This window comes from Lynx rufus, unplaced genomic scaffold (assembly GCF_022079265.1).
Source record: "Lynx rufus isolate CCGP_SWC_20201006 ecotype Redwood Valley unplaced genomic scaffold, mLynRuf1.p SCAF_1, whole genome shotgun sequence".
NCBI lineage: Eukaryota > Metazoa > Chordata > Mammalia > Carnivora > Felidae > Lynx > Lynx rufus.
In genome coordinates, this window is record NW_025814823.1 from 32,630,294 (window position 1) to 32,774,472 (window position 144,179).

The 144,179-nt window shown below is 34.0% G+C and overlaps 1 pseudogene; it reads left to right on the forward strand.

Annotated features, from left to right (window-relative positions):
- Positions 1–11,489: 11,489 nt before the first annotated feature.
- Positions 11,490–89,745, forward strand: LOC124508462 (NEDD8 ultimate buster 1-like; annotated as a pseudogene).
- Positions 89,746–144,179: the final 54,434 nt, after the last annotated feature.

The following is a 144,179-nucleotide window of genomic DNA, read 5'->3' on the forward strand; positions in this document are numbered from 1 at the left end:
TATTTGGGGTCTTTGTCATTCCATACAAATTTTAGAATCATTTATTCTAGTTCTGTGAAAAATGTTATTGTTATTTTGATGGGGATTGCATTGAATCTGTAGATTGCTTTGTGTAGTATGGACATTTTAACAATGTGAATTCTTCCAGTACACAAGAGCAGTGTATCTTTGCATTTATTTGTGTCATCTTTAATTTCTTTCATCTGTGTCTTCTGGTTTTCAGAGAAAGTCTTTACCTCCTTGGTTAAGTTTATTCCTAGGTATTTCATTCTTTTTGATGCAGTTATAAGTGGGATTTTTTCTTAATTTCTCTTTATGAAAGCTTGTCATTAGTTTATAGAAATGCAACAAATTTCTTTATGTTAATTTTGTATTTTGTGACTTTACTGAACTCATTTATTAATTCTTAGTGTCTTGGTGAAATCCTTTGGACTTCCTGTATATATAGTGTTACCTGCAAATGGTGACAGATTTACTTCCAATGTAGATGTCTCTTATCTCTTTTTGCTGCCTAATTGCTGTAGCGAAGATTTCTTTTTTTTGAATATTTTTTAGTGTTTATTTTTAAGAGAGAGAGAGAGACAGAGTGTGAGCTGGTGAGGAGCAGAGGGAGAGGGAGACACAAAATCTGAAGCAGATTCCAGGCTCTGAGCTGTCAGCACAGAGCCCGACATGGGGCTCTAACCCATAAACCATGAGATCATGACTTGAGCCAAAGTTGGATGTTTAACTGACTGAGCCACCCAAGTGCCCCTAGCTAAGATTTCTAATATGCTGTTGAATAAAAGTAGTGAGAGTTGGCATTCTTGCCTTTTTCCTGGTCTTAGAAGAAAAGCTTTCAACTTGTCACCATTGATTATGTATAATGCTAATTATGATTATGCTTGTGGTTTTGCCATACATTTATTATGTTGAGGTACATTCCTACTGTCCTCACATTGTTGAGAATTTTTATCATAAATACATATTGAATTTGGTCAAATGCTTTTTCTGCATATATTGAGATGATCATATGAATATTATCCTTTGTTTTGTTAATGTGATGTATCATATTAATTGATTTATGGATGTTGAAATATTCTTGCATCCCTGGAGAAAATCTCACTTATTCATGGTAGTTTGCAATCATTCCTTTCTCTTCCATTTTTTTGGAACAATTTAGAAATATAGGTATTAACTCTTTTTAAATGTTTGGTAAAATTCACTAGGGAAGCTGTCTCATCCTGGACTTTTAATTTTGGGGAATTTTTAACCAATGACTTTCTACTTCTTCTTGATTAAGTCTTGTAAGGTTGTGTGTTTCTAGGAATTTATTTCTCCCAGGGTTTGTCAATTTTTGGGGCTATAATTATGCAAAGTGGACTGTTATGATCCTTTGTATTACAGTGGCATAATTCTTTCATTTCTGATTTTATTTATTTGGGCCTTCTCTCTCTCTCTTTCTCTCTCTTTTTTTGTTGATGAGTGCAGCTAGAGATTTATCAATTTTGTTTATTTTTTCAAGAACCAGCTTTTAGTTTCATTGATCTCTTCTAGTTTTTGTGTGTGTTTATTGTTTTTAGTATCTGTGTATTTCCACTATGTAATTGTTTCCTTCCTCCTACTAACTTTGAGATTTGTTTGTTCTTTTTCTAGTTCCTTTAGATGTAGAGGTAGATTGTTTATTTGAGATTGTTTTTGTTTCTTGAAGTAGGTCTCTATTGTTATGAACTTCCCTCTTAAAACTGCTTTTGCTGCATCCAGTAGATTTTAAAAGTTGTATTTTGCTTTGGTCTCAAGGTATTTTTTGATTTCCTCTTTGATTTCTTTGTTGACCCATTGGTTGTTTAGTAACATGTTTTTTTTAGTCTCTACATGTTGTGGTATTCCAGTTTTATTCTTGTAACTGATTTCTAATTTCATACCATTATGGTTGGAAAAGATGCTTGATATTATTTCAACTTTCTTGAATTTATTGAGACTTTCTTTGGTCTAAAATATGATCAGTCTTGGAGAATATTCCATGTGCCTTCAAAAAGAATGTATATTTTTCAGTTTGGGGATGACATGTTCATAAATCTGTTAAGTCCATTTGGTCTAATGTGTCATTTCAGGGCAATGTTTCCTTATTGCTTTTCTATCTGGATGATTCATTGATGTTAGTATGGTATTAAAGTCATCAACTATTATTGTATTACTGTCAATTTTTCCCTTTATGTCTGTTAATATTTGCTTTATATAGTTAGGTGCTCAGGAATTAGTATTTAATAACAGCAGTATTGAGTTGGTGTATTGATTATATATATTGAGTTTTATTGGTTGGACCACAAATATTAAAGCCAGAAAGCCTGGCTTATAATTTTGGTCCTACTAATGGATTTTCAGACAATTTGATCCCATCAGTAGCTGTGCTACATATTTCTCTAAATCATTTTCAGTTCTGTAATTCCATGATTTTGTGATAAAATATTCAAATTCCAACAGTGTAGTTAACTCACCACTATATTATTGCAATGGGGTGGCATAATGTTCATACATATGTGATTTACATAGAGGTGTTCAGAACGAACCTCCCCAAAATATGCCACTTTGGCATGTGGAGTATTTTGAGCTGAGGGCAGTCAGCAGACTCTGGAAAAGCTTTTACTTCTCCCTTAATTGGCATAAAGAATTTAGACAGGAAGCTTCTTCCGGAAAAAAAGCTATTTGCAGAGATAAATTTTGTATCTAGAAAGACATATCTGCATGACAGGGGAAACATCTAATTACCAAACATTTTCCTTTCTTATCTTCCTGAGAACATTATCCTTCTCCTCTTTGAAGCCCTAGGCACCTCCATTCCTTAGCTCAGAATGGCTTATAAGCATCAACTGCCCAAGTTACCTTTGAGACTCATGACCTATGGGGCTCCTGTATGTTTGTAATTAAATTTGATTTTCTCCTGTTAATCTGTCTTATGTAATTTTTATTCTTAGACCATCCACAGAACCTAGATGGGTAGAAGGAAAAAAAATTCCTTCTTTAAAATGTAAATAAACCTTTTACAAATTTCATATTTCATGTTACTTACTTAGACATTAATTAATAGATTCAACAACAACAAAAAAACACTTTTTTAAAGAGGGACTACATACAAACAGTACATTGGCATGGGGTTATAATACTGGGTAAAGTAAATAAATTCATGCTCTTGTCTGCAAATATATCTAAAAAATTTAAAAGTAAATGTGATTAAAACAAGACAGACTCAACGTTTTGAGCAAAAATAAAACAAATTATGTAAACCAATGGAATATTATCTCATTTTGTCTTCCCAATAACAATTTAAAGTTTTTAAATCACTGTTTAAAAAATGAATGAAATGAGACCAGAAAGTTTACTTGACTTACTTATGGATGATCAGATAATTAGCACTCAGTCACCCATATCTGATAATCCAAATATATACTTTCTAACTTTACCACTCTTTATGCAGAAACAAAATTTATTGTTAATTTTATATACCTATACAAATATATTTATTTTAATAAGCTTTTAGTAAAAATTTTTCATTGCCTAAGTAAATAATATTAAAGTTTTAGATATAAAATACAGTGTTTTCTTGAAATTTATTAGAACTTTTTTTTTTTTATCTCAGACATGGTAAAATGTAATTTCAACATGGTACATGCTCTATCAGCAGGGTCCTCTGAAAAACTAAGATGAATATAGCCCTCAAAGACACATGATGGATATGTATGTGAGGGGATAAAGAGTGAAATTGATTTGTATAATATATATATATATACACATATATATATATTATGTAATATTTCTATAAATTATAAATGTATATATAATATGTAATATATATAATATAAATGCATACATATATATAAAATCAGTGATGTCTCAGTATATTGAGTTTATAATTATAATGCTGCATACATTATCACTTTAGATGAGTAAATTTGATTTCCTGCAAGAAGCATATTCTACATAAACGCAAGTAACAGTGACTTTCTGACAATACATAGTGACTTTTTGTAATAAATTGCCTCTAAAACTTAGCTTCATCAAAACATTACATCAAAACAATACACATTTATTTTCTCACACTTAATTATCTGGTTTACCTTATCTGATAGCTTCTGGCTTGAGGACTCTTGTCAGCTTGGGCTGTGGCTCTCCTGAAGCCTCTAATCTGAGGATGAGAATCCTTTTCCAAGATCATTTATATGGTTTTTTACTGCAGCTCACAGTATTTTGTCACACAAGTCTCCACACGGCTTCTTTAAAAAATGGCAACTGGCTTCTGCCAGGATGAGTGACCCAGATAGAGCTAGAGAGTATGTGCAAGGTGGAAGCCACAGTTTATTGTAACCTAACATTGGAAGGAGCATAAAATATGAGATCACTTCTATCATATTCTACCACTTAAAAGTGTGTCAATAAGTCCAGCCCATATTCAAGGAGAGTGGATTGTAAACATGCGCAAAAATTGGGACTTGGGGAGCTTTGAAGGGCCGTCTTAAAGGCTGTCTACCATAATCTTATTATAATTTTGATTATAAAAGCTTATTTTATAAACTAATTTTAGTAGCACTGACATATGAAAAGCATTTATCTTCCATCAAAAGGTAAGGATTAGTAAATTAGGGAAAACTCCACAAATTCTCTGCTATTTACTATTTCATTGTTTTTGAAAACATTCTGGAACTCTTAAGGCTATAAAACTCAAATCACTCATTTTCCAATCTTTTTTCCTCATTATGCTGGTGAGCTGGACCACACACATTGTTTTAAGTTCCTCTCGACCTGTGTGTGTTTCTCTATAGCTATTGTTTTTTAAATTTTTATTCCAGTCCTATATGATAAATCTGGAAAATGACTGTATCATGGGATGCTTCTAATTATATGGGAAAGGGTATGATGTGATCAAAGGGAAAAATCTCTGAAATCTTCAGTGTGAGCCTGTTAGAGTGTCTGCACATCCACACATGGTTACTATGTTCCCCATAATATCCAGTGAATGTTGACATAGAAATTTAATCTGTGGTTCCAATTTAAGTAAAGGTTTACTTAGATTCTGAAAAAACAAACAAACAAACAAACAAACAAAAACCAAAACATTTTCATAAACTAAAGGCCTAGAATATGAGTTTAGTTTCCAATATACTAAGGAATAAAGAATGTCTTCATATCATAGAAAAAAAACTGATTTTATGGTTGAGTAATATTTCATTGGTATTTGTGACAACATGAATGTATGTAGAGGGTATTAGGCTAAGTGAAATAAGTCAGACAGAAAAAGACAAATACTGTATGCTTTCCTTCTATGTAGAAACTAAAAAACAAAACAAATGAATAAACAATCAAAAAACGGAATCAGACCTATACATACAGAGAACAAACTGATCATTGCTAGAAGGGAGGCAGATGGGAGGATGGGCAAAATGGATCAAGGGGCGAGGGGGGTACAGACTATTATTCTAGTTATGGAATTTAGTTAATTCCAGCTGTGGAATGAATAAGTCACAGGAATAGAAGGTGCAGCATAGGGAATCTAGTCAATGGTATTGTAATAGCTTTGTTCAGTGACAGATGGTAACTACAATTGTGGTGACCATAGCATAAGGTAACAAATTGTTGAATCACTATTTTGTACACTTGACACCAGTGTAACATTGTGTGTCAACTATACTCGAAAAAGAGATAAAAAGAAAAAGTTGATTTTAAATTTCAAGGGTCGTGTAAAGCCATCATGTCGTAAACTTCATTAATTAATGAGAAGGTTAATTTATACCACTGAGAAGATACTCACTAAACAGGAATTATAATAGTTATGTATTTATTGGTTCATCAAAACTGTCATAATTATTAAGTGATAATTTATAAAATATAGGATATACAGTTTATATAACTTATCAGGTTAAAAGGGAAAATCCAAAATCGCAGGCTATTTTGTTATAGAATCCCTAAAAACTACTGATATTTGATTCAACAAATTTTCCTAGTGATATATTATACATGCACATCAATTACAAGTGAAATTAATTTTTTAGAATACATTTGTAATTTGATTTAGGCCAAATTTTTCTATTTTTAAAATGAGTTTTAAGTTGTGCCTTTTCTGAAAGGTTTGAAATCAATTTTCCAAACGAAGTTTACTTCAGCAAAAATTTTAAAAGTATTTGTTTTATTAAAGCCGTATTTTACCTTCAGATATGAAAGATCCCTTAAAGCTCATTATAAAATTGAATCCTGGAGAAGTTCCAGGAGTTTTATGAAGTCATTTACAGAATTATTATCATATCTAATCCTAAAAACAAACTTTTCACTCATATATTTCTTCCTAATACATACTGTTGTATATATTATTTTATATGGAATTATTATTAGGAAATGATAAAAAGTAAAATGATTCACAAGTAACTTAATACCATCAACTGGCAATATATTCAATTGCATATGAAGAATGAGAGATAAATACCTCATCATGTTAGTGGGCAACACCATTCGATATTAAAAAAAAAACATGAAGAGTCTTAGAAAGACCCTGTGTGATGTAGGCATTTGTAGCCAATCCAGAGAACACAACCATCGATGGAATTCATGGATATTAGAATTTTCAGTAATCTTGTTATTTGAAAATATGGGTTCCATCATGTTACTTTATATTTAATTTCCAAAACATGTTTCCATAAAAAACTATAACCTATAGACTGTAAACACTATAAATTATAGACTTTAAAAAGCAGGAAAGCACTGCAACTACTACATTTATTATGGTGTCAGAGTTTGAAGTTGGTGTTATAAAAAATGTCAGACTGAATAACAATCTTACGTACTTATTGGAAATGGTTCAAGGCATGGGTTAAGTTCTGCTAATAAATAATAACTACGTCATGAGTCTCAATTCCTTAATTTTCACTTAGATATTTTATATCTCCTGATGTTTTTACATCCTTGATGATTTATGGAGAGTTGTGGTAACCTTTTACTAAGTTAGTAAAACTTCCCTTTCTTAGAAAGAAACCATATTTTCCTTCATAATACACAAATAAAAAGTGAAACCCTATTGTTATTTAGAACCCACAAGTCCTATTTTTTCCTGAGCTGAGAGCACAATAAACAATTTATATATATATTTTTGTTGCCTACTGGAGCCAAAATAGAGCTATTTAGACCACATGAAATAAAATAACAAGAAGATACCTACTCTTAGGTACCTTACAATGCAATGCATTTTCCTTAAAGTGAAAGAGCATTTTCTATTTTCTTTCTGCTTATTTTTTCTTTTATACTTAATATCAACTTGATACAAATTAATATTTCCCCAGGAGATATGGCAATATTTGCTACTTATTTATGCCCTTAACTTGTATTGTCATGTTTGATTCCCTGTTTAAAATGCTTATTACAGAGCAGATTCAGGAGTATCTAGCTCCAATGTACACAAATCAGTGGGTAACGGATATAAAGAGTGATGACCACTCATAGTGTATTAGGTTTCTTTTTTTTTTAAATATAATTTATTGTCAAGTCAGCTAACGTACAATGTATACAGTGTGCTCTTGGCTTCAGGAGTAGATTTCCATGATTCATTGCTTACATACAACACCCAGTGCTCGTCCCAACAAGTTCCTTCCTCAATGCCTATCACCCATTCCCCCCACCCGCCCCATCAATGCCCATCATCCATTCCCCCTTCCCCCCCCCATCAAACCTTAGTTTGTTCTCAGTATTTAAGAGTGTCTTGTGGTTTGCCTCCCTCTCTGTTTGAAACTATTTTCGCCTTCCATTTCCCCATGGTACTCTGTTAAGTCAAATTCCACATATGAGTGAAAACATATGATATCTATCTTTCTCTGACTTAGTTCACTTAGAATAGTACCCTCCAGTTCTACCCACATTGTTGCAAATGTTAAGATTTCATTCTTTCTCATTGATAAGTAGTATTCTGTTGTATGTATAAACCACATCTTCTTTATCCATTCATCAGCTGATGAACATTTGGGTTCTTTCCATAGTTTAGCTATTGTTGATAATGCTGTTATAAACATTGGGGTACATGTGCCCCTATGAATCAGCACTCCTGTATCTTTTGGATAAATTCCTAGTAGTGCTATTGCTGGATTGTAGGGTAATTCTATTTCTAATTTTTTGAGGAACCTCCATACTGTTTTCCAGAGTGCCTGCATCACTTTTCATTCCCACCAACAGTGCAAAAGGGTTCCCCTTTCTCCACATCCTTGCCAACATTTGTTGTTTCCTGAGTTGTTGATTTTAGGCACCCTGACCAGTGTGACGTAGTATCTCAATGTGGTTTAGATTTGTATTTCCCTGATGATAAGCAATGTTGAGCATCTTCTTCTGTGTCTATTGGCCATCTGGAGGTCTTCTTTGGAAAAGTGTCTATTTATGTCTTCTGCTCATTTCTTCCCTGGATTATTTGTTTTTTGGGCATTGAGTTTGGTAAGTTCTTTATAGATTTTGGATACTAACCCTTTAGTGGATATGTCATTTGCAAATATTTTCTCCCTTTTTGTCCGTTGCTTTTTGTTGATTGTTTCCTTCACTGTGCAGAAGCTTTTTATCTTTATGAGATTCCAGTAGTTCATTTTTGCTTGTATTTCCCTTGCCTTTGGAGATGCGTCAAGTAAGAAGTTGCTGCGACTGAGGTCAAAGAGGTTGTTGCCTGTTTTCTCCTTTAGGAATTTGATGACTTCCTGTCTTAAATTTAGGTATTTCATCCATTTAGAATTTATTTTTGTGTATGATGTAAAAAAGTGGTCCAGGTTCATTTTTCTGTCACTGTCCAGTTTTCCCAACACCTTTTGCTGAAGAGATGGTCTTTTTTCCATTGGATATTCTTTACTGTTTTGTCAAAGATTAGTTGGCCATACATTTGTGGGTCCAGTTCTGGATTCTCTATTCTATTCTGTTGGTCTATGTGTCTGTTTTTGTGCCACTATCATACTGTCTTGATGATTATAGCTTTGTAGTATAGCTTGAAGTCTGGAATTGTGATGCCTCCGGCTTTGTTTTTCTTTTTCAACTTTACTTTGGCTATTCGGGGTCTTTTGTGGCTACATACAGATTTTAGGTTTGTTTGTTCTAGCTCTGAGAAGAATGTTGGTGCAATTTTGATTGGGAGTGCATTGAATGGGTAGAAGACTTTAGGTAGTATTGACATTTTAACAATATTTGTTCTTCTGATTCATGAGCATGTAATATTTGTCCATTTCTTTGTGTCTTCAATTTCTTTCATAAGTTTTCTATAGTTTTCAGCCTATAGATCTTTTACATCTTTGGCTACATTTATTCCTAGGTATTTTATGGTTCTTGGTACAATTGTAAATGGGATCAATTTCTTGCTTTCTTTCTGTTGCTTCATTATTGGTGCATAGAAATGCAGCTGATTTCTGTACATTGAATTTATATCTTGAGACTTTGCTGAATTCATGTATCAGTTCTAGCAGCTTTTTGGTGGAGTTTTTTGGATTTTCCATGTAGAGTATCTTGTCATCTGTGAAAAGTGAAAGTTTGATTTATTCTTTGCTAATTTGGATGCCTTTTATTTCACTTTGTTTTCTGATTACTGAGGTTAGGACTTCCAACACTATATTAAACAATATACATCCCTGTTGTGTTCTTGATCTCAGGTGGAAATCTCTAAGTTTTTCCCCATTGAGGATGATGTTAGCTGTGGGCCTTTCATATATGGCATTTATGATGTTAAGGTATGTTCCTTCTATCCCAACTTTCTTGAGGGAATTTAATCCATTCAAATTCAGAGTAATTATTGAAAGATATGGATTCAGTGTCATTGTGTTATCTGTTGGTTTTATGCTTGTGCTGATGTCTCTAGTCCTTTGTAGTCTTTGCAGTGTTCCACTCACAGAGTCCCCCTTAGGATCTCCTGCAGGGCTGGTTTAGTGGTCATGAACTCCTTCAGTTTTTGTTTGTGTGGGAAAGCCTTTATGTCTCCTATTCTGAATGACAGCCTTGCTGGATAAAGGATTCTTGGCTGTATATTTTTCCTATTCAGCACATTGAATATTTCCTGCCACTTCCTTCTGGCCTGCCAAGTTTCAGGGGACAGGTCTGCTACTACCCTAATGTGTCTACTCTTGTAGGTTAGGGCCCGGTTGTCCTTAGCTGCTTTCAGAATTCTTTCTTTATCTCTGTATTTTGCTATTTTTACTATAATATGTTGTGGTGAAGATCTATTTTGTTGATTCTGAAGGGCTTTTTCTGTGTCTGCTGGATTTGGATGTCTGCTTCCTTCCTTGGATTAGGGAAGTTCTCAGTTATAATTTGTTTAAATAAGCCTTATGCCCCTTTCTCTCTCTCTCTTCTTCTTCTGGAACTCTTATGGTACAGATAGGCTTGCATTTCATGAATAACTTAGTTGTCTAATTCTCCCCTTGTCTTCTAGTATTTTCTTTCTCTTTTTCTCAGCTTCATCATTTTCCAAAATTTTATCTTCTGTTTTACTTATTCTCCCCTGTGCTTCCTGCATCCTTGCTGTGACTGCATCTAGTTTATTTTGCATCTCATTTACAACATTTCTTAATTTGTTGTGACTATTAGTTCCTTGATCTCTACAGCAGTAGATTCTCTGCTGTCTTCTATGCTTTTTTCAAGTCCAGCTATTAATTTTATGACTATTCTTCTAAATTCTTGATCATATATATTGTTTATATATGTTTTGAGCAATTTGCTAGCTGTCATTTTTTCCTGGAATTTCATTTGAGGAGAATTCTTCCATTTCATCATTTTGGCTAGTTTTCTGTCCTTTATGTGTTTTAATAGCTTGTTATATATCCTGCACCTGGGAGCACTATTATATTAAAGAGGGGTCATACACTGTCTAGGGCCTGGCACTTCAGGTGTTTTTGGAGTGTGCTGAATGCTCTCTGCTGGTTGCTTTATCTCCCTACTTAGAGTGGTGGTTTGGACCTTCTATTAGGTATGCTTTGATTTCTTCATTGAAGTAATCCTGGAAAAACTTTAAAAGGGGGTAGCGGTAGAAGAAGGCTTATCCCATACAAAAAGAGAAATGATAGGGGCAGGGAAAAAGAAAATAAAAAGAAAAAAATTGATCAGGCAGAGAATCAGAGAAGCTATACGGCTTAATCCAGAGAGAGAGAGAGAAAGAGGGAAATAAAGAAGAAAGAGATACAGAAGAAGTGTAAAAATAATAGATTAAAAATGTCTGCTTAAACAAACCAATAACCAGAATAGAGAAGGGAAGATATAAGAGGAAGAAAAGAAAGAATATAACAATAATTGACCAAAAACCAAATCAGAAAATGCAAAACCGGTGGACCTATATCTGATGGTGCCTTGGAACTGGTCACTGTCCTGTTCTGGAGGAGGGGCCCTCTTGTTTGGTGAATCAAGCTCGCTCTGGTAGATAGGCAGTTACTAGACACGTACAGGGTGGGGTTTGGTGTAAGCAGTTCCTACCTTCATTGGGAGCCCACTGTCCTATTCCCTGTAGCCCCACTGGGTTGGTGATGATGAGAGAAATCGTGACACCCCTGTCACTCCTTCCCAGACTGGGTGTCCCAAACCACTCTGTTCAGGCCATCCTCACAGTGCCCCAAGGGTGCAAGCGGGCCAGTTTGTACCGCTCCACAGCCCACTGCAACTGCCAAGTGCTTGGCTGGGATTCAAACCCCAATGTCTTAAAGGATCCTGCTCCAAACGCCCTGGTTCTAGGGCAGTGCCACTCTGCTCAGCTGACAAAGGGCCTCTGGCTGGTGGGCACCTGCAGGGTCTTTTGTCCTTGGAGACACTATATACCTTCTTCAAACAGAACTCAAGGGAGGGGACTGCTCTCCCCGTGCACCTCTGAGCTCACTACCAAGCCTGGGCCTGGCTCCCCTCCTCCCCAGACCTGTGCATAGGGCGGCACTTCCCACTCTGGAGGAAGTCCTGCAACCCTGTATCATCACTCCTAAGGTTGTTTGCAAACTAGACACTGGCTCTCTCTCCATTTTTTCTGTTTCCTAGTCCATGGTCCAGAGAGGTTTTTCTCTTGTCCAAATAGAATCCTACACTTCCACAGCCTCTCTTTTTCTTTCTTTTGTCTCTCCACAGAAGGAGAAACCTTCCCTCCGTGCCTATGCTGCTCATTTTATCTCTCCCAATTTGTAATCATGAACTTATGGCCTGCCGAGCTGTTCCCCCGTGGACTCCTGGTGATGATGTTTCAGTCACTTGGTAGCCCAGATTCTTGGGATTCCAAGGCTTCTAGCTTCCATACTATTGTGTTTGAGGAAAGAGGGATCTTTGCCCCCTCCCCCCACTTGTTTGCCATGTTGACTCCTTCCCCAGTGTATTTGGTTTCAAGAAAAGTACCTCATTTGTTTTTATGTTGGATACTAGGTTTCTTTAACAGCTAACAGTTTTCAAATTGTACTTGTTGGTTGAGCAAGATGAAATATTTTCCATAAAGTTTATTTAAGAAGTATAAGATGCAGTTTCATTAAACTGGAATTAATGTGTTCACTTGATACACTTAAAACTCAGTTAATATATTTAACAGTATTTAAAAAAAGCATTTTGAATAATAAAAATTCCACATAACCTCTGAACAAGACAATGACATTCTTTTTATTTGAAATGAATATACAGTTGCATTTCTGAGTAAGATAGAAATATACTACTTTACCTCTTAAAAGTTTTCCTTACTTTAAAAACTTTTTTATGGGTAAATGACATCACTAGTCCTTAACAACAAATTAACTCAGAAGTTGGCACAACAACTTCTTTTGATTTCATCCTGCTTATGATAGGCTTACAACTTAGCTATAAAGAGCATTGCAGGCTCAATTACAAGTTATGGCACAAGTTATGTTCACCCATGGAAGGCAACCTCGGGAAAAGAACATAAAGTGGGAATGAGAGCGGGTTCAAAAGCCAAAGGAAAAATGAAGTGAAGGTTAGAGATACATAAAAATCTACCAAATCAAGGAAACAACCTGAGATTAAATAGTTTTAACGAATTTAAATACATAAGGTGAGAAGTGTCCATGGGAAGGAGATATAAGGAGCAAAGGGGTTTAGAAGAGTTGAAATCTCTTTAATAAAATGATGAAACTGACATTAGTGTAACCAGTTCCTACCAAAGCTGCATCAGTCTGTTTAGCAATTTGTTCACTAGAAATTTAAGTGAGTGGCAACAAATGATAAGGAGGGAACATCTGTAAGAATCAGGTGATAAAAGGCTAGGTACTTCTATTAAGTTTGGATGGCAAATTGAAGCCACCAAAGAATTTTAATTGTTATGTGTATTGATGTGTATTTATATTCATTTTAAATTAATGTATTTTAGTTTTTATGAAATTGATGCACAAATATTATTAAAAACAAGATTTAATAAATAGCTTTATAATGAAAAGTAGTAGAATACTCCATACATCTCACCTCTGCTTTGCAGAGGAATATATCTTTAATTATTTTATGGTAATTTCTTTTTGTTTCTAATTACATTAATTTCATTAAGTAATATGCTTTGCCATTATATATTTATTATCTATTATAATAAATAAGAATTTATCTTATCTCAACACATTTTACTACATCCACCCAACACATATTGTAGGATAGATATGTAATTAACTTTGTATCTTATACTATTTCCTTCATAAATTTAACGAACACATTCACATTTGTTTCTTGTACCTGCAATACCACCTAGTCTTGTTTTATCTACAATACAGTTGTCTAGTTAGAGTATTTGCTTTACAACCTTCTAGAACTGTTGTCTTGGTTCTTGATTACCTCTTTTTGCCTCTTTTCCCTCATTTATGAAAAAGCAATAAGAATAGAACATACATTATAGAGTGGCTATTAAAATTCTATGAGTTTGTGCGTTAGAAAAAACAAGAAATTGGCACACAGTAAGGTTTTTTTTTTTCTTTAATGTTTTTATTTATTTTTGAAAGAGAGAGAGACAGAGCACGAGCGGGGGAGGAGTAGAGAGAGAGGAAGACACAGAATGCAAAGCAGGCTCCAGGCTCTAAGTTGGCAGTACAGAGCCTGAAATGGGGCTCAAACTCATGAACTGTGAGATCATGACCGGAGCTGAAGCCGGATGCTTAACCGACTGAGCCAACTAGGCGCCCCAGCACATAGTAAGTTTTTATTAAGTGATAGCTATTGTTAGAGTTTTCACCCTTTCATCAATTCCAATATATACTCTTTTACTATTGATTGTGGATCATATTTTAACTGTTAGTGTTTTTCCCTGGAATATAAAATAATGGTGTATCTTAGAAATGACTGACCTTTGGATTCCATACTATAATGGTGTATCTTACATTGACTGACTCTTAGATTCTACAAAACATTCTTTGTCTTGTAATTATTGATAGTATTAATCCTATATATTGAATCAAATTTGAAAATAAAAAATGGTATGAATATTATCAATGTAAATACAGTTTGTGCAAAGTTATTCAAGGTTCCTGGGTGGTTCAATCAGATAAGCATCCAACTCACGGTTTTGGCTCAGGTTCATGGTTTGAGCCCCGCATCAGGCTCTGCGCTGACAGTACAGAGCCTGCTTCAGCTTCTCTCTCTTTCCCTCTCTCTGTGCCCCTTCCCTACTCATACACACACACTCTCTCTCTCTCAAAATAAATAAATAAAACTTGAAATAATTAAATACTGTGATTGAATTTTCTTTATTTTTTCCTATATTAAAAATATTATTAGTTACTTAGAATTGTGAAATGTTAGAATGTTCTTTTCCTCTGGAAACCTTCCTCCTGGACTTCTTCCATCATTTTGATTTAATCTTAACTCAACTCTTATTAGGAGAACAAGAGAGGTGTTCGTTGGGCACCATTTCACTGCTCTCCTGTTTTGATCCTTTGTTTCTTCAGTTAGTTCCATAAGAGAATTCAAATTTTGATGAATCACATCATGCATAATGTGCCAAGAAATAGATTGTGAAAGGTTTTTTTCTAAGGACTTGTTTTTATGTGCAAAATGTCTTTATTTTGCCCGTATTATTATTCAGTAATTTAAGTGAATTTCTTAATTCTATATTAAATGTCTTGTTTATTTTTTAAACTGCTTTCTGGCATCGGTGCTGCTGATGGGAAGTCTAATTTCAATTTAATTATCATTTATAATCTGTTTTGTTTTAGGTAATTTGGGTGATATTTTGTTTGTTTTTATTTTTTATTTTTCCTTCCAAGAAGCTTTAATAATCATCGCTCTATTAGTGTTCTATAATGCCACAGTGCATATGTTGAATTTTGTTTGTGCATTTGTGTGTGTGTGTGTGTGTGTGTGTGTGTGTGTGTTCTGTGAACTCATTGATCTCTTTTCAGCTGTAGAATTTCATCTTTTGTTTCTGTGAAATTATTTTGCATTATTTCTTTGGTATTTGCTCCTCCTATTTTTTTCCTTGCTTTTTTTTCTTTCCCAAACCTATCTATTTATAGATTGTTATACCAGATAGATTGTGTTCTACATACATTGTTTTTTAGTATCATTAAGTATTATTGACTATTTGTCTCACTTCCAGGCGATTTAACTAATTGGTGATAGACATGATCAAATTTGTGCTTTAAGAATGTAAATGGCCACTGGAAATGATAAAATACCTAGGAATAAACAAACCAAAGAGGTGAAAGAACTGTACGCTGAGAACTATAGAAAGCTTATGAAAGAAATTGAAGAAGACACAAAGAAATGGAAAAACATCCCATGTTCATGAACTGGAAGAACAAATATCGTTAAAATGTCCATACTGCCCAAAGCAATCTAAACATTCAATGCAATCACTATCAAAATAAAACCAGCATTCTTCACAGAGATAGAACAATCCTAAAATTTATATGTAACCAGGAAAGATCCCAAATAGCCAAAGTGATGTTGAAAAAGAAGACCGAAGCTGGAGGCATCACAATTCCAAACTTCAAGCTGTATTACAAAGCTGTAATCATCAAGACAGTATGGTGCTGGCACAAAAAGAGACACATAGATCAATGGAACAAAATAGAGAACCCAGAAATGGACCCCTAATTGTATGGTCAACTCATCTTTGACAAAACAGGAAAGAATATCCAGTGGAAACAAGATAGTCTTGGGGAAGCTGGGTGGCTCAGTTGGTTAAATGTCAGACTTTGGCTCAGGTCATGATCTTGAAGTTCGAATTTGAGGCCTGCATCAGGCTCTGCCTGACAGCACAGAGCCTGGAGCCGGCTTCAGATTCTGTGTCTTCCTCTCTCTCTGCCTCTCCCCTGTTCATGCTCTGTCTCTGTCTCTTTCTCTCTCTCAAAAATAAATAAACATTATTTTCTTAAAGAAAAAAGACAATCTCTTCAAAAATGGTATTGGGAAAACTGGACAGCAACATGCAAAAGAACAAAATGGGACTTTCTTACACCATACACAAAAATAATCTCAAAATGGATGAAAGACCTAAATGTAAGACAGGAAACCATCAACATCCTAGAGACAGGCAACAATTTCTTTGTGCTTGGTCACAACAACTTCTTTCTAGGAGTGTCTCTAGAGGCAAGGGAAACAAAAGTAAAAATGAACTCTTAGGACTTCATCAAGATAAAAAGCTTCTGCACAGCAAAGGAAACAATCAACAAAACTAAAAGTCAGCCTACGGAATGGGAGAAGATATTTGCAAATGACATATCTGATAAATGGTTAGTATCCAAAATCTATAAAGAACTTATCAAACTCAACACCCAAACAACAAAATATCCAGTGAAGAAATGAGCAAAATACATGAACATACACTTTTCCAAAGAAGACATCCAGATGTCTAAGAGACACATGAAAAGATACTCAACATTGCTCATCATCAGGGAAATACAAATCAAAACCACAATGAGATACCACCTCACCGCAGTCAGAATGGCTAACATTAACAACTTGGGCAACAACAGATGTTGGCGAGGATATAGAGAAATGGGAACCTTCTTGCACTGTTGGTAGGAATGCAAAGTTATGCAGGCACTCTGAAAAACAGTATGGAGATTCTTCAAAAAATTAAAAATGGAACTATCCTATGACCCAGCAATTGCACTACTAGGTATTATCCAAAGGAAACAAAAGTGCCGATTCAAAGGGGCACATGCACCGCAATGTTTATAGCAGCACTATGAACAGTAGCCAAACTGTGGAAAGAGCCCAAATGTCCATTGACTGTTGAGTGGATAAAGAAGTGGTATATATATATATATATATATACACACACACATATATATGTATATATATGTATATATATACATATATATACATATATATACATATATATATGGAATATTAATCAGTGATCAAAAATAATGAAATCTTGAAACAAAGTGGATGGAATTAGAGTGTATTATGCTAAGTGAAATAAATCAGTGAATATCATATGATTTCACTCATGTGGAATTTAAGAAACAAAAGAGATGAACATAGGGGGAGGGAAGGAAAAATAGATAAAAAGAGTGAGAGAGAGAGAGAGAAACAAACCATAAGAGACTCTTAAGTTACAGAGAACAAACTGAAGGTTGCTGGAAGGGTTTAGGATGGGAATATGGGTTAAATGGGTGATGGGCATTAAGAGGGTACTTGTTGGGATGAGCATTGGGTCTTATATGTAAGTGATGAATCACTAAATTATACTCCTGAAACCTTTATTACATACACTATATGTTAACGAAATTGGATTAAGTAAAATAAAAAAATAAAAATAAAATAAAAATAAAAAGGTAACTGGCTGCATTGTAGAAAACTGTTAGTAGTCCTTTCTCCAAAGGGTTTTGCAGGAGAAATGAAAATACCCAGATAATAAGCTCAGATTATTTTCATCCCTCATAAATCTTCCTTCTATCCTTTTCTAACTCTGAGAACATTAACTCTTGCTCTTTATATGAAAAAAAGTTTCCTAAAAATTCAATTAAAATAAAGTGCTTCTGACAGACCTAGAATAAGTATATGTAGCCTAAGCTAAAAATTATCTCTGTTATACTATTAAAGATGTATATCTACATATAAACTTGTAGGAAATGTGTAGCTGATAATCATCTCAGTTTAAATAACATTTTAACGCCATTTCAATGTTTAAGTAGTAAAGAGGAAGTAATTTTCCTGGAAATCTGTAATATATAGTGTTATGCAAGGAATAAAAGAAATATAAATCTCAAGGAGTTCATAGTGTATTGAGGCTTTGGATATATGAACAAGTAAGTTTAATAGAATATTTAAGTGCTGTGAAAGAAACATATACAAGCAATACTTGAAATTCAGAGAATTAATGCAGTAATTCCCAGGTTTGTTTTGTGGGGCTTTGTTTGTGGTGAAGTGGGCATTAGGAAGTGAAGATATTATAAGTTTCTTCGAAGAAGTAACTTCTTAATTAATTAATTCGTTCTGGATTGGTAGGATGGTACATGAACCCAAAGACCAGATACAGTGAATCACATATATAACTCCTGTGATAATCATATTCCTTATTAATTGAAAAATTAATATCCCCAGGTTCTTTCACTGATGGGTTTATGAAACATAATGTTGAAAATTGTGTTTGAAGAGTAAAGGTGAGACGAAGTTAATCGGCCTTGAATGTCAAGCTAAAGACTTTGAATCTTATAAAGATGGAAATATTCAGGTGAGTTATAGTAGATTTTTTTAAAAAAATAAGTGTGGTATTATTATAATGTAGAGATGTGAATTAAGAAGTCTTCAAGTAACTCTTAAATCCTAAAAAATTTCACTATATTATTTCAGCATAGCACACAAACCATATAATTTACTCCTAAAATATAATCTGCCATTCATTCAACTTCTAAATTTAAAGAGAATAATAAACATGACACTGGAAACACACACCCTATTGATAGTCTTGCTTTCGACTTTGATCTTCAACTGGAATTGCAGAAATGAAATTTATGGCTGGGCTTCTTTTAATGATTAGAATCAGATTGGAACCATTGGAAGGGATGCCTAAGATGGTATGGTTTTATTATTGTCTGTGTAACCATATGGGAGTTTCACTCTTTACTCTCTGTCGAGTTGATTTATGCCAACACATTAGCATTATTTTCTTAAGTATATTTTTAACAGAGGGTTGCCATGTAAGACATTTTGCATTGTTGGACTTAATCTCTGGAGAAGAGAAGTAAGTATAGACCAAAATGCTATAGAACTGACAGAATCAGGAAGAAAATTTCATTGCTCAATATGTTATTGCCTTTCTTTACCAATAGATTTCATATGGATATATCAAGAATATGTAATTTACTACAATTTCATAACTGGAAGTCAGATGGCATTACTTAGGCTAATCAAATGTGATTTAAAAACTTTATCTGCCTACTGTTTATTCCATCTGTTTGCTTGGTTCTTACCATATATCTTAGCATATGAAAGCCGCTTCAATGTAAAAAAAATAAGGCTTTAACATTTATTTTTATTCTTTTTAATTTTTATTTTTTAATTGAAGTTTAATTTACATACAATGTTATATTCATTTCATGTGTACAACACAGTGATTTGGTAATTCTGTACCTTGTGCTGTGCTTGCCATAATAAGTGTAGTTACCACCTATCACCATATGTTATTAAATATTATTGACAATAATAGGTGAAGGGTACAAATTTCCAGTATAACATTTATTTTTTTATGTTCTTTGCAATGGTCAACTTGGAGGAAGTTCACTGAAAATGCAAAAAGTTGCTTCTCTGTGAATAGTATTTAACAGATCAATATTTTATAACATAAATATGGATAATTCAATATTTTGGAGGTATCAGTCTCTGGATGCCTTCTAGCCATGAAGAGTCTAATCTCTTTCAAGTTGAACTACAGCCATTTATGTTGGCAACTGACAGAAGAAGACTTTGACTTTTCTCCAAATGTGCTTGGGATCTGCAGGGCTTGTAGGAAGTGGGAGTCAAGGAGGAGAGATTTGCCAGTATTGACTTAAGCACACTCTGGAGAAATACTGAATTAGGCTGTTGAACATTTCGTTAGCTGCTGTCCCTGTTCAGTGTTTGGGATCAACTCAATTCTCTCTGGTTAAAAAAACTTTAGAGGAGTATTTGCAAGGGCTGTGGTCTGCCAGGAGGCAGTAGAGAAAGCTTATTCTACTTTTAAGTGTATGCTGTTTTAATATTTACAGTTCATATGTAACTATCAATACTATCTTATATTTGGTTATTTTCTATAAAGTCTTTACATTCCTATGGCAATATATCACTTCCTAGTTTCATGTCTTATGTTCTTAATCATATGGAAAAGTCATTAAAAATAATCTTTATTTGGGCAATGTGCATTTAATTTAATTACTTTTCAGTCTATGGTTGTTTCCCACCTCCCCCTAAATCCTTCAAAATTAAGTTTTTAAAACTGTCTTTTACTTTCACATTGGGTAAAGGTGAGACATATTAATAAGGATTTCATCATGTGATATATTGGAAGAATAAACACTGTTTTTGGATCCATTTCTTCGAAGTTATGATTATCCTTAAGAATCAAATATGTCAATAATTATATTTCAGATTATTTTCCAATAAACATTTTTAAAATATTGAACATGCTTAAGTTTAATATAATACAAATGTAAGTTGAATATTTCCAGTTAACCCAATACTGGGCTAATTGCCATTACAGACACAGAAAAATGTCCAAATTGGTTCATGGTATCGATCTATCTATCTATCTATCTATCTATCTATTAGTTATCTATTTCAAATATATCATATCCATGGACTTGGAAGGTGGAATCCTAATGATTTACATATGAAGCCTTCCCAATAGGGCTCTTTGGATGTCATATTTTAAGGAGAACAGCTGATATTTCTAACATACCCTGGCACTTTTTATTTTTCATACAGAATCTCTCTTCAAAACAGTGTTCTCTGTAGGATTTCTCAATTTTTCTTTCTCCTGATGAATAAGAAACCACTTTTGAGGGACATTTATTAATTTATTTTCTATTCAGGAAATTCAAATTATAGATCCATGGAAATTTAGAGATGAAAGGTTGCAAATTCAACTCTCCACATCAGACTAACATTGAACTACTGACTTAATGTTCCTAAGCCTCAGTTTCTTCATCTATAAAATGAGTAAAATATTAACTGTGTTATAGGGATACTTGTGAGGTATAGAGTGAATGTGCTAAACAGTGCCTAGGATAAAATCTTATGCATAGTAAGTGCTCAACTCATGTTATTTTCCTCTTCTGTTACTCTACATATAAGGCAAATGGTCTAACTTAGTAAAAAAACAACATAGTAATATATCCTAAATAAGCTGTGATAAGGAATGTGTTTATCTTGATCTTGATCTTGAATCTAAGTGATGTTGAGTGCCAGCCAAAATAACAAGTTGATAATAAAGCACTGAATTTATTCTTATAGAATAAAAGAAATAATTGCTTTATCAGATTAAAAAAATAAGTTTCTTTATTTTTGAGAGAGAGAAAGAGAGAGAGAGACAGAGTGTGAGCAGGGGAGGGACAGAGAGAGGGAGACACAGAATTTGAAGCTGGCTCCAGGCTCTGAACTGTTAGCACAGACCCCAAGGTGGGGCTCAAACTCAAGAACTGCAAGATCATGACCTGAGCTAAAGTTGGACACTTAACCGACCGAGCCACCCAGGTGCCCCTGCTTTATAAGATCTTAATAGCATCTCAGAGAGAGGGAAAGTAAATTTGGTATTATGAGGTTTTGAAGTCTTTGACCCAGGTATTTGACTGTATAAGGGGTCATACTATAGTGGTTTAGAACTAAGGGGCACATCAAGGTGAGGATTTTGGTTTGATGTCTTTAAAGAGTCCTGAAAAGAAAATAATTGTTTGATGACATCGTTTGCAGAGTTGAACAGTTTGATGTTCATTTTAGGAGAAAAGAATAATTACCGAAAGGAATACCAAAATTACTCTCAACATTTTCCATCCTGGACACAACTTGACTATATTAATAAAATTGTATTAATAGAGACAGTGGAAAACAATGCTGTATTTTTTTATATAGTTGTTTTTTACTGTTTATTTTATTTAATTAATTTATTTATTTTTGAGAGAGAGAGAGAGCGAGAGAGAGATTGATTCAGCGTGTGAGCAGAGGAGGGACAGAGAGAGAAAGACACAGAATCTGAAGTATGGTCCAGGCTCTGAGCTGCCAGCACAGAACCCTACATGGAGTTCAAACTCATGGACTGTGAGATCATGACTTGGGCTGAAGTTGGCTGCTTAACTGACTGAGCCACCCAGACGCCCCTAACAATGTTGTATTAATGTAAATAGTAAAATCTTTGTTTTAGGGTGGTTTGAGGTCTCGTTGTCTTCCTTTGTGGTCATTTTTCAGCCTAAGCTAAATGATATATCATTAATATATAGGGGTATGATTAATCCAGATAATGACAACATGAGGTATCATACTCTCAAGTTTCCTGTTAATGGTTGTTTAAACCTCTATATGTGCCAACCTTTCTTATTTATTTCTTATGTATATTTATATTTATATATATACCTATATATAAAAACATATATGACTATATATATGCTACATATAAATATATATGATATATAACTATGTATATACTATATATACTGTATATAGTATATATACACTGTATATATTATATATACACTATATGACTATATAACTATATGTAGTTCTATTATTTATATATAATGTATATTTAATATATTTATATATAATATATATTTATATAATGGATATATATGTATATGTATATATATGTGTGTATGTGTATATATATATATATGTGTGTATATATATATACATATACATATATATATTCTATTATAGTCCAGTACAGCAGTGAACATGTTGAAGATCACAAGTTGAAAATTTCAACATAGTCAACTGAGAGAAGGATTATCATCAGAATTTATAGTCCACTTCTCAGGTGCCATGGGTGTCTGAAATAAACCAGGAGAATAGAATAAAAATCCTGTAGAATAACACCATAACACCAGATATGGTATTATTCACCAAATAATCTATTTTTTTTATTCTTTTCTTTGATTAGCAGGTCTTTTTGTAATAGTGAAAATCCTAGTGAACATTGCGGGAATATAAGCACAACATTCTGTTCCCCTGAAAGGCCAAAATTATATCTAAATTGATTTTCCTCTGAACCACTGCTTATCCAACTTCATGAATCTCCCAGGTTCTATAGTCCGGTTGGCATTATCTAACTCTGATATTCTCTAATCCACAGCGCCTGGGATCCTACTTTGTGGGTAAAGTGTGTAAGGAGAAAAGAAATCAATCAAAAATTTCCCTTGAATAATTAAGATGTTGGCTCTCAACTCAGAGCCCATTTTTTATTCTTCTTAAATTATTATCTATTATCTTTTTATCAAAGAGGGTAAACTGATGGTAAAAATTGGACCCTGGTTGCCATGTCAGTAAATGTTTTTTTTTTTTTACTTCCAAATTTTAATTTAAATTGCATTTACTTAACATATAGTGTGATACTGGTTTCAGGAGTAGAATTTAGTGATTCATCACTTACACATAACATCCAGTGCTCATCATAGTAAGTGCCCTCCTTAATACCAAACACGCATTTAGCTCATTCCCCACCCACCTCCCTCTATCAACCATGTCAGTAAATATCTTGAAAGAAGGAATTAGTTGAACAAGTTTGTGTTTAGTCAGCAGATGGCTTTTGTGTCACAAATATAACACCGGGCATAGAAAGTCATACAATGATCTGTTAAGGACCAAGATACTCCAGTAGGATTTCTGAACAGTGTAAACAGTGTTAAAGTGTTATGGCACGACTCCTTTAGAATTGTCCACTGCCAAGAAATTAACTTATAATGGTGAGATCGTTAGGTAGATCTAAAGCAAAAGAGAAGTTTGTCTTCCTTGTAAGATCTGTGAAGTTGAGAAACTCCAAATACACACCATCTGTTTCCTTTTTTTCTTCCAAGTTCTATTTTTTAACAGTTCAATTAAAAACTAGTTCCCACATAAGGTCTTCAAGTCATATTTTATTGAAGAAAGTAATCTACTTTTCTATGAAAATTTGTCTTTTAGATGCTTAGACATTGGGATGTCTGTCCTGTTGTTGTGTTTGTCATCTATAAAAGTCCCACGTAGGTTGAATCCAGTTAACCAGGAAATGAACTGACTCTTTACAAATAACCAGTATTAAGAGAAGCTGAGTGGTTGTCAAAAAACTGTGTGTACAAATTCGACAGTTTATTGTTATGATTTAGCCAGTTCACCAGCCAACTGTAGTCAACTATTGAACTCATAACAAAAAATGTATAAAGAAGTAACAATGTTAATAATAGAGACTTACTCTATAGTTAACAGAATTAAAAGTAGCCTTAAGCCAACCAAAAGGGAAAGAAGATCACTAGAAAAATGAAGAACCGGGGTGCCTATGTGGCTCAGTTGGTTAAGCATCTGACTCCTGGTTTTGGCTCATGTCATGATCTCATGATTTGTGAGATCGAGCTCCATATTAGTTCTGTGCTGTCAGCACTTGTGGTTCTCCCTCTCTCCATCTCTCTCTGTCCCCCACTAAACTCAGTTTAGTGATGTTCCCCCCAGTGTTGATTGAATACAGTAGTCTTGTTGTGGTAGACAATTTCATGTGTAGTTGCATGCTTTCATTTGTGGTACCCCAGTGCTCCTAAGCAGCCATCTTTGAAGATTATTCTCATGTAGCCTGCATTCATATTTTTCCCAGTACCTTTGTTTCTGACTCTGGTGCAATGACTCTGGTACAATAGCCTTTTGAAACTTTTAAAGGATTTTTCTCTTTGGGTATGTAACCAGGATGTTAGTGAATGCAGTCTGTCTAGCAAAATGAACGTCATGGGCATTTTCTCTAGTTTTTAGGTTATCCCCTTAATTCCACCTTTTAGTGAATCATGAGGGCGCACAAAAGTTCTTTAATGTATTGGCTACTCGTAGATATGGTCAAAAACCCTCTCTTCTTTTTAAAGCATTCCAAAACTATGGTCAATTCCCAAAAACTTATTGTATACATTACATTAATTCTCCTATCTCCAGCTAACTGACAAGCTGTGGTGAGAACATTGATTTCTACTTTCTGCATAGACTCTGCCTTGGACAGGAAGTCATATTCTTGGGGTAAAGTCAAATCTATTGGGGACATCCTAAGGGTGTTTTTCTGTTTTGATCTCAAGATATAACCAAGTCTTAATATAATCAACCAAATTAAGTCTGTATATTATAAAGGGTTTTCCAATAAATCTCCCTGAAATATAGCTCATGAATAAGAGGTTAGACAATTATGATTTTCCCTTCTCTATGTAATGAAATAAAAGTGGCAGGATTAAAAACATTACAATGATGAATAGAAAATAATAGAATTTCATAGAAGTAAGCCTGTTTGCTAAGAAATGTGTATTTTTATTGAGCAACCATTATAAAACACGAGGGATCATCAAGTGTAAAGGAGATGCTAAAATAAAATTGGCGGAAGCGTTTGCTTAATTATCTGTCATGACTATTATCTGTAGACAAAGTGGATAGGCTTTGGCAGGGAGTCAAGAAGGAGTCTATAGTTACCTACTTGTCTGTGGTCATTCTCAAAACATTAATCAAGAATGTTGAGGGCTTGTCCATAACTCTGACATAATGAATAAGTAGAAAGGTTCATGATAATTAAGTAAGCCTACATCAGATGTTGAAGAGCTAATTTCATACACACACACACACACACACACACACACACACACACACAAATATGTCACTTCTTAGGTTTTCAGGGAAGAGTCTCCCTTGCCATAAATTTGGTTAAGTCATATAGTGTTTTGGTGATTTCAGAAAAGTTAAGGCCTATTACCTGTAGAAGTCAATAAGTCTATCTTGAAAGTGTCTGATCCTGGAAACTAAGCAGGGTTGGACCTGGTTAGTACTTTGATGGGAGGAGTCAATAAAATCCAGGAATTCCTTTATCTTTTTCTTTTTTTAATTGATCTGGGATAGTTTGAATGGTTGTAGTGACTCAGGAATAAGAGATCTATCTCCTTGGAATAAATCATACTCTTGGGGGTAAACTTTATTTAAGAAAACATTTAAATACTCTTTGGAAATCTTTTGTCCTTTCTAAACTGTAATAGTTAGTAGATATATACAATCAATCTTAGAATTTTCCTTATCTTTAAAACACACAAAAATAGTCATACACATATTGAATACGAGTAGAATCACAAGGAAATGTAATGTTTCCTTAAGGTCTTAGTTGAGGACTTGTGAAAAGCAGTAAAGTTCCTTACTAAATCCTTGGGATATTACAGTCCAGGTATTTTTTGCTTTTTGCTTTTTTTTTTCCAGGAGAAGGCAATTATTGCCTATATTGATCTAACTCTAGAGGGACACTAAAGAAAGCAGCACACAGATCAACAACTGCAAAATATGCAGAATCAGGAGGTACTGAAGGTAAAACAAATCTCAACTCTATAATACAGTGAAAAACTAAGACTATTATATTTATTTATAGCTCTCAGTTCCTAACTAAACAGAGATCCTTGCTTACTGGTTTTGATAGGGAGGATAGGAGTACTCTAAGATCTAGTAAAGGTAGGTTGAGTTCTTCTCCATTATTTGGATTTTGACTGTTGGTTTTAGTCTCCTTTTACCTTCTGGTTTAAGAGCTAATTTTGTTAGGTTGGCTAGAGGTTTACATGGGTCAATAGGAACATAAATGGATTCAGCACCCAAAATCCAACCCCAAAAAAAGTAAACTTTTCCCCCCCCTCAAGTGGTCAGCACCTCCTTGAAGTCCTCAGTTTGGACTTAGTTTAGGCACAAGGGTATTGGCAAGTCAGTGACCAAAATAGCTATTATCTCATTATGAAAAGGGATAGCCTCAGGAATTTCAAGATCACAGGGAGAGCATTTACACTGGTAATTCCACCTGCCAGGTAAAAGTCTCATAATTAGGTTGGTGGGTGTAGGGCCAAAAGGAAAGAAGAATGTTTCTTGTTTATAACGATGAGATAACAGGTTGGGACTAGAACACAGAGAATGTCTGAGGATTATGTTTATCAGAGATACCCACAATCTAAGAGCTTACTGAGTCTGAGAAAGAGAGAGAGATTATGTAACACTGTTTGGGTTTAAGGTGATAATGTAGTGCCTCTATCAGTGAAACTTTTTCAAAACTGCCTTTAAAAAAAAAACAAAGGAATTTTTGTTTTTACTTTTATTTTATAGCCTTGTTGAGATACGTTTCACATACCATTAAATTCACATATTTAGGGTAAACAGTTCAGTGGTTTTTGTGAATTCACAGGAAAAAAAAATACATATACCCAAAATCTAATTCTAGAACAGTTTTTCAACACCCCCCCACCAAAAAACAAAAAGAAAATAAAAAACAAAAAACCTTGTACATATTAGATGCCATTCCAAATTCCCACCTCTTTCCTACCCAGCACCAGGAACTAGGATCTATTTTTAGTTTCAATGGATTTTCCTATTCTAGATGCTTTATATAAATGAAATGATGTAATATGTGGCCTTTAAACTGTCTTCTTTGACTTAACATAATACTTGAAGCTTTATCCGTGTTGTGGTGTGGCGTGTATAAACCCTTTTATTCATTTCCAGCCGATATTCCGTTGTATCAATATACTACATTTTAAAAAAATCCATTCATCAGTTGTTGAGCACTTAGTTTGTTTCCACTTTTTTTAGCTGTTATGAATAATGCTGTGTGCTTTTGCACATACAAAAAAACTTGTACATGTACAGGTTTTTACCTGGATATGTTTTTGTTTCTTTTGGATATAAATCTAAGAGTAGAACTGCTGGGTCATTTGTAACTGTATTCAAGATGTTGGGGAACTGAAAAACTGTTTTCTGACACACTGACAAAGTGTCTGTACCAATTTTGCATTCACACTAGGAACTTATATGATGGTTCCAAATTCTCCACATTCTTACCGACATTTGTTCTTTACTGTCATCTTTTTTAGCCACCTAGTGGGTGTAAAGTGACATCTCATTGTGGTTTTGATTTGCATTTCTCTGATAATTATGTTGAGCAACTGTTCATGTGTTTATTGGCCATTTGTATATTTTTCTTTGGGGAAATGTCTTCAAATCACTTGCTCGTATTTTAATTGGATTTTTTATCTATTGTTAAGTTGTAAGAGTCCTTTATATATTCTGTAGAAAAATATCTTGTTAAGTATATGATTTGCAAATATATTCTAATACATGAGTTGTCTTTTTACTTTCTTGATAATGTCTTTTAAAACACTTTTTTTTTTTTTTTTAATTTTGATGAAGTCCAGTCTGTGTGTTATTTCTTTGCTTGGGTTTTGGTGTCATACCTAAGAAATTACTGCCTAAGTTTGTAAAGATCACAAAGTGTTACTTCTGTGTTTTATTTTAGAAGTTTTATTCTTTTAGCTATTACATTAAAGTAAATGATCCATTTTGAGGTAATCTTTGTGTGTCATGTGAGAACAGGGTCTAAATTCAGTGTTTTGCCTATGGATATGTATTTGATTCAACCTAATTTCTTGAAAAGACAATTATTTCCTTATTAAATTATCTTGGCACCCTTGTTGAAAATCAGCTGACTGTATATCTAGGGTTTACTGCTGGATTCTCAATTGTAATTTGTTGATCTATATGTCTACATGTAAGAATGCATTGTCTTAGTTACTGAAACTTTTTAGTTTATTTTGAAACCAAGAAGGATGAGTCATCTAAATTTGTTCTTTTTAAGAGTGTTTTGACTATTCTAGGTGCTTTGCATTTCCATATGAATTTTAGGTATAGCTTGCCATTTTGCTAAAAATAAAAAAAAATAGCTGGGATTTAATAGGTATAGTGTTGAATCTGTACATCAATTTGGGTAGTATTATCCTCTTAACAGTGTTCATTCATTCAGTTCATGGACATGAACTCTTTCATTTATTTAGATCTTTTTAAGTTTCTTTCAATGATTTATAGTTTTCAGTGTACCAATCTTACATATTTTTGTTAAATTTATTCTTCATATTTTAATCTTGTAGATGTTATTATAAGTAAAATTGCTTTCTTAGTTTGACTTTTGGATTTTTTTTATTGTTAGTAGATAGAAATGCAGTAAAGTTTGTATTAATATTGTATCCTGTCACATTGCTAAATTTGTTTATTAGTTCTAATAATTATGGTATGTTCATTATGGTGTTCAGTATATAAGATCATGTCATCTGTAAATAGGGATAATTTACTTCTTCCTTTCCAATATGGATGCTTTCTAATTCTGTTTTTGCCTAATTTCCCTACCTGAAACTTCCATGTTATTATTGAATATAGGTGGCAAGATAGGATACATCCTTGTTTGGTTCCTGATTTTAGGTATAAATCGTTTAATCTTTCACCATTAAGCTCGAGGCTAGTTATAGGTTATTTGTAGATGTTTTGTCAGGTTAAGATGGTTCCCTTTTATTCCCAGTCTAAGTGTTTTTTTTTGTTGTTGTTGTTGTTGTTGTTAATCATTAAAAGGTGTTGGATTTTTGTGAAATGATTTTGCTGTGTCTGTTGAGACGATTATGTTTTTTTTTAATCCTTTATCCTATAAATATGGTATATTACATTGATTTTTGGATGGTAAATGACTCTCTCCTGTCTAGGAGAAATACCACTTGGTCATGGTGTATATCCCATTTTAATTGTTGTTGGGTTAAGTTTGTAATTTGTTGATGATTTTATGTCTATGTTCTTAAGGGATGTTGCCCTATTGTCCTTAAGGGATGTGGTTTTCTTGTGATGGATTTTCTACTCTTGTTATCACCATAGTAATGACTTCATATAATGAGCTGGGAAGTGTTCACTCCTCTTCTATATTTTGAAAGAAATTGTGATATTAATTCTCTAAATGAGAATTAATCAATTTCATTGATTTTTACCATTGAAGCCATCTGGTGCTTGATTTTGTTGAATTTTTTTAAATTATTAGTTCAATATTTTTACTTTGTATAAATCTGTTTAGATTATCTATGTTTTCTGGGTTCAGTTTTGGTAGTTTGTGACTAGCAATTTGGCCACTGCACCCAAGTTATCTAATCTGTTAACACACAATTGTTCATAGTGTTATTTTATAATCCTGTTTTAAAATTTCTCTAAGAACAGTAATAATGTTCCCTCTTCCATTCTCAATTTTAGTAATTTGAGTCTTTTCTCTTTTTTCATGGCACATTGAATTACATGTTTTCATTTCAGTTTTCAACCTTTTTACTTTTTTAAATGTTTGTTTATTTTGAGAGACAGAGAGTGCCTATGCACTTGTGCGAGGTGGGGAGGGGCAGAGAGAGAAAGAGAGAGAGAGAGAGAGAGAGAGAGAATCCCAAGCATGCTCCATGCTGTCAGTGCAGAGCCCCGCTTGGGCTCAATCTCACAAACCGTGAGATCATTACCTGAGCCAAAATCAAAAGTCAGATGCTTAACTGACTAAGCCATTCAGGTGCCCCAGTTTTGACCTTTTTAAATATATGATTTTTATTTCATTGATTCTTCTTACTGCTTTCTATTTTAATAATTTAAATTTTAATCTTTATTTTTATGCTTTAGATTTAACTTTTTGTTCATTTTCTAATTTTTGTGGTAGAAGGTTGATTAATGACTTTATATCTTTCTTCTTCTTTCAGTATAGATATTTACAATTATAAATTCCTCTGTAAGCACTGCTTTTGCTGCATCCCATAAAATTTGATATGTTGTAGTTTTATTTTCTTTCAAGTCAAAGTACTTTTTCAATTTCTCTTGTTATTTCTTCTTTGACCATTAGTTACTTAGGAGAATGTTTTTCATTCCATGTATTTGGGAATTCTCAAAGTTACTCCTGTTGATGTTTTACTTAATTTTATTGTGATCAGAACACATAATAAATATGTTAATGTTTCAATTTTCTGAGGCTCCTTTTATGGTAGAGATTTTCCTACGGGCTATAAGTTAAGATAAATTTATTGACTGTATTCAGATTATAATGCTTTTAACAGACCATCAGAAAAGGTGTGCTCTCTCTGTTGTTTGCAGTGCTACTGGTCTTTGGTATCACATCAATGAGCTGAGGAGGTGGGAGATAAGGAAATAGTTCCAAGTTAAACATCTCCAAACCTACTGTTTTGGTTTAGTGATTTTTATTGGATAGATGATTTTCAACTCATTCTGTGGCTTTGAGTAATGGCCAGAGTTCTGATATGGTTGATTTTAGTTGTCTTGCCCATATATTTGTTCTTATAACAAGTTCACTGAGGTACTCCCTAATCTGTTCTGAAAGTCATTTTCTTAAGGTTGTCTTTGAATATTTTGAGAAAATTCTCTTTTTGAGGTTAAGAGAACAATAGGAAATTGGTGCTTAATTTTTTAGTAACAACTTCACTGATCACTAACTTATTTTATTTTCTTGGCTAACACAGGAAACTTTAAAAAAATTTTTTTTCTCCTGTATACAGTATCTAGAGACCCTGTTTAAATAAACAAGGTAGAAATTTTTATTTTGATTTTTGTTTGTTTTAATTTTTTTTAATGTTTATTAATTTTTGAGAGAGAGAGAGAGCACGACTGGGGGAGGTGCAGAGAGGGGGCGGGGACAAGATCCAAAGCAGGCTCTCTGCCAGCAGCAGAAAGGCTGGTGTTGTTCTTGAACTCACGAACGGTGAGATCATGACCTGAGCCAAAGTTAGGTGCTCAACCAACTGAGCCATCCAGGTATCCATTGTTTGTTTTATTCTTATCTGTAATACCATCAATTTATCAGAGTTATAGTCTGCTTTGGTTCTAAGATTCTGAAAAGTTTCAGCAAAGTATTGGAGGTTTGCCTGTGGGGTAATTTCTGATTCTAGTTTTTATTGCATATTAAGTTTCCCACTTTTGACATAATATTAATAAAACTTGAGGAAAGAGCTAAGATTACATATATTTTAGGTTTTACTTCTGAATGTTGTCTATTTAAAAGTGTTAAAGAACTATTCCTAAAGTCCCAATGATTCAACCTTTGATTGCTTAGAGGACTAAATCGTGACAAAGCTATTTCACAGGAAAGATTTTGAAGACAGACTTCAAAATATCTTGTCCAACATCTACAGTTTTATCCAAACACTTCTTAATTCCTATTCAGTTTAGAGTCTTGTTAAGTCACCCTTGGAATCTCCCCATTCTTCATTTTCCATACAAGGTTTTGCAACTGAGATTTCCACTAACACAAATTAGTTGGTATATGTCTAGAAGCCCTGGATTATATATTCTTTTAATTAATATATGTTCTTCTGCAGATTTCTTTCTATCTTTTCAAAGTCTTTGATGATGGCTGTCAATTAAGTAAAACACTGAGTCTTACATGGTCCTTCTTTGTTTTGAGAGTTATTTTACTTTAAGAAGTGGTTGAGATTTGGGGCTTTGGCAGGCCTAGGGGAAAGGAGAGGGGTGCAGATAGAATTAGGTGCAGAAGGAAATGAAGAAGCAAAGAGTGAGGGAAGTTATTAGTTAGATAAAGCATTTAGATTCTAGTTATGATGTAGAGGATCTAAAAGAAAGATAGTTTTAAGTTTTTTATTATATATATGTTTCAGAATTTTTCTCAGCTTGGCCAAGGAATAGATTTAGGAAGCAATTTTTGGATCGAATTTTTTGGAGAATGAGTTTTATGCAAATAAAAATAGACAATATTTTTGGTATGATGTCCCCCCCATCTTTTCATTTTGAACTCAAATATTCAAAGACTTACAGTTAAAACAAACAAACAAACAAACAAACAAACAGAACAGTCTTTGATGTTGTTTACCAAAATTTGAGTGGTTTCATAAACATTTAAATGTTTTCTTTTTCCCAAATCGAAAAATACAGTTATTTACAATTTGAACATTCTATTAAAGTGTTTTCAGGAATAATAAACTCATGTTGATAAATACAAAGAAATAGTAAAGTTGTGTTAAATTACACAGAGAGTTAACTGTGTGAGTGTAAATCATTTCAGGTTTTGGTAGAAATGTCCAGTAGACAGTTAAACATATAAGTAGATGCAATTTCTTGCCAACAGTTAAACATATAACTAGATGCAATTTCTTACCAATTATTTTTTTCATAAAAATTAAACAGATGACTAGATATTTTATGAAAAATATTGTAGATAGCTTTGTTTTGTTCTGTAACTATTATCAGATGTATACTATATTTATATAATTTTCAGATGCATACTATATTTATATAATTTTCAATTCAATAAATATGAGATATAAATGTTTATTATGATAAATGCCACTGTACTCATTCTGACCGTGCATGAGCCACTTATAAAATATATTGTTAACTTTCAGTGTTATTTTGCAAGGCAGTTGATTAAGCATAAAGTTAAGTGTGGTGTGAACAGGGTAATGGAGAGATAAAAGGTAAGGTCCTGTTGTATGATGGCATTGTAAACATGAGCTCTTTTGAAGATTGCCACTTTTTGTTGCTGACTGAACCTAATCGCATGGCTGATTGAATGAATTTCTAAAAGCTAGAGGCTACACATATCTGCATGAACTGTAGGAAACCATGCTCTATATATTTAGTTATCAAATGAAATACATTGATATTATAAAGGACTAAACATATTTTATACTTTCCAACACCATTCTAAGTGTCCATGTCTGTAAAGTGTAGATAAATAATGTCCACATAAGAGGATCTTCGTATTTAAGTCACTTAGGGTAATATCCACCATTGTTAGTTTCTTAGCTTATACCTGTATCATTGTCCAAATGAAAGTGATTCTAAATTGACCCCAACTTACATGACTATTAAGTTCTTGGTTCTCATGGAACTTCTTAAGATGGAGAGTCAATTTCTCATGTCTTCACACGTTCATTGACTATACTTTACTCTTAGTTAATCTTGGATATTAATGTATAGTTGACATTCATTCATCTAATTTGAGACTCTAAGAATATTTGATATAAACCTAAAGAAAGACCAAATTCAGTGATTTTCTTTAACAGTTATTGTTGGTCTCCAATCTCTGCCTGTGGGAAACTGTGCTGTGTCATGTAGTGTCCTTGTTCCATAGTCTTTTTTTTTAATGGACCCTGGAAACAAAGTTGGGCTAGTTTAATTCTCTAGCATCAATTTGTATATGTTCTTCACTCAATCTCTCTCTCTCTGTCTGTCGTTATTAGTAGTAGTTGTAGTGTTACCATCATCAGCAACATTTATTTATTTTATTTTTTTAATATGAAATTTATTGGGGCGCCTGGGTGGCGCAGTCGGTTAAGCGTCCGACTTCAGCCAGGTCACGATCTCGCGGTCCGGGAGTTCGAGCCCCGCGTCAGGCTCTGGGCTGATGGCTCAGAGCCTGGAGCCTGTTTCCGATTCTGTGTCTCCCTCTCTCTCTGCCCTCCCCCGTTCATGCTCTGTCTCTCTCTGTCCCAAAAATAAATAAAAAACGTTGAAAAAAAATTAAAAAAAATATGAAATTTATTGTCAAATGTGTTTCCATACAACACCCAGTGCTTATCCCAACAGGTGCCCTCCTCAATGCCCATCACTCACTTTCCCCTCCCTCCAACCCCCCCACCCATCAAACCTCAGTTTATTCTCCGTTTTTAAGAGTCTCTTATGGTTTGGCTCTCTCCCTCTCTAACTTTTTTTCTGCCTTCCCCTCCCCCACGGTCTTCTGTTAAGTTTCTCAGGATCCACATAAGAGTTAAACATATGGTATCTGTATTTCTCTGTAGGACTTATTTCACTTAGCATAATATTTTTAAAACAGCTAGATTTATTTTTTTCATGTAGAAACACTTTATTTGGTGTAAGTATAACTTTATTTTTATTTCTTTGTAGTGTTATATTAATTTCAGATATATAATATAGTAATTCAACAATGTCTTAAATTATGCATATGAGTGACATAATATGGTATTTGTCTTTCTCTGACTGACTTATTTCACTTAGCATTATACATCCTAGCTCCATCCACATCATTGCAAATGGCAAGATTTCATTATTTTTAATGGCTGAATAATATTCCATTGTATATATAAATGTCTTCCAAAGAAGACATCCAGATAGCCAACAGACACATGAAACGATGTTCATGACTTACCGTCAGGGAAATGAAAATCAAAACTACAGTGAAAAATCACCTTACACCTGATAGAATGGCTAAAATCAACAACACAAGAAACAGCAAGTGTTGGCAAGGAAACGTAGAAAGGGGAAACCTCTTGCACTCTTGGTGGAAATCTAAACTGGTATAGCCACTCTGAAAAACGGTATGGAAATTCCTCAAGAAATTAAAAATAGAACTACCTTACAAACCAGCAATCACAGTACTGGGTAGAATACAAAAACATTAATTCAAAGGGATACATGCATCCCTGTGTTTATAGCAAGATATGGAAACAGCCCAAGTGTCCACTGGTTGATGAATGGATAAGAAGGATGTGCTATAAAACTGCTAGATTTAATGGCAACCTCCTCTGAAAATTTTACTTGTCCTTGCTTCAGGAACTGCTAGGTGCAAGTCTGACCTTCCTATCCAGAAACTTAGATATCTACTTACCAGTGTATTTTGAAAAACACTAAATAGCATCCTTTACCAAAAATATCTCAACTATTTTTCTTCAGCATCTAAAATTTTATTTACCAGAAGTAGTGTGTGGTATAATGGAATGATCTGTGGACCTAATGCTAGAAAACCTTAGGTTATATTCATTTCCACATCAAACACTGTATCTGGGGCTAGTGGAAAGTCATCTGAGACATTTCCTTGCCTTAAAATTGGGACAATATTGATAGTTTGATGTGTTGAGGTATAGACTGAGGAAGAGACCTTTCCAGAAAGTGGGGCACCTAGAAGGATGGTTTTCCAAGGGAGAACAAAGTGTATATCAAGAAGAACTGAGAACATGCATATAATTCTCCACAAACACACTATTAGCTTTGGGGTAAGACTGTTCTTTGCAATTTTAACTGTCCCATATTGCAGATTATTTACCTTTATCAGCTCCTACTCCACTAAATGCCAATAGTGACCCCCTTTCCATTTATATTGACAAACTAAAATACCTAGACCTGTCTCTTTGGGGAACATACTTCGCATGGTTAGAACCTCAGTTAGAGTAGTTGGAAGAGGGGCACCTGGGTAGCTCAGTCAGTTAAGCATCTGACTCTTGATTTTGGCTCAGGTCATAATCTCATGGTTTGTGAGATTGAGCCTTGTTTTGGGCTTGGGCTCTGTGCTAACAGCACGGAGCCGGCTTGAGATTGTCTCTCTCTCTCTCTCTCTCTCTCTCTCTCCCCCACCCCACCTCCCACTCTGTCTTTGACTCTTCCTTGCTCATGGCTCTCTCTCTATCTTTCTCTCAAAATAAATAAATTTTTAAAAAAGAGTAGCTGAAAGATATATACCAAGAATAATAGATACCCTAAATAATGAAAGTAGATATGAGTGTTAGTGAATATTCTGTGAAAGAAAGTATCGTGGGAGGAAAACCACAAAGATTCAAAGACACAGTGAGACTAGAGGCAGCATTATTATTTGCCTTCTCAACTACAGTATAGAAACTGCATGAGGGCAGGGGTTTATTCACACTAATGTATTCATATTTGTATCTCTAGGGAATATCAGAATGCCCCAAACGCAGTAGATGTTCAACTAAGAATATGTCCAATAAACAATTAATGGGTATAAATTATTGGTACGACTTAAATGAATTCTCCCATTTTTAAGAATTTTGTGTTTTTCTTTTTTTTCCAATATAATTTACTCTTACACACTTAAATTTAGTCTTGTTTTCTATTTGTCATTCTTGTCTTAGGTTTTGAAAAAAAACACGTATTTATCCACTCCACCTACTGATAGCCCTTTGTATCTCATCTTTGTGGACTACCTCTTCAAGTTTTGGTATATCCAGTTGCCTTGAGATACTTTCTGAGCTTCCAAGAAGTTGATTATGATATTTAGTTGATTATGATATTATCCTCTTCTTGACTACTGAGTCCTGAGCTTGGTAATTCAACTCCACTGAAATGGAAAGACTTTAGACATAAGTCACATTTTAAGATTTTTCACAATTTGTTTTAATTTGTATAAGTTAATTCACCGGAGCCTTTCCTAAATACATGAGGGAAGGGATGATATAGAAGGGGAAATTCAAAAGTCAACCAAGAGTCCAAGGTATAATTTAGTTGTCTATTCAGCTAAAACTAGCTTCTAAAATAGATGAATATTTTTTTTTTCAGAGAGAATCAAAATAGTTGTTCAGTGTAGCAAGACAGCTGCTTACTTTTAAATTGAATACCATTCTGTGCTCAGTTTGGGGAGCAAAGACCTATAAAAGTGGTTTACTGGTTCCATTCCAGCACAGGTAAATGTGTCACATGGTTAAACAGAACTCTTACCCTTAAACAAAGCTACAAAATGATAATCCAAGATTCTTGCTATTTTCAGTCATATATGTCATAGTACAAAGAATAGTTTCATGTTTAAAAATTAACACCAAATAATTCTACATTATCTGGATTTGTTGGCATAGCAATTGTTCTTTGTAAAAAGGTCTACTTATTTAGTATAATTTATATTTGTTAGCCTGTCATACGGTCATTTTTTTTTATTCTTTCCATTTTTCTGTTTCATTTGCAGTCTTTTGTATAGTGACCACTGAAATATGTTTCTAACTTAATGTCATGTAAGTGTATTTTATATATTCTTTAACACAATCTATATTGTAGTAAATTTATATTCACTCTGCAGACTCTTTCTTTTCTAATTATAAGGTGAATTTAAAATGTTTTATTTTAGTTAATGTTTAACTTCTAAGCCTGTCTATCTTTATTTTTCTTCCCATATTTCAATTTATTCAGCTTGAGAAGACAATGTAGCAGGTTGTACAAAAAGCATTCTTGTTGAAAATTCCCAGTAATGATAAATGAGTAATCCAATTCCAATGAAATAAGTGAATCTATAAGAAGGGAATTGCTCTATATATTAGTTTACTGTTATCCACACTTCTACATCACCTTTTGGGTTGGTGAATTCGGAATTATGCATATGAATAACACCTTTCCCAGCTGTCAATTCATTATTGCTAACCCATAATATGGAGTAGTAATATTTATTGTACATTACATTCATCTCTAAATGTAGAATCAGATTTACTCATTAGTTCTCTCATCAGACACAAAGTCCATTTCAAAATGAGTCATGTTACATGAAGGCATAACATATTGTCCTATAAACTCTGGATATCTTATTTTGAAGACCTATTGTTAAATGAACTGCAAATCATTTCTTGATTATACCTCTGATGCTTCTGATGGATGGTGTGAAGAGAGTTTTGTCTCAGTGGTTAGATATATTTCTGACATGCAGATAAGTTATATGAGCATGTTTTAGTTAATGCAATTGTTATGATGAGGCTGTTGGAAGAATTATAAAATCATAAAAGGCTGGAACTTTTGGGAAGCAGTAAATAAAAAAAATCTAACAAAGAGCCTAAATAATAACTTAAAAAAAACTTGTTTAGAAGTAGTTTTCCTGAGCAAACTATGCCAGAAATTATTTTAATGCTTTGCTAATAGAAATATTCACTCCCCGAACTTTATATTTTATATATTTGTCTAATACCTACCATATAACAATTCAAGTATGCAGTTAATATTATAGTACATAATATTATAATTTATATTTATAGTCATCCTGATTTTCCTACAGTATATGAGCGATGGGTTTCTGAAGAAAAAAAAAATAGTAGTCCCAGAACTTTAGATATGAATCTTACTTGGCTGAGAGGAATTAGAAACATTTAATTGCTTCAAGATGTGCAGGAACTCAGTTTCAGCAGTGGTGGAGGCAGGCCCCATTTCTCTGTCTCCTCATTTTGTCTGACTTTCTGTGTCTGTTTCTGCATGTTAGGAAGGTCAGCGGTTTCTCTTTCTCTTAACAATAATAGTGTTATGAGTGGTCTATAAGTAGACCACTGCACACCTTGGTAAAACATACCTCACCCATGCTGGAGGCTGAACCCTGTCCACAATAGGCAAAGAGAGTCTCTGCAGACAACTGGACTGAAAGAAAAAGAGGCCAAGTCTCAAAATCAGAGCATGCGCGACACACATAGGCCTGGGGGAACAGCTGACACTGAACTGCAGGGCACTACAGGACCTCTTCATAACACTATTATTGTTAAGAGAAAGAGAAACAGCTGACCTTCCTAACACACAGAAACAGACACAGAAAGTCAGACAAAATGAGGAGACAGAGAAACATCTCCCAGATGAAAGTACAGGACCAAACCACATCATGGGACTAAAACAAAATGGTTAGAAATAATATGCTTGAGAGAAAAGTTAAAGTACTGATCCTAAAGAAACTCACTTGACCAGAGAAAAGAGTGGAGGACATCGGTAAGATCCTTAACACAGAGATAAAAAAACAAAAAAACAAAAAAACAAAAAAGACAAAAACAAAAACAAAAAGCAACCAATCAGACGTCAAGACCACAATAAATGAAATTAAAAATATATATGATGGAATAAATAGCAGGCTAGATGAAGCAGGGGAGTGAAATAATGACCCAGAAGACAAAATAATGGAAAGTAACCAACTTGAGCAAAGGAAAGGAAAGAGAATCATGCAAATAGAGTAGTCTTAGGGAACTCAGAGACTCCATCAAGTGTAATAACATTTGCATTATAGGAATATCAGAAGAAGAAGAAAAAAAAAGGGGGCAGAAAAGTTATTTGAAGAAATAGTTGAAACTTCCATAATCTGGGGAAGGAAACAGAGGCAGGTACAAAGGCACAGAGATCTGGGAGGCACAGAAATCTCCCCAGAAATTCAAACCAAGGAGGTCCACACCAAGATACATAATAAATAAATTGGCAAAAAGCAATGATAAAATTGAATAAGTTTTAAAAGATGTGAAGTATGTTTCTTTCTTTGAAGGTACTTTACAATGTAATATGTAAAATAATATTACATTTTATCTTTAAATCAAGTATCTTTAAATGAAGTATTAGTTCATTTTTGCATCTGTTGGAGATTTACTTTTTATTTGTAAGGTTCAGTGAGCCCAGTAAATATATACCTTTTAGTTTTGGTTTAACTCTTTTAGATGTGTGTTTCTTAGTACAATAAATATTTTCCTCCAGTTCATTGCTCAGTTAATTGTTGAGGTAAATTCAGGAACTATTTCATGTGATTAAATTTATGACTTTTATTTGTCTTTGAAAGCTAACTAAGGGGAATGTTTTTGAAGAGATTTGTGGAGATACAGCTAAACATCCCATAATATACTGTAGAAGCAGAAGCAAAGTTCAGTCTGTTAGAGACAGATAACCATATCATTATTACACCTGTTCTGTCTTCAGGCTGAGTGTGTGTTTTTTAGGTCCTGATATACTTCTTGTCCAGGTCTGTGAATCCTTCAATGCCCAGTACCAGAGGAAAACATGTTTTTGGCAGGAAAGCATGTTCTTATGTGTCATTCTTCCAAGATGAGTGAACACTTCTAGCTGGGAAATATAGCCTTACCTACTAAATAAGCACAGCCTCTTACCCATTAGGCTACAGCATCTACCTAGGTAAGACCTTCATTCTGTGGTGACACACGCCTGATGGAGAGCAGAAAGAAATGGAACAAAGACAAAGGAAAATTGGGGATCACTGGAAAGCATCATTATTTTAGTTTTTGAAGATAGTGTTGTTTCAGGAATGGCTAAGACTAGATCATGAAAGCTCAACTTTCCTCATTTACCAAATAGAGCTGTATTCCTTCATCATTTGAGGGTAGCAATCACAAATATTAACTCCAGAGTTACACTACCTTGTAAATTCTAGATTTAGTACTTTTAACTCTGTGATCTTAGGCAAGTTATTTACTTTCTCTGCCCCAGTTTCCTAATATGTAAACAAAGAAAATAATAATCCCTGTGCAATAGTCTTACTTGATTGATTAAATGGGTTATTACAGGTAGAACTCTCCAAACATTGTTATTATTCAATAAATATGAGTTATCATAGGGTGTTGCTGTCCCTTGGAAGCTGGTAAACTTCCAAAGGAATAAAGCATGTTCTGTAAATCACCTTCTGTCAGTAAAATGACTACCACTGTTTGTAATCACTGTCACAATGAATCATAGCAAACTAAAGGAAAAATACTACAGAATATTTCAAAGTCTTATTTAAATGCTTTGCTAGAACAAAGACCATAGGGTAGCTGAAGGAGGGTTAAGATATAGTAAATGTATAATGTCTATATATAACAAACTATAATCATATGACTCTTTCAAATGATTGCATTTATTTTACACTTTTTTGTGTATTATGCATGAGCTTATTGAACACACAAAAAATGAGTCTAGGATATCCCTCTTATATTTCACTGATGAGCAATTATTTGTTCATTCATCAAGCATTTAGAGAAACTACCGAGTCAGACATCACGCTGCTTAACTTTACTGGATCATCAAAGGAAAAAAAATAAAAGCCGTAGCCTTATAAAGGTGGCATTCATTCATAGGTTGATACATTCATATATACATAATGAGCAGTTATACCACACCAGATACAAGTATAGCTACTGTATATCCAAATGGATCTGAATACACACCATGTGGTCCAGTAGACCAGTTGCCAATTCACAGCATTATATTAGCATATATGTCAGCAGAATTTAACAATCTGCTTATTCACCAAAAGTGAAGTTGACCAGATAGAGGGACAATTACTCCAGGTTGAGATTATAAACAAATTGACAGCATAGTCAAGAAGAGGAGCTGTAGGTGTGCGTGGGTGGCTCAGTCCATTGAGCATTTGACTTTGGCTCAGGTCATGGTCTCATGGTTCAGTTTGTGAGTTCCAGACCTGCACTGGGCATGCTACTGTCAACGCAGAGCCTGCCTAGTATCTTCTGTCCCCCTATCTGTCTGCCCCTCCCCTCTGTCTCTCCTGAAGTAGAAATGAAATGATCCAAATATCACACTGCCATAAAGCACTGCTATGGTGTTAAATATATATACAATAATGACCCTGAAATAGATGAAGACAAACTAATATGAAGAAATAACAATATTATAATAAACATGGTATTTAAAACCTAGGCATTAAGCTTTCTTTGAATGAATAAGTTTAATGTAAAAAAAAAAAGGACATATTTCACTTAGCATAACACTCTCCAGTTCCATCCATGTTGCTACAAAAGGCCATATTTCATTATTTCTCATTGCCAAGTAGTATTCCATTGTGTATATAAACTGCAATTTCTTTATCCATTCATCAGTTGATGGACATTTAGGCTCTTTCCATAATTTGGCAATTGTTGAAAGTGCTGCTATAAACATTGGGGTACAAGTCATACGGAGAAAGACAGATACCATATGTTTTCACTCTTATGTGGATCCTGAGAAACTTAAGAGAAGACCATGGGGGAGGGGAAGGAAGAAAAAAGTTAGAGAGGGAGAGAGCCAAACCATAAGAAACTCTTAAAAACTGAGAATAGGGGCGCCTGGGTGGCTCAGTCGGTTAAGCGTCCGACTTCAGCCAGGTCACGATCTCGCGGTCCGTGAGTTCGAGCCCCGCGTCGGGCTCTGAGCTGATGGCTCAGAGCCTGGAGCCTGCTTCCGATTCTGTGTCTCCCTCTCTCTCTGCCCCTCCCCCATTCATGCTCTGTCTCTCTCTGTCTCAAAAATAAATAAACGTTAAAAAAAAATTAAAAAAAAAACTGAGAATAAACTGAGCATTAATGGGGGGTGGCAGGGAGGGGTGGGTGGGTGATGGGCATTGAGGAGGGCACCTGTTGGGACGAGCACTGGGTGTTGTATGGAAACCAATTTGACAATAAATTTCATATTAAAAAAAAGGATAGTACCTATAGGTATATACATCATCTGTTTTTACCAAGGTTCTTTCCAAATCTTGTTGAAAAAAATAGTATATTCTCATTAGATTACTCTCAAATTATTTTATGTCAAGTTCATGAAACTCAGTTATCAACTCTAGCAATTTCCTGGTTGCAAGAATATGCAAAGTATCATCTTAAATATTTTGGACTACATATATAAAAGTATATAAAAATTTTACCTACACACAAAATTTGAAATTAAAAAAAATAGTAATAAATTTAACGGTTGAGCTCTTTTCATTTACAATCCCTAATTTTATATTTATTTAGTTCTTTTAAAATTTGAGTATAACTGTGGTGCCTGGGTGGCTCAGATGGTTGAGCGTCTGACTTTAGCTCATGTCTTGATCTCGCCGTCTAGGAGTTCGAGCCCCGCGTTGGGCTCTGGGCCGACAGCTCAGAACCTGGAGTCTGCTTCGGATTCTGTGTCTCCCTGTCTCTCTGCCCCTCCCCTGCTCACATTCTGTCTCTCTCAAAATAACAAATAAACATTAAAAAAATTAAAATTTGAGTATAGTTGACATATAATGTTACATTAATTTCAGGTGTACAGCATAGTGATTCAACAATTCTTATATTTCACTGATGAGCAATTATTTGTGCTCATCAGTGCTCACTATGGTACTTACCATCTTTCACCATACAAAGTTATTACCATATTACTGACTATATTCCTGATGCTGTGCTTTTCATCCCTGTGACTTCTTTATTTTATAACCAGAAGTTTCTACCTCTTAATATATTTATTTAGTTTTTCTGTTATGATAAATACTGATTAAGCCAAGTACGTGGGAAACATTTTGAATCCTGTATTATCTTAAGGGACATCTTTATCAATTTGTGTGTATGAGTGTTCAGCAGATACAGTTATCCTTAAACAACAAGAAAATGACACTTCAGGACTATCTGATTTTTTTAGCTAAACATAATGCCAATACCAATAGGTAAAGCAACACTGGTATAATGCCAATGTTTGCATTCTTTGTAATACTACTAGAGATCAATATTTGTTTGGTATTCTGTAAAACACCTGCATTTCTTTCACAGGATATGCTGATGAATGTCTGTTTTTCCACAGTGGAGAAGTGAGTGTTCAGTTATATTTTATAGAAAATTGATATGATTTCACTATCCTCAGGCAGACTTGTAATTCTTACTTTTTGATGGAGTATGCATATGATGGATTGCATATTTTGTATGAGGCAAATATCAATCACATTGATATGGAATTTTTTTAAAAGACATTAAAAAATTTTAATACACATTTACTTTCTTCATATATCATGCAGAATGTACTTAAAAGGTATTTGTCTTTGTAGATATATGTTCATAAGACAGAATTTGCAGTTGCATGCAACAGAAATTGATTCTGAGTAATTTAAGCATTAGGAGAATTTACTGATTGATTATTAGGTAGCCCATAAATTCACCAGCAAAATAAAAGGACAAGGCTTAGCAAATGAGGAAGGAAAAAGGGAATCTAGAGAATAAGGACTGCTGTCTAAATCATTTCACAGAAGCAATCTGTGAGGACCATTTTTCTTCCAGTGGACACAGATTGTTTCAGCTTGTACTACCACAACCACAACTACCAATGTCACCAACCATAAATTGACTTTGCTGCCATTTTTGCTATGGATGACCCTGAAAACTGATATGGCTTCCATTGATGTCGTTATTGAATTTTTTGTCTCTGCTTATTTTAATCACTAGTCCAGATTAAAAGATCCACATAAACATGTCTGATTGGGAAAATTTTATACAGTGGGGAATTTCCCATATATAAGAATGGTATTAAATTGCTTGACAATAAAACAAGTAGAAACATCCCAGTACATTTCATGTTACGGTATGCCACAACCGATATACACGATTTTTCCCCCAGAGGGTAATTCCAATTAAAAAAAAAAAAAAAGCAGCAAAATGTATTCCTAAAAAAAAAATGCAATGATATCTTCTCAATTAAGCCTCACATAGCTAGTTTAAAATTAATTCCCTTTCCGGGGCGCCTGGGTGGGTCAGTCGGTTAAGCGTCTGACTTCGGCTCAGGTCATGATCTCATAGTCGGTGAGTTCGAGCCCCGCGTCGGGCTCTGTGTTGACACCTCAGAGCCTGGAGCCTGTTTCCGATTCTGTGTCTCCCTCTCTCTCTGCCCCTCTCCTGTTCATGCTCTTTCTCTGTCTCAAAAATAAATAAAATTAATTCCCTCTCCAAAGAAGATTAAGGAAGGAAGGAAGGAAGGAAGGAAAAAAGGAAGGGAGACCATCAATCAAATACAAAATATGTAAATGTGTATCTCTTGGCTGCATTCAGGTCCAAGTTCAGAATCTCTCGGTGATGTATATTTCCCCTCCGGTTTTAGTCCTTATACTGTCATGGTATTCTGCAACCTATAGGCAAAAATGTTAAGAGAAGAGAAAGAAAGAGAAATTATTTAAAATGCCTGAACTTTGGGGCACCTGGGTGGCTTAGTCAGTTAAGTATCTGACTTCAACTCAGGTCATGATCTCATGGTTTGTGGGTTTGGGTTTGAGCCCCGCGTTGGGCTCTCTGCTGACAGCTCAGAGCCTGGTGCCTGCTTCAGATTCTGTGTCTCCCAATCTCGTTGCCCCTACCCCACTCATTCTCTCCCTCTCTCTCTGTCTCTCTCTCTCACAAATAAACCATAAGATAAATAAATAAACTGCCTGAACTTTTATTTTTCAGCAATTATAAGCTCTTAGTTGTTGAATTTGTATAGAAGTAGAGTGAACTTTCATTGATATTTTCCTCTGGATGTGGCAGTACATAGAGCATTCCAGGGAATTACCTGGATTCCATTTCTTCCCTCCCTGGCTCTGTTCTATAGAAACAACCTTATCTCCCCTGGATGGTCAAGATCAGTCATCCCAATCAATACTGTAACCCCACTGATTTCTGCTGACTCAGAGGTAAGAGGAAACCAAAAGATTGGGAGGTAATCTCAATCTCCATTTAAAATGATATTATTATGTATCTCCTGATGGAAACATTTTTTCTTTGGGTGTTGCATCTTCCAAAACTGAAGAACCCATAGTTGCAAGGAAAGGAGGCAGTCTTTGTGAAAAGATAGGTAGGCATCATTGTGAGAGGTATTCTAATTTCCATCCTTTGACTTTAGAATGCATACCTTCTAGTTAGATAAGTGAGCTTACCATTTTATGATGTCTGGTTTGGGTGCTGTACCACTTCTGGAGGGACAGAATCCTCAAACTTGGAAGGAATTTTATACTTCTGAAACTGTAGCAGTATCTTCAATAAGTTATTCCATACATCAATAAAGCTAACATCTGAATATTTTATAAATAATTAAAAGAATATCTTCATCAGAAATAGGTTGTATGGGGGCCATGATGGTGAATAATATATATTATGGTTGGCAGAAAAAAAATAGATGTAGTTGCTCCTCTTTAAGATGACTCCAGACACTTCCCCCCACTGCGCCCCCTGGCACGTATGTGCCTTTTTGCCAGTGAGAAGTGGTATTTGTGAAAAGATTTCTTCCTTCTACTTAAATCAGGATTTCCTTAGTGACTTGATTGGCCAGTAAAATGCACTGAGGTGATAGTTCAAACTGCTAAAGGTTGGTGATATTAAGCCTTGCCACTTTTGCTCAGATTCATTGAAGTGCTTTTAGAACACTGAAATAATTGACTTGGGGCATTGGCCACCTTTTAAGAAGACCAAATACCCAGAAACAGTTATACTATGATAAGCCCAAGGCAAATAGAATCTGAAGGAGAAATACCATATGGAGAGAAAGAGGCGAGGGGCACAGACTCACTAAGGAACACTCAGGAGTCAGACATGTGAATGAAGAAGCCAATTTGGCAGTGGATTCTCCAACATAAACTCACCTCAGCTGATGCTATTTGATTTAGAAATGAACAGCCCAGTTTTGAGGAATTTGTTATGTAGGAACAGATAATTAGATAAGTGATAGATAAGGAAGTTCAATCCAAATATAGTATCTCTTCTCATGAGAACATATTTCTAGTCCTTCCCTGAAGGAAAAAGTTCAGTATAATCAAGCTGCCAACAAATGGCTTGTCCACTCAGGTTTATAGCACCATATCAGGTGCTTGGGTTGCTCCTTGCCACTGAGCACTGAGAAGCAGCAGTGGCTAGATTGGCCTGACCTAGAGAATCCATGTTTTTGACCCCATGCATAGTCTCCATTGTTGCCATTTTACTTTGTTTATGGGTATACCAAACAAGCTGGGAGTTAAGGGTGACTGACATCACCTTTACACTCAATCAGTGAGCATGTCCATAATGGAGATCTATGCAAGGGATTCCATGGGACAAAGATTTTCTTAAAGATCAAGCGTATTTTTATATTTTATTTTATTTTATTTTATTTTGAGAAAGAGACAGAGACAGAGAGAGCGAGAGAGGGAGCAGCAGAGAGGGAGAATCCGAAGCAGGCTCCAGGCTGTCAGCATGGAGCCTGATGCAGGGCTTGAACTCACGAACCGTAAGATCATGACCCGAGCTGAAACCAAAGTCAGATGATTAACTGACTGAGCTACCCATGTGCCCTGAGCCTATGTTTAATAGTTATCCCTCAAAACATTGTTCAAGTCTCCTTCTCTCCAGTCTTCTAACCTTTTATCTTCTAAGTCCCAGTTCAAAATCATTCATTACTTCCTATACATTAATATAGATCCTTATCTCAAGATCCTGATAGTATAGATCCTTCTCTTTATTTCCAGAAAAATTAGCAATATTCTGCTCAGATTTATGTTTTCCTCATTTACAGATCTTGAATTGAATTGAACCATAGCAACAATCTCCTTCCAAATGGTTTCAGTATGTCATTAAGAGTTGTTTGTGAACCAGATTCTAGTTTGTTTGTTTGTTTGTTTAGAGTCAACTGGTCATAGGCAATTACCCTTGAAATCATATGTGGGAGACTAAGGATGCAACTTACGTTCTATCACTAGACCAAGATCTGTTTTTCAAAAGAAGAACATTATAAAGAGGGAATATCTTGGCTCCAAAACTAGTGGACTCCATTGTAAGCCTATTAGCAGGGATTTCTGCATCTTTACAGTATCCCTATCCATAGGAGACATTTTGATATTCAGAAAATTTTGATATTTGATATTTAATTGTTGATATTTAAGTACTGAATAGCAATGCTGCTTTTTTTATAGGTTTGCCCAAACCAGCTGGGAAACCTTGCACTGAAAGCCACCCAAAGCTACGAATCTCTTATGTCATTTAAGGAATAAATGAGAACATCAGAATGCTTAGCATTCAAAAATGAAGCAAAGTCACCTATATTACAACTTTATTAATAGTCGAGGGTGTAAGATGCAGAATAGTTCTTCACTTTGGAGGGGATATGTAATATTTCTCTGGCAAATAACCAGAAAATTTGTTAGGGTAGCAGGTCATGGGTGTTGTCTTGGACCTCTAGCATGCATCTATCTTGTCAAAGCATTTAGGAACAGCTCTACAGATTCATATAGTATTATTTAACTTAAATAATCATTTATAGTAATATTTTGTGTAATTTTTATATGACAAGGATACCTTGAATTTATAATGGTTTAAAGCCAATAAATTTTAGAGCAAAGTAGGAAATGTATATTGCTGTCTCTTACAGATAAAAGGCAGCTAGTTATGCTATTCTCCATTTTGGACAAGAGATAAAAGTGTTTTTATCCTAATAAGTGTATACTGATTGCCAGGGACTGTTTGATTTGTTCAGGCGATAAGTTCCTATCAGGAACAATAGCTGTAATTACATTTGCAGGTGATTAATTCTAAGACAATCCACTGCCATTCTCAAATATAATCTATCCCTGTACTAGAAAGTACAAATGTGATGTGATAAGAATCAATATTCTTGAACCCTACAATCCTTCAATATGACACTAATTCTTCTATTCCCCTTGAAGTTATAATATTGGTATTAAGTTGCTATTCACTATTTTGTTAGTGGGAGTTCCACATCTTTCCACTTGACTGTTCTACCATCATAACTATTATATCTATATCAAGCAAACATTGTGGGTGTTCTTCCAGTGGGTAAAAGTATTTATTATAGTAATACATATTGGGGATAGGAATAAATATAGTATGGGTGATAGCTATGAGTTAAACTACCATGACGTGGATTTAGAACGAAATGAAGTTTATCTTCTGGTTCCATTATGCCTGCTCTTACCTATGGGTCACAGGATTATTCTTAAATCTTTAGGAATTAGTATTATCTCAGAATCAGTGTCATAATGACATAAATAAGAGTATTTTAATTTTATTTCAAAATAATCAAGTGAAGTTGTTTTAGTAGCTACAAAATTCACAAGCAATCTTGATAAATCTAGAAGAGACTAAACTTTGTTATTTAGATGGCTCAGGAGAGTTTATGCAAAGGTATTTTGGCTCACTGAATATATTTTACACTTACTCGCACTATTATTTTAAAGAATTTTACTACTCCTACATTTTCTCTGCTAGAACACTAGTGTAAATACATTGAGGACTCTATGAAGTAATTGCATACTCTAGGGGTTTAATTAACAACAAAGAAAATATATATTAATGACACAGGCTGTTTTCAATTAATAACTTATCTAAATTAATTATTACTATTACGGTTAATATTAAATGTATATTGTTCAAAACATGACTTGACTTTCAAAATTAATAGGAAGAAAGTAATGTGTTCTATCTACTTCTTGTATTTAATCTTAGAAGCTGAAAATAAAATTTATGAATTACAATATTTGAAGCTAAATTTTATTAACATTAACAGTAAATATTTCATTTAATTATTTTTTTGTTTTCCCTTATTTATAGCCTGGCATATTATATTTGTTAAATAGCTATATTGTCAAAGAGGCTTTTCTAATGTTAAACACCCAATGACATTTTGTCTTCTGAAATGTATAGTCAGTGATTGGCTTAAGGGAAGAGTTACACATTTCTTCTGTTTGCTTTTTTCTTTTTTTTTTTCTAAGAGTTATACTTTTCTGAAGGAAAACAGGGTGTTAGTGCCCCACGATTTCTCAGGTTATTAAATAGGAATGTTAGTAAACATAAAAGGACTACTGAGAATGTTTTCTTTCTCTGGATCCTTTAATTAACAAATATTTAATGCATGTCCCTACTTTACCAGTCTTTGTGGTAGGTACTGGGTATGAATACTGTATAAAATAGATAACAGCTCCCACTTTCATGCAGGTCATATCAACACCACTTTTTTGACTCTCTTCATTAAACCCTGTTTATTCTTTGACTACCTTTTTTAATCATGTTTTTTTTTCCTCCACACCATTCAGTTAAAATTGATCTTACTGTATTTGCTAATGACACCCTACTTAGTATATGTGTGAAGTATGTTTATGTCCTCATAGTATTCGATGGCTATGAATTTGACATTGTGGAAATGCTCTTGTGTTTTCTGAGAATTTTTAAAAATATTATTTCTTTTATTCTTAAACAATATTATCTGTGTGGTTTTTTCTTTGCTTCTCTTCCTCCACTTGCCTCTTAGATGATTATGTTGTATTTCAAGACTTTCCTAAATGCTTTACTCTTTCCCTGTGTATATGTACACCCTCTTTTTGCCTTAAAACCTATAAAAGAGGAGAAAATTCAGAAAATTCAGGAAAGCACACAACCAAAACTCACACAATTTTGATGTCCAGTGATGGACCTTTCATGGACTTAAAGCCAATAAAAAGGCAGTTTTTCCTGCTGAATTGCTTTCTAGTCCTCAAAGGAACTGATTTCAATGTGCAATTGCAGTTCAGGAGAGGATGAGAACAAAGGCAATCTATGAATATTTCCCCCGAGTGTTCCTAGAACCCAGTGAAAGGATTTATTCTGAGAAATAAACATGTGTGTATGTGAACAGAAGTAACCACATACAGTACAGGCTGAGGAAAATTTTGTGACTGTAAAATTAGGTGAAGAAACAAAATATTTTACTAAGGAAGTGGTGGAAATTGAGGTGAAATGTTTTAGTAGACTATTTGCTTACAAAATTCTTCGTGGCTCAAAAATTTTTTACACAGCTAATTTTATGTATGTTTCTCATTTGAATTTGTGAGAATTCTGTACTTTACCTATTACTGAGGATATTCTGATAATTTTTTTAAAATATTATTTTTTTATTCTTCAACAATTCTTAAACAATTGGGAAGAAGGATCTGCCATTTTTTGAATCCTTAAAAGAATTGTCAACTTTTTCTTTCCTACTTTTTCTCCTCTCATTCTCTACAATAACACTGAACTGCCTTGTGCCCACGTCACTCCATGTTCGCTGCTCTTGTCAAAGTCTGAACTGACTTCTGCCTGCTACATTCAATGTTCTGTTCTTGGTTCTCATCTCACTTGCCTTCTCAACATTATTTAGTATTTTATCACTCTCTCTTTGAAACACTTTCATTGCCACACTTCCAGGAATCAAACTATCGTGTTTGTCTTTGTTTTTCACTAACTGCACTTTTTCAGCTAGCTGCACTAGCTGCGCTTTTTTTTTTTCTCACCTTCCTGTTTCTTTGATTCCTTAATGTAGGAGGGGTCCTTGGACTTTTCCATCCAAACTCACTTGCATGGCAAATTTATTTGATTCCCAATAAGTATGTTAGGCCCATAATTCTCCTTTGAAATTCAGACTCATTTACCCAAATGTGTCTTCAGTTTGTTCACTTCAAAACTGGGATTACCCAATCTAAATTTGCAACCAGCCCCGTCAACCTATTCCACCACCCATCTTCTTTAACTTAGATGTGGTTAAACATCTTAAATTACCTGTAGTCATCTCTTTTGATCACACTGCATCCTATGTGTCAAAATATCTGGCTTCTTCTTCCTTCAAAATACAACAGAATGGATCTTCCACTTCTAACACTGGTTCCATTCTGGTAAAGCTGCTGTTATCTTTGACCAAGATAGTTGTGATAACCTGCTATATGGCCTTCCTGCTTAAACCCTTTTTCTTGCAGTAAATTCTTGGCACACTTGTAGGAGTTTTCTTTTGTAAATATACATCAGTCTGTCACTCATGGTTTTGCATTTTATTCAGATAAAATCAAAGTCTATACAATAATCTATAAAGCCTATATATATAGGGATTCTTTATGTCTGCGACAGAATTTTATCCTACTCTGTCCCTTGATGATTTATTTCTATTCATCCTGGCCTTTTTTAGTTTTCCAGTGTCCTCCTTTCAAAGGTTCCTCTTGGCTCCTGACCTTTGTACTGGCTATTGGCTTTTTTTCAAATATCCATGACTTATTGCTTCATTTCCTTTAATTTTGGCTAACATTTCACTGGTCATTGAGGCATCGTCTGACTGCTTTTTTTTTTTTTTAAGTTTATTTGTTTATTTTGAGAGAGACAGAAATAGCATGAGTGGGAATGGGGCACAGAGAGGGAGAGAGAGAATCCCAAGTAGTCTCTGTGCTGCCAGCACAGAACCAAGAGTGGGAGGCTTAGTCAACTGAGCCACCCACGTGCCCCTAATCTGACTACTCTTAAAATAGTATAATCCACTTAGTATAATCCACTCCTCTTATTCTGTTTTCTGTTTTTCCATGCCATACACAATCTTTTAAATATACTACCTAGCTTACCTAATTATTTTTTTGTCTTCGCTAACATATGTCTTCTCTAACATGTAAGATCTATGAGGTTAAGCATTTTAATCTGTTTGTTTCCCGCTGAATCTTCGCCATCTAGCATAATTCTTACTACATAATTGTTGAATAATTGAATTGACTGGAGGTCCTGAGATTACAGAAAACTCTGTATGTTATAAAGAATATTGGAGGGGTGCCAGCTTTGTCTTGTTCTTGGCCACATCATTTGTGCCTAGCAGCACCAAGAACATAAGAGACCCCTAGTAAATATATGTTGATTTAATAAATGTCCTCTATAACAAGTGCTATAGATTAAATGTCAGTATCCCCCAAATTCATATGTTGAAATCCCAAGCCCTGAGGAGGTGAGGCCTTTGGGAGGGTGGGGATTATGATGTTTGTACCATCATGAACGGGATTAATGTCCTTATAAAAGAGGCCTGAGAAAATTCCCTTGCTCTTCACGATGTTAGCTTCAATAGCCATCAGAGAGGATGGAGGCCCTCACCGGATATCAAATCTTCTTGTGCCATAACCTTGGATTAATAAATCTGTTATTTATTAAACTACTCAGTTTATGGTATTTTTTCTATTGAGTAGACTAAGGAAACCATTTTATTTAGCAAATACATTGAATATATATTATATATACATCTATATTTTGGTGCTATAAATATTTTGCCCAGATATTTGTATTTTATTTTTACCTAATTAAAAGTATATACATACTTATCTTTGAAATAAAAATATATTCCCCTATGTTTTAGAGATTTGAAATAGATATAACATTTTATACATGTGTGACGTATATAGTTCTGTGTGTGTGTGTGTGTGCACGCATGTATGTGAGTGTGTTGTATACACATATATGTTATAGTTTGGTAAGTTGTATCATCTTAAAATTAGCCAGGAAGGAAAATATTGTGTAAATGTTAATTGGCAGTTTACATATACAAACATATAAAGATAGTGTAATTTTAATATGATTAATCTCACATATTTATGACCACTATAGATTCAATCACAAGGAATCCACTTAAAGCAAGATAAAACACGAAAAAAGTATATCATTATTGAAAATAACAAAAGTCTATATGATTATAAATAGTAGTCATTTTTGCTTGTGTATCAACTAAAGTTTCCAAACAAGTAATCAAACTCTATAATTAAATTATGCAATAAAAGGATGGAAATGGAGTTCAATTAACAAGATTCTTCTTTTCTGGTACATTTGCTCCTTTCTCCTTGACTTGTCCCTTGATATTGTGTCCTGTTTTATGAATGTCACATTAGCTGATAAAGAATCAACTGAAATCTGAAGAGAGTGGGAAACACCTGTCACATTGTTGAATTACTCTAAATATTTCCTGTTAATGAGTAATGCATTTCAAAATCATATCCATATTTTTTCTTGGTCTATATGAATATCACATAAAATAACAGTCTGATACTTTAGTTTTGGTTCCTTTTTTAATTGGAATATTTAAAAATGAGACATTACACTCCTTTGTTAATGACACAGCTATTCAACTAGTTCATTGATTCATTTATTCTTGAAACATATACTGAACATTTAGGAGCTGTATACGTTAGCAAATCATATTTGAAGCTTACCTATTTTAGAGAAGCTTATAACCTAAAAGCAGAGGCATATATGTATACAAAAAATTATAGAATACAGACAGAAGTGAGTTCAAAGGTGAAGGAATATAAAAACAGATGATAGGAATGAAGAGGAAGTAAATATTATATTGTAACAGAAGATATCAACTAATCTAAAGACAAATATTTATTTGCCCAAGCAAGAGAAGTCAGGAGTTTTAATCAAAGCATATAATAAGCATTAGTGGTAGGTGTTTGCCTAAAGAGATTCCATTTTTCATGCTGGCATCTGGACTTGCTCTGAAGAAATTGGAGAAAGGAGGGGATGTCTACAGAGGGTCTTGCCTATCTGGCTGTCAACTGCCCAAGCCCTGAGGCGAGGGTACTTGGAAATGAAGTTGATCCTCTTGTGTCTCCCTAGATAGCCTAAAGTTGGGAATTTTAAAGGAATGATTGCATTGACACTAAACATTTTGAATGAATGAAGTCTGAAGTACTAGGTCAGAGTCTTGTGGTTCTTCAATGGGACAAATGATAATCCTTTCATTATGGACATGGGGAAAAATGGGGGATTGTCAAGGAGAGGATAGGAGAGTGAATGACATAAGAGGCACTCATATATTTAAGACAGTGTCCATTAGTCAATGAGTAAAGAGTATTTCAAGTTTTAACAATGAAACACAGGTTTTCTTGCCATTGCCTGAATATCACCACTTTGAGGAAGAGTTTCATATCATAAGAGCAAGAGTGTCATTGAAGCCAACTTTCGAATACTTTTATTTAAAAGGTATTGAATATGGATGGGATCTATCAGGGAATAGAATATATTTATGAAAATTCCTTTGTAATGTCTGCTAAAATTTTCACTGCAAAACTTTTTTTTTAAATTTATTTATACAACATACTCAAACATGTAATTCTAATTCTAACAGGAATCTTTCATCCCACGCATAGACACACACAAACAAATAAAGAATACAAAGAATTACTATTTTGGTCAATAAAGCCCATATTTGAGTAACAGATGAAACTATATTGCTTTTTTACTATGTTGACATTTGGCTTGCTTCTCTCACCTAAAATTCAGAAATACTTAATTTCAGATAAACTTAGCATGTTTACAAATTACTCAGCAGTTGACCTCCATCATAGATATTTTATGGATATATACCTATAATATCAATATATTCTGAGAATAATAAACATTAAATAAATAACCTTAGTAGATTCATTATGAAATATACATTTTAGGGGCGCCTGGGTGGCGCAGTCGGTTAAGCGTCCGACTTCAGCCAGGTCACGATCTCGCGGTCCGTGAGTTCGAGCCCCGCGTCGGGCTCTGGGCTGATGGCTCAGAGCCTGGAGCCTGTTTCCGGTTCTGTGTCTCCCTCTCTCTCTGCCCCTCCCCCATTCATGCTCTGTCTCTCTCTGTCCCAAAAATAAATAAACGTTGAAAAAAAAAAAATAAGTCTTAAAAAAAAAAAAAAAAAAAAAAAAAAAAGAAATATACATTTTAGAAATAAATACATTATTTTATTCACAGGTATCTTATGACCACAAATGAATACCAGAGATATATCAATGGTGATGATTTTTAATGTTTCCTCAGTTAACATTATTAGCTAGTGTTGATAGGAATGTATCTTCTAGAATAGCATATTTTATTACCAAAATCTATCTTTTTAAATAATAAGTAGAATTTTTCAACAAATTCTGTCTTCCTTTAATCTTTCCTTTCCCAATAGGTTAATTTTCTGTACTTTGTATCTTCAAAGGAGAGAGTTTGTAACTTCCCAATATAATTTATTTCAGAAATATGTAATAGATTATAATAAGTGCAGTAGAAAACATACTGTAGTGTAAAAGATTGTGAAATTCTTTTCTAAAATTTAGAGATGTGAATGATCATTGATGAATCAATCATGCACATTGTGTTTATATAGTTTATATATATATATTATAGGCAATAACTAAACTTATTCTTTGTGTAATTAAATTTTATTTATGAAGAGTAAAAATATTGTGACAGTGCTTTCAATAAACATAGTCATTTTTGTATGTAAGTACAAACAAGGTAAGTAGTAATTTTCCTTTACTGTCATTGCAAACAACGTAAGGCCTAGTTTAAGACAGCTATACACTGTAGAGTCACACTTTATTGGAAATATTGACTAAGGTATCAATAGTTATGTCTTTTCCACTTATTTCAGATCAGGTCTTCAATGTAATTTTTCTTTCCTGTCAGTATGGTGACAGTAATAACAGAAGTGTATTGTTTATATGATATATATGCAGTGCATATGTATGAAGTCCCAGAAAGTGTTCTTCAAATTATTGCTTCTGTAGCCCATTTGGGAGATTGTTATAGTGCCAGTTTCTAGATCCAATACCATGAGATTTCTGATCCTGTAGGTCTAATGAAGTCTAAGGAACACACTACATTTTAAGACACACTGGTTTCATGGTGTATTAAAAAGCAAACACCCACAAAAGGATAAAACACATAAATTAAGAGTAAATCTTAGTTTTTCTTTTACTTAAAATCATTTAAACAGAATTATATTCAATGAAGGACATAATACATAAAAATAAAAGAATTTTATCCTTTCATTCTCTTGAGGGAAAAATTTCACTTGAATTTTTCAGTTCAGTGAACAAATATGTCTTAAATACTTTCTATGTAACAAACACTGAAAATATACAGTTATGTCAGTATAGTCAACTGAAAATAAAAGTGTGAATTTATTTTTTGCATATGAATTTCTGTATAAATTAATTTCAGTCTTTTCTGTAACAATGTGGAATATGAAAACAAAAGAAAAATAGTCTTTTTTCCTTTGTCTTTTAAAATGTTAGTGTTTTAATATATTGTCAGTCAGTAATGGAAGGAAGAAAAAAATGCATGATTAAGCCCACCTGATGAACTAACAAAACTCTAAAAAGAAGACTGTGCCTGAATACAGATACTGCTTATACCTTTAAAAATATTTGCCTATGAAAAATTTAAACATTTTAAAGCTGTGAAAACTAATATTAGGCAGCCATGGATTCACTGTTCATATTTTAACAAAAGTTAACTTTTTTGCCAAAGTCAAAGAAAAAATGTGAGTTAACTGGGAAGATAGGAAAGGTAACACACCTAATGATATAACCCTGAAGATTCACTGGGTTATGTCATCCTCTCACCTTGAGTGAAGATGAAAACTGACTTGCTTACAATCAAGGGAGATAGGATGTCACTCCTATGAGTACATCGCATTGTGTAAGACTCCATTATAGTAGACTATAAAGAGAGGCTCTACTATTGGCCTTGAAGAAGCAAGCATCTAAACTCATTCTGGGGATGGGGTAAGAAATTAACTTGGAAGCCCTCCTTTCAAGAGCCTTGTAGTTTTCTAATAATCAAAAATATATTCACATATTTAGTGTAATAATATAAATATGAATACCAGTGCATGCTTCTTACATAATCGTTTATCGTAACTGAAATTACCTTTATTGTGAATCTGTGCATGTGCATTAAAACAAGGTTGAAGAAGAAACTAACACAATGTCAATAGGAATAACCAAATGAGCATGCAATTTCATAGGTCTCAAAGCACATGATGTTTCTTCTATTCAGAATATTTTCCCTCTTGATCCTGAATAGCTACTTTACTTGTGTTCAGTTTTACAAATCACAGAGCTCTTTATCATTCAAGATTTCCATAACTCTACTCTTCTGCAGTAACTGTGGCTCCTACTCTTTCATATTTTCTTATCATGATGCACTTTTACCAGTATCTGAGATTATTGATAGATTGTTCTGAAGAATTTCCATAAGAACTTAAGCTCCCGTAAGAATAAAGACTACATTTTTCATCACTGCTATCCGAGCAGTAACATCTCAGACATGGTAGTCATTTAAGGAATACTTGTTGAATGAATAGAAACCACAAACACAGTGCTAAATTTCGCTTGATGCCTGCTACAGCTGTAAGTGGTAATGATAGGAAAAACGCCTAAGAATATCCCCAAAGCAAAATATCATTGAAACAATTTAAGGAAAAAAGTCTACTAGAGTTAGGATGTAATTCTGGCATGAAAATGATGAAATCTGCGGTTTTCGACAGACTTACTAAACATGAACGAAAATATGAAATGCCCTCTAAAACCTTTAATTTCATAATTTAGAATGCTTTCTGGACCATTTTGGATTTTTCTTTTCTTTTCTTTTCTTTTCTTTTCTTTTCTTTTCTTTTCTTTTCTTTTCTTTTCTTTTCTTTTTTTTTTCTGAGACAGGGAGAAAGATTGGGAGGGACAGCGGGGTACAGAGGGAGAGAGAGAAAGATAATCTTAAGTGCTGGACGTAGGGTCTGATGTGTGGCTTGATCTCACAACCTTGAGATCCTGACCTGAGTTGAAATCAAGAGTTGGACACTTAACCAACTGACCTACCCAGGTGCCCCTAGACCTTTTTAAAATTCATTCTTTCTCATTTTTAAAATTCATTCTTTCTCATTTCCTATTTTCTGAATGGAATTAAATATGTATGTATATATGTATTATTCTGTATGTATATATATGTATATATATATATTTTAGTACATTTAGGATAAATAATGGCTACTTATATAGCTTGTATTGGAGGAAAATACCAATGGACTCATCACATTTACTGCCTTAAAACCAAATATAATGCTAATTAGATATATAAGGATAGTTTCAGTTTTTGTCTTTAATAATGTAAACTGACTTCTTAACTTCAACTCAGTCATATGTATGTTTAAATATAAATGATCTATTTGCATTGTGATGTTTTAGTTCTACACTTTTAAAAACAAACATTTGTGTTTTCAATAAAATCAAGATGAAAAGACTTGATGCATTATTTTATGTTTGTGAAGAAAATGAAACAACATGCTATGTGAGGGTCACTCATAATTATATAATGCACTCATAATTATATAACGCATATGAAATATACTGCTATGAATCCCATGTCGCAAACAGTAGGCTTTCCTCATTTTTTATGGCTGAATAATATTCTATTGTGTATATGTAACACAACTTTTTAAGTCCATTCATCCATCAGTGGACACTGAGGTTGTTTCCATGTCTTGGGAATTGTAAAAAATGGTACTGTGAACATGGGGGTGCACATATCTTTTTGTAGTTAGTGTTTGCATTTCCTTTGGATGTATACCCAGAAGTGGAATTACTGGATCATATGGTAGTTATATTTTTAATTTTTTAGGATTCTTCATACTGTTTTCCATAGTGCCTGTACCAATTTATAATCCCACCAACACTGCACAAGGGTTTCCTTTTATTCACATCCATGCCAGCATTTGTCTTTTTGATGATGGCCATTCCAGCAGGATTGGGGTGGGTGACATCTTACTGTGATTTTAATTTGTGTTTCCCTAATGACTAGTGATATCGAGCATCTTTTCATGTACCTGTTGTCCTTTTGTATCTCTTTGTTTGAAAAATGTCTATTAAGATTCTTTGCCCATATTTTAAATTGAGATTTTTTTTTTTTTTTTTGCTATTGAGTTGTATGGGTCCTTTATATATTTTGGCTTTTAACCTCTTATCAGATATATGGTTTGCAAATATTTTTCCAATTCCATTGGTTTTATTTTTACTGTGTTCATGGTTTCTTTCGCTGTTCAGAAGCTTTTTACTCTGATGTAGTCCCACTTGTTTATGCTTTTGTTCTCTGTACTTTAAGGTGTCATATCTTAAAAGTCATTACCAATATCCATATTGAGTTTTATTCCTATGTTTTCTTATAGGGGTTTCAGGGTTTCAGGTCTTATTTTCAGTCTCTAATCCATTTCAAGTTAATTTTTGTGAGTTGAGTAAGATAGTGTTTCTGATTCATTCTTTTACATGTGAACATCCAACTATCTTAGCACCGTTTATTGAAGAGACTCTTTTCTGCATTGGGTATTCTTGGCCCCTTGTCAAATATTAGTTGGCCATATATACTGCTGCTTATTTCTGGGCTCTTGATTATGTTACATTGATCTATTTGTTATTATACAAGTAATTTTTCTGTTACTATAGCTTTATATTATAGCTTGAAATCAAGGAGTGTGGTGCCTCCTTCTTAGTCCTTTCTCATGATTTCTTTGACTATTTGGGTTTTTTTGGTGATTCCCTATACATTTTTTCTACTTCATTTTTGAGATGATAACCTAACATTTAAATATTTTAAATAATCATCCACTAGGTGGTGAGGAAATTAGAATTTGTGATGCGCTTCCAAGAATTTCATTCGGTCGGGGGAGATAGTCTTTCCCATTTCTGGTGCCATGGGCATAAAGGCACACTCTTTTTTAGTAATTTCATTACTCCTGACTATATTTAAGATACAAATAAATTTATGCTCATAAACCTTACTTTCAAATAACATGTATCAGGACACTTTGATTTTTTTTCTGTCAAATAATATTGCAATTCATCATTTAACCTAAAGTATTTTCTTCTAATTTTATTTTAGAGGAAGTTTTTCTATTTATGCAATAACTAATAAAGAAAAGTTCTACAGTCTATTAATTTAACCCAAGGAACAGTAACATGGAATGAATCAAATACTCATTGAAGGTGACTGGGATGGAGTTTAAGGAAATAAGAAATGTATATTTTTATGTATACCTCTGTTCCTTCCCCTGGTGTCATCTACACAGTAGAACCATAAATTACAATCCATTCACTGCTTCATTTTATGAGTAAAAAGGTGTGAGGATGTTCATTCAGTTGGGAAATCAAATTGACTTCATAACTCCATAGTGAAATCATGGGAAATGCTACATAGTTGCTGTTTTGAAAATATATTTAAATTTATGTATGCATTTTCAGAAATATTCATCTCATCTCTACACATTTAATAAAAGCAATTTATTCCAATATAAATCATTTTGCTGTCATTGTAATATCCTCAGGAAATAGTTCAAATTTAGTTGATGTTCTAATATGGGAAACTGAGGCATCATGAGATTAACACATGAGTTCAGTTTTGCTTCTGACTTTTTTTTTTTTCTACTGTATAGGAAAAGAGAACATAGTTTTCTGTCATCCCGCCTATTCTGTCCTATTCAGGAACATTTCTGTCTACACCTGTTGACAAACCCCGGGTCATTTACATACATAATTTCACATGTTTAGTATGTAGGAGATAAAATCACCCACATATAGCTTAGGCAGTAATAACATATTTGAAAATAAACTCTTGATTCTTTTCTTTACAATCTATGCTGCATAGTGTTTTCCATGTTTGTCAATAGAAGCTCTATCCTCCCAGTGTTTTCAGAAAAAAATATTTTGAAATATATACATGTTCAACTCATTCTTGACTCCTCTCTTACTTCATATTGTGTTAGTCAGGAATTATTGTTGATGGTACTTTCAAGATATATCCAGGATCTGACCTCTTCCTGTCACTTCACCCATCACATATATTCATCCCTGCAACCCTGTTAGCCTCCTAAAGATATTTAGCTGAACAAAATCTCACAGTCTATTAGGAAGTAGTGAGGCTTAAAAATAAGACGTCCGGACAGGGCAGTATAGGAAAACAAAGTATAATTTCTAAGATTACAAAGGGCAGAAATAAAAATAAAGGACAGAAAATAAAGGGCAGACTCAGCATAAAGTTTATTTTTTATTCTTATACTTTAAGTAAGATGATAGATTAAACTCAAAAAGTGTTCTTTTCATATTTGTATAAGCACCTGACTGATTTGCATCAATATGTGCTCAGTGCATATTCACAGATAAATTTTAGCTCAGTTTCTTGGTAAATATCTATTGAATATTTCAAAACATGCACTAATATTGACACTAAGGTGTTTTCACATAATGCCTATTCTGATGATCACAACAGCCCTGCAAATTTCTATTGCTATTCATTCCTCATTGCCCATGAAGATGCTGTCTTTTCTGTATGTTCACGTAATCCTAATCCTCTGTGCAGAGGTTTGGCAAACTTTTCTGGTAAAGAGTCAGATAGTATATATAAATATATAACCTTACGTTGCTTGACATGTAGTCTCTGTGGCAACTACACAACTTTGGCAGTGCAGAGAGAAAACACTCATAGTAAATAAGTGTAAGTGAATGGATAAGTCTGAGTTCCAAGCTAACTTTGTTTACAAAATTAGATGGCAGGGCAGATTTGGCCCATAGGCCATAGTTGGATGACTGCTGTACATTATAAAAGTTATGGCAGTTCCAGTTATAGAGAAAGTGCCCTCAAAACTTTATTGAATTAATGCTTATATTAGTTTGGTAAGTTCATATAGTTTTACAAACCTGGGAGGAATAAGGATTTCTAAAAAGCACTGTGAAATTTTTAAAATTAAATCAATAGGAAAGTAAGTGAATATACCAAATATTTCCTTTAGCCTTCTAAAGGATTATATTAAGTAATACAATATATATCATAAACATCTCTCTCTATAAGATTAATTGATGAAACTTAGTTTATAGCCCTTTAAATTTATGTCATTGTACATAAGCGTGTGTAATATGCTTATAAAAGAATCTATAAGTTGACCTGTTTGCTATAATTCAGAAAAACAAACTGATATGGCAAAGTATCAAATGAGTTTCTTCCATTTTATGTATGATTTAGAGTAAATATAGGACATATTCATATGCCATGTTCAGGCTATACCTTTGTTATATTTTTTATTATTAAGTAGAAAAATACATGCAGGATAATTTTGGTCATGAAAATTGATAGAAATATTTTAAATATCATTTTCCAACATATAATACCATTTGCAAAAACATTCCTTACTTTGGAACAGCTAAGTGCACTTAATATAATTATTTATGTGTTTAATATGCTATAACTAGGGGCATGTTTTTATGGTAGCTATCTAGTTTTGATTATTAAGGATGTTATAAGCACCACATGTTTAAATGCAGAAAACAGAACAGCTAAATTCAAAGGCTTATGAGTAGTGAAAAATAAGCTAGCTGTTCACATACCCCTGGGGCTATGGATTAGTTACTGTGTATTTCAGTCCCTACTTTTGGTATGCTTTTGAAATGTATTGTATATGATTTGTGTTGAAAATCTTGGGTGTTACATTGATTTTATTCAAGGATTACAGTTCATCCAACTTCAGAGTTGTTATCTTGGTATCTAAAATTTCTAAAATTGCTTGCCAAGTTCTAACAACAAGCTGTATAATCCCAGATCAGACACTGCCTCCTGTGTATTATCCAACAACAAATTGGGTAGAATAGAATATCAGTAAATTAAGTATCAGAGTAAGCATTTTTATGTACAATGCAGATTTATAATTATAATTTATTTAATCACTAAAAGCAATCTTATCATTATTAATTTTTTTCTTATTTGTCCTTTAAAATTTTTAGGCTTAACACAGCTCATGCCACCTAAATTTCTTACTAATTAATTTCATAGCAAGTGTTCATTCATTAACATGATGCTGTATCCCTAATTCATATTCCAAATTTGATTTACATTTCAATATGATTTGAAAAGAGGAGATTTGGTAAATTTATTAATATATATTTCTTTTATAAAGGTCAGACAAAGGGAAATGTCTTACCCTCAATCATAGCCCACAATAATTATGTTTTCAATGTTTTGCTTAAAGTTTGGGAGAGATATATTATCAACTCTTTCCATCAAAAGCAAGAACAATGATGCTAAGTCTGTTGGTTAAAGGTAAATGCATAATACAGTCAATGTAGACATAGAGGTGAGGAAGGGAAAGGAATATTAAACTTTGTTATGCCTTCTTGTATAAAAAAATACAAGAATATCAAAGTAAAAGAGTGAGGGACGATGATTGCTGAATAAGGTACTTTTCAGATTGTGGATGTTATGTTTTTTATTTTTTATTATTTTTGTGACATTGTTGTTGTTTTGTTGTTGCCGTTTTATGGATTGAATTGTGCCCCCCCAAATTAATATGTTGAAGCCCTTTATCCCCAGTGTGACTGTGTGTGTAGTCAGGGCCTTTAAGGAGGTGATTAAGGTTAAATATAGTCACAAGGGTAAGGCCCTCATCCAATAGGATTGGTGTCCTTGTAAGAGGAGGAAAATACACCAGAGATGTGCACATAAAGAAAAGATCATGTACAGAATACAGTGAGAAGGCGGCCTACTGCAAGCCAAGGAGAGAGGCTTTGGGAGAAACCAAACCTGCTGAGACCTTGCTCTTGGACTACTAGCTTCCATAATTGTGAGAAAATAAAGATATTAAGCATATGCTATGCTTTAAAATACCTAGTCTGTGATGTTTGGTTAGGGCAACCCTTGTGGACTAATTCAACAGGTATATAACACATATATGGGATTAAGTATTGCTTAATGAATTTCCATATAGAACATAACCCATGAAACCACTCCACATATTAAATTACATAAATTTATCAGCACCTCAGAAACTCCAGAAAGTATCTTTCCATTTACTCCATAACCAAAGGACACACACATGCGCGCGCACACACACACACACACACACACACACACACATACACACACACACATAAATAAAACCTGTGTTATACACTATATATATATATATATATATATATATGTATATCAGTTTATGATAAGTACTCTTTTATCTCTAACTTATTTAGCTCAACACTGTGCTTCTGAAATTCATTTGAATTGTTGTTAATTCCTATATTTTACTCATTCTCATTAGCTTTTACCATCTGTTAGATGAATGTAATACATACATTTATTCATTCTACTCTTGATGGACATTTCAGTTTGAGACTATTGCAAATAGTCCTTCTTTGAACATTCTTATATATATCCTAAGCTGAACAGATACACACAGTTATAACTGATATAGCTAATGTAAATATAATATACATATATATTAGGTATATAACTAGATTTAAAATTGCTGGGTTCATATATTCTTTTGATTAGATTTATAGTATTATTGCTTCATTTGTGACCATGACCAAAGCTGGAAGAAGAGACAGAAGAATGTGGAATCTTGTCATGTTCTGTTATGAGGATTTTACTGTAAGGCTACCTATTTCTTCTTAGAAATAGGTCTCATTGGTTTAAAGTCATTAGAAATGATATTAGGATCATACATGAGAAAGTGTGCATGTGTGTGTGTGTGTGTGTGTATGTGTCTGTAATTAGTTTTGGAATGTGAGAATAAGCCTTGCATAAATTTAATCTCTTCTGAATCACCTTCTTCTATATGTCCTCATATGTTGTATTTTATAATTTTTTAAACATTTTTATTAATTTTTGAGAGACAGAGCATGAGTGGAGGAGGGGAGGAGAGAGAGGGAGACACAGAATCTGAAGCAGGCCCCAGGTTCTGAGCTGTCATCACAGAGCGTGAAGTGGGGCTTGAACTCACGGACCACGAGATCCTGACCTGAGCTGAAGTCGGACGCTTAACCGACTGAGCCACCCAAGCACACCCTCATATATTGTATTTCAGAACCTTTATTGTCATGTCCACATAAGTTAATTTCTAAGTCTCCTTTGTCACTATGCTACTAACATGCATAAGCATTATCATATCAGTGTTTGCATCAATGTTAGAGGGTAAATTAGGATGTAGGAACCATGTCTCTTCATTTAAAAATATGAGATATTATTTAGTAAAAGCCCAAACTAAATATTTCATTGAATAATTTAAAATAATTCATATTTTAAATTTTAAAAGATGTGAAAAAATACTTCATAAAAGCCAGCTTCCCTTCTTTACATTGTTTTTTTTTTTTTTTTTTTTGTCAGACATTCATTGTCTGTCATCTTAGTGATTGGAATCTTTTTTGTTTGCTTGTTTTCAGATTGATGTATCCCAAGTTTCTCCTTACCAGTATTTCCATTTAATTTGATACCTGAGATATTTTCTACATATAACAAATACTATCGTATTTTCCCTTGTGTCTCTGTTATCCAAAAGAATCCCTTCTTGACTCCATATTTGCTCTCTAGTTTCAACTTGAGTAATCCATATTTGGCCTAGCATCATTTCCCTTTTCTATCTTTAATGCATCTTCAACACTTTGACTTCCCTTAATTTCATTCTGTGGGACATAGTTTTATCCCTTGGTTTTTGTTCTAACATGGATATTTGCAGCTCTGACTCCTTTATGTTCAAGACTGGACATTTTCTAAGGTTATCTCTTATGTTCCTTTCTTTTATGTACTTGCAAGCTGTCTCTTGACTCTCTCATCTGTTCTTAAAATTTAAATACTACATCAGCATAGAGAATATAAAATTGCATTCCAGGGGCGCCTGGGTGGCGCAGTCGGTTAAGCGTCTGACTTCAGCCAGGTTACGATCTCACGGTCCGTGAGTTCGAGCCCCGCATCAGGCTCTGGGCTGATGGCTCGGAGCCTGGAGCCTGTTTCCGATTCTGTGTCTCCCTCTCTCTCTGCCCCTCCCCCGTTCATGCTCTGTCTCTCTCTGTCCCCCCAAAAATAAAATAAACGTTGAAAAAAAATATTAAAAAAAAATAAAATTGCATTCCAATTTGAGTTCCAAAACACAAAGACTCAGATCTGTTGTTGATGTGAAATAAAACACTTCGTCAGGTACACAGATGATGGAAATAGTCTGTCCCACTGCAGTCAGGTGTAGTCATGGCATGTTAAGCACACTGATGTTTTGGTCAATTCTACTTGTAATAGTTATAAGTTCAAGAGCTTTATAGACGAAATATGTTTGTGTTGTTTATCACCTGAATCATCCTAAGGAAATTAGGTTCTCCACCTGAATCCTATGTTTCTCATTGTGAAATTGGGGAAAATGACACCTATTATGTTGTGATGACTTATGTGTAATTGTGGTATTAGTAACATCTCCGAATAGGAGCAGCAAATTGCTCAAAGTCAGGTGCAAGAATCATAAAAATACTTTCTTTCTCTCTTTCTCTACCAGCTTCAAAAATGCAAAAACATACTTGAAGGCTGCCTGATAGTCCAGCGAGAAATCGGGGCTATATGGCTTTCACCTCCTCTAGGTCCTGTAGAATTTATTACTTTAAAAATGCAAGGACGAGGGCTGGACTTCAGGTATAGTGTAGAATGGGCACAAAACTTCTATGCAGGCTGTGGCTGTGACTTTAGACAAGGCCCTGAGATGTACAACACTTCTTTCAGTATGAGTTGTCCCAAGGACGTTGTGGTTTAAATACATCTCTGAGTACCAGGTTCCAGATTTATGTTTCTTTCTCATTGTTTAAAATGAGCTGATTTAAATCTTACAGCTTCTAAACTTGAGGGCACCATATTTATAAAATTGTTATATTGTGACAAATGTTTTAAAAGAGTAAAACCTCTTTTTTCTCCTTAAAAAAAATTGGTAGCTTAGCTCTGACACATTACATGATTGCCTGCCTAAATATCTTTGTACTTCAGATTATAAACATTGTTTTATAGTATAAAATACTTAAAGGGAATTTAATAGAAATGCATTTTATTTGTTAGATAATTAGTCGATTGCTTTTTAAAAGGAACAGTTCATTTCAGTATAAGGTAGCATCCAGACTATGAAGAAATGTGAAGCATTTGATAGCCTGCTTATTTTGCTTTTATTTTGCAAGTCTTTTGCATACTCATACGGGGCTTGCAATCTCTGACATTATCCAGGGACCTGAACTATCATTTCTTGAAGCAAGATGGATGTTTACCCTGCTTGGGAGGCACTTAACATGGCAACAGCACAGGCAGTGTAAGTGACCTCTCTCTGGGTGGAAGCCTCGAGTGTATACATAGATTAATGTGCTTCTCCAGAGAGTGATCACTGGGCAGATTCTTATTAGTCAATTTATTCAGTTGATTAAAGATGACTAATCATATTGTATTTTGAAGAACTCTCTTAGTTATTAATTTGAGCCACAGAAAACAGGAGGGCCAGTTCACCTTAGCTACAGAAATTGTGTGCAGAGAATTAGACACTGCACGTTGCCACGCATGGGCACTGGTTAAGCATGGGGAGGGAATATAAAGTTTCAGCTGTTATGTTCTGTCTAGGTGCAAGTGCAGATAAGCCTTTGAACTTTAAGGCATATAGAATCTGTAGTTAATTGATGGAAAATTTACCTTCTTCTCAAGGTGCATTTTGCAAAGTGATTGTAAAGGTGCTTGCTGAATGCAAAACGGATTTAATAGATAATTTGGATTGCATTGACTTTACACTCATTGTGATTTAAACGGAAACTTATGCTAGCAGGATTGGATTTTAACATTATATTGTTTTGTGAATGTATCTGTGGATTGTAACATTAAATTGTCTTATGAAAGGATCTGTAGATATTGATATAGAAGTGTTTATATTTTGCAAGAAAGGTTCGATGTGACATACTATGCTTAATTTGAAGTGCAATTCTTTTTGATGATAAACTTTTTGCATAGAAAATCATAATGTTATTAAGACAAATATTTTTAAACATAAAATTCTTTAAAAATAATCTTTAATTCTGTCAAATTTCTGAGAAAGTATGAGGCAAACCATTGTATCTCCAGAATGTCTTGTAGGCATGGGGTTAGGGCCGTTATCGACAGGGATGTTGTCCTCAGTCTGTGTTTTCATAGGGTACACACTTTTATTTTTTAAGAGATCCGTAAAAATATCTTATTTTAAAGTTATGTAATTATTTAAAGCATTAAGACAATGTAGGACACTAACAGAATGATATTTGAAAATCCCAATTCTAATGCTCAGAGGTAACAACAGATTGGGCATTAAGTCAACCAGGCATATTTTAATATACTGATCTAGATACACTAACAACTACTTTATGAAAACAGAATCAAATATATATACTATATTTACTTTTAAAAATGATGAACAGAGATATGGGTTTGTGTAAGAAAGCCTCAGCATGTTGACTGCATGCCCGCTGCCTTCTCTGTCCTCTGCATCCCTTCAGATATATCGTTATGATGTAAGCAAAATCATGGGCACTGGTCTAGACTGGGAGGGGACAGTTGACACCAGAGGACAAAACCTAGTGACCAACTGTGGAAAGCCCTGAAGCAAGAATAAAACAGCATTTTCTAGAGATACTTTGGCCCTTAGGGATGTAAGACAAAGAACCATTCTGGCCTGAGTGAATATCTGTGGAAAGACCTGCTGACATACTCCCAGTGATCCTAAGGCTGAGGACCAGGGTTCACTCTCTTGACCTCTGCAACTGTTGCTGATGCAACTGTGCAGGTGACGAGAGAAAAGAACAGAGGCAACCCTTTCCACTATTGTTTAGGATTCTAAACATGTCAGTTCCAATGTGTGAACATTTTCGTACTTGCCTTTTGATGCATATTATGAGAGTTTCTATAGGATATATATTTCAAAGTAAATTACAGAGGTTTCTAGTTGTCTTCCAGTATTAATCATCTCCTTTTTAAGGTAACATTGGATTTCTTCATGTTGCACTGGGCACATGGTGTCTCAAAATATAAGTATACTTTTGCCCAAGTTATATTCATATGTGCCTAAGTACTGGCCAATAAAGATAAGATACTATAATATACTGGTTTGTCAAATTAGCCTCAGACAAATCAAAGATCTAACCCATGATTAAACTTTACCAGTAATTTAAAGTACTCAGATAATCGCAAGGCGTTATAAAAATTGGTCGAGGACTTACAATGAGCTTCCCAGGCTACTTCTCATTGCGTCCTACTTGTTCTATCCTCACTTCAATGTGAGCTTTCAGGTGATGTGTGCAACTGCAAATCTTACACAGAAGAGAGTCATTTCAGTTATAAAACATTTCCATTTTATATTCAGTGAGTGATAGAGCTTCAGTGACATTTTCCAGGGAACCATTCCCCATAGATCCATAGATTTTATGTTTGTTTCTTATAAACAATCCTAGACAACCTGCTAAGTGTCTTCTGCTAAATGTGTCCCATAGATACAGACTCTGCTGCCTGCAAATATCAATAGTTTGCTTGCCAGGAAGTCTGTGATTAACATGCCTAAAAGGACATTAAAACAGGTCACTGACTTCTTTCTTTCCTTAAGGTGGATTGTATTCTTAACTCTTTCCTTCCCAGGTGTATAAGCAGAAGCAGTCCCTAAATCCTAGGCAGTATCATTTGCATTAGAGAGTTTTCTTCTTCTTTCCTCATTCCAAGTAGAGTGTGGATGTAGTGGATGGAAATCCGCCAGACCTTTGCGATGGAAACTTTTTGCCAAGTAGACAAACAAGATAAAAAGAGTCTGCATCCCTGTAGAATTGCAGGGACATAGCAGTACCAGCATGCCAACTTCCAGCCTTTCTCAGTATCAGGGAAAATTAACTATCTGTTTAAACTCCTGTTATTTAATATGTTTTGAAACTCTCATATGACTCTAATGACAAAACTGAAAAAAATTAGAACCCAGCAGAATACTGCACATGACAGAACCTATACATGGCTTTGGAATAAGATAGAAGATAGGTTGGCAATCTGATGATGCTTGTTAAACAATGGAAGTCATATTATGACATTAAAAATATTTATTTATTTTGAGAGAGAGAGAGAGAGAGAGAGAGAGAACAAGGGAGGGGCAGAGAGAAATAGAGAGGGAGAATCCTAAGCAGAGCCCAATGCGGGATTCGATCCCATGAACCATGAGATCATGACCTGAGCCAAATATGCTTAGCCAACTGAGCCACCCAAGTGCCCCTATTACATTTTTGGATAGAGTCACAAGCAGAACTAGGGGGAATAGTTGAAAATCAATAACAGCCTTAGTTGTCCATTTTTTTCTACTTCTAATCCTTCAAGAGAGAAGTACTCTATTAGAATTAGATAGTCTTTACATAGAGAGAGAATGAATGAAGCCTTATTAAAGGAAACATAATTGGTGGCTAAATGTGTAGTTTGGAACCTTGGCAGATTGAAGAAATGGCTTTTTTACTCCAAGCCATATCCTTATATAGATTTTGGTTGGAACTCAGAAGACTTAGCAGTTAGTAAGATTAAATATTTCTGGCTTACATCCTGCTGGGTGTGGCTATGTTACTAAATTTTGCCAAAAAATGTAAGAAGATATAATTTGGGAAATTTGGGGGAACTGACCTTAAATGAAAGGGACATTAGAGTATCTTTTTTTTTTTTCTAATTTTCTGTTGGTTGAATGTTAATATAATTTCTCGAGCTCCAAAAACAATTTTAGAACCTGACTTGGTCTTGGGGATGGAAGCCAAATACGGTAGAGCAACATGAATGTATAAGCCTGACATTCTGACCAAATTGATGCCCTGGTTTTCCACACTTCTCAGATAAGGGAGAAGATCAAATTCTAATAAGAAACTTTTATTATTTGAGTTGCTTCTGATACTCAAAATAAAACCCAACTAAGGAATATTTGTGAGAAACAAAGTGCTAAAGAAACATTTACAAAAAGAAGGTCAAGAAATATTAAGAGAAAATGACAAATAAACAAATACACATTCCATTTACATACATGCCAATTCTGTGTTGAAAACACTAAAGATAAGGTACAATAATAAACTAATAAAGGACAGTTTATCCTTCCCAAAATTAAAAGCCATATTCACCAAAGAATCCAGCTAAATATTTATGATCAGAATTATTTGAAATGCATGCTTCAGTTTACATTAGTATATTTGATTAGCTAATACAAACAATAAAAATCTGAAAGTCTGAGGGACAAATAAAATTGTAAGGAATTAAAAACAAAATGAAACTAGAAATTTGGGAAGACAATTAAGCACCCAAGTCAACTTTCACTCCGCTGGTGTCTGCTAAATCCTAGATAAGTTGAGTTTTTGTTTCTGTGGATGAAGAAAAAGTCTAGGGCTCACTCAAGTTCGAGAATATAATTGGAAACTAATAAAAACTTAGGATTCAATGGGATACACCCTGTGTAAATTAGTATAAAAAATAAATCTACAATACAATGATAAAAACTACACTTTTCCATTCTGATAGTACTGTATGGACTGATGCTAGAGATAAAATCCTCCTGGACATTTATAACCAGGAGCCCATCCTCACATGATTTTGTATTCTAAATCTATGCTACTTTTTGGTCAAAAATACCTAATAAGTGAATTTAAATGAACAGATTCCTGGGTTAGTAGTGCTTTAAATGACTGGTAGAACTGAATGCATCTGTATCTATATATCTATATCTATATCTATATCTATATCTATATCTATATCTATATCTATATCTATATCTATCATCTATATCTATATCATCTATATCTAGATCTAGATCTATATCTATATAGATCTAGATATATAGATTTTTTTTAAAATTTTCAGTTCACTGTCAAAATCACAAAATCAACATGGAAACAAGACATGCTACAAGAAAGTTAACATAGATATTAGAGGGGCGCCTGGGTGGCTCAGTCGGTTGAGCCTCCGACTTCGGCTCAGGTCATGATCTCACGGTCTGTGAGTTCAAACCCCGTGTCGGGCTCTGGGCTGACAGCTCGAAGCCTGGAGCCTGCTTCAGATTCTGTGTCTCCCTCTCTCTCTCCCTGACTCTCCCCCATTCATGCTCTGTCTCTCTCTGTCTCAAAAATAAATAAACATAAAAAAATTAAAAAAAACCCATAGATATTAGATAGAAGAATGAATCCTGTAAGATTTTAGTTATATAGAGCGTCCAATAAAATATAAAATAAGCATGTTCAAATGAACAAGAAACAAGAGATAATAATGAGTACAAAAAACCTTTTAAAACTTTTAGGAAAAAAATGTCATAGTAATCGAAATGTAAAACTCAATAGAAGAGTTAGAGAGCAGATGAAAGTGAGCATACGATAGAACTAAAACATGAAAGTCGTGCTAAGAAATTATCTAGAACACGTAATAATGCAACAGAGATAGGAAACAGTAAGACACTGAGTCACTGATGATAGAAAGAATGGGAAGTCCAATGCCTTTAAGCTTGATGTTACCTTAGAGGTAATACAAATAATGAGAAAGAAAGAAGTGTGTATTCCGGCAATGACTGGAAGTTCTCTAAAATCTAAGGCACTGTAATTTTACCAAATAAGGCCCATGAACCTCAAACAGAATAAATTAAAAGAAAATCAAACCTGGACATACATAATAGTGAAACTTCAGAGAAACAAAGATAGATAAAGGGAACCAGAAAGAAAAGACTGATCACTTAGAAGAAGGGCAGACCCATGGGTAACTTCTCAGACATCAACAACAGCAGTTAAAAGTTAGTGGAGGGGCGCCTGGGTGGCGCAGTCGGTTGGGCGTCCGACTTCAGCCAGGTCACGATCTCGCGGTCCGGGAGTTCGAGCCCCGCGTCGGGCTCTGGGCTGATGGCTCAGAGCCTGGAGCCTGTTTCCGATTCTGTGTCTCCCTCTCTCTCTGCCCCTCGCCTGTTCATGCTCTGTCTCTCTCTGTCCCAAAAATAAATAAACGTTGAAAAAAAAAATTAAAAAAAAATAAATCAGTTCTGTTCTCATAATAATTGTAATGATAACAGAGAAGAAAAATTAAAAAAAAAAAAAGTTAGTGGAATAACATTGTCAGTGTCCTCAGAGAAAACAACTGCAAAATAACCATACTCTGTTTATTTTTTATTTTATTTTGATTTTTAGAAATTGCAGTTGGATTTTGCTAACCTCCATGGATAGGATCATAATGTTTAATTTCTTTGATTGGTGTATGCATTGAATCATATTGACGAATTTGTAAGGTTTTTCTCTTTTTGCGACATTGTAATAATCAATTTTCTAAAATTTAATTAGGACTTTTCCATAAGTCAGGTAGTATATAGTCTCCTTCTCATTTATTTCTTGTATTCATTCTTTATCAAGTTTAGAATTAAAGTAAATCCAATGTGTTTTTTAAATTTATTGAACTTTTCTTTTTTGTTCCATGGGGTAAAGTAATATCTACGCATGCTTCAATAAGCAATAATTTTTCCAATACTTAGCCAGTTACAGTGAAGTAATTGTTCTTCAAATATATTTTCTTGCCCTCCTTTGTACCTACCCTATATGCATCCTATACTCCAAACGTCCAAATTTATTTTAACGTAAGTTCATGACTAGACTGTGTGGGATGTCTTTCTTTAGTGTTAATGTCTTTATTTTGAAGAATCATTCCAAAGGCCATCTCCTTAATAGTAACTTCCCTAAACACCACATTCAGACACCTGTATACTGTCTCCATTGCAATTCACATATCCCATTAGAGTACCCCAGTGGAGTTATTTGTTCAAACATCTGCCCAGTCCTCTGAACAATTAGTTACACTGTTAGATCCTCTGAGTTTTTGACTGAGAAAAACAGTGGGTAAATAGACAATCACTTCAGACACCACAAAGTCTAATGTATTTTTTCAGTACTGTGCTTCTCAGGTTTTGAAAACAAGCGATACAGAGAACTGAGAAGCATCCTTTTGATTAACAGAAGCTGACTACTTTTACAGAAGTAACTTTTTTTTTAAAAAAGTGTTTTTTTTTAACATATATTTATTTTTGAGAGACAGAGCATGAGCAGGGGAGGGGCAGAAAGAGGGAGACACAGAATCAGAAGCAGGCTCTAGGCTCTGAGCTGTCAGCACAGAGCCCGACGCAGGGCTTGACCTCATGGACAGCGAAATCATGACCTGTGCCAAAGTCAGGCACTCAACCGACTGAGCCACCCAGGTGCCCCTACAGAATTAACCTTTTTAAAAATTTCCCCATGTCAAGAAACACAACAATCAGTGATGCCACGTGTCATATTTGTCTATTGCCAAAACTAAATATAGAGTTTGTACATAGTAAGCAAAAGAAAAAAAGAAAAAAATGAAAAAAATGGTGTTTGTGCCTGATGCATGTCTAGTCAGTAAGCACAAGTAGCACGGCAGAAAACTTTGAAGAAAAATAAGCACTATTAGAAATCAAAATGAGAAAATATTAGCCCCACAATCTTTCAAGGTGATCCTTCTTACATGTATATTAAGATGGATTTTTTTGCAAGATGAATTTAGAACTACTTTGCACATTTAAATTTGATTTTCCTAAAAGAGAGAAATTGCATTAGTGTGTTTTGTGTGTCTGTGTGTGTTGTGTATAAGAGAGATTAGACTTCTAGCATCATTGTATCATTGAAGATACTTTCGAACAAAAAGCAATGAGAGTGAGTGAAGACTATGTTAATGTTGTACTTTACCACAAGAAGTGAGCTTTTATCTATGTGCATTGCTAGACCCAACAATCTTCTTAAAATTATTTGGGTTGTAAACCCGGGATTCTACTTTTGAAATCAATCCTCCAATCCTTGGAGCACATTGTAATTTACTTTTTTATACACATCTACTTAAGTAGTGACTTAAATTTATAATAATAAAATTATAAGTCAAGGTGAAAGTATTCTGAAAGTGACTTTCTATCATTTTCTACTGTGCCTCATTTTTGATCTTGAACACTATCAGGATAGCGCCAAAGCTTTAATTTAAAAGTTTGAGAAGCAGTTGGCAAAAAGCATTTTGAGCCTGAAGCAGTCATCGACACCTCAGGAAAATTTTGAACATCTCTGAAGTGTTTCTAAGGTATGATATAGGGACTCATATTATTTTCTCTTTTTTTTAATTTTTTTAATGTTTATTTATTTTTTTTTTAATTTTTTTTCAACGTTTTTTTATTTATTTGTGGGACAGAGAGAGACAGAGCATGAACGGGGGAGGGGCAGAGAGAGAGGGAGACACAGAATCGGAAACAGGCTCCAGGCTCTGAGCCATCAGCCCAGAGCCTGATGCGGGGCTCGAACTCACGGAGCGCGAGATCGTGACCTGGCTGAAGTCGGACGCTTAACCGACTGCGCCACCCAGGCGCCCCTAATGTTTATTTATTTTTGAGAGACAGAGAGAGACAGCATGAGTTGGGGCGGGGCAGAGAAAGAGGGAGACATAGAACATGAAGCAGCCTCCAGGCTCTGAGCTGTCAACACAGAGCCAACGCAGGGCTCCAACTCACAAGCTGTGAGATCATGACCTGGGCTGAAGTCAGCTGCTTAGCCAACTGAGCCACCCAGGAGCCCCAGGACTCATATTATTTTCATTCAAATTCAGAGGGATAAATAAATTTCGTGAAGGGCCCACAAAATGTACTTTGGATATCCCAATAATACATCAGGCTCACTGGTTTAATAAGAGTTCTCAAAATTTGATCTTTGATCTCATAATTGTATTTCTGATTGTGACATATTTGTATCACACAAATGAGTCAGCAGTTTTATTTTTTAATTTAATTTATTTATTTAAGTTTATTTATTTATTTTGAGAGAAAGAGAGAGTGAGTACGGTGGAAAAAAGGCAGAGAGAAAGAGGGAGAGAGAGAATCCCAAGCACGCTCCCCGCTGTCAGTGCAGAGCCCCTATGCAGGGCTGGATATCAAGGACCACAGGATCATGACCTGAGTCGAAATCAAGAGTTGGGTGCTTGGGTCTCCTGGGTGGCTCAGTCACTTAAGCATCTGACTCTTGAGTCTTGAGATCAAGCCCATGTTAGGCTTCAAGCTCAGCAAGGAGCCTGCTTGGTATTGTCTCTTCCTCTGCCCCTTCTCCCTCCCCCAAAATAAATACTCTTTAAAAAATTTAGATGCTTAACCAACTGAACCACGCAGGCACCCCAAGTCAGCAGTTTTATAGTGATCTTGAAAGAGTACACTCTCTCAAATGTCTAAAAATAAAGACTTCTTATTTGAAAATATAAGTGGAAAGAGTTCCAATAAGTGGAAAAGAGTTGGAATAAGTAAATAATTATTTTGTATACTAGCTTTTGAGTTTTCTTGAAACTGGTAGTATATTTCTTATCAAAAGCACATTATAACATCTAATCTTTATTTATCTACATATTAATTAGGAAACCAAAGTGTATACTAAGATGTTATGATGAGCAGTGGGTATTATATGTGAGTGATGAATCACTAAATTCTATTCCAGAAACCTATATTACACTATAGATGACTTAACTAGAATTTAAATAAAAATTTGAAAAACAAGCGTATAGGAAGAAAGGAATCTGTTTTTTAAAGGCTGAAATCAAATCAATGTTTTCTTGCTTCACTTGATTAAAGAAGCAAAATCATTCTAAGCATAATATTTTTAGGCAACCACTCCTTTTATTTTAAGAATTAATGCATATTTTGTATTAAGTTGCAGCTCAAAGTACTTACTTTTCCGTTATTCTACACTAAATATGCCAGGATGGCATCAATAATTCTATAATACGTTGTAGGAAAAGCACCAACTCTGAATTCAAACATGTTGGTTTGAACTCAAGTTTTGCTGTTTACCTTTAGGATGATCAAGGAAAAATTACTTACTTTATTGGAATCTAATTTCTTTATTTTTAAATTGTAAATACTAATAGTAACAAGGGCTCACAAAAGACCGCAGGGGAACTAAGTATTGACCAGATTATGGTGCAACCCATCATCTAACTAAAAGTTAAAACGGATGGATACTAACCAGAGATCTTTTGCTATCAGATCAGGAACACACAAAAAGCTCATATATTATATTAAAGCTCATTATATTCATTTTGGAGAATCAGAGTCATTTAAGAATATTTCATTAGGTTTATTTTTTATTTTAAACTTAATCTTAACTCTTAGGTAGGTAAACCTAGATTTTTTACTTGATTTTCTTAAAAGGTCAGTATTCTTGAGGTTTTTAAGTAATGAATACTCAAAACAATTACAGGTATGATTTATATGTTTTTATTTTAGTGTAAGGTAAACTTTGAGAAGGTTGATGTATTTAAGTGTCAAATGTTAATGTTTTAATTTCTTAAAATATGCAGAAGCAACCATTTTTACAGAGCATCTGAGGTTATAAATCAGCCCTGTACTATAAATGACAACTCTGTCTCCATTATCCACACAAGTATTAATTGTAAACTCCTAATTCCTTTTTTGTATTTGATGAACAAATATTTTAATATAGTAAGAATTTCTTATGCAAAATGTCTTTGGAAAACCAAATATGTTTTTGGTGGGCTTTTAATATTCTCAGAATATGTATTTAGGCTTTTTAAATGCTACAGTCATTCATGATTTTAATAATGTTTCTATGGTTTCCTTAACATACACCAGGTAAAGCACTATTCTCTGTACTTTGTATGTAGCTTTTACAATAAACCTGAAGTTTGGTACTCTTACCCCTCCTCAACCATATTTACTTATTAAGAAATTGACTTTCAAGCAGATGAAAAGCCAATTCTTTGGTGCATTTCATGAGTTTTAATGGAAAAACAATGTAAGCTTGAAAAATAATCACTTTATGCAAAAAAAAAAAAGAAAGAAAAAACCCACAAACAAACAAACAAACAAAAGTAGGCAAGGAGGATATTCACCTTTAAAGATGAGAACTTAACATCTTACTTTATAGTTTCTAGAATTTAATTAATTTGAGAAGTTGCTAATAAATACTATCCATGGTAACAGTCACATAACCAAAGTATGAGATAGAAGCAAGAAAATAAAAGAATTCATATTATGAACAGTTATTATGTTACAAACAATTGACATTTAATCCTCACAGCAAATATATTTGGTAGATACTATCATTCCCACTTTAGGGATGATCTTTAGATTTAAGGATGTTAGAGATTTTCATGGCATATAACAACCCCCTCTCAGAGTACGACAAAGCTCACATCTAATATCTTTGCATTGTAAAGAAAGAAAAATCCAGATTAGTTAAATTCATAATCAGAATCACATTTTTAAAAAATTACCATCTTGTTCAAAGTAGGTAGGAAAGGTAGGCCCATGTAAACATTATGGGTGGAGCTGTGGAGAGACTAGAAAACCCCTGAGTATTTATGGATGTGAATATTTCAGAGAATTTAAGTCATTGCACATATATTTTTTTTCATTGAAACTTTGATGTTTTACTATGAATCTTGAGCCCAGGACCAATTCAGATATTGACAGAAGGGGTTTGAGCGAATCTAGCTCACTCTTACCAATAAATAATACTTATTTTTACTTTGATTTATATTTGAGTTTGAAATTATGTTCACTTCATGCCACAGTTGTCAAAACTGGATTCTATAAAATATCTATCTGAGAGAGTATTTTGGTGGTGCTGTCTGCACAAGTAGGGCCTGCCTGATCATGTCATACTCACCATATAATGCATTAGGCCCTGTTAACAGGCTGACGTCAAATGCTTTCAAATTCTTCATTTCCATTTTCTTTCAGTGTGAGGCCAATCTAACCCTGTAAAAAAGAAAGAGCAATAGAGAGAGAGAGAAAGAGAGAGAGAGAGAGAAAGAAAGAAAGAAAGAAAGAAAGAAAGAAAGAAAGAAAGAAAGAAAAAGAAAGAAAGAAAGAAATTTTATTTTCTTGAAGTTCTGGAGGCAAGAAGTCTGAGATTGAGATGTCAGTGGAGTTGGTTTCTTCTGAGGCCCCTCTCCTTGGCTTGTGGATGGCCGCCTTCTACCCCTGTCCTTACATGGTCTTTCTCTCTGTGTCCTAATAGCCTCTTTTAAAAATTAAAAAAAAAAATAATTGAAACATAGCTGACATATATCATTTCCAGGTATAGCATAGTGATTCAACAGTTATATATGTTAAGAAATATTCACCAAGATAAGTGTATTACACAATTATTGACTATATTCCCTATGCTGTACTTTTCATGCCCACAAATCTCTTTAAATATGTATTTTATCTCACTCTTCAGACTTGTTGGAATATTATGTATTTTCTTTTGATATTTGATATGTATAGCATATTTTTTTAATGTTTACTTATTTTTGAGAGGTGGGGGAGGGGCAGAGAGAGAGGGAGACACATCATCTGAAGCAGGCTGCAGGCTCTGAGCTGTCAGGACAGAGCCCGATGGGGGGCTGGAACCCTTGAACCATGAGATCATGACCTGAGCTGAAGTTGGAGGCTTAACCGATTGAGCCACCCAGGTGCCCCTGTATAGTGTACGTTTTTAACAGTCATATCACCACATTGATGGATTTCATCACTTGGGAGTTGTGGACACCTTTTGTTAAAACTGGATAGGACAGGCATCAAGGGAAGTAAATGTGGAGTTTTTCTGACACTGCCAGGTAATGGTATTGACAAAGATTGTCTAATTCAATAAGAATCACACGTCCAGGAGTAAAGTAAAAAAAAAAAAAAAGCGATAGGTGAAATGAACATAGTAATGGTAATATAGGAGAGTAAACATCCTATAAGAGGAAGTGAACACCAGGGAGTTCTAGCAGAATACCTGGATTGTAGAGTTCTGTTGTTGTCATTTGTTTGTTTTGATAGTCAGTGCCTAGTTACATATATGTATTATCTTAAATTTCTGAGTCATTTCTTTAGAAGGTATAATGTTTTGACTTTATTTATCATATACATCTACATTTCTAGATTTGAAAGATGACCCCTCAAAAGTAATATCTGAAAATAAAGACAGAAGACTCTTGATAAATTAAAGCAGTACTAGATTGATTTGATGATAAAAATTACTTTAATTCTAAGCAATGTAGTTTACACTTTAGTAACTTTGAGGTGGTGGTGGGATATGGATGTAATGATTTTGTGGAAAAAAATGTAATTATTCCAGAGAAGAGTAATCAGTTAAGTTAATTCTGGATAGATGAATTGTTTGACAAGAAAACAATTTGAGATAAGTCTAGTATAACTACAAGACACTGAGGGCCTGGACCACATCTGGAAAAAAGGAATAGATGCAAGATATATTACAAAGTTAGCATTTCATGCCAGAAAAGATACGAGTAAATAATTTATGAACAAGCTGTGCATGTACTAAAATTGATAGAAGGCAGGTAATAAGTATAGTCACATCATTGTTTTACAGCTACACCTTGTATTTTCAAAGTCCATTTCTCATTCTCCTGTGTCCTTTCACTTGAATTATCTGACTTCTTTGCTAAGATGAAGTTTCATTTTTGATTCTAATATTTGTTGAAAGAAAGTGCTTACCTATATTATATTTAAATTTTTTATAGTACCATTCATTAGTTGTGTGTTTCAGTATTTTAGCAATAATTGATCTTTTCAAATGAGAGATATAGGTAATGATGGTAGGTAGGTAGGTAGAAACAGAAATACCCAGTTACAGAGAAGAGAGAAAAAAACCCTATTAAAAAGACTTGGCATTCAAATCTTAGTAGCAATTACTTGAAGGCGTTCATAGAATGGGTTTTAATAAATATTTTCAATTTATTTAAAATATCAGAATGGGAGACATGTTAACAGTCTCAATGTTTAGACATGTGCTAATTATTTAACTAATCATCATTTCCTCTTTGTGAAGTTGAGTTAATTTAAAATAATTAGATCACCATGTCCATTTCACATTTTGAGCCTTCCTAGAATAAGCAATGAAATGGCAAATGAAATTGAAAAATGATGGCGCCTCAGCTCTTTTCGAAAAATAAATATACAACCAGAGCATGTAAAGCCACTGTCACTTCATATAGTAGCAATCTAGGCTAAAATGAAGATGAAACAGCTTTCCTGGCTGAAATGAAGATATCAACTGCATTAAATTAGATTTTTTTGGTACTTAAGTGAAAGACAGTTTTTCCAGTATCTGAATTACCTGCCTTAAATCACTTCATAAATTGGACTAAACAGTATTGAGTTTGAGGGTTGTTTTTCTATTCCCTTCTGTTGACACAAAGTTCAGTGCTCCATTTCTTCTTTAACTGTGAGAGAAGCTGTAATAACAGAGACTATAGACGTAATGTAGAAATGAAATGTTTCAAATTGCATTTGTGTCCCCAATGTCTACTTTAGACTTGTCCCAAGAAAAGCACACATTTTGAAGTAGTTTTAGAGGGCCCTTCTTTTGAATGGATAATAATTTATTTCATGAGGTACACATTTTCTCTTTTGAAAACAAAAGGAAAATAATTTCCTCTTTGTTCACTTTTCAGTGTAATTGTGTAGAGAATATTGGTACTTATACTGATGACCTCAATTTCCACAATGTTAGAATAGATAGTTTAATTGCAAATACTTACATGTATACTCTTACTGTTAATCTTCTTAATATTACCATGGTGATGGTCCTCTGAATCCAAGTTTATTGATCTGTACGTAAATAGGGAGGTGAAAAGAAATTTCTACCCCAACTCCTCCCATTATGCTATCATTACATAGACATGGGAAAACTGTTGTAAATACACTCATGATACAAAGATAAATAGATTTATGAAAATGAGAACATGGCAGGCAGTAGTAGTGGGGGAATAATTTAATATTCATGTTATCCTCTAAATAATATTGGAAAACCAAAAAAGAAATTCTGAATAAATGTATTCTGAATAATAACAGGAACCTCAAATTTATATTATTTATGTATTATTAAATCAGTTGTAAACTTTTAATAAAAATTATTTCAAGGGGGATGGAGTGAGATATTACTTTAATCTAGTCTTATGTCATAAGATCTAAAATACTGTTTCATTAACCTCAACACTGTACTTTCAGAACCTACTAAACTACTGAAAACATATAAGTAGAAGTTTCTCAATGAATGCCTATTGAATTGAGTTTATGGTAAAAAGGTTGTTAGTGAAATTGAAGAGTGATTACCAAACTCTTTTTACCAAACATTAGTCGTTTACCGAACGTTTTTTTAATTTTGGCTCTGCATACTGATACCAACTTGACAACCCCATAACTTATATACCTGATTATTTAAAAAACAAATATTTTTATTCAATTTAAAATTAACTCTAGGTTTTAAAATATTTAACAGTTTGGTCTTAAGCCAGATATATATTTTCCCTTACATTAGAATTTTCCAAAGTAAAACCAAGATACCTGAACATCCAACTGTATCTTTATTGGATTTAAGTAGTACTTAAATCGATAACATTCTAGTTTAAAAGAGGCTACTTGACTTTCAAGGCATTTAATTAAAGCTACATCCCATTAGTTAGAATAATCTAAACTTGACTTCATCTACTAAGTCATTTGGATCATTTTATCAGATCCTTCCCTTCTGAAGATTGTTGATTTACTTCTTCCTTATAGATCACACTTTACTCACAGAATAGCCAACCCTTAGCCATTATATGTTTAATTATAAAATATATAAGACAATGAAAAATTTTCTTAGTCTCATTAATGGGTATATGTAAATTCTCACACATGTAATTTTTGTCTGAGATTGTAAACATTCTTATTCCCCAAATCCCATCTTTAGTCCTGTGTTGTCTCATAGCACACACTGTCCCGTGATCATTTTTCCAATAACAACAATGGCAGTAATGGCAGTTACTATTTATAAAACAATGGCTATGTGTAAGGCACTGCTTAGGACTCAACATTATTATGTTTAAATTGATTGTCATTAGGTATTATGGACCGTTAGTTGTTTTAAGATAAAATTACATATTTATTTCTGTAGTTTTAAGATAAAACTACATATACATATTTATGAAATCATATTTAGGATGAACAGATTAGCATTACAAACAAATAAAATAAAATGCGACCATCTGGAAACAGCCATGGTAGAGCTGTGTTTTGCTTTGTGTTTTTTTTTTTTATTTTTAATTTTATTTGAGCATGTAGTGTATGTAGTGGCCTTCTTTTTTACCACTTGGGCCAGTACTTTTTCTCCAGGCTCTGTCTATTCTTAGGTATCATTATTTTTCCTATTTTTACAATCAAGGGGAGAAAATAGAAACTTATTAGCTTATTCTTTTGAATGTTTTGAAGCAAAATCTTTTACATATGTAGATTACTGGCCATTTGTATTATTTTCCCCTAATTTTCTATTTCTTTCTCCTGTTAGATATGTTGCCATTGTCATGGCTACACATGTTTGGGTTTTCCAATGATATATTGAAAAAAAAACATTGTCTTAGTGTCCCAAAAACATTAACATAAATAGGTATTTATTGAATAGTATTCATGTGTCTGACACTGTTCAAGAGATAAGGGATAAAACAGCCTGCATAATACATATGTCCCCTCCAAATATGGGACTCATAGGCTAAGGGGAAGTGACATTATATATTTATAAATGGCATTACTACTCTGAAACAGTAGCCTCGAAACCAGAAACCAAAGCAATTCTAGGAGGATATAGTTCCAGAGTATTTGACAATTTTCTTTGTTCAGTCTTAGAAAGGTCTTTTCAGCAAATTTTCCAGAGTTTATTTATAATTGCTGATATAGTTTATTTTCCTAAATTTGGCCTCCCTAGTGAGGAAACATTATGTTGATATTTTAATGAAAGAACAAATTACACACCTGCTCCCCCTTCTCCTCATCCTCCTACCCAAGTGTATATTTGAAAAGAAGACAAAAGCATATGTATGCATCCCTGTTATAGCTATTTGGAGAACTTGGCATAGGACTACATCAATTTCCCAATATTTCACTCCAGGATTAGTTTCATAAGGTTTCCATAACAAATTACCACAAGCTGGGTAGCTTAAAACAGCAGAAATCTCTTCTTGTAGAGTACTAGTTGCTAGTAATCTGAAATCAAGATGTCTGCAGGACCATGTCCTCTGTGAAGGCTGTAGGGAAGAATTCTTTCTTGCCTCTTCCTAGTGAATGGTGATGGCCAGCAATCCTTGCTGTTCCTCAACTATAGCCGCATCACTCCAATTGTTGTCTTCATCTTCACATAATCCTCTTACTTCCATATCTCTGTGTCTCTCCAAATCTCCCTCTCCCTATGAGGACACAGTCATTGGATTTAGAGCCCATCTGAATGTAGTATGACTTCATTTAGCTTGCTTACATCTGCTCAGATCACATTTACAAATAACGTCACATTCACAGGTTCTGGTGGACATGAATTTTGGAGGGCACACTATTCAGCTCAGTAATGAAACCACTCAGTCACAAGCAGAACTAGATAACTGTGACTTCTAGTTGGATAAGGATGTAAAAACCCCATAAAACCAAGAGAAAGCTGCTAAATTCTGCATAATTTCCTCTCAGTAACTTCATTTAGAATAAATATTTCTTGTCTTTGGTAAGGAGTGAAAAAGGGAGAAATACAATAAATTTTTGGGAAAAAAAGAATCCATTCAGAGAAATTGATAATACAGCCAATTAAAGAAAAATCTAGCGTCTTTGAAAATAATTTTAAGGTGGTATAAGGCTCACAGAATCAAATCCTTCTGGTTGTGTTAACAGATAAATTGTAGCTGAATCCAGTGTCCATGCTCAAAACCAAATTAAGAACTTCTGTAAAGGGGCATATAAGTGGCTCAGGCAGACTTTGGCTTTGGCTTTGATCTCACAGTTCATGAGTTGGAGCCCGGAGTCGGGCTCTGTGCTGACAGTTCAGAGCCTGGGGCCTGCTTCAGGTTCTGTGTGTCCCCCCTCCTCTTCCTCTCCCTGCTCCCTGGCTCGTGCTCTGTCTCTCTCAAAAAATAAATAAACATTAATTTTTTTTAAAGAGCTTCTGTAAAAATTAAGGGACTTTTCTTGATGGGGGGAGAAAGGAATTCTCTAACCCTATCCCGCCATTCTATAGGTAATGGAGTTTCAAAGAAATTTCTGCACTTCTCAAACTAACCCCTGAGTCCCCAATTTACCACCTATTGGCACAGTGGCTTTGGGCAAGTTGTTTTATCCATGACTGTGCTTTCTATTGTGAGTCTCCATGCATCCCAGCCTTCATTAAAGCATACTCCGTAGTTCGATCTCTGATCGTTTCTGAAGGCCATTAGCCATAAAACTCTTGTCACCTGAACAACAGTAACTGAATACCCCAGCAGCACTTTAAATTTAATACCATCTATTCCGTAAATCTTTTTTAGCCTGAATCCACATCCTCTCATGTCTCCTAAGGTAATGGCATGCTTTCCTTTAAAGCTTAAAGACATCAGGTCCAATGAACCCATCCCATCAATTTCTTGACAATATCTTTTGATTATATTATTAACAGTTTTGATATTGAAGTATCTAGCATTTAATGAACACTTTCTACATGTCAATAGCTATTTTAAGCAATATTACATATATATGTGTATGTGTATATTTGTACTATGTATGTGTTATATATGAGAATTATTTAACTCTCAAAAAAACCTTATGAAATAGAAGCTATTAGTCAACATATTCTAATGACTATTTCATATTCTAGATGAAATATATTCTAGGTGAAACATGTTCTGCTGAAACATATTCTAGATGAAAAAAATAATACATACAAAGTCTAGTTTATCTACTCAAGATATACATCCAGTTAGTGAAAAAAAAAAGATTCAAATTCAGGCAGGACCTATTTAGAGCTGAAAAACCAAGTAAATACTCCTCATATTATTTATTACAATTTATTGCCCTTTATTCATTTTTACTTATTCTGAAATTTTATCAAATGAATCACCTATCAGTTTCTGCATTAAACATACATTTTCTTTTGTGATTTTATTCATGTTTCTTTCATTTTCATGAGATTGTCCTCCACTGCATTGACATAAATGTTTCCTTTATCCATAAATTTTAATTAACTCAATCCTTTCCCCTTTTAACTCAATCCTGTCCCCTTTCCCGGGAAGTTATAACTTATTGTGAACTCATAACATCTGTTATAGTATATTATATTAATTTGTATTATAATAACTAAACTGTTGAAGTTACTAAGTAGTATATGTTCCAAGCACAATGCCTAGCCTTCTACATATATGTCAAACTGTATATTATTTAATTTTCAAACTGTATACCAGGTACTATAATTATTTCTACTTTATAGACAATAAAACTAAAGTTTAGAGTTAAAATAATTTGCCCAACCTCACATTAGGAGTAGAGTCAGGATTTTAAGAGAGGATTTTTTTAGGATTTTTAAGGATTTTTAGGATTTTTAAGGATTTTTCAGTGCGATCAACTATAACATATTGTGTTTACATGGGAAATGCATGGCCATTGTCCAGAAATTTGAATTCTTTTATGGGAGATATGACAGACAAAGTCTTATAAGTAAAATAAACATGAGTAAAATAAAGTTTCAATAAAGTCCAAATTAATTTATCATTCAAACTGAGACACTTTGGAAAACAAAGTTATGCCATTGATAACTTTGATAATTATGTCAAGTCAACATGTTTATATCCAGATTTGGATTCAGAGTCACCCTGAATAAATGGAACTATAAAGTAGTTCAGATTGCCCAGACCTCCATCCAACAGGGATATTTTGGCCTATTCAGAGTTTCTAAGCTTCTATACCTTGGAGACACCTTAGTTAATGTGACTCATTTTTTAGTGAATCTAGAGAAAAACCTTTTATTCACTGTTATTACAAATTTACATTTTACCTTATCAATCTGTCTTATCCACATTTTGGCACAGAGTTTCTAGGATTAAACGCGTGTTTTGTCCTTATTCCTTGCCAAGTTCCTGTTATTACCCCTTATATTTAGAGACCTAACCTGAAACTTTTACCAGTATGATAAGCATACTGTGTCTCTCTTTCATTGACCAGAGCTTGTTCTCATATTTAGGCTCCTAGATTGGATCTCGTTGATATTGACAAGTCAATTATCAATCCATCTTATTGAGTGTTCACTCATTTGAGAAATAACATTTAGTGCTCAGCTTAACACTCAGAGATCTGCTGATACAAAAGCAAACAAGATGGAACCCCTACTAACAAGGAGCTATTACAATCAAGTGGTAAAGACAATAGATACTAAAGTTAACAGCTTCCTCTACCAAACCTCACCTACAAGGCTCTACTTTGAGAGAAAACATTTGCAGTTGGGTCACTTTACTTTGTACCCATATTGCCCTGCTGGACATATTTCATATTGTTCATATATGCTTGCTCCCTGCTACCATGACAATTTAATTATGCCCCACTACTTTGAGAGAAGCTTAACAGATAGGACTGTATACTTAGTAAGGAATGGTTGAATCCCAAGTACATAGAAGTTAAAGGACAACTTTTGTTTTTCTTTCTGCTGGTTTTGTATTGCCCATATAAAAGCAAACATATGTCCTCAAATATGAAAAATCACCACAATGTAAACATAGTCAAGAATCTTATTGGTGGAAATTAGAAAATCGTATGTGAACATCTTTAATCCTGGATTTACAGCTTTCACAGTTAACTTCCTAACTTTCAGAAATCTCATTCTCCAAATAGGTAAAATCACTGTATTTTATTTTTTTAAGGTAATGAGACACAAATGCAAAAGTGAATGGAACATCTGTTATAGGCACTGGCATTATAATCAAAGTACATTGAACACGGGGGTCCTCATGTGTAATGAAAACAAACCAGGGCTGCCTCTGCATCCAGGTACTTGGTGGGTTGCTGCAGAAGCCCTGATGGTGCAGGGTGGCACGGAATTCAAGCAAACCTGACCTAGTTTTTAAGGGAAGACAGAGTGCAACTTTGGGGATCTTTGTATACAGTTGAAAATGAAGAAGTTGGTTTGGCATTGAAGGACCTTGCTAAGGACTCTGACAAGCTAGTAGGTTGCAAAAGTAAAGCAGGAAAGATAATAGAAGAAGTGTGTTACAAAGCAATTGAGCATGAAACAGGAAATGAAAATTATAAGACAATAGGAATTGCCACAGTTGAGTATTTTCACCTCCAAGACTAAGAAAAGGTAAAAAAACAAAACAAAACAAAAAAAACCCAAACCACTTGTTGGACGACTGTTGTATATTAAAAGCAGAGAACTGAAGTCTAAAAGAGCTGAAACCTTTGGCTTTCAATAAAACTATATCAAAATTGTCATAAATGAGAAAGAACTTCAATTAGGAGAAACACTTAAAGAACGAGTAGTAACACAATGTAAAAACTATAGTGCTCTAACTAAAGCAGTCTGAAGAGGATGTGAGATAAACTTCAGGTTGGAGAAGAAGAGAAAAATAAAGCCAAAATAAAAGAATAAGAAGAATTTGGAGGATTTATAGACTATGAAGATTATCAGAGAGGGTTGAATAGGTGGTAAATCCAGAAACAACATGCAACTAACCAGACAGGCAGAGCAACCAGAATTCCTCCATCAGAAAGAAAAGCCCTTATTTTACCTATGGGATATCATCAGTAGGGCAGAGCTTCCCTGAAAAGAAAATAATATGGAGTAGTCTTGCTGTGTCTGTTGGACACTGACACATTTCTGAGTGTTGCAGAGAACTGAATAACTATGCAGTGCTCCAGCTGGATACAGCATGGAGCTACTTCTACTTGGAACAACTGGGATGCTTTGAAATTGCAGGAAAAAAAAATAAAGTTATCCTAGAACTCCTTTAAAATTGCTGTGATGAAAAACTATCAGAGACTGAACCACATAAAGGAAATTGTGGGAAAGAGAAGGTACTGTTTTTAAGACTTACTTGCTTCTAGGTGTCTGAAATTATCATGATGGAAATGGTGAAGAACCTTGTGAGTATCTCAATAGGGCACATCAACACTTTAAACAGTCCTGTATTGATCTGTCACAAGTTCACAATTTGTTGCAGTTGGGATTTACTGCTGAGGAAACCTGGCTTGGACTAGGCATGTGACAAGCACATGGATCGGGTAGCCACCCACACTAGCAACCAAAGAGAGGACTTGGCCCAAATAAGAAAAGAGGAAAAAGAAGAAAAGACATTAACGGGAGAAAATACTCTTTGAAAGGAATGGGCTACTCTACAACTGTAGCCAAGCATGGCTCTCTATCAGGCCCTGAGGATTGCTCTCAGCAATCACCAGGTGTGTTGGTTAAATGATTCAGATCCTGATACCAAAAACCGTCAAGAAAGCCCTCTGTAAGGGGTGCCTGGGTGGCTCAGTCAGTTGAGCGTCCAACGTTGGCTCAGATCATGATCTCATGGTCTGTGAGTTTGAGCCCCGCATCAGGCTCTGTCAGAGCCTGGAGCCCGTTTCAGATTCTGTGCCTCCCTCTCTCTCTGCCCCTCCCCTGCTCTGTCTCTCTCTCTCTCTCTGTCAAAAATAAACATTAAAAAAAATTTTAAGAAGCCTTCTGTAAAATATTAGCCAGTTGGTGCATATGGGCCTTGACATGGTAGCATCATTCTGAATTTCTAATTTTGACAGTTGTATCTTCAAGTCCAAAAATCTTCACAAAGAATTTTCCTTATTTCGGGTTCCATTTAAGAAATATTAGTGTTTGTCTAGACACTTCATAATAGTCCCTCTTAATATATTTAACTTTGTCATGTTAAAAAATGGTAAAATAATCAAAGCAGATTCTCTCTCTTTCAAATCTATGACTTAAATTATATTATGTATGGCAAAACTTTATAGTATATCTAGCCAAAAGATGGTTTTAAAAATATGAATATTTTGTGAGAAATAAAAATGCAAATAATATTTGAATCAAATTATGATTATTTCAAATGAATAAAGATATTTAAATGTAAACAGTTGCTCATCTAGTTTCTATGTTGGCACTAAAAATGCATAATTTTATTTGCCTCTGAATTTCAATGTTTAGTTACTATAATAAATTACTATTACATAATTTTTCCATTTCCAATTTGTGGTGGCAAATAAAACATTAAATATAATCCATGTATTCTTTTTGGTTTACTTATCTATGTATATATTTTGATTCAAATTCATAATATTTTTAAATCATCTAAAAAAATAATAATAGAACTATTTCTTTTATTTCTTCTACAGAATTTGATGGCTATGGATTTTGTGCACTTAGCCTGTTATGCAAGATGGGATTTTTAGAAATTATGATTTTAATATATGCAGACCTTCCTCAATTGAGAATAGGTGGGGTTCTAAAAAAATTGAATTGTGTGAAAGTTTCAACAATGCATGGAACACATGATCTCAAATTAGCAATGTTATATACGAGGCTGAAATTTTTATTATTTTGCCTACCAAAGTTATTATTTCACCTCAGTAATAAACTGGAGCCATAGTAATGTGTTGTATGCCTTCAAATGTAAGCAACCAGAATGAATTTCTTTCTATGATAAAATATATTCTTAAATTTAGCAAGAATAGTCACTCTGTAGCTCATTAATCACTAATCCCCAACAGGTCTTTCCCTGATAAACCCTCAAGCTCCTTTTGCTGACTCCTGCCATCCTGGCTACATGTTGACTAGCAAGGGCAGGCACAGAGGTTATAGAGGAAAATGAATCATAGGCACCAAGATTTTGAATATAGGAGTAGACTGATATCCGGGAAGATAGAGAAAGGAAAAATGGGTCAATATTGAGAACAGATCTCTTTCACCTTTCTCAGAATATCTCTTCACTTGCCTCTTCACTTTCTCAGAATATCTCTTCACTTGCCTTCCTTTTCCTTTCCACTCACACTCCCAAAGATGACCACAGTTTCCTCTACTATTATCCTTGGTTATTATTAGGCTCTTGTTCATTTTAGCGCCTTTATTCAAAACAGTTGTCACTGAAGTTTTTAATTAAAATTTCTTTTTCAAAGCTAGAGCATGGCCTTTAAAGTTTTTGTTTCATTTTCTATTATAATAAATAGCAAAGAAGAAATGAAAGTATTTTAAACTTTGAACTCCTTCTTTTTAGTCATATAATCTATATATAAAAAGGTATCATTTGTCTTTATGAAAAAAATTATTTAATACAATTTGTTTGGGCACACAGCAGTTCTAGGCATTTTCTTATGGGGAATCTGGATAGTCTCAGCTGTTCTCCATATGTCCTAAATTCTTCTTTTGGAACTAGGTGTCTGGGCCAGGGATATTTTTCTCATGGAGTTGGCTGTATCGCAGGATAGAAATCCCAACTGCTCATGCACTTTCTAGCCATTGGTCAACTTATACTTGCTAACATTCAATTGGCTAAAGCCAATTATTTGCAAAATTCAAAGTCAGGGGGTGGAAAAATATCTTCAACATTTTAAATGGGATAAACATCAAAGTCAAATAGTGAAGAGTATAGCTGTGTGGATGCATAAAATTGTGAGGCCATTAATATACCACAATTCTTCAAACACTTTTGATGGCATGTTGGAGAAAAGAATTCTGAGATTCATTTAGGATTAAATGGGGTAGAAGGTGGACAATAACTTTTGTCTTGTTTTTAAAACTTTTATTTTTTAAAAAATTTATATTTGAGAGAGAGAGACAGAGACAGAGTGCGAGAGGGAGACGGATATAGAGAGAGGGAGACACAGAATCTGAAGCAGGCTTCAGGCTCTGAGCTCAGCACAGAGCCTGTCTGGGGCTGGAACCCATGAACTATGAGATCATGACTTAAGCCAAAGTCGGGCGCTTAACCGACCGAGCCACCCAGGTGCCCCAACTTTTTCCCTTCTAATAAGAATTTAGAAACAGATTGATTCTAAAGGGTGACCAATATTTCTGTAACTGATTGAGAAAGGAAGAATGCGCTATGAGAAATGATCAGATTGGTAAAAGACAAGATAGTGGAGAAATTTTGGTCTAGGCTTTGGTCTAAAAAGCTAGATGATTGTGTATTTAATTCTGTATGTAATAGTATGTATGTAATAATAAGTTATGGAAGATTTTGAACAGAGTAATGGCATACTGGCTTACTTTATGAAAGGAACATACTGGCTGCTATTTTGGTCTGAGTAATTGGAAGCATGTAGTTTTCATTTACTGAGGGCTTGGGTACTTAAACATAATATTATTATCCTCTATCTAAACACTGATATTTTGTATTTAAAAATACATTTACAAAATCAAAAATACTTGAAAGGTATTTAAAGTTATCAGCTAGGGGTTTGTTTTGGGTTTTTTTGGAGTTTTAGATATAATTTATTGAAAAAGTCATTTTTGTTGTTTCTCTGGAATCTTATTCCTTTACGATCACTTTATTTTTTTTCTTTGCAAATTTTTATTTAAATTCTAGTTAGTTCACATACAGTACAATATTTGTTTCAGGAGTAGAATTCAATGATTCATCACTTACATACAACCCCCAGTGCCCATCACAAGTGCCCTCCTTAATACCCATCCCCTATCTAGCCCATCCCCACCCACCTCCCTCCATCAACCCTCAGTTGTTCTCTGTCACTCAGAGTCTCTTTTTAGACAGCATGAGTGGGGGAGAGGCAGAGAGAGAGGGAGAGGGAGAGAGAGAGAATCCCAAGCAGGCTCCATTCTACCAGTGCAGAGTGTGAGGTGGGGCTCAAACACACAAAGGCATGAGATCATGACCTGAGCCAAAGCCAAGATTCAGATGCTTAACTGAGCCACCCAGGCACCCCATTCAGAGTCTCTAATGGTTTGTCTGTCTCTCTTTTTTTCCATATGCTCATCTGTTTTGCTTCTTAAATTGCACACGTGAGTGAAAATCATTTGTCTTTCTCTGCCTGACTTATTTCGCTTAGCATAATACACTCTAGCTCCATCCAAGTTGTTGCAAATGGCAAGATTTCATTCTCTTTGATGGCTGAGTAATATTCCGTTGTGTGTATGTATGTATGTATGTATGTATGTATGTATGTATGTGTATACATAATCTTTAGCCATTCATTAGTAGATGGACATTTGTGCTCTTTCCACAGTTTGGTGATTGTTGCTAATGCTGCTGTAAACATTGGGGTGCATGTACCCCTTCAAAGCAGTATTTTTCTATCCTTTGAGAAAATACCTAGTAGTGCAAATGCTGGGTGCAAATGTAGGGTAGTTCTAGTTTTAATTTTTTGAGGAACCTCCATACTGTTTTCCAACATGGCTGCACCAGTTTGTATTCCCACCAACAGTGCAAGAGGATTCATCTTTCTCCACATCCTCACCAATATCTGTTGTTTCTTGTGTTGTTGATTTTAGCCATTCGGACAAGTATGAGGTGGTATCTCAGTGTGGTTTTGATTTGTATTTCCCTGATGATGAGTGATGTTGGGCATCTTTTCATGTGTCTGTTAACTATTTGTATGTCTTCTTCTTTGGAAAAATGTCTGTTCCTGTCTGCCCATTTCTTACCTGGGTTGTTTGTTTTTTGGGTGTTGAGTTTGATAAGTTCATTATAGCTTTTGGATACCTAACCCTTTTCCAGATACATCATTTGCAGATATCTTCTCCCATTCTGTCAGTTGCTTTTTATTTTTGTTTATTGTTCCTTCACTGTGCAGATTTTTATCTTGATAAAGTCCTGATTGTTCATTTTTGGTTTTGTGTCCCTTGCCTCTGGAGATGTGTCTAGCAAGAAGTTGCTGGCTGAGGTCAAGGAGGTTGTTGCCTGTGTTGTCCTCTAGGATTTTGATGGTTTCCTGTTTCTGGGTTTTTTATTCTGTTCCATTGATCTATGTGTCTGTGTTTGTGCCAGTAACATACTGTCTTGATTACTAAAGGTTTGTGATGTAGCTTGAATTCTGGAATTGTGGTGTCTCCAGCTTTGCTTTTTCTTTCTCAGGAATTCTTTGGCTATTCAGGGTCTTTTGTTGTTCCATACAAGTTTTAGGATTATTTGTTCTAGCTCTGTGAAAAATGCTGGTGGTATTTTGATAAGGCTTACATTAAATGTATAGATTGCTTTGGGTATTCGATGACATGATACTCTATGCAGAAATTCCAAAAGACTTCACCAAAAAATTTGCTAGAACTAATACGTGAATTCAGCAAAGTCACAGGATATAAAATCAAGGTACAGAAATTTGTTGCATTTCTATACACCATAATGAAGCAGCAGAAAAAGAAATCAGGGAATCAATCCCATTTACAGTGACACCAAAAATAATAAGATATCTAGGACTAAACTAACCAAAGAGGTAAAAGATCTGTACTCTGAAAACTATAGAATACTTATGAAAGAAATTGAAGAGGACACAGAAAAATGGAAAAACATTCCATGCTTATGGATTGTAACAATAAACATTATTAAAAAACTAGGGAATTTTAAATGTAAAATAAGAGTGAAGAGGTTGTTATTATATACTAATTCCTATAGCTGATTGCAAGGCCACAGGTGGTATTTTCAACTGCTTTTCTCTTTTATCTATGCCATGTTTCCTTTGCTCTCAGGCAGCACCACAGAATACTTTATCTGGTAAGCTATTCCAAAATACCTCATGCATGTAATTTGTTTTTTGTTTTTTGTTTGTTTGTTTGCACAAGATCAGTGGGCACGCACAATCTTAGATTACAAGGAGTAGACCATATACTCTCAAATAGGTCGTGGATATGATCACAAGATTCACCTCTTCATTCTATTTTTCACCCTCTAGATCCTTGTATTTTGTATGGGAAGAAAAATGATGCCCCATATTAGTCAGTTGCTATGATTTAGGATAAGAAAAAAAAAACTTTCAAGTTGTTGTCACCATTTAGAATATTAGATACATATTTTATATTAATTCCAGTGTACTCTAGGGCAACTACTTCTGAAAGATGGAATACATGTCAAGATTGGTGAGTCCCATGAGTAATAGTGTACAACCTTGTATCTTTAATTTTAAAAATCATTTTGGTCATAAGTATTATTGTTGGTTATATCATAATATTAAATAACACATTTAGTAATTTTCATAAGGTAATGCTTTCTAAAGTGTAGTGTGTATAATGGTGATTTCCAATCAGTAATGTCTCTTTTTCAGGGTGGGAAACATTCAGTGTAAAAAAAAAATCCACCATACTATTTGATTGTCTGAGGGGATGATGACACATGGAATTGGTTCATGTCACTGGAAAATTCTACATCTACTAGTGTTGTCAATCAGGTCAGCCTTGATAAGGGGAAGTCAATATTCGGCTATGTACAGTGTTTATCCCTGCTGCCACTATCACTTGGTTCATGAGTCCTTTGTGGGAAAACTGAGTGTGGCAGGGTAAAGGGTTACTTGACATTTATAGGCTTTCCTACAGTTGAAGGCTTTTTTGAGCATTCATACAGGACGAAGATATCACACTCTTGGAATATTTGAAGCTGAGCATTTGCATCCCTTTTTCCCAAAGCTGATCATTAGATTTCTAATATTGCTCTTAAAAACTCACTTAAAATATAGTCTATTAGCCCCAAATGTTAGACATCCTTACCTCTATCCATCTCTTCTTTCTAATAGAGGTGGCAGTGAGATATATCATTAACATTTTCAGCCCAGGAGTGTCTCACCAAAATATTGCATGTTGTGCTGGTGCTAGAAAATTTTAGAGGTCTGTCTTTAAAATAAGACTAATTTTTTTCTGCATTATCTGTATATTTGTAATGTCTATGAAGCCATAAGTGTAGATTGAGGAAAGTGATAGGGTGGATATTTTAGGCTAATGAGCTGTGTGCTCATGCAACCTACTTGTGCCTTCAAACTTATTTGAACCTAGCCTCATCTCTAATGTTCAATAATAAATATTGTTCACTGTGCATACAACACCAGTTCATGATGGGTACTCAAGTGATATCACCTGGAGTGATCACCTGGTATCTCAGAGTAAACCATTCAGTTTATGTTAGTGCTCAGAAAAGCTAGGAACAACTTTTTAAAAAGGTATCTTTCCTTATTTCCCCAAGATATCATGGATTATCTCCAGAACTCTAGGGGCATCTACTTAGGATTTCCAGTAAGAGTTTCTTATGGATTAAAGAGAATTCTACTCTGTCATATACTCGTTCGGGTCACTATATATAATCACGAAGATTGGGCACTGTCTAATTCCAAGGAATCTCCCACATTTTTGTCAGCTTCGAATGGTATCCTTGGAGTTGCACAGTGAATGGAACTATTGCAGCCTGAGCGTTGTACCTGTTGCCTCAAATAGTCCAGTAGTAGAGATGAGTATGCCACTGTCTGGAGAAGATTGAGAACCTTCACTTCCTTTAGATTCCACATAAAGTAGAAAGCTTCCAGGTTTCCCAATATACATTTGTGTCCAAAATATCAATTTGTCTCCAAATTGTTAAAATATGCAATAGGTATGATATATCTTTTGCAATAATAAAATATGCTGAGGGCAGTACTTGGTACTTTACCTTGGATAATTTATTATAATATAAACCAAGACTACTTGACCTCTAAGACCATCATTGAATTGGGTATCTTAACTTTTTGTTATTCTTTTATTAACTCATAACTTGGGATATTTGGTGTTTTGAGAATGTCTGGTGATTCTAGTTTTCCAAATGTTAGTAGAATGCTGTCACAGTGTAATTGAGAGTAGGACCTCCTATGGCATGATAAGATGATGATCAAAGTTCTTGTGGACTAAACTGTGGCCCAAGTCAGGGAGTTGACATTATAAGCTGAATGTGTGCTAATATTACTGGCAGGTGAAAATATAGTTTCTAATAATCTCTGTTTGTTAGGATGGGTACAAGAGGACATTCTAGATCAATAGCTACATACCAGTCAAGGGCTGTGTTGATTTCTTTAGTAAAAGTAGACATCTAAATTAACAGACGAAATTGAATTAAGTTTATAATAAGCTTAATGTATTAAAAAAAACAGTATCTCATCTGTGTTCTATTTAGGGAAACAGATAAGTTACGTACAGGAATCACCATCTTTCCTTGGTCATCTAAAGCTCAATAGTAATGTTTATGATGACTGCAAGAATATGTTATTGCTTTTGGCTTACTGTTTGAAAAAAGAAAGCAGTTCCATTGGGTTTCATTAGACTCTTCCTATCATAAATGCTGTTTTATATGGGTAACTACTTCAACCATAAATTCAGAAACTAGAGATTTAACAGCCCACCATACCAATTATGTGTCAGGTGAAAATTTAATTTTCTCTCCTCAGTGCACAACGGTGTTATCCTGGACCACAGAAATAAACATTAATTTAGAGATGGTATCCAATCTAATCAATTTCCTAAATTTTGGTTATTTCCCTTTTAGCAGTGATTAATGATCCTGGTGAATGTTTGCAGGTGAATTTCTGTAGTGATAGAAGTATTTATAGTACACATTTGCATGTTATTTCTCAAAATTACCTACGATTATTCTATTTCTAGATACTCTAAAGTCTATGAAGTAACTCAGGTATAGGAACTGAAATTAGGTATAGAAATGATTCTTAATGTCAGTGCTCTGTTTGCCAAACCTAGCATAAACTTTGGTTGTGAATAAGGCAGAATCTATTTGAAATATCAATCTCAGTCCTATAGACTCCGTGATAAATTAGCAACCTTCCTGTTTGATAATTCCTGTTTATCAAATCAGTCTGGTGATTTCTCTGATCTCATTTCTGACCTATCCATTTTGTATCTGGGGTTAAATTTCAAGTGTTGCACCCCATCAACAAGCCATCCCCAGGAGCAGTGCCATTCCTGCCTTTTCACAGATGCATGTACTCTTCTCACTAAAGGTGTTCTCGATGCTTTGGTGAGTGTAATGTTTTCTGGGTCTCCTTAGTTTGGGGAATAGTTTAAGATATTATATGTGAGAAATGCATCCTTAAGTCCTTTTCTTCCTTCATCTACATATTCAAAGGCATTTTTAGGTTGTCCACTTATGTTAGTGTGAATAATCTTTCATCAAGATTTTAGTAACCATGCAAGTAAATTAAATGATTGTTTCTATGCAAGATTATATATATATATATATATATATATATATATATATATATAACACACACACACACTGTATTCTTTTTTGATACAAGCTTTTTTCTCTGGCATTTGAATATGTAATTTCATACATCTGCTGGAATCTGATTTTAGTTAAAGATAATAAGAGAGCTGTTGAGTATGGAAAATGGGAAGGATTGAATTCTCTTTGGAAGAAACGGCTTTGGTCAAATAATTTTAAGATTTTTGAGTAGGACAGGAATAGTCGCATAAGACAGAGGTAATGTCTCAGTTGGAAATAAAGGTTAGAGTCTGGATATTTGGTGTATTTTAAGACATCCAAATCTCTCAATAGGTCCTTATGCCTACATTCAGGGTTTTATTCTTTTCCTTATCAAAGCTTTGTCACATTTGATGCATTGTCAGGTTGTTAATTCAACCAACATAAATTGAAAACCCTTAGGATCAAGTTTTAGTTTGATTTTCATCTATCTCAGCCTAGAGGCAAAAAGAAATGAGAGATACTGAAAATCCTTGGTTGTCTGTCTGAGTTTTGAGCTGAGAATTTAGAACCTTGAGCTTGTTACAGTTTTCTTTAAGCTATTCAGAAAAATTAAAAGCAACCAGCCCACCCTAGAGCCTTGAATTCCTCATACTCTTCATTCTGTTCTTTTTAGAGGTGACTCAATCTCTCAAAGCCTTGTCATTAATAGACACTTTATTCTAGGTGACCACAGGTAATAATTTAATTAGCTGTTTTTCCGCTAAATGTCATGGGCTGCCAGAATCCCATGTCTTAATCCAACTGGAATCTTCTCTGCCTTTAGCCACAAACCATAAAACAAATGCCACCTTCCTATCATGTTCCTAAAGTTTTCTGACCCACAATTAATCCAGTTACAATTTTTATATCAGTCAACAGTCTTAATTGTAAATGATCAAAGCTTATTATATATTATTAACTAAGTGATTCATTAAATATTGAGTAACTCAATATATTTTTGAGGGCCAAGGACCTCTGGTCTAAGCTATCAGAAACAGGACCTCCGAAAATGAAATAATCCAAAATTTCAATTATATTGTAATTTCTGACACCTCTGTCAGGAAATTAACCCAGGGGCCATCTAAAGTGTAACCTGTCACTGATGAGACAGAGACAGAGAAAGAGAGGGAGACACAGAGAGCATGAAAGAATTTAAATCTTGGAAAACTGAAATGATTGAAAAATGTTCAGTACATTGGCAATCCTTGTTTATTGTTCAAATTTAAGTCTAAAACCTTTAAACAGCTGCTTATGAGTTCTTTATAGGTTTGTTGGCCTTTTTGGAATTTTTAAATTTAGACTGGTAGAGTGGAAAACAGACCTCCACACTGGAGGATAGCTATTGCTAGACTACAGATATGGAAACTTTGGTTGCTATTGTCTACATATATGGGGTCAAAGTCAAAGCCAGCAAATGAGGAAGGGTTGGCAGGAGTAATCTACTCTTGATAGATCTTAATTTGATCCTTATTTTACCCTCTACTCCATACTGTTTTTACTCAGTATGTGGGATTTCTTTTTTTTTTCTCCCACAGGAAAACACATATAGAGTTCCAAATTATTTATTTATTCTTGTACTATTAGAAAATAATTTCAGTAGAGCTACCACAGTGTTATATTAGTTTTAGTTGTAAAATATAGTGATTCAACAATCCCATACATTACTCAGTGCTTATTATGATGTGTACTCTTAATCCCCATCACCTATTTCACTCATCCTCCCCACCCAACCTCCCCACCCACCCACCTCTGGTAGCCATCAGTTTGTTTTCTAAAGTTAAATAAAAAAAATTAAAGTTTATTTATTTTTTGAGAGACAGAGAGAGACAGAGTGTGAGCAGGAGAGGGGGAGTCACAGAATCCGAAGCAGGCTCCAGGCTCTGAGCTGTCAGCGCAGAACCCAAGGTGAGGCTTGAACTCATGAACTGCAAGATGATGACCTGAGCCAAAGTTAGATGAAGTCAGATTAACTGACTGAGCCACCCCGGTGCCCCTGTTTTCTATAGTTAAGAATGTTTCTTCATTTCTCTCTCTCTCTCTCTCTCTCTCTCTCTTAATCTCCCTCTCTCTCTCTCTTTTTCCTTTGCTTATTTGTTTTGTTTTTTAAAAAAATTTTTTTGTTTATTTATTATTGAGAGACAGAGAAAGACAGAGCATGAGCATGGGAGGGGCAGAAAGAGGGGGAACAGAATTGGAAGATGGTCCCAGGCTCTGAGCTGTCAGCACAGAGCCCAACGAAGGGCTCAAACTCATAAACCTCTAGATCATGACCTGAGCAGAAGTTGGATGCTTAACCAACTGAGAAACCCAGGTGCCTATGTTTTGTTTCTCAAACATACGGTATCATGTGAAATCATATGGTATCTGCCTTTCTCTTCCTGATTTATACTCTCTAGCTCCATCAATCCATGTCTTTGCAAATGGCAAGATTTCATTCTTTTTGACGGCTTTTTTGTAGCTGAATAATAATATATATATGTATATGTTATTTATAATATTTATTTATTTTTATAAATAAATTTATTTATTTATCCATTCATCTGTCAGTGGAGACCTGGGCTACTTCTATATTTTGGCTATTGTAGATAATGCTGCAATAAACATAGGGGTCCATGTATCCCTTTGAATTTGTGTTTTTGTATTTTTTGGGTAAGTACCTAGTAGTGTGATTGTTGGATTGTAGTATCTGGGGTTTCTAAATCCTAAATTCTAAATCCTAAATCTGTATATGAATCTGTAAAGGCTCAAAGCCTCTCTTCCTAAGTCAGTGTCTGTCAATGCCTAGTTTTGGTAGGATTCTTTCTTACCGTAAATATAGTAGGGAGGTTTGTGTACCACTCTTTTATCTTGATTTAAGAGTTAAGTATCTAAAATGCCATTGCAGAGTTTAAATCAGCTTTATAAATAAGAGAAACACAATGATGAAAATTAAATCAATGTTGAGCAGTTATGTTTTACTCTACATTCCCAGTTTTCATGTGTTACTATGAGTACTTTTTACTTTACTTTTAACCTTTAAAATTGTCACAATGATTAACCAAATGAACATTTCCATGACTAAAATTTTTTTGAGAAAATATGTAGTTGCCAGTGCTTTATGCTACTCCTCTTACACTAAATTTGACCTCATATGACCTTGGAATTAAATTGGATTGCCTGATATTTGAGGTGAGAGACCAAATTAATCTATGGCAATAAGCATCGAGACAATAGTTGGCTACCCACAATCACTTCACCATTTTTAAGATCACCAGTAATGTTGAAAAGATTAAAAAATCTTTCTGTTGCTAATTTCTCATGAGTTTGTTCAAATGATAATCTAAAAACTCTTTACATTGCAAAGATTGATTTTGAAATTGTGATTCAAGTCATTTGTCTCTTCCTCATCCATTTCATTTTTTTTTATTAAAAATTTTTTTTAATGTTTATTTTTGAGAGAGAGAGAGGAGAGGCAGGCTGCAAGTGGGGGCGGGGCAGAGAGAGAGAGGGAGACACAGAATCCAGAAGCAGGCTTCAGGCTCTGAGTTGTCAGCACAGAGCCTGACACAACGCGGGGCTTGAACCCATGACTATGAGATCATGACCTGAGACAAAGTCAATCGCTTAACCACCTGAGCCACCCAGGTGCCCCTTCCTCATCCATTTTCGAAACTTCATCAATAAAGTGATTTTTCTTTTAATTTGGAATGTTAAAAAAGGGCAGCAGATTCAGAGGTCTTTCTGAAATTTGCACTTCAAAAATAATAATTTTACTTCACATATTAGGAGCAACCTACATTTATGTAAAAATGAATATATTTAATTACATTAATTTACCTGTCATCTGAGTTACTTAAGCATACAAAATTGTATTTGCATTTTTTATAGTATATTCACTGTTTTTTTTTCACTTTCGCCTTTCCAAACTAGCAGTAAATGACTTTTTTAAAGAGTGAACCTAACTTCTTATCAATGACCAAGTGAAATAGGATTAATATTAAGTATAGGATTTTTTTTCATTTATTCCAATCACTCCTTTTTGAGGATTGAAGAAAGAACTATAATTCAGTGTTAACGTGTATTTCTGGCTGGCTGGGAAAGTCTTCTTTAAAAATAATTGTTTTAGTAATTAATGACCGTGGAGATTGTAACTTCTCTAAATTCACGACCTTGGTATTAAGACACAGAAAGAGGTTGCATGTGGTCTGTAACTGACCTGTAGAGATGGTTAAACAGCCACACCATGAAACCTAAAGGTAGTAGGTATGAACTGTGTTAGTTTGCTAGGGCTACCATAATGAAGTAACCATGACCTGGGGGCTTCAATAACAGAAATATATTTTCTATTGGTTCTGGAGGCTAGAAAGCTGAGATCGAGGTGTGGCAAGGTCAGTTTCTTCTCGGGCCTCTCTCCTTGCCTTGCAGGTGATCATCTCCCTGTGTCCTCACATGTCCTTTCATCTGTGTATGTGTCCTATTCTCCTTTTCTTACAAGGACAGTGGTCATATTGGATTAGGACTCACCCCAATGACACTTCATCTTAAACAGCTCTTTAAGGAACCTCTCTCTAAATACTGTCACATTCTGACATACTGGGGATTAGGATTTCAGCATGTGAATTTGAGGGCCACACATTTCACCCTATGATACCAACCAAAGTGTTCACAGAAGTCTTCATCCACAGATTTTTTGAGCCCCAAAAAGAGCACACAGTAAGCCATGCCCAAATTCTACCACTTGGGATAGCAACCTTTCTAGTGAAGAAGAAATTATATTTTGAGCCTTGATGTGAATTACAAATCTCTGTTCACTAATTCAAATTTATCATTTTTGTTCATATTTGCCCTCCTTGCTCAAGTAATTGATTCTCTGATAAGTGGTATACTAGTAAATGTAATGGTAGCCTATCAACATGCACAATACAGTATCATTTCTTTATTGTTGTTTACATACACATTTATTCTTACTTTTTAAAATTATTTTCAAAGTTTTTGTTTTTAAATTTACATCCAAGTTAGTTAACATAGAGTGTAATGATGATTTCAGGAGTAGAATTTAGTGATTCATCACTTACATATAACACCCAGTGATCATCCCAACAAGTTTCCTCCTTAGTGCCCTTTGCCCATTTGGCCCTTCCCCTCCCCCCAACACCCCTCCAGCAACCCTCAGTTTGTTTTCTGTATTTAAGCGTCTCTTATGGTTTGTCCCCTTCTTAGTTTTTATATTATTTTTGCTTCCCTTCCCATATGTGCATCTGTTTTGATCTTAAATTCCACATATGAGTGAAGTCATATGATATTTGTCTTTCTCTGACTTATTTCGCTTAGCATAATACCCTCTAATTCCATCCACATTGTTGCAAATGGCAAGATTTAATTCTTTTTGATAGCCAGTAATACTGCATTGTATACATATACTGCTTCTTTATCCATTCATCAGTCAATGGACACTTGGGCTCTTTCCGTATTTTGTCTATTGTCAATAGTGCTGCTATAAACATTGAAGTTCATGTGCCCCTTTGAAGTAGCACTCCTGTGTCCTTTGGATCAATACCTAGTAGTGCAATACTGGGTCATAGGGTAGTGTTATTTTTAATTTTTTGAGGAACCTCCATACTGTTTTCCAGAATGGCTGCACCAGTTTGCATTCCCACCAGGTGTCCAAAAGGGTTCCCCTTTCATCGCATCCTTACCAACATCTGTTGTTGCCTGAGTTGTTAATTTTGGCCATTCTGAGAGGTGTGAGGTGATATCTCATTATGGTTTTGATCTGCGTTTCCCTGATGATGAGGAGGAATTTGGGCATTTTTTGATATGCCTGTTAGCCATCTGGATGTTTTCTTTGGAAAAGTGTCTATTCATGTCTTTTGCCCATTTCTTCACTGGATTATATGTTTTTTTGGGGGGGTGTTGAGATTGGTAAATTCGTTATAGATTTTGGATACTAACCCTTTATCTTATATGTCATTTGCAAATATCTTCTCCCATTCTGTCAGTTGCCTTTTAGTTTTGTTGACTGTGTTTTTTTGTTTGTTTTTTGTTTTTTGTTTTGTTTTGTCTTGATGAGGTCCCAGTAGTTCATTTGGCTTTTGTTTCCCTTGCCTCTGGGGACATGTCAAGTAAGAAATTGCTGTGGCTGAGTTCAAAGAGGTTGTTGCCTGTTTTCTCTTCTAGGATTTTCATGCCTTCCTGTCTTACATTTATACTTTTCATCCATTTTGTGTTTATTTTTATGTTTGGTGTAAGAAAGTAGTCCATGTTCATTCTTCTGTTGTTGCTGTCCAGTTTTCCAAACACCATTTGCTGAAGAGACTGTCTTTTTTCCATTGGATATTCTTTCTTGCTTTGTCAAAGATTAGTTGACCATATGTTTGTAGGTTCATTTATAGGTTCTTTATTCTGTTCCATTGATCTGTGTGTATGTTTTTGCACCACTACCATACCGACTTGATGATTATAGTTTTGTAATACAGCTTGAAGTCTGGAATTGATATGCCTCTACCTTTGGTTTGCTTTTGCAACATTACTTTCGCTATCTGGGTCTTTTCTGGTTCCATACAAATTTTTAATTGTTTATTCTATCTCTGTGAAGAATGCTGGTGTTATTTCGATAGGTATTGCACTGAATATCTATATTGCTTTGGGTAGTATTGACATTTTAACAATATTTATTCTTCCAATCCATGAGCATGGAATGTTTTTCCATTTTTTTTTGTCTCTTCTTCAATTTCTTTCATAAACTTTTCATAGTTTTCAGTGTATATATTTTTTAATTCTTTGGCTAGATTTATCCCTATGTATTTTATGGTTTTTGGTGCAATTGTAAATGGGATTGATTCTTTGATTTCTCTTTCTGCTGCTTCATTATTGGATATACAAATGCAACTGATTTCTCTACATTGATTGTATATCCTGCGACTTTGCTGAATTCATGAATCAGTTCTAGCAGTTTTTTTGGAGTCTTTGGGTTTTCTCCATACAGTAGCATGTTGTCTGCAAAGAGTGAAAGTTTGACTTCCTCCATTCCAGTTTGGATGCCTTTTATTTGTTTGCGTTGTCTGATTGCTGAGGCATAGTATCCAACACTGTGTTGAATAACATAAATGACTTTCTTATGTTAAAACTATCACACCATCACAGTACACATCATAGTATATCAGGATTTCTTCTAAATTATTATCTATCACTATTATAAAATATTTTTAATTAAGCTTTCCAACTGGAGAGATTTTACTAATTAATAAGATATTACCTTTATAGGTATACTTTTCAGCTTTAGAAAATATTGAATCATCAAGGAATTCTACAGTTCCTAACAGATGAAATTTATTAGTAAGAACTGTATGTCCTCTGAAAAACGAACTTCTTATATCAGTAACTTACTTGTATGATTCAATTTAGTTATGATATTTTTCCAGAGATGAGCTAGGTGAAGAATATATACAGAAAGGATTCCTCCACCTTATTTTACCTTTGCAAGTGAGTTCTAGTCATATGTTCAGTATTTATTAGGCAAAAATAATTTTTCTATCAGATAGTTTGGTTGTTGATCATCAGATAGATGATCATTGTCATTTTGCTTGGGCGTTGGTGTAGATGAGCTACATTCAGGGCCTTTTGTCCAATGATTCTACTAATATCACTGTACAAGCCTTTTCAATCACAGAAGATGTTCAGGTGTGTATAATCATTGGTATACATCTCTAGAGGATTTGATAAACAGATCCCTTCCTTTTCCTTTGACTACTATTACCATCCTTTTTCAGATATCACACTCTTATTCCTACCCTTTTTCCATCAGGCCATTCTTATTCACTTACTCTTCTAGAGTAATCTTCAGTTTTCCCCTGGATGAGTGTTCATATTCACTAGCACAGCTTTTATTACAACTATGGAGCTGACAATTATGAAGTACTTATTGCAACCTCAGACTTCGTTCTGTTTTTGAATTAGCTATTCAGTGACCTACTGAACATTTTCACTGGGATGTCCAAGAAGTGTCTCAACTCAACATGCTAAAAATTGATCTCTGGATACTCCTGTCACTGTCTGATTTTATAATAGCTAAATTCCTTGGGGCAGAGATTTCTGTGTTGCTGGACAATACTGTTGAAATTATCCAGACCCTCTCTCTAATCCTCTAAGAGGCTTATAATGGTTTATTTGGGGTGTATGGGGGATAAGGGAATGCTATGGTTTCTGGAGAATAGATTGATATGTTATCATACAAAACCAGTAATGCCAAACTTAAACCAGGGAAAGAGTAAGCACAACAGTTCAACAAAACTCTGATTTCACATGTTCTAATTTTTCACTTTCTCTGCCTTCATTGCCAGATACAGGGTGAATATATATACTTGCCAAGGATGTATCAGGAAAATAAGAGGGAAGAGGCTTATGACCAGTATTTTAAAATCTGCACTATGACTAGGAAAGTGATGGTATTATAAATTGTTTATCTAGTAGTAATACATTTTTTAAACTCAATGTTGCTGAATATGTTTGTCCTAATAGCAGATTAAGTAAATTTGACCCATCCTCTTATGGAAAAAAAAAGGCGGATATAATATTAATAAAATATCTTGATGGATGAATTGTCGAACTAACAAGGAATATAAAAATTATAGGTCAAGAGTCAGGAAAATATGAAAACCTACAGTGGCTCTATGCCAACTTTGACAAATATGTTTCTAATTTTAATTTTTTGTAATGTTTATTTCTAAGAGAGAGAGAGGCAGACAGACAGAGTGTGAGCTGGTGAAGGTCAGAGAGAGAGACACACACACACAGAATCCGAAGTGGGCTTCAGGCTCTGAGCTGTCAGCACAGAGCCCAGTGCAGAGCTGGAACCCACGAACCGCGAGATCATGACCTGAGCCGAAGTCGGACGCTTAACCTACTGAGCCACCCAGGCACCCCAATATGTCTCTAATTTTAAATGAGACTGCAGAGAGGAATAAGTGAGTAGAAGTTTGGCAGACTTGTAGGTCTAAAGGGATAAAAAATTAGAGTTCAATAACTAAAAGAAAAGGATCTGATAGACCCCAATATTTTGGATGCAAAAGCCCAAAGGCCTTTGGTACAGGATTAATGGTAAGCTAGAAAGGACTATCCTTCACAGCAATCGAAATCAAACACCAAATCATCTCATACCCTATTTAGAATATGGCCAGGATGGTTATTGCTCCCTCTCCTAACTGTCTAGAAACATACATAAAACATCTCTGGAATAATGTAAGTACACCTGAAGTCAAATTATTTTCACAGACAATTATCGGTACATATCCATTATGTAACATAGCATTGTATAAGAAAAAAAAAACACCTAAATAATGAGACTCTAGTTCTTTGAATTGTGAGAAATAAAATTGTAGAATATTTGTTTATTATTAAACTAAATAAAATTTGAAAATCAGCCAATATTTAGAAATTACAAAGTAGAACCAGAGAGTAAATTTTAAATTTCAAAATAAAATAATAATATAATGACAAAATAAGTGTAGGCAAGAATAACAGTCCTTAACAAACCTGAGTTAAGAGCAGATGAGATACAACTGAAAAGATAATGAAAGTAATTCTAATTTTTCACCAATGGAGTGTTAGAAGGATAAAAGGAAGAAAATAGCACAGACTCAAAACCTTCAAAAATGATTGCTGAGAATTTGCTGAAACATCAAGTCTTTCTGCTATCATTTTAGAGGCACTATAAACTTCCAGCAGGAATACTACAAAGAAAATAACTCAAAACATACGGACTAAGGACTTTCCTTTCCATTTTTCCTTCCAAAATACTTGCATGAGTAAACCTTTCTGGGACAATGGAATCTGGAGGACTCATAATTTCTTTCAATAAACCATTATTTGTTCTATGTTCAAAAAAAAAGAAAAGAACTTAGAATCTCATAACAAGACTATTGACATACATAGTAAAGGACAAAAATCTCAGGTAGCCAGAATAAACTAATAGGTTACCTCCATGCAGGTCGGTCTAATGTGTGACTTTTCAATAGAGACAGAGCCAAATGATCAAGGGATAATTTTTAAGTGCTAAAAGAAGACTGTCAATCTAGAATTCTACAGCCAGTGAATAAACAAAATAATTTCAAGCAAATACAGAGATAACATGACTGAATTAAGAAAGCACTGGATGCTTTCTTTAGGCAGAGAGAAAATGATTACAGATAGAAGCTCAAAGATACGGATTGAAGACTAAAACTTTAAATCTGTAAGTAAACATAAATTAATATTCATTACACAATACATTAACAATGTGTTATGGAGTATTATACAAAAGAAAAGTTAAATGTGCAGTATCATGAAAGGCAGAGTTGTATAGTAAATAATAACCAACAGAAAGATGATCAGGCTATATTAATATCTGAAAAATTAGACTTTAAGAGAAAAAAATATGAGTAGTCAGAATATATATATTCAGTAGTGTGAATATATGCATGTAAAGGAAATTGGATATTTTAACACATCTTTCTCAGAAATGAATAGAACAAACGAGTAAAAAATCTATAAAGATATACTTGATTTGAAAAGCAATATTAACAAAACCGTCATAATTGAGGCTAGAGGGCACTGCATCCATACCACTGCAGATTACACATTATCTTTAAGCACACATGAAACATTTACAATGTGACCATATGCTGAGCCATAAAACATGTTTCAAAAACATCCAAAGGACTGCAACCATACAAAGAATATTGTGTGACACAATAGAATTAAGATGTGAATCATTAACTAAAAGGAAAAATAGAAGATCCCCATGCCATTCAAAAATAATAAATACACTTACAAATATCACAAAGATAGAAGAAATCACAATGGATATTGGAAAATATAATGAATTGAATGAGAAGGAAAAAACTTTACATTTGTGGGATTTAACTAAAGACAGATTCAGATAAGAATTCTTAGACTTGATTGAATGTATTCAAAAATCAAAGTTGAAAATCAACAACATCATTCCTTTAAAGAAATCATTAAAAATGGGGCGCCTGGGTGGCGCAGTCGGTTAAGCATCCGACTTCAGCCAGGTCACGATCTCGCGGTCCGTGAGTTCGAGCCCCGCGTCGGGCTCTGGGCTGATGGCTCAGAGCCTGGAGCCTGTTTCCGATTCTGTGTCTCCCTCTCTCTGCCCCTCCCCCGTTCATGCTCTGTCTCTCTCTGTCCCAAAAAAAAAAAAAAAAAAAAGAAATCATTAAAATGAATGAAACTGAAATTCAGAAGAAAAAAACTTAAGAAAAACATGTAAAGATATATGAATTGCAAGAACAAACAAATGAGGAATGTAAAAAATATTGAAGACAAAAATTAGGCAGCCAAAATCCTTAAAATAACTGATAGACAGCTGTGAAGCTCATCAAGTAAAAAAATAAATAGTGCAAGCACAAACTACATTAAACATAAAAAAATTGACATCTACCCTCAAAACTAATGCCAGAAAAAGTGCATATTACAATCTTTTTAAAAGTTATCATGAAGGTTTAAATCACGTGAAAAAATGCCTAGAGAAATAAACTAGCAAAACTGACACAAGAAAACACTGAACTTCCTATACTATAAATTGAATTAATCCATCAATCAATTGTAAAATACTTTCCCACAGGGAAAACATCAGTCCCCTATGGCTTTAATGTTGAAGTTGCATTTCAAAAGGAACATTTAAGAAGAAAAAAGAACAAGAGAGATTTCTTCCAGGGGCACCTGGTTGGCTCAATCAATTAAGCATCTGACTCTTGATTTTAGCTCAGGTCATGGTCTTACAGCTCATGAATTCAAGTCCTATGTCTGCTTGGAATTCTCTCTTTCCTTCTCTCTCTGCCCATTCCCTACTCGCTCTCTCTCTCTCTCTCTCTCTCTCTCTCAAAATAAATAAACATTATGAAGATAAACAAAAGAGAGTTTCTTCCAGGAAGAAAAAACATCATCTTTTCCTTGACTTAGGTGAACTGAAACACTGGTTGTCGCTGAGTCTACTTCCTGGAACCTACTCTTGGTGAACGTGCTGTGAAGGTTTTTGAAAGGACAGTAAAGGATTTGAAAAGTTACATAAACTTAGTTGATAACGTAGTGGCAGGGTTTGAGAGGATAGACTCCAGTTTTGAAAGTGCTACTTGTGGGATCAAATGCTATCAAACAGCATTGAATGTTACAGAGAAATAATTTATGAAAAGAGGAGTCCATAGATGTGGCAGACTTCACTGTCCTCTTGTTTTAAGAAATTGCTGCAGCCACTTCAACCTTCAGCAAGCACTACTCTGAACCCCCGGCAGTCATCAGAATGGAGACAAGACCCTCCACTAGCAAAAACATTACAACTTGTGAAAGTTCAGGTGGTGATTAGCATTTTTTGGCAATAAACCATTTTTTACTTAAGTACACACATTATTTTTTTAGACATATGCTTAGTAGACTATGGTATAGTATAAACATGACTTTTATGTGCACTGAGAAACCAAAAGCCTTGTTTGACTTGCTTTAATGTGAAATTGGCTTTAGTGCAGTGGTCCAGAGCAAACTCACAATATCACCAGAGTATGCCTGTACTGTTTATATTGGCTATTGTTTTGGCTCCATATCCTAATGTAGAACTCTATTTCATGCTACCTTTCCTTTTGGTGGTAAGTATCATTTTAAACCAGAAGCTAAGAATGCATCATTTCAAAAGGAAACACAGTTAAGCATATGTCCTCTACAGGACTATCTATATCTGTGTATAGTAATATGAAAATACATATAATACATATTATAAAAAATATCCACATGTAATAGACATATATGCTCTCTACTTGAAACTCACTATTCAGTGTTTCATAATTTTATCTAGAAGATTGCTCTTGGAACAAAACTAAAGGTTTTGGGGAGGAGTGAAGGACAATGAAAACTTTCTCTTCCATCTCACAACTCATAATCCCAGAGTGAAGGCTATTACTCTACTAGTGTTCAGTCTCATGAGCCAATCTTCAAAAACATCTGCAATTACATTCTGATTGTTAATGGCTTATGGTTACAGCTCATGTATAATGTCTCTTGTTTTTAATTTTACTCCCGCAAAATTTGATTCATAAGAGTATGTTTTTACAATCCTTGAAGTGATGATGCATGCATGGTTCATTGATATCTGAGTCAGTGAATAGGACATTTTTGGCTAATACTGTTTATTTTGTTTCTTTGGTGGTTAGTGTCATCTTGTCTCTTTACAGGTAGAGTTGAGCTTCCCTGTCCTGAATATTTGAGCATTCCTTTTTCTTTTTTTTTTTTTTTTAATTTTTTTTTTTCAACGTTTATTTATTTTTGGGACAGAGAGAGACAGAGCATGAACGGGGGAGGGGCAGAGAGAGAGGGAGACACAGAATCGGAAACAGGCTCCAGGCTCTGAGCCATCAGCCCAGAGCCCGACGCGGGGCTCGAACTCACGGACCGTGAGATCGTGACCTGGCTGAAGTCGGACGCTTAACCGACTGCGCCACCCAGGCGCCCCAAGCATTCCTTTTTCTAATATTTGTTTGACATATGTGCACAGGGCAACTTGGTTTTCCATCAGGTTTTCATTAGAAATTGTTGTACAATTACACGATCACATATAACTTAGGATATGTATTTTCTTGGGTCCACTTGTAATGGTCCTAATTAGTAATGAATTCTAATGTGATGACAAGAAAATATTGGCTACAACAAAATTGTTCTATTTAGTGGACTATGCAGATTATTGATGTATGGCAATGCCAAATTATTTCCAAGAATGTGAAGAAACACAATACTTTTTAAATACTATCCTAAAACAAAAAAAAGTAAAAATAAGTAACAATAAAGACTAAGAGGGCTCTTTAACAGATGTCTAAACTCAGTCATAATGCATGGGGATTGAAACAAAATCAGACAGTATCCAGTTTCACACTTTATACTGTAGTTCAGTCTTTCCTGTAGGTGAAAAAGATGGTTCAGCTTTAAAATAGTAGGTACAGGGGCACCTGGGTGGCTGTCGGTTGAGCATCTGACTTTGGCTCAGGTCATGATCTCACGGTTCACAAGTTCAAGCCCCGCATCGGGCTCAGTGCTGACAGCTCAGAGCCCGGAGCCTGCTTCAGATTCTGTGTCTCTCCCTCTCTGCCCCTCCCCCTGCTCATGCTCTGTCTCTCTCTGTCTCTCACTAAAAATAAATGTTAAAAAAAATAGTATGTATAGCATTACTGTCAACAATACTAACTTAACCATGGTCGTAGTGTGTATATGTGCACACAAATGTGTGAGTATGTGTGTGTTCATAATCTATTAATAATGAACAGTTGATCTTATTTATACTCCTTACAAAGGTCAGTAAATATGATTTTTCTGTTGTTTTTTTTTTGTGTTAGAAGATGGCTCTTCAACTCTTCATAGTGTTCCCTTTTCTATTTTTTACTCCTCAAAAATTGATTCTTAAAATTGTTTTTGTAGTCCTTGAGATGCATTGGTTCATGGCTATCTGAGTAAATACACGAGGACATTTCTGACTACATTTAAAAAGCATGTATGTCATAATAGAGCTTGGTCAAGAATAATGACTAAAGAAATAGTTTATGAATTGTTGAAAATTTTATATGTAAAATTAATATTTAACTGTTGTGTATAGTTCAGTAGGCTTAAAATCTGGGATAGTTTCTCCACCTTATTCCAAATAGTTGGGGTGGCATTTTAGAGCATGGTGGTCAGCTGTACTTTCTGCTATGTAACTTTAGTAGTACAAAAATATGAGCAGATTCTTAGAAAACATTGACAAATAGTGACAGGTAATATACATGATATATTTAAGCCTCCTACTAAATCATAATAAGTAAATCTAAATAGAAAGACCCAGAATTGATGATGAATAAATATTGAATAAATATTGATCTTTCAATAAAAAGTAGCTTAATGTGAAATAGTCAATCTCATTGCAAGTGCATATATATAAATGCTTAGGTTTTTAAGGGGGTTAAGGAAAACTTAACCAGTCATGAATAGGTTCTCTAATAGCATATCATTTCTAGTTATAAAGTATTTTTAAGTATAAATAGCATTCAGGTGTGAAATTTTAAATGAGCATAACTGAATCTAGAGGATGATGGAATATATGCTTTAAATATTTAATAAACAACAATACATTTTTCATGGTAATTTGACACTTATCATATAACATACCACAATTAAGACTCTTTATTGCTTCAGGTACTGAAGGATTCATACTTATTTTGATATGATGGGTTCATAGTCTCTTACTTTAGGGGGATAAACCCAAATTGAAAATGAAAATGCTTTTGGTAATTATCTGTCCCAATGGGCAAGCACTTCAAAATTCTCCTCTTAAATACCAACAGAACACTTAAATAGGTTCTGGAGATATGATAATATTAAAGTTGTCAAGGAAGGCCTATCACAAAGTATGTTTTGGTAGTTTTCCTTTATTACTTTAGTTATTGTGCTTTAAAAGGCAATTTGGGAAGATTTTCCTAATTGTTACTACTAAATACTAATAGTGAACAAGCATAATAGATTTTGTTTTTGTTTTTGTTACTTAGATGATAAAAATAACTGTTGTATTATTATTTAGAATCCCTTATTAAAAATGCTTGGGGGTAAACAGATAGAGGGGATTCCATTTATATTCTAGTTTGTACCTCACTTAAGAAGCTTTTGTAGCTTTTTTTTCACCTGGGCAACTATTCTCTAGTGTGAAAGATAAAATTACAACAAACAAAACATAGCCTAATTTATTTACTGACTAGCCACAGAAGTTTGACTTAATTATTTTCCATTTAACTATAAAAGAAAGGACCACTTAACATAGCAAGCAATTTTATCAATTAAGAAGTAATTCATGTTTACTTTTTAACTGACAACTTTTTCTCTCCTTTTGAAATAATTAGTTAGCTTCTGTATTATTCTGTAAATTATAATTTTGTTATAAATTTTGCGTTTGAATTTTGTCACCCACCTGTTAGAACTTAAATAAATACACGATAACTTGTTTCCTTATAGCACAGCTTCTCACTCTATCCATTTTTCCTAATAAAATCATACATTGTTCAAAACACATTCAAATACATTAGAGCGCTATTATACTATTTAAGCTATTTAGTATGCATTTATTCATTTCCATAATAAGGATAAATGGGTGTTTGACTTGAATTTCAACTTCAAATTGTGTGTCTGCAATAGAGTTTATCCCAAGATGTGAATTTTTCTTTTTTGCAAATAACTCTGTTAGATTTAATAGACATTTGCTGTGTATTTGGATGAAATTATTACTTAAACCATTTGATCTGCCAGGTGTTAATAGGCAAATACTAAACATACTTGTGTGCTTTCCAATTCCCCTTTGTTTATTTTCTTCATCTCTATCAGCTGTAGACATAATTAAGGGAAAGCCTTTGCAAAATTATTTTTTTACACAATTAAAGTGAGTTTTAGCAGATTGTTTTTGAATATATATACATATTTATACATATATGTGCATACTATATGCATATGTATTTTCTGAATTAGGCTAGTCATAGTTTATTGTCAGTTTTCAATATAAATAAGAGTTATTTTTTAATTGCTTAAATGCTGCCTATCATACCTCTGTTTAATGTATTATATCTTCAATAATGATGTAGAATGATTTCTTATGGGAAATGGGAAGCTTCCAGAAAGACATAACTGTTCTTTCCTGTTAATTCATATCACACTACTGAATTTTAATAAAGGCTGGCCAGTTTATTAGTCATTAATAATGTTTTCATATAAGCGAGCTAAATACTAACTCTAAGGGAGCAGCATGTCACTTATACCAACAACCAAACCACAGCTCTCTTTTAACGTGAGTTGCTTTTGTATGCATACATACACCATGATGAAATAGGAATTTTGCCTCTAATAGAATCAAAAAAGGAAAGGGAGAAACATTCTTTGATTATTTTGATATTTTATTTAAAAAAATTTTTTAACGTTTATTTATTTTTGAGACAGAGAGAGACAGAGCATGAACGGGGGAGGGTCAGAGAGAGAGGGAGACACAGAATCCGAAACAGGCTCCAGGCTCTGAGCAGTCAGCACAGAGCCCGACGCGGGGCTCGAACTCACGGACCGGGAGATCATGACCTGAGCTGAAGTCGGACGCTTAACCGACTGAGCCACCCAGGCGCCCCTTGATATTTTAAAATTGAGGTATAATTGACATATAACATTATAAGAGTTTCAGTTTACAGCATGATTTGATGTGTACACATTGCAAAAATGATAACCACAAGTTAACATCCATTACCTTACACAGTTAAAATTATTTTTTTTTGTGATGAGAAATTTTATTAGCGACTTTCAGTATGCAATCTAGTTTGTTTTCTATAGTCAGCTTTCTGTACATTACATCCCCATGACTGTTTATTTTATAACTGGAAGTCTGTGCCTTTTGATCCTCTTTACCCATTTATTCTGTCTCCCTAACCCTGCCTCTGTTCTCTGTATTTGAGATTGGTTTTTATTGGTCTGTTTTTGTTTTTGTTTATGCTTTTGTTTTGTTAGATTCCACATAGAAATGAGATCCAGATGTTTTTTTTTCTTTCTCTATCTGACTTATTTCACTCAGAGGTCCATAATCAGAATGCCTTAGAGGTCTATCCCTGTTGTCACAAATAACAGTATTTCATTTTTATGGATAAATAATATTCCATTGTGTGTATGTTCATGTGTGTGTGTATCACAGTTTATTTATCCATTCATCTGTTGATGGACACTTAGGTTGTTTCCATATCTTGACTGTTGTAAATAATGCTGCAGTGAACATAGGAGTGCATATATCTTTTTGAGTTACGTGTTTCCATTTTCTTCACATAAATACTCAGCAGCAGAATTGCTGGACCATGTGATAGTTCTAGTTATTATTTTTTGAGGAACTCCAATACTGCTTTTCATAGTGACTGTGCCAGTTTATATTCCAATCAACAGTGTACAAGAGTTGCCATTTCTCCACATCCTTGCCAACACCTGTTATTTCTTGTCTTTTTGGTAAACCCATCCTAACTAGTGTGAGGTGATATCTCATTGTGGCTTTCATTTTCATTTCCCTAATTGTTAATGATGGTTGAATATCTTTTAATGGCTATCTGAACATCTTCTTTGGGAAAATGTCTACTCAGATTTTCTGCCCATTTTTAATGGGGTTGTTTGTTTTTTTTACATTGAGCTATAAGAGTTATTTATGTATTTTGGATATTAACCCCTTATCAGGTATAAGATTTGCAGATATGTTCTCTCATTCAGTATATTGACTTTTCATTTTGTTGATGATTTCCTTTGCTGTGCAGAAGATCTTTAGTTTGATTTAGTCCCACTTGTTTATTTTTGCTTTTGTTTCTTTTCATTTTGGTGATAAAGAACTTATTGGTGTTTTATAGTTTTACGCCCTATGTTCAAATCTTTAATACTTTTGCGTATAGTGTAAGCTAGTGGTCCAGTTTCATTTTTTTTTAAGTAGCTATCCAGTTTTATAAGCACCATTCTTTGAAGAGACTGTTCTTCATACACTTATATCTTGGTTCCTTTGCCATAATTTAATCGATAATATATGTGTGCCTTTATTTTTCAGCTGTCTATTCTGTTACATTAATCTACGTATCTGTTTTTATGCCAGTAGTATACTGTTTGTTTACTATAGCCTTGTGGTATAGTTGGAAATTCCAGCTGTGTTCTTCTTTCTCAAGATTACTTGGCAATTCGGAGTCTTCTTGACTCCCTAAAATTTTAGGATTTTTTTTTACTGTGGAAAAGGTATTGTGAATTTTTGTAGAAATTATATTGAATCTGTAGATTGTTTTGGATAGTATGCACATTTTAACAATTTTAATACTTCCAATCCATGAGCATGGACTTCTTTCCATTTATTTGTGTCTTCTTTATTTTATTTTATTTTCTCTTAATTTATTTTAGAGAATGTGAGTGGGGGAGAGGGCCAGAGAGAGAGAGAGAGAGAGAGAATCTTAAGCAGACTCCATGTTCAATGCAGAAACGAATGCAGGGCTCAATCTCACAACCCTGGGATCATGACCTGAGCTGAAATCAGGAGTGAGCTGCTCAACTGACTGACCCACCCAGGTGCCCCTTCTTCCATTTCTTTCAGTAATGCCTTGTAGTTTTTAATGTATCGGTCTTTTATATCCTTGGTTAAGTTTATTTCTAGGTATTTTACTCTTTTTCATGAAATTATAAATGGGATTTTTTTCTTGATTTCTATTTCTGATAATTTGTTATTAATGTATAGAAGTATAACAGATTTTTAATATTGATTTTGTATCCTACAACTGTACTGGATTATTTTATTCTAACATTTTTATGGTATGTCTTAAGGATTTTCTATATATAATATCATGTCCTCTTCAAATACTAACAATTTTACTTTTTCTTTTCCAATTTGGATGAACTTTATTTCTTTTTCTTGCTTAATTGATCTGGTTAGAACTTACAATACTGTGTTGAATAAAAGTCCTAAGTATAGGAATCCTTGTCTTATGTCTGATCTTAGGGGAAAAGCTTTCAGCTTTTCACCATTGAGTATAATGTTAGCTCCGAGCTTGTCATATATGATCTTTGTTATGTTGAGGTATGTTCTTTCCACAATCACTTTCTTAAGAGTTTTTAATCATGAATGGATGTTGAATTTTGTCAGATTCTTTTTATTCATGTATTGAGATGATCATATGATTTTTATTCTTCATTTTGTTAACGTGATGTGTCACATTGATTAATTTGTGAGTGTTGAGAGACATTCTTTCATCCCTGGAATAGATCCCACTTGATCATGGTGTGTGATCTTTCTAATGTTTTGTTGAATTTGGTTTGTTAATATTTTTTTGAAGATTTTTCATATGTGTTAGGGTTATTGGCTTGTATTTTTCTTTTCTTGTGGTGTCCTTGTTTGATTTTGGTATCTGAGTTATGCTGGCTTTCTAAAATGAGTTTGGAAGGATTCTGTCTTCTATATTTTAGAAGAGTTTACCAAATAATTAGTATCAATTCTTCTCTGAATGTTTGGTGGAATTCATTAGTGAAACTGTCTGGTTCTGGACTTTTGTTTGTTGGGAGGTTTTTGATTACTGATTCAATGACTTTTGTTAAGGTTTTCTGTTTCTTCATGATTTGGTCTTGGTAGGTTGTGTATTTTAGGATTTTTTCAATTCTCGGTTTTCCAGGTTGTTGGTGTATAATTGTTCATAGTCGTCTCTTATGATCCTTTGTGTTCCTGTGATATCAATTGTAATGTCTCCTTTTTCATTTCTGATTTTATTTATTTGAGTCGTTTCTTTTTTCTTGGTGGGTTTTACTGAAGTGTTGTCAATTGTGTTTATTTTTTCAAAGAACCAGGTCTTAGTTTCATTGATCTTTTCTATCATCTTTTTAGTCTTCATGTCATTTATTTCTGCTGTGATCTTTGTTATTTTTTTTTCAAATGTTGGACTTTGTTCCAGCAATTTTAGTTATTTGAGGTGTAAAGTGTGGTTGTTTATTTGAGATTTTTTCTTGTCTCTTGAGTTAGGCCTTATCTCTATGAATGGCTCTTAGAACTGCTTTCGTTGCATTCCATTATTTTGTCATGTTGTATTTGCATTTTAACTAGTCTCAAAGTAGTTTTTAATTTGTCTCTGATTTCTCCTTTGACCCACTCATTTGTTGTAGCATGTTGTTTAATTTTCACATATTAGTGATTTCTCAGTTTTCTTCTGTAATTAATTTTTATTTTTGTACCATTGAGATCAGAAAAGATGGTTGTGATTATTTCGGTCCTCTTAAATTTATTAATACTTTTCTTCTGATCCATCTGGAAGAATGTTATAGGTGTATTTGAGAGCAATGTGTATTCTGTTGTTTTTGGATTGAAAGTTTTGTATTTGTTGAATCCATCTGGTCTATTGTTTCATTTAAGACTGTTGTTTCCTTATAGATTTTCTGTATGGATGATCTATCCATTTGTGTAAGTGGGATATTAAAATCCCCTACTAAAATTGTGTTGCTGATTATTTCTCTCTTTAGATCTATTGATACTTACTTTATATATTTAAGTGTTTCTATGTTGGGTACATAAATATTTACAAATACCAGAAAAATAAAAAAAAATATTCTAGCACCTACCAGACGTAGGGAGAGCACGAAGTTGGTGCCTTCCAGTCTCTGTCCCTGGGACAGATATTCCAGTAGTCTACTAGATTTTTGTATTAAATTAGATGCCTGCCCCTCAGGCCAATACATTAACATGAGCAAATGAACCTGTTTCTCTTAACATTTGAACATGATTGTTTGCCCCTGAGCTGGGTCCTGGGTTTAGTGAGTCTTAGTGTATAAGCCATCTAGGGGGCCATCTAGGGGCCTTTTCTCATTTACAATAGTCCATGGTCTTATGGATATGAATTCTATTGGTTTTTAAAGCTAGATATTTTGGGGGCATTTCCTTCAGGTGAAGTTCTTAAAAGTTGAGTTGCCCAAAATGAGGTTCAAACTGTTCAGGTCTCAGGGAGAAGCTTTGGTCTTGAGTCCTCTCCTGATTGTGGTTTGTCATTCTTGGTTGGCTTTATCATGAGATTATGTCCCTACCTGCTTCAGTGTTGTTTTCTTCTTATTTGCTCAGTGTGTAGTTATTGTTCTATTGTTTCCAGAGGAAATTGCTCATATGTAACTCTGGGCTTGGTATGACTGTGGGAGGACATAAGTTCAGGATCTTCCTATGTTGCCATATTGAACTTAAACACATTCTTTGATTCATTTAATAGGTGTTTATCAAGTGCCTAAGATAGAAATACACTGTGCCAAGTACTGTTAGTAATCCAGATAAAAGGAGCATACAGACTTCTCTTTCTGGGATATGACAAGTTGAACTATTTTAACTGACTTTCTCATTGAAAATGCAATGTGGATCCTGAGAAACTTAACAGGAACCCATGGGGGAGGGGAAGGGAAAAAAAAAAAAAGAGGTTAGAGTGGGAGAGAGCCAAAGCATAAGAGACTGTTAAAAACTGAGAACAAACTGAGGGTTGATGGGGGGTGGGAGGGAGGGGAGGGTGGGTGATGGGTATTGAGGAGGGCACGTTTTGGGATGAGCACTGGGTGTTGTATGGAAACCAATTTGTCAATGAATTTCATATATATAAAAAAAAAAAACTAAAAAAAAAAAAAAAAAAGAAAATGCAATACATAAAATTACCAGAATATAGTTCTAAAATATTCTTGATAAGATAAAGACAATGAGGTATAATCACTATAATCCAGAACATTCATGATAGAAACATTCATCTATTTCACTGGTAATATGGTTACAAGGGATTGTAAGCAAACCTGCCCAAACTGTGCCTGGAGGGAGTATATTTTTATTATCTTGGAAAACAAACATATATGCATTCTGCTATTGAGAGAGACATTGTCTATGTTCCAAAGCTATTTAGTATACAAATAATATTGAAAAAATTGTCCAAATCAGAAGCTGTTAATGCCTTTGATTAGAAGAAGAAATATGAGAGACAAGGAATTTGTCTCTCAACAATACTTCCTAATGACAGGTCTGCTTCAATTATTATTTTTGTTTGCCTATAGGTGATGTGCTTTTATTCCTCTAGCTGTCTCATGATACTCTATTCATCATTTTACTTTACTGTTTTCTTTAAATGTTTATTTATTTAGAAAGAGAAAAAGTACACACATGCGTGCGATCAACACAGGGGCAGAAAGAGAGGGGGAGAGAATGCCAAGCAGCCTCTGTGTTGTCAGCATGCTTGACATGGGGATCAGTCTCACGACTGTGATATCGTGACCTGAGCTGAGGTCAAAAGTTGGACACTCAACTGACTGAGCCACCCAGCCGCCCCTGTATGTTATTGTTTTAATTATAATTTTTTCTAGTTGTATTGTTATTGCTGCTGGTGTTGTTGCTGTTATTATTATTTATTCTCTTTTGTGTTGTCTGAGCTTTTTGGCTCTTTGATTTTGTGTCTTTTATTTCTTTTGAAAAATGCTCACCCAATATCTTTTAAAGTACTCTTCTACCACATTCTGTCTCTAATCATATGAGATTTCAGTTGTACTTATGTCAGTCCATTGGAAATTGCCCTATAGTCCTTGGCTGCTATGCTCTATTTAAGTCTCATTTTTTCCCTCAAATCCTTTTTATTTATTTATTTTTTTGTTTTTTTCAATGATACTCACTTTGGAAAATTACTTTAACTATCTTCAAGTTCATTGATTATTTTCTTCAGTTATGTTCATTCTACTGATGAGTCTAACTAAGGCATTCTTCATCTTGTTACCATATTTTTCATTTTTAAATAGAATTGAATAGATTTATACAAGACTATGGAATTCACATTTAGATATAACATGCTTTTCTGAAAAAAATATAAAAACATAATTCTTGTCTCAAGAAAGAGAATTATCGTTAAGAAAAATAGGAGCTTATCAAGAATTCCAGGTAGGATAAAAACTATGCTGAAAGCTTGGAAATGAGGAGCAAAATATTTTCAAGTGTAATCATGCTAAGGAAAGAAAAACCTTGGTGGCATGGGCCTTAAACAAGAATTTTCCAATCTCCTTATAAAGACATTTGACAAAAGCTGAAGGTGAGTAGAGTTGTAGATTGAAAGGCAAGGCAACATTGGAAACAATGCTTGTTATTTTCATAGGTTTTTAGAACTGAAGAGGTAACTATTTTCCTGGAATTCTTTCAAAAGCTCATAAGTCAAAAGGAGAAAGATAAACACTGTATGGTATCTCTTATATATGGAATCTTAAAAAATATAAACAATCATAAATAGTCAAATTCATAGACACAGAGTGTAGAAAAGTGATTGCCAGGGGCTGGGGTTTTGGAGAATTGGGAGAAAGTGGTAAAAGGGTACAAAATCTCAGCTGTAAGGTAAATAAGGTCTGAAGATCTAATGTAAAATCTGTGACTGTAGTTGTTAACACTATATATATGATTGAAATTTTCTGAGAGTAGAACTTAAACATTCTCTGACACATAAAAAATCAAGTCACCATGATATATTCTACTTTAAATATTTTATAATTATATATGTCAATTATATCTCAATAAAGCTGAAATTAAAAAAAAATAAAACAAAGTTAAGAACAAAAAACAAAATCAAAAACAAGCAAACAAACAAGAAACAAATCTCATTAGGGTCAGGCACAAGAACAAGGGAAAGCTAGAGGTGGTTTGAATCTTTTTTTTTTTTTTCAATATATGAAATTTATTGTCAAATTGGTTTCCATACAACACCCAGTGCTCATACCAAAAGGTGCCCTCCTCAATACCCATCACCCACCCTCCCCTCCCTCCCACCCCCCATCAACCCTCAGTTTGTTCTCAGTTTTTAACAGTCTCTTATGCTTTGGCTCTCTCCCACTCTAACCTCTCTCTTTTTTTTTTCCCTTCCCCTCCCCCATGGGTTCCTGTTAAGTTTTTCAGGATCCACATAAGAGTGAAACCATATGGTATCTGTCTTTCTCTGTATGGCTTATTTCACTTAACATAACACTCTCCAGTTCCATCCATGTTGCTACAAAAGACCATATTTCATTCTTCCTCATTGCCACGTAGTACTCCATTGTGTATATAAACCACAATTTCTTTATCCATTCATCAGTTGATGGACATTTAGGCTCTTTCCACAATTTGGCTATTGTTGAGAGTGCTGCTATAAACATTGGGGTACAGTGTCCCATGCATCAGTACTCCTATATCCCTTAGGTAAATTCCTAGCAGTGCTACTGCTGGGTCATAGGGTAGGTCTATTTTTAATTTTTTGAGGAACCTCCACACTGTTTTCCAGAGTGGCTGCACCAAGTTGCATTCCCACCAACAGTGCAAGAGGGTTCCCGTTTCTCCACATCCTCTCCAGCATCTATAGTCTCCTGATTTGTTCATTTTGGCCACTCTGACTGGCGTGAGGTGATATCTGAGTGTGGTTTTGATTTGTATTTCCCTGATAAGGAGCGCCGTTGAGCATCTTTTCATGTGCCTGTTGGCCAGCCAGATGTCTTCTTTAGAGAAGTGTCTATTCATGTTTTCCACCCATTTCTTCACTGGATTATTTGTTTTTCGGGTGTGGAATTTGGTGAGCTCTTTATAGATTTTGGATACTAGCCCTTTGTCCGATATGTCATTTGCAAATATCTTTTCCCATTCCGTTGGTTGCCTTTTAGTTTTGTTGGTTGTTTCCTTTGCTGTGCAGAAGCTTTTTATCTTCATAAGGTCCCAGTAGTTCATTTTTGCTTTTAATTCCCTTGCCTTTGGGGATGTGTCAAGTAAGAAATTGCTGCGGCTGAGGTCAGAGAGGTCTTTTCCTGCTTTTTCTTCTAGGGTTTTGATGGTTTCCTGTCTCACATTCAGGTCCTTTATCCATTTTGAGTTTATTTTTGTGAATGGTGTGAGAAAGTGGTCTCGTTTCAATCTTCTGCATGTTGCTGTCCAGTTCTCCCAGCACCATTTGTTAAAGAGGCTGTCTTTTTTCCATTGGATGTTCTTTCCTGCTTTGTCAAAGATTAGTTGGTCATACTTTTGTGGGTCTAGTTCTGGGGTTTCTATTCTATTCCATTGGTCTATGTGTCTATTTTTGTGCCAATACCATGCTGTCTTGATGATTACAGCTTTGTAGTAGAGGCTAAAGTCTGGGATTGTGATGCCTCCTGCTTTGGTCTTCCTCTTCAAAATTACTTTGGCTATTCGGGGCCTTTTGTGGTTCCATATTAATTTTAGGATTGCTTGTTCTAGCTTTGAGAAGAATGCTGGTGCAATTTTGATTGGGATTGCATTGAATGTGTAGATAGCTTTGGGTAGTATTGACATTTTGACAATATTTATTCTTCCAATCCATGAGCATGGATTGTTTTTCCATTTCTTTATATCTTCTTCAATTTCCTTCACAAGGTTTCTATAGTTTTAAGCATACAAATCTTTTACATCTTTGGTTAGATTTATCCCTAGAAGTGGTTTGAATCTTTTTTTTTTTTTTTTTTAAATTTTTTTTTTTTCAACGTTTATTTATTTTTGGGACAGAGAGAGACAGAGCATGAACGGGGGAGGGGCAGAGAGAGAGGGAGACACAGAATCGGAAACAGGCTCCAGGCTCTGAGCCATCAGCCCAGAGCCCGACGCGGGGCTCGAACTCCCGGACCGAGAGATCGTGACCTGGCTGAAGTCGGATGCTTAACCGACTGCGCCACCCAGGCGCCCCTAGAAGTGGTTTGAATCTTAATGAAACTGAAACACTGCCTTGACCTGGCAAAATATGTTACTGGTAGAGCTAATTAGTTCTTTACTCTATCTGATTTTATTGTGATTTCTTTTTCTTTAAATGTTTATTTATTTATTTGGAGAAAGAGAGTGAGGCTGGAGGAGGGACAAAGATAGAGAAGGAGAGAGAGAGAATCCCAAGCAGGCTCTACACTATGAGGACAGAGCCCGACACAGGGCTCAAACTTACAAGCCATGAGATCATGACCTGAGCTGAAATCAAGAGTCAGATGCTTAACTGACTGAGCCACCCAGGAACCCCTATTATGATTTTCTTTACCATACTTATTAAAGGAAACATGTACTAACAACTTATAAAATCTTTACCTGAAAAGGAGAAACATTTTTTTGTGAAGTTAGCATTTGATACCAAACCTGAGAACATTGTGTGAAAGGAAATTACAGGCCTATTTTTTTTCATGAATATGTGTGCACAATCTCATAAAAAGCAATGCAAATAAAATTCAGTGAATACACCGTGATAAAAATAACAAAATGTAATTTATTCCAAAAACAAAAGATTGGTTTCACATTTGAAGACTTAAAAAATCCAATGCAAACACACACACACAAAAGTAAAAAAAAAAAAATTCATTTCAAATAGCTGCAAAAATTTCTTATTGTTATTATCATTATTAATGTTTATTTATTTTTGGAAGAGGGAGAGAGAGAGAGAGAGGGAGACACAGAATCCAGAGCAGGTTGCAGCCTTTGAGCTGTGAGCACAGAGCCTGATGTGGGGCTCCAACTCACACACTGTGAGCTTATGACCTGAGTCTAAGTCAGCCAAGTGAGCCACCCAGGCACCCCACTGCAAAAAATTATTTGAAAAAAATAATATTCAGTGAATGTTAGAACTCAAGAAATTAGATAGATGGAAATTTCTTCAATCTAATAAAGGATAGAAGAAAGAATTTATACCTATTAAACCTTATACTGAAATGTTATCTTCGGTTAAAAAAATAAAATACATTCATAAATACTAGTTATATTCAACACTGACCAATAGGATTCAAAGGGAAGGAAGAAACAAAACTGTCTCACTTATACATAACATAATCCCCTAAAAGGTACAGAAACTACTATATTTAATAAGTAAAACTGATAAGGTTATAAAGTCAAAATTTTGAGAAAGATCTATTTTACCTTTATATGTTGGCTAGTAAGAAAATATATTGAAATGCTAGGTTTATTAAAGATGAAAAAAATCTAAAAGAAGATGTGCACAGTTTCTACTTTGAAAAACATGATATAATGTTGAAAGAAATTGGAGATCTGAATAAATGGAGGAATGTACCATGTTCTTGGATTTGAATACTCAGTATTGTGAACATGTCAGGTAACCCCAACAGACATGAATTTCATGGAAGTACAGGTAAAAATCTTAACTTTTTGAGGAGAAATTGACATCCTGGTTTTGAATCATACAAAAATGAAAAGAATTCAGAATGATCAAGGCAATTTTGAAGAACAAAGCTGAAGAAATCATAAAAACACATATTAATTCTTAAATATTTTATAAGTATAGCAATTAATGTATTGGAACAAAGGTGACAAAAAGAACAAAGTTGAGAATTAAGAATTAATCTCTAAGATATGTACATTTATCAGATATATGGCCTTTTTAATAAATAGTGCTGGATGAATTGACTATGAAATATAGTTTTGAAATATCTATCAAATATAATGAGATAATAATTTTGCAAATTACGTTACATCATATACACACAGTTACGCTGAAATAAAAAGAAAAAGAAGAAAATCAATTTCAGATGCAGTAACTTGGTCCGTGAGTGTTCTGCAAGACAAGCAAACATTTTAATAAATTTTAACTTGATAAATGAGTGGTATCTTGCAGCACGAGTAGTTTGTGACGCCAAATGTCACATGATCCCAAGTGATCCACTGGTTCTTGAAATTCACTTTGATATGTAAGTGCTTTGGATTATAAGCATGTTTCCAGAATGAATTATGCTAGCAAGCCAAGGTTTTACTGTACTTTTAGACTTAATTAGAATAGAAAAAACAAAATTTTAGGAGACAAGAGGGTATCTGTATTGCCTGGAACTGACAAAGATTTCTTATATAAAACTAACAGTAAAATAATAAGTCAAATTGCACCTATTTATATGTTTCATACGACTGAAGTTGCACATACAAATTTACCTAAATGTATAAATTATATATTTAAATATATTACTCAAAATCAGCCATTAAGAGACCACAAAGAAAAATATCAGAATTGAAGATATTTGCTCTAGATATTCAGCAAAGGATCATGTCCAGTATTTGTATTAAAAAATTTCAAAAATCAATACATAAAAAATAAAAAAATAATGGTATATTGGATTAAAAAAAGAATATACAAATGGCCAATAAAAATATTAAAAGGTGATGAACTTCATTAGTCATCATAATTCAGTTGGTCTACATAGTCATCACAATGAATACAATGAAAAAGGGAGGAGATACCAATGGTCAGAAAAGATGTGGTCTCACTGAAATTTTCATTAACTGCTAATGGAATCTAGATTACTCTGGAGAAATTCTGGCCTTATTTGACAAAACTTAATTGGTGTATACCCTGTGACCTTTGAATTATACTCCAAAAAGTCCAATATAAATGTAAATATTGAATAATCAAAAGACATGTACTAAAATGTTCTTAGCAACACTATAAATTTACAGGGGTGCCTTGTGGCTCAGTTGGTTAAGTGGCCGACTCTTGATTTCCGCTCATGTTGTATTCTCTGGGTTCGTGGGATGGAGCCCCATGTCTGCCTGTGTGCTGACAGCGTGGAGTCTGCTTGGGATTCTCTCTCTCACCCCCTCTCCCTGTCTCTCCCCCCCTCAAATAAATAAATAAACTTAAAAAATCCAAAATTATAAATATCTAAAGGTTCATCAACAGTACAATGGATAAATAAATGGTCTTATAGTCACACAAGAGTGTATAGTACCTGGCGTCGATAATGAGCAATATACAACTACACAAAATAAGATTGATAATGAGAGACAAACCTGGATGGCCACAGAGCCTCATTTCCTTTCTCTTTTTGGTTGCTTCATGCAGAGCTGGCCCAGCTGAACTAATGTCAGCATTCTTATCTGGTGGAGTCCTTTCCCTAACCTTAGTACGCAATCCTTGATACTCCTTATATACACTCCCACATGCTGTTCCTGAGCAAGAGATCCAGTGATATATTTCTTGTTACTTAGAAAACCAGGTGTTTCCTAAGGCCTTATTTGGCCAGGAATTCACAAATGTACTCCAGTGTCTGTGTGGGGCTTGCTCTCATTCTTGAAATATTTCTCACCTCAAATCTCTTTTAGCTAGAATCTTGACTGTGGTGCACAAGGATCATCTTTGCCCAACCGGTGCTGTGGAATAATCAGAGTTAGGATTCTGGGCACTCTTCTACTTGTCTGCTTTTTAATTTTCCCTCTCCTGCCCCACAAAATCTGTTATATTTGTAGCATATGGTGCCAGGGGTGTGCATCCATGACCTTATTGCATGACACATCTCACAAACGTAGTACTTCGTAAAAGAAGCCAGGTGCAGAAGACTATGTCTCCTTTTATATAAAATCAGATAAATATCTATGCCTTTATAAGCATCATACTGTTTTGATGAGGGCTAATGATAGAAAGAATCAGAGGGGATAGGGTTTCTGATGTGCTGACAGTGGCCTATTTTTATCAGGATTTTATTTACTTGGATTTAATTCAGTTTATGAAAATTCATTGAATTTAAAACTCATGATGCTTATGTGCATTTCCTGAAAATGTACGTCAGTATTTTTAAAAAGAAACACACAAATGCATCGTCATAAGAAACATTCAGTTCATTGATGTATTCACAATATATATAGTAGTTTTACATTTCACACTAAGTTCGTGACAAAGCTAGGTAACTAACTAATAAAAGCTAGGTAAATTAATTTCTAGATACTATTTATAAAAACAATATGCCTGTTTAATTAGTTATTTTAATTAGTTTAATTAGTTACTTCATGATAATTTTTGAAGACAAATATGTGATTTTGGCTCGAGATTGAATGTCTTTTAGAGCAGTGGGACCGTGACCATGCCTAGTATGAGACATCTCCAGTGACGAGATGACTAGCTATTAGAACCGTAGCCTAAGTTGACATTAGGAATTTTTGAAACTTCCCTGAGCATTGATAAACTTAAGTCTTGTTAAATGTTTTAATATTTTTTAGTTGGGAAAATGATTAGAGTTCATAAGTCAGTATATGGAAGAATCAAGCTCTGTCTCTCAAGTACAGACCTCTGGTAATAGAGTCTTACATGGCTTGGTAACATTTGAATTTTTTTTTGAAGTGTCTCTAAGAGGCATATTGAAGGCGAAAGCACCAGCTTTGTCATCATACGAAGGGAAATCTGTGTTCTGTCAATTACTGTACCACGTTATGCAATTTTTCCCTCTTTTTTTGGCATTAGGTTGTCTCTTTTGTGAAGTAATACTTCTTGCTTTACAGGGATTAAATGAACTATTATTTATAAAACATGAGTTATTTTAAGTGCTTCAAAATGATCACTGTTTATCAAGGGAAGCATAAAACTTGAGAGTATTGGACATCATATGCTGTGACTGTTGTGACAAGATATTAAAACATTTACTATTAAATAATTTTATGATAGTTTGAGATGCTGTCTATATCAATAACTGGAAATTACTCTTGTAGCTATAATAGCAATATGGATGTGAAAGAGAAATATATATTAACTATTATAAGTGGTTATTTAAAAGAAAAAGTAAGAGTTGCTGTTGTATAGAAATATACTATTCAAACTTTTTGAGGGGAATAGAAATATTTAGTTAAAATTTATTCATTTAAATAATTCAGTTTGGACACTAAGTGTACATTTTGAGTCTCATCTACTTTTAAAATATTGACAAATGGATTGGATTAGTGGGTTGTAATACAATATCCTTTGCTAGACACACTTCATTCACCTTGGACAAATTCAGAATATATTTTGAAACAACTGTTTGAGATTCTATTATTATTCAGGTTTAGAAGAGTAAAACAGTGGGAAAAGTGGATTAACCTAAAAAACCTAAGCATTTAACTGAAATCAGATGTTCAAATTAGCTAACTTACGAAGATTTTATCCCATCTCAGTCTTCTATTTTAAATCTGCAGGTATCTGATAAACGGAATAAGAATTATTACCTTGTTTGCAAAGTTCATTCAATGATGCCCAAGAAAAAGGAAATAACCAAGATTTAAGAAATCAAAGAAAGATGAAACTATTTACAAAAACAAATGCTTCCTAATTATACCCTTTTCACTTATAAAATTGATTTATAAATTTTAGAACAGATTATAAATAACATTTTTATCATTCCTATTAATATTAAATTTAGAGACTGTCAATTCAGTGTGTTGTGTGTGATTTATTTTAATAATAAAAGCATAGCAGCAAGATTGTAAATTTGATTGTTAGAAATTAATCATTGAAATGATATAAGATGAAAGTTTTAATATGACTGAAAAATCAGTTATGTGGGCCAATAAACGGTCCAGAGTGTCTTATATACTCTGTAATGACCACTATTATGATATTTATGTATATTCGTCAACTGGATGCCTAATTACCAGGAAGTTTTGTTTAGTAACTCGAGCCTTAGTATACTGATTGAACTGTATACCTTGGTTTACTAGCAACACTGTGAAAATTATACTTTTTAAAATATATAGATATTCACTAATGCATTTGTTTTTATGGATTTTCTCTCCTTAATATAGACCTTTTTTTGTGTGTATCAAATTTCAATAACAATTACCTTAAAGCATATTTAATTATAAATTTAAAATAAAAGTTCAGGAGGAATAGGGGAAGGATAACCATTGAAGGGGATTCTTAACTCTAAAAAACTGTCACTCGTTTGGAGTTTTAAATGTTCTGACCTTCATGGCATGATACAAATCCCATCTGTTTATCCAAATGTTTACTTGAAAGTGGTGATTTGAAGTGGACACTTTTTGGGAGGGACTTAGATTGGTTAGGAGATTTTATCATATAATTTGATATCCTGAAGGAGATTGCTGTCAGAATTAAAGGGCATTTTTAATTATGTGAAGATTTTAATGTTAAAAATAATTTTACCGTAGTAATTAGATGAAGAATATTAAACTAATGAAATCTAAATGTTATTTTACAAATTGTTGCAATAATTGGGTTACATTAAAATGAATATTTGGATTATGATTTGTTAAGTTATAAATTTTCAGAAAACGGGAAATTCTATGATGCTCTGTTCTTATTTAATAAATCTGAAATTGGTTATTTGTATAATTTTGATTTTTAACAATGATATCAAATTAGATTATGAAAAATAAAGGATTTTTCAAACACATAATGATCTGTATTTTAAACACTGGGATCAGTCTTTAATAAGGATAGATACATACAAATGTGTTTTAAAAATATGCCTGACAATCACTTATGCCTTCCTTTTATTCAAATATTGGATTGATTTAACTTCACAAATTATCTTAGATAATATATGAGTTTAGAGGTGAGATAATTATATAATTCAAAAAATCAAACATTTTACTAGTGGTTGACTTGTGTTTGGAATCAAAATGTTTAACTGATAATTTCTGAAATTTCACATTAAATTGAAACAAACTCAAGCTGGCAAATATATTCAGAAAATGGACAGAAATGAAAATAAAAATTACTAAGGAAATGAATTATTCATCTATGCATTTATGTCATGAATTATTAAGTAATGTGGGTCAAAATATGAATATACCATATTCCAGAGGGTCAAGGACTTAAAATTCTGATGAGTTTAAATATGTACTAGGGGCGCCTGGGTGGCGCAGTCGGTTAAGCGTCCGACTTCAGCCAGGTCCCGATCTCGCGGTCCGTGAGTTCGAGCCCCGCGTCAGGCTCTGGGCTGATGGCTCGGAGCCTGGAGCCTGTTTCCGATTCTGTGTCTCCCTCTCTCTCTGCCCCTCCCCCATTCATGCTCTCTCTCTGTCCCAAAAATAAATAAAAAACGTTGAAAAAAAATTTAAATATGTACAGAAATAATTCTAATATAAATTAAATATAGATATCAATATAAATTCAATTAAATTTATTGAGTCCTAAATTTGTGCCAAGAACTTATCTAGGTAAGGTTTCTTTCCTAAGGAATAATGTGTATTATTAAAAAGTCATTGTGTTATTATTAAAATATTATATATTGTATTATATAATTATATATTATTATATACATTATATATCATATTATAAATTTCATTATATTAATTATATTATTATATTATCATAAGTGTATTTATTAAAAGTTATTAAGGGTTAAAATAGTAAATATTGATTCCTAGTAAATATTGATGATACTGATAAAAAGATTTTCATGGAAAAGTTAAAATTTGTGCTGGACCTAGACAGATGTGAAACATGTAAAGAAGGTAATAAATGGTACATAAACCAAACCTTAGGAACACAAGCAAATATAAGGGATGTGGAAAAAGTCTAAGTCGTGTTTGAGAAATCAGTAGTAGTCTAATTCAACAGAAGGTAGGGCATGTGTAGAGGATGAGAGTTAAAGAGAAGGCAAAATCCAGGCCATGATGAGATCATGGAAAATGTTCACTCTGAAGCTAAGAGGCTTAGAATATTTTCTATATTTGGTAAGAATTCGATAAATATTTTTGACAGAGTAGTGCATTAGTATAATTCATGTGACAGTAGAGAACAGGAATAAGTACAACTAACATTATTAAAGATTATTTAGAAATGCAAATAAATAGCTAGGAGGACCCTAATTTCTGTTGACAGTAATGAAAATGGAAGTTATTTTATGGGCAAAAGAGATATTTTGCAGGAAGAATAAACAATTTGATGACTAAATATAAGGGAGTGGGCAGAGGTTAAGGTTAGTATTCCAATAGATATGCTAATGGTATTATTACCAATAATAAAAAATTAAATGAAGAACTGACAAGAGGAAAATATTTGTGTGGAAGAATAGAGAATGTTTAGAAATAGATAAACATATCAAAGCAAAATGGCAGATAGTATGTACAACTGAAACTCTTGAAGAGTTCTTGATAAGGAAATGGAATACTCTATGTTAAGGTATTTCTACTATTCTGCTTGGGATGCCATAACGAAATGCTACAGACGGGGTGGCTTTAACAAGTGAAATTCATTTTCTCATAGTTCTGGATGCTAGAAATCCCAGATCAAAGTCCTGGCAGATTATGTTTCTGGTGAAAGCAATCTTCTTGGCTTGCAAATGGCTGCTTTCTTGCTGTGGGAACACATGGCCTTTCCAGTGTGTGGGCCAAGAGAGAGAGTGAGAGGGATCTGGTGTCTCTTCCTTTTCTTATAAGGACATCAACCCTTTCAGATTAGGGCTCCACCATTATGACTTCATTTAACCTCCTAAAAGCCCTATCTCCAAATATAGTTACATTGAGAGTTAGGGCTTCAACATTTGACTGTTTGGAGGTGGGGACAAAATTTAGTCCATAGTAGTATTATTTGAAACAATGGAAATACAATAGAGTAGTTTATAGTGGAGAAGAATCTGTGGGAAGATATGTATCTGGAGGACATGAGGTTGAAATGTTCAATTTTAGAGACAAGGAGAAAGACAGAGAGGAGATAAATAAACCTTAAGAATAACATGGAAATCAAGAAAGAAGAGGTTTAAGGAAGGAGGTAGTGATTCATAATGTAAAATGCCATAAGTGATAAAAAATGCTGAAGATTATATAAAAGTAACTAAATTTGGCAATTATTTAATTGAGTGATAGTTAAACAGTTTCAATGAATTAAGGGGAATGAATTAGGAAGGAAAACTTTTAAAGAATCTTTAAAAGTAATTTTTACATAGTTAGGACAAGGAACTCCTAAAGTAAGCTTTTAAGAAAGGAGTGAATTAGACTATATTGAGGTATAAGAAATGTGAGAAGTTTAGCCATATATGTAATGAGTACAATGGAAAAGTTTTTGGAAAAAGTATGACTCAAGCATATGTATTTACAAAGTAAAGAATTTTTTAAGTGTATAAACACCTGAAACATATCAAGTGGAAGTAGAATATTTAAAATTCTTGGCAAATGAAATCTTCAAATAAGTAAAGAGATATTATTTGGACACTCAACAATTAACAAAAGCTCCTGAATCATTGTAAAATTAGAATCAAATCCATATCACCAAATATGGCTGACAGTAGGGCAAATAAACTGAGAAAGCCTCATTACAAGAACCATGTAGGGGGGCGCCTGGGTGGCTCAGGCAGTTAAGCATCCGACTCTTGGTTTTGGCTCAGCTCATGATCTCCCAATTTTGTGAATTCAAGCCCCACGTTGGTCTCTGTGCTGGCAACCAGAGCCTGCTTGGGATGTACTCTCTCTCTCTCTTTCTCTCTCTCTCCCTTCTCTGCTTGTCCTGTCTCTGTCTTTCTCAAATTATAAACAAACAAACAAACAAACAAATAAACCATGTACAGAGAGCCTGACTAATCCTCAGGCTGGACCATGAGAAGGGAGAATGCCCTCCCCCTCCCCACCACATGTCTATACTCTGGTAGTAAGCATTTTCAGTCGACAATTGGTAGAGGTACAGTGTGGAGAGAGACCTCTTCTGTGATACACACATGCGGGTATGCTGAAAGCTAAGGGTAGAAGAGCAATGCTGAAGAAAAAGTTTTGGCCCCACAAGTCTTACACTAAGTAAAGGTAGGAGAAACCTACTTCTCTGTGGACTGTGACGGTGATGACAGGAACAATGAAAGAGAAACCTTTCTAGTCTAGTTATGTAGACTAGATTGATTTCACCTCCCACCTTAAGTCATGCAGAATAGATTTGCCCATTTCTGGTTATAAAGCCAATTTATGTTAGTATCCACTGTTCTAAAAACATTGCCCAACATTCAATCAAATCCTATTAGATACACAAAAAGACAAGAAGAGACAAGAAAACACTTTATCAGGAGATAGGCAACAGAATCAGATGCAGTGATGGCACCTATATGCATGACAAAAATCAAGTGAGTAATTGTACTCTAAGAAACAAACTCTTAGACCTGAAAAAATGGCAATTTACAATGTTGTTTAAAGAATGAAATAGAGATAAAACTAACAATATACATACAAGACTTGTAGGTTGAAAACTTTAGAATTTTGATGCTAGAAATTAAGACCGACATAAAGAAATGGAGATCTCTACCAGATAACAAATAAGGGACAGTCCAGTATTTTTAACATATCAATTTTCTCCAAATGGATCTCTAAATTCGATGACATCCAAATCAGTATTTCAGCAGACTCTTTTCTTTTGATTTGTCTATCTGACCCTAAATTTTATACAGAAATATAAAGGACCTAGAATGGGCCAAAGGTTCTAAACAAAGTACAAAGTTGAACTAGATTATAAGATGAATAAGTTCTGAGAATCTAACATACAGCATGAAGACTATAGTTAATAATACTGTATTGTGTTTTGTTTGTGATTCTCTGGGAGAGTAGATCTTAGGTGTTCTTACAGAAAAAAATAGGTGTGTGATGTGATGAATGAATGGGTAATTGACTTGACTGTGTTACTCGTTTCACAATGCATACATATATTGAAAATCATGTACATTTTAAATGTATCACAATTTTATTTATCAATTATGCATCAGTAATCTGGAGGGCACAATAAACCTATCATTGATTAAATGTAAAGTAATATGGGGGAAAGTGTATTTTCAGTACAAACTAAATACTAAGAAAAATATATATTCTACATACTGTATTATGACGTGTAAACAGGTATGGAAATGAGGGAAGCGAGGAAAGGAAGAAAAGGTAATCCACCGATCTAATCATGGCTCATAGCTTACTAATAGCCTCCTATTATTATCAAAAGAAATATCGGACAAGGATACTATAAGGAGTTAAAATTTAAAAAGTGACCACCACATAAAGAATGCAACTATCTCCAAGTGTCACAAAATTCACATATACCACAAACAGAAGAAAATTGATGTCATAGTGATATATAATTTAAAATCTCATAAACAAATAGAAAGGAACGTTAATTCCTACAGAAAAATAAATAGATGTCACAGAAAATCCAAAATTTATGCTGCATTCCAGAGACAGAACTTAAAAGAAGAGATTTCTAAAGATCGACAATTAAAGGACAAACATATGGCAAGTAAATGCTAATTAAAAGAAAACAGGTGTTGCTAACATGACATCAGACACTTTAGAATTCACATCCAAAACATTAAATAAAACAGAGAAGAGCCTTTATAATGCTGAAAGTTACATTTTATAGTGAAGATGTGTTAGGGTTATCTATATACACACATAAAAAGACAGACACAAATTATTTTTAAGAAGTTATAAACAAGGAAGATAAGAGAGACAGAAATACTCAGATAAGAAAAAATTACTTATGAGATAAAGTAAAATGAAGTAAAGTGAAATAATAAAATAAAATAAAATAAAATAAAATAAAATAAAATAAAATATTATTTGGCCAAATCAAGTAAAAGGAATGAAAGATAATGGTTAACTCTCCTATAGTTGGCCTCCTATAAAGCTTCACAGAAGCCTAACATGTGCCTGTGCTTAGGTATTCAATCCTAGTCATCTAACAGACTTACACTTCAAACCCTTGAGAGGACAAGGGGAGGGACAGGTCTCTTTCCCAAACGTAAATAATGTCATGCATGGCTAATCCTTCCACTTATTGCCATTTCCTCTAGCTATAAGGCATAAACTCCCAGATGATCTTACCAAGAGTGAGTTCAGTATCTCCACAGCCTCAAACACACACACACACACACACACACACACACACACCCCACACACACATATACATATGTATATAGAAAAGCTTATGCCGTATCATACTGTTATTGAGTGGTGACTCCTATTCATACCAGAAAAAACTGATGTGTCCTAAATACAAATTCAAAATTTCACAGCCAAGAATCAGGTTCTGGTTTTGGAGTACTGAAATTCAGTACTCTTAGAGCTTTGTGTGATGCCTTACAATGAATGGTGGATTTGCAAATCTGTTGCTGGTGCTGTATTTATCTGTTTTCTTCTACAACCACTCTTCCAGTGATACATGTATATGCTACTTGCTATTCCTTTGTTTTAAAAGAATGAATGTTCAATAATAATTAAAAAGTGATATGGTAGAGGTAATCTCATAAATTTAAAACAAACTTTGATTAATTTTATACAAATTAATATGAAATCCCAGTCAAATTGATTGAATACTTTTCTACAAAAATTCTCAAAAAAGACATAAGAAGAGATAAAAAGTTTAGACAATTTTGTTGCTTATTAAGAAAGGTGTCAGAGAGCTTCTAAACCTTCCTGCAAGAAAGCAGTAGAATCAGATGTTGTTACAAGGTAATTCTGCTAACATTTTTAAGATAAATGATGTCAGTGGTCTTTGAATACTTGGGAAAATATTGAAGACGTTAATACAGAACTCGATAATTTATTAATCAAACTGAGAATTCTTCACTCAAATTTTTCATAAACACAAATATCCTAATCATCCTCTAGTAAACATCCTAAATATAATATTAACAAACATAAATTAGCAGTGTATTGAAAGAATTAGATGTTAGGGCTGATTAGGTTTTATTTAAGGGATGCAAGGATGTTTCTGTATTAGGAAAGCTGCCAAAACAGACTATCGTTAGTAAATCATAGGAAATAAATACTATGATTATACCAATAATTACCAGAAGTATTTGGAAAAAATAGATCTTCTTGATTTTCAAATATCAATAATAACAGAATAGATAGTTACATCTTTAAAATGATCAGATACATCCATCTCAGACTAAAAGACAGCATTCTGCTTAATATGGAAGGGTCTCTATTGTATATAAAGAGCTCCCCAAAACTATAAGGAAAGGACAATAAACAGGAGCTAAAGAATAAGGATGAATAATCCACATTATGGGATGAATAGGTGGTAATAATCTATGCAAGTTACAGATAACTCTAACTCACAAATTGATGCCTTATATGGGGTTAGCCAGAGTGAAATGAGATAACAGCATGGAAATGGGATACTTAAAGTTGTATCCATTCATTACCACCCATTTCAACAGTTCCTTCATCCTAAACCTAGTATATTTTTTCCCAAGCTTTTATCACCTTCTGATATATTATATAATATAAATTTTATAATATTGTCAGTCTGCTTTCCCAGTTAACATGTGATGCCCATGATGACAGGGCTTTTGGCCTGCTTGGCTCAGTGATGCAACCCAATTGCTCAGTTAATATCTGTAGATGACTAAATAATAATTAGGATGTAAACAAAAATCTCATGATAGTAAGGGAGGCCATATTCAACAAGGCAAATGAACTTGTAGTGTGTTGCATCTATGATGATTATTTTTTTAAGTTTCTATGTGTAGCTGATAAAAAATTACAATCCATTCTATGAGATGCAAATAGACGGCCTAACAACAACTTTACTTTCAAATTTTCTTGTGTGAGTCTCTGAAAAGGCATTTTGAAAATAAAATATATTAATTGCTTACAGTTAAGAAAGAAAGGAAGAAAATGTTAGTCATAAGTTCTCTCTTGTGCAAGTTGTATTGCCCCAATATGGAGAGAAAACTAAAGTATCATTCTTGCTGGCTCAAAACCTTCACATTTTTCTATATTTCTACACCCCTCTATGTCTAACCAGTTTTAGATGCTGCACTTTTCATCTTCAAATAGATCTTTTGTTTCTTCTTTTTTGTTTCTACTGCTGGACTAATTAATACATTTTAGTATTTCACATTTTGATTGATATAGTAATTTTCTATCCATGTCCCCTACATGGTTTTCCTTCCTAAAACAGCAACTGCATTTTTGCTAACAAAAAGTAGTACTTTGTTTTGCTATTGAGGTATTCAAATTTTTTTTTTAAATATTATTCTTCTTGTTGAAATTCACAGAAAAGTGACCATATTATATTCTCTATGATAATGCTTATATTAAAAGATGTGTTTTCTTCAGTTAGGATAATATATTCAACTTCATTTATTTACAAGATAATTATAGTGTTGTTTTTTTGCATCTTCCAAACACTTTATAAAAAAAGATATTTCTCTTTATGATATTTTCAACATTCCAAAAAACATTGCATATCACCAGCCTATATGTCATATATCAGCTGCTACATAGAGTATTGTTTCTTTAAAAAAATTATTGTTTATTCCAAATTAAATGTTTCATTTTGAATAAAAATGTTAAAATATTTTATTATTTTGTGATGAAAAGGAAATATGTGTATTTGTTTATTCGAGTTAAAATAAGGCATAGATGTATTAGATTATACTTCAGCTAAATAGAAGTTGAATAGCTAAATAGAAAGTGGTGATCCCCTAAAAAACATTAAATTTAAATTTTATTTTGATTTTGCATAATGAGAAAATTAAAATAAATAATAAGATGGTATTATTTTTTAATGAATATTTTAGGTAAATCAGAAACTTGTAACACTAATAGAATTCAAGAAATAAATAAAATACAGTTCTGATACAGTTATAGAGAATGATGGGTACCTACTTAAGTTTCTTTATTTTGAATATCCATGTAAATCACAATAAGTCCTTGATACCATTTTACAAAATATTTGGGTAAAATCCACACAATTGATAACACATGAAGGTATCAATATTTTAGAATTACAATATGGAATGAATACACTCTAACTAAAACTTTCATATGACAGAAAGCTTTGGAAATATGGTTTTCATTTTTGAATGGCAAATATAAATCAAATGTTGTTTCGCTGGCCCTGTACACTAGTCCAAGATTTAACCTTGAATTTATAATTTAAATAAAATCAATTGGGAGACGTTGTTTTAAGGCAATATGTCAACTCAACCTCAGTATATTTAAATTTTTAAGTTTTCATGTCAAAAATTATTGGAATATACAGTTTACCTAATTATTAATTTGAGGAATAAGGAAATGTGGTACTATTCATTGCCCTCTTTATTTCTACAAATTAAATTGAATTAAATTAAATTAAATTAAATTAAATTATATTCATTATATTCCAGAAGGTATTCACTTTCTAAGAAATACTGATGCAAACATACTAGGAATACCTGAAACAAATCTGAAGCTAAAATGAATAATGACAGAGAATTACCCCACACTTGAAATCACTTTGTTTCCATCCTGATGTGTAACTAGTCCAGGCATAGTCTTTGAATAGAAGGTTCAGCATACTCTCCCCTGTGGCATTGTGCATTAAATCTTCAGCACACGGATAACCTAGCTTCGCAAAATATATCATTGTCAACATCATTACCATCCACTAAATGTGTTAACATCAACAGGAATTTGGAAGTTAAAACAGAACCTGAATGGGACACTACTTTTTATAACAAAAGATTGCTTTCATCTCTATATCAAATGTTGCAATTAAAAATAAAACAGAAAAGCCTCTACTTACCTCTTAGAATTAGATTGAAATTTCTAAAATGTAATATATATATCACTAGCCTACTACAAACTTTAAATTTAATGAATTAAATAGAGTACAGGCTAAGAGATCCCACGAAAACATAGCATAAATACAATACAGATTTATTCGTCTCTTTTAATTATGACTGATTGGTAGCATGTTTTAGGTCCATTAGAACTTTCAAAGGTCTAGGATTCTTTTTTCCTCCTTACTCCCTGCCTCCTTCCTTCTCTCTCTTTCTCTTCCTACAATTCTTTCCTCTCTCTCCCTCCTTCTTTCTTCCTTCTTTTAAACCTTAATTAAAGGAGCAGGAACTCAAATGTCCTAACCTGTATAATTTCATTTATAGCAAAGTTTTCAAAAGGGTAAAACAAATGTTATAGAAATCTGAAGAGATTATCCATAGAGGAGATGACTAGGGGTAGGAGGGAATATTCTGGTATGCTAAAGTATCTCCTGTCCTACAATGTGCTGATAGATAGATATGAAAAATAGAAAATTAAACAAACATATTCAAACAAACAAAAATTTTTGATAATTTGTAAGCATCGAATTTACTAATTACTACAGGGTGATCTTTGGTTAGAGGAAAAATACTCCCAAATATAAGTACAGAGATGTGGGAGGTAATGAGAGTGTAATAAAAATAGCAAATTTGGGTAAATCTAAATGAATATTAATTTAATAAAAGTATATCAGTAATATCTTGTGACACTTAAAATTTGCATACATTCAGCACATGTGGCAAATTATTATAGAATTCATGGGGATTGTAAATGTAGATAATATATTCTAATGTATTGCACAAATAGTGGTAAAAAATACTAATACATATCAAGATTCAAGGTCAAGGATCAAAACTGAAATTTTTAGGGGCAGCTGGGTGGCTCTGTTAGTGGAGCATCTGACTCTTGATCTTGGCTCAAGCCGTTATCTCAATTTAGTGGGATTGAGCCCTGCATCAGGCTCTGTGCTGACAGTATAGAGTCTGCTTGGGATTCTCTCTCTCTCTCTTTCTCTGCCCCTCCCTCACTTTCTCTCTCTCTCTCTCTCTCTCTCGCTCTCTTGCTCTCTGCCTCTCAAAATAAATAAATAAACTTTAAAAATATATAGAGAGGTGCCTGAGTGGCTTAGTTGGTTAAGCATCTGACTCTTGGTTTCAGCTCATTATGATCTTCCTGTTTTGTGAGTTCAAGCCCCGTGTTGGGCTCTGTGTGATAGCACAGAGCCTGCTTAGTTAGATTCTCTCTGTCTCTCTCTGCCCCTCTTCATACTGTCTCTGTCTCTCAAAATAAGTGAATAAACTTTTAAAAAAATATAAATTTTTAGGATTTCCACTAAGAAAATAGGAAAATATGTATAACTAATGTGGTTATAGAAATAGTAACATATTCGATTTTAAGTCCAAATTTATGAGCAATCACATTAAGTGTAAATGGGATAAATACTCCAATTAAAAATATATGGTTAGACTGAATTGAAAAACTAATGCTTTTTATAAGGAACAATTTTCTGATGTATAAAGATGTTGAAAGTGCAAGTAACAGTCACAGAGATCTTGTTATTTAACCTAGAAATGTTAGTGCATCTTTTCACTGAGAAATATTTTCAATTTTCCATATCATACAAAGTCAATTTCAAAACCAGAAGATGAAAATTTCAATTTGAGTGATAGCAATAATAGATTCTTAATCTGTCCTTTGGTGGAATTTAACTTTGGAAAATGTTTCTTCACACGGATTGCAGCAATTGGATTTTTTTTAAGTGAGCTCTGTGATATGCCATTGAGTGCTTTCTCTGGTAAATGAAGAAAATCATCAAACATTATGTTATCTGCACTACAGTTTGGCTTCCTAAGAAATCTTCATATTTTATTTCCACATTAAAAATATCAAATTACTTCTGGCTCTAAGTGACAGGATTGGACTTTTTGAAGCCAGATGTATTTTTAAACTCAGGCCAATATAATTCTAAGTAAAATATTTCAACAAGTGACTTGAAATCAGAAAATGAGAATTTTCTCTAATTTAGGTGGTGTTTGGAAAACTGCCCAGAGTATTAAAAAACAAAAACAAAACTTTGATATCATGATTACTTCCCATGTATACTGATAGCCCATCCCTGCACACCTCCAAATGGCAAAGGCTAGTACAAAACGTTATACTTTTGCTGAATTAGATTAAACTCTTAGTGTCCAATCAATATGATTCAACAGACTGGAGGCAATAGAAGGAGAGTATGGTGGCTTATGGCCACAATTTTTTTCCCCAAAAAATACTATGCATGATAACAAAACCAGTACATTTTATAATAGCTGAAATGTATTGAGACTTTTGAAATTGGATGTTAAACTATGAACATCTCATTCAAAAATGCATGCTTGCTCTCTCCTACTACCATTCTCCCTTCACATCCCCCAATACAGACTGACTCTTCGCAGAAAGGCAAAATAAGTCAATTTGATTTATTAGAATAAGTGTCTCTCATTCTTAAGAGGCAAAATATTTTAGATACACTATAAGTCATAATGTATAATGGAAAACAAAATTTAAAACTCAGACAGGTATGTATTCAAATCTCAGGTGCCATGCATGAATTATGAATGTTAAGCAATTTTCAAGATTCTGATTTACTTGTCTACATAATGGGTATATTAATTTCTTCCCCACATAGCAGTTGTGAAAATTAAACAATGTAAGGCATCTTCATAGATGCCTGATGCCTGAATCAGAAAGCCCGCAGTGAACATTACTTCCCTTACTGCTTCTCTTACAGTTTTTTCTTTTACCCAGACACAGTTTTGTCATATAAGTTCTTTACATCTTAAAAAAAATGTATTTTTTTGTCTTTGATTTGAAATTTGAATTACTCCTATTTTAGCAGTATTTCTTCTCTAGATTTATAGCCACATGTGTATCTGTGACCCATTATTTGTACTCTGTGTCTCTCAGAACTAATTAGTTTGAGACTAAGACTATATGTAAATTTCTTAACACAAAGTAATGACATATCTTGATATCTAACTATTCCTTTAATATACACTGTACTGAGGTTATTCATCAAAATAAAAAGAACTGAACATGTGGACATTTGACAGGAGATACAGAATTTCAAAATTCATTATTGTTAAAACAAAGCAGGCAGTGATGAAAGGAGATACTAACTGTAGAATTTTTTCAGGTTTCTGGAACTGTTGCTATTAAGGAAATTTCTGTTATTTCTATATGCCATAAAATATATGGAAAATGGCCAACATAAAATATCTTGAGGTTCACATTGCACAGTTTATGTTATGATAAAATAACCATGTTGAACTCAGTCTACCATTTACCATTCTAGTGTTTAATGAAAAATACAAATCCTCTGGCCTCTACCACTTTAATCATACCCATATTCCTTGAGTTCAATTATCTCTTTCTCTCTGAACGTGGGTAACAATAATGGGACACCATTTTTTTTTAAAGGAAGCTAGTAAATTACTGGAAAAGCAGAACATTGTGCACTTTAAATGTTTTTAAGTGCAAGATTGAGTCAGAAAACAATAGATCCCTGATGAATTCCATTTCTAAAGTTTCTTTTAAATTTTACTCATATGATTAGGTTATGTCTGCTTAGTACTTTGAAAGAAGAGAGATTTTTGGCCTACAAAAATCTTAAGTTTTAGAAAACAAAATTGCATTCAACTATGTAATCATCCCTCTAGGTCTTTAGCAATTACTTTTATCTGAGGCACACATTATGTCTCTGTAATACAAGTATTCATTTTCTTGATTCAAAACCTCCTTGATTGCAAGTGCCAGAGTTTGTGGTGGTTCAATAGTTGGAGCTTGCGTGTCACTATCAATCTGATTGTCCTTCTAAGTAATAGTTTCTTACTTCCTAAATAGCTAGAACTTCTGCTTTTTATTTTAGAGCACTAAAACAAAACATGCTGAGACTACTGGTTACAAAGCAGCTTTTGAATTCCATCTACGATGCATTT